Genomic DNA, 124,078 nt, shown 5'->3' with positions numbered 1-124,078 from the left:
AGAAACAAGAAACAAGAAACAAGAAACAAGAAACAAGAAACAAGAAACAAGAAACAAGAAACAAGAAACAAGAAACAAGAAACAAGAAACAAGAAACAAGAAACAAGAAACAAGAAACAAGAAACAAGAAACAAGAAACAAGAAACAAGAAACAAGAAACAAGAAACAAGAAACAAGAAACAAGAAACAAGAAACAAGAAACAAGAAACAAGAAACAAGAAACAAGAAACAAGAAACAAGAAACAAGAAACAAGAAACAAGAAACAAGAAACAAGAAACAAGAAACAAGAAACAAGAAACAAGAAACTAGAAACTAGAAACTAGAAACTAGAAACAAGAAACAAGAAACAGTAGAACTCAAATGTGATGTTAAAAGTAAGAAAAAATACGACACAATTTTTGTTTCATGATTCATTCATCCGAAGTCCAATACAAATTCTTGGATAGTCAAATTTTGGATTAACGAAACATCGGATAATCGATGCTTCGCACAATCTAGTCGAGTGAAGATTTTTTTAAACTAGAGCTACACAAGCTTCCCTAAGTTTGTCCCTCTCCACGCAGTTTGCGTTAAAACCGTGCAAAAACCTCTTCACGGAGCATAAAAAGCCTTCGGCTTTATTCGCATTGTGAGCATATTATAAATCACTCAATTAAATCCACCCAGATGCATTCAAGCATATAGAAGAACCAACCTTGCACCGAATTCGTTTACGATAGATTTTCAATCTCTTAGTGAAACGCTGCGTCCACAATGGCGCCCCCTTAACCTTCAAAATTCGATATCCAAAACACACCGTGGTCAGTCAAATGCTCTAGAAGCAGCGCGAGTTGAATCATAATGGTTTAAAAGTAGAAATCTTGTTTTCTGTTGTTGAAAAAAAGTTATTAAGGGGTGAGACCTTCAATGGGTGGTTGTTTAATTTTGGAAACATATTGGAATCGTTTTTTGGCCGAATTTTCTCGTAGTAGCTACTTGAATTGACCATCATTTGAAATTTCATTAAATATTTGTTCATCTATTACATTTAAATCATATTTAAATCATACCATCAATGGCATGTGTAATAATTGTAAATATATTGTAAATAAACAAGTACAATAGAGATTTCTGTTAATTTGCAAATTTCTCACAAATTGTTGTCGACTAGTTTGTTAAGGTTAACCAAGTTGAATGCAGTTAACAATGAAATTTATGTAACAAACTAGCTTCACAGACAATTTGCACCTATTGATTGATCCTCAGTGCAAAAAAGTTACATCACCGTTGCTGCTGCTGCAGAATGTGTCTGGATCGAATGGAAAATCAACCCGGCGATCGGGTCATGTGTTTGTTGGGATTGGTTCTATTATTGTTAGTGATGGATGGACCAACATCCGGCAGGGCAGCTAAAATATAAAAACGACCAGGGAAAACAAAACCAAGTTTGTCTTTTGACCGGTTAAGGGCCCTGTTACTTGCACTTTTCATTAGCCAGACACAAATACAGGTGGGGGGGAGACCTCCTTCATCATAATGGATTAGCACGGAGAGATGCATAACGGCTGATTCAAATGGTGGCATCGACCATCCGAGTGGTGTCGGATAGGAAAAGTTCAAATATCCAACAACAGCTCAACGTCCAATCCCATGTTTGTGCACACTTTGTCCAAGAGTTTGCAAGTACTTGCGACCCGTGTGTGTGTGTGTGTGGGTCTGTTTAAGGTTATGTGTATGACAGTTACGTTACTGATTTGAACGCGGCTTGACGAGAGAAATCCCCAGCGGATGCAATAATAAAAAAAGGTGTTAGAAGGAAAATATTGTGTGATGACATTGTAATGTTGCAAGACCAACGCTAGATGTTGCTCAAGATGGGAACAAAGTTGGAACAAATACACCTTTTAACGATTATGTTGAACATACATGTGTTACCTTGACCTTACAAAGTATTGCTTGATTAGTGTCTCTTTTTATTTCGCAAATCGGATGTTTTATACTGCTAAGAATACATTTGGATTAAAGTACCTTACTATCAGTTTTTTCAAGATTATCAATTTAGTATTTTTTTTATTTTGATGAAACTTTGTCCACGAGAATGTCGAAAAAAGCAATTGAACACCAATAGTTTTTTATGCAAGCCTCCGTATAATTATGCGGGCTAGCCATACAAAATGAGCATGTCAATAAACTGTATTCCGCTTGTGGAGTAAGGGTTCATTTTTTCTGGGCACCCTACTCACCACACATGACCTTCGAACGCCTAGAAATGAGCAGAAACTTGCAAAAGAGACCACAAAAGACCCGGGGGTCGTTAAAGTGGATTGCTTTTAGGTATAAGAAGTTCATTTTTCGAGTGATTTTAAGCCAGGGGTGACCAAAGTACGGCCCGCGGGCCAAATGTAGCCCGCGAGGTGATTTTTTGTGGCCCGCGAGCCCATTTTGAATAATCACGTAAAATGGCCCTTTGACCAATCTGTAAAGTTATTATGAATTGATTGGTCCAAGCTTTTTAAAGAACCTTTACAGATGTTTTTAACATAAAAATAATTATCAATTTATATTCGATTTGACTTCGATTGAACGAAACAAATATTTATTATTTTTTCGCAAAATGCTAATTTGATCAAAGTAACATCAAATCAAAGCAAAATCAATTAATTAAAAAAATATATTGCACAATTTTTTAAGGACTAGGCTTCAAACTTATTTTGCTCCAATAAAGCACCTCGGGATTTGAACTCATGACATTTGGTTACGAATCTGAGTGCATAACATCTAATTCAGGCAGGCAAAAAAAAAGATATTTTATTGAAATTGGAGGAAGTATTGTTGAAAAATCCTTTTGCAACTATAATTAATTAAAGTTGCACTTTACTTTAAAATAAAACAACATAATTTTTGAAAGTTTATGCATGTGATTTTTTTTTCAATTACGAAAATACGATTTTTTCAGCCACAAAATGTTCAACCACCTCTCGACCTTGACCGGACCGTGGTGTTTTTTTTTATAAATCCTTACAAAAACACTGTGTTTACTGATTAAAGTTTTGGCATGAAATTAACAATTTAAATTTGGCCCGGCATTCAAAAACTTTGAGCACCCCTGTTTTAAGCCTTTCCTCAGGTGTATTTTTTTTGCTATGAACGGTGAATTTAACTAACCAAGGATGTTTGACATAAAATTCCATTTAAAAATCCCGGTAAAATTAGCAATATTTTATAATTGATTGGTGCGCTGGAAGTGGGGACGCGAAGTCGTGATTATTCAGGTTAATTTTTGGTGTGCTTTTGTGTCGCTGTTCGTATCGGATGAGTGATTGTGCTAATCGAATAATAGCATCATTGGTGCGCTGGAAGTGGGGACGCGAAGTCGTGATTATTCAGGTTAATTTTTGGTGTGCTTTTGTGTCGCTGTTCGTATCGGATGAGTGATTGTGCTAATCGAATAATAGCATCATTGGTGCGCTGGAAGTGGGGACGCGAAGTCGTGATTATTCAGGTTAATTTTTGGTGTGCTTTTGTGTCGCTGTTCGTATCGGATGAGTGATTGTGGTAATCGAATAATAGCATCATTGGTGCGCTGGAAGTGGGGACGCGAAATCGTGATTATTCAGGTTAATTTTTTGGTGTGCTTTTGTGTCGCTGTTCGTATGGGATGAGTGATTGTGCTAATCGAATAATAGCATGACTTACTGAATTATTTGTGTCTTGAGCGTAATTTTCGTTGAGTAATTGGTGTTTTTTTGTGATTTTTTTATTGAGATCTTAATTAATTGTTTTGTGATTTTCAAAGCCCTTCCTATATCATCGTTGATCGGAAGGCACGGCGTCGGGTAAATTGTGTATAATGTTTTGAATAAGGTTTTATTTTTAATGGTGAAAAAACCATTTCTATATAATGATCGAAAGACGCACTGACATTTTGGATTAATTAATAGTGGAGTGAAATAATTGTGTGTGAGTGACTTTGTGTGTTAACCAAAAAGACCTTCCCATAGCATCGTTGCTCGGAAGGCTCGCCGACGGGTCTGTTATGAAAGTCCTCCCCATAGCATCGTAGCTCGGGAGGCATCGAAAAGCCAATACCTTATCCTACTAACCCAAAAAATAATAATCACGTGATGCTTGAAGGAGATGCTGTGGATTCAACGGTCTCAAGCGGTATCAACAAGTATATAGCGAAAAACTGTGTGCTTGATGAGTCTGCAACTTCAACTATCGGACTAACATTCCTCCCTTTCGTTGAACTGCAGGCTTCTTGGGAGGGCGCCGGTATTGACTAATAAAGTAGGGATCTTCAGGGGTTAAACAGTGAACGGATGGTTGGCTCCCACTGATCATTTTTGATTCATTGTTTAACTTCAGCTGATCTGTCAATAACGGAGTAGCAGCTCATTGGCAGTCAACCATGCTCATGCTCATGCTCATGCTCATGAACGGTGAATTTAACTAACCAAGGATGTTTGACATAAAATTCCATTTAAAAATCCCGGTAAAATTAGCAATATTTTATAATTAAAAAATGTATTTCAAATAGTATTGAGAGGTGTAATTTTAGAATATTTCACACATTTTGCTATCAGAAAAACAAATTTAAACCGGACATGATGCCCCATCGAAAAGTACCCAATACTGTACCCTTATGCAGTTATGCACCTTTTGCACTTGTTGAGCATTCCACCCAAAGTGCGCACTTGACTTAACTTGGTTGTCGTCACTTTCCTTCGCGTGAAACCATCATGCAAAAAGGGATAAATCTTTCTTTTGAGCATGATGCCAACTCGAATGATTGAGCTTGATTGGGCCTGACCTGCGAGCTTTCCACCATTCAACTTCAAGTGATTGCCAGTCAATCGAACGGGGTAACTTCACAGCGGATCCCTGAGTACTATTTTGCATAAAAAGTGCATTTCATACCATGAGTGGAGTATTGTTGTATTACCTCATGACATGTTAGCTGGTTGGGGAGGGTGTTGGTTTCGTGCAAAAAAAAATAGTAATTATCTAGAGATTTTAATCAATTTGATAAATATTTGTCCAGCCCTTTCCCATCGCCGGTAATCCATCAAAAACTTTCCCTTTCGATTTGCATCATGATTTGCAAACTGTGCACATTTCTCCACGACTCGAAGGCCCTCAACAATGGGCATCATTCACAAATGACGTGAAGTGAGTTTTACTTTCAAGAATGACCCACGCAATTTCTCACCGTGACCATGAACAACGGGCAGCGTCAAGTCCAAGTGTTAAGGTTAAGGAAAAAGTTCAGCTCGAGGTTTTAGCTTATTTTTAACAGTAGACGATGATGATGATGATGACGGCTCTAATGGCTGTTAAGTTTAAACGGCTTTTAACATCCTCCTTCTAAATGCATAGTTCAACTAGCCTGAGAAAGGTTGTGAATATATAATTATTGTCCCTTCGATGGCAACGGGCCCGGAACATCGTAAATTAATTCGACCGAACTTGAACTGCTGAACTGGGCTGTCCCCTGCCAGGCCACCCAACCAACCAATTCCCTGCCGCTAATGCAACTGCACACATGAGAGAGATGCACTCATCACACCTTGCCGTTGATCATAAAATAAGGCTTGAGAATGTAATTTGGGAATTTCCATAAAAAATGTATATTTCAACTTTAAGCTGTTTTTTTTTTATTTCAAAAAAAAAATAAACTGAAGTTAATCAAATTCTCAAATTACATCTCTTCACCCTAAAGTCGCAAACGTTTAACCCGCAATGGTGAGTCGGTTAACAAATGTGCGAATGTCGAAAGGCGGCAAATTAGCAGTGTTTACTTTAAACCAGCGATTTATCAATTGGATAGGATGGCTGACGCGGCAGCAGCAATGCACATCCCTGGGCTAAGGAGGTATTCATCATAAAGTTTTACAGCTTTACACTGGCTGAGCAAGAAGGGTTTGCTTTGCGAGAATGTCACACCTCAATTGAGATGTGCTGCACAATGTAAGTAAGATTCTGGAATATAATGGCAGGCATTCTTTGCGTGATTTTGTGTATCCGAAACTTTATTTTGAAAGCAACGGAAAATGCATCTAATTCATAGAAAGATATCTCAAAACGGTGCACTTTATCAAAATTTCTTTACGGGAAGTACTTATCGATTGCAAATTTGATTTAACACTAAAAGTTTAATCCAAAAAAAATGTTTTGTGTAGCATTTATATTTTTCAACAAAAAAAATCTTTTTTTGCCATTTCCCGTTACTCAACTGTCAAAAATCGTTGTATATGTCATTTTATGGAAAATTTAATGAAATTTTCGAAGCTGCAGTATCCCATAGTGGTCATTTCGACGCCAACATTTCAAAAAGCATCATGTACAAACCATGCGTTTTGAGAAAAAACGCATTTGAATGTTGAGCATCCATTTTCAATTCCCATTTTAATATAAAAGCAAAATAAGATGTTCTAATGATAACAAACGATGAAAAACGTTGCGTTTATTGATACTTGATCATCCAAATTCAATAAAACATTATTTCCGTAATTTTATTTGAGAAAAACAAACATAACTTCTTTTGAAATCACCAACGTCTATATCACCCTGCTGTCATTGAGGGTGACGCATTGTTAAGATACGGTTTTCTTCGCCGAATGTACATGGCGCTTTGTTCATGTTGCTTTTTTCCGTCACGAGGTTCATGTAGTCTTTTGTTTGACAGGTTGACAGGGCTATATAAACATAGACTGCTGATGGCAGAGATTTTGTTTATGTTACTTTATTTAAAATCATGATTAAACAGACTTTACTGAAGTAACTTTTGCTCATTTTTGGTGGAGAGGTAGCTTATTAGGAGTACTTTCAGAATATGCAATAACCCAGAAAATGTCAAAATGTACATGATGCCTTTTGAAATGTTACCGTCGATTTTTTCATTTAAAACAAAAAAAAAATTTTAAAATAACTTGTTTTTTAAAACTTTGCAGGGGTCAGTTAAGTGCTCATAACTTTTGCTAAGGTTTCTGATTAATTCCAATCTTCGGAAATAATCGGAGGGTTCTTTACAAAATCTTTCCCCAAATATTCAAAATTATGAACAACAGCTGCAAAATCTACAGAAAACTGAAAAAGCTACAGTTAAGTTATACTGTCCCTATTCAGACTATAGTCCCGATTTTCCCCAATTGGTGGTAGTGATTTAAATGTAGATGTAAAGGGCAAAAAAATAAAATAAAATTAAAAAAAATTACCGGTCACGGCTTTAAAATTAGAATAAAAAAAGGGTTTTTAAATGCATTATCCAGTTTTTTTGCAATGGTTATTTTCCAAAATTTCTAAGTATTGACGAAAATTTTATTTTTGTGAGAAAAACAAGTTTTTGCGGTGCTGAACATTGTAATTTAATGAAAGTTCAAAATATTTTTAAAGAGCCCATACAAGCTAAATATGATTAACAATTCAGAAAAAGGCATTTTAAATTGTTTTGAGTTGAATAGACTTCTATTTCTGTTAAAATTTTAATGAAAAAATATGTTTTTGTCTACTGATTTTTCGAACCAATTTTGAAGGGGGAGGGGGGTCAAGTTTTGCAAACGAGTTCAGTACAACATTTTTTGAAATTTCGAAAAACACCGTTTCAGTGAAATTATAAGTCAAATGTTCATGTATTTTTTCGACAAATTCGTTCAAATCAAAAAGATGTTGAAAAGTATTACTTTTCAAAAAAAGTGCTGAAAATTTCAACTTTTCAGCATCCATTTCAGAGCCGAAAAGTAGAACTTCTCAGCATTAATTTTGAAAAGTGTTGCTATTCGATTCTGTTATTTTTGGTACAGAAAAGTAGGCTTTTTCGTCGCTCAAGATTGACAGGAAAAGTAAATAATTTCACGACGGAATAGAGGAGAAAAGCAATTCGCGACAAAATTTTGAAGCTAGGAATTTTGACAGGTATGATTTTCATAAAGTATTCGCCTCCTTGTCTTTCCCACAGAAAACCGGGGAACAATGTAACTGTCAAACTAGCAAAAATTTTTAAAGTCACTCACAAAATGAACTTTGAGTGATTTGGGTTCATTTGTGACGTCACGATTTTCTCCTCTATAGAGAAGAAAAGCAACTCGCGACAAAATTTTGAGGCTAGGAATTTTGACAGGTATGATTATCATAAAGTATTCGCCTCCTTTTCTCTCCTACAGAAAACCTGGGAACGAGGTAGCTGTCAAACTAGGCCAAAATGTTAAAGTCACTCACAAAATGAACTTTGAGTGATTTGAGTTCATTTCTGACGTCACGATTTTCTCCTCTATAGAGGAAAAAATTGTGACGTCAGAAATGAACTCAAATCACTCAAAGTTCATTTTGTGTTTTCCTCTATAGAGAAAATCATGACGTCAGAAATGAACTCAAATCACTCAAAGTTCATTTTGTGAGTGACTTTAACATTTTGGCCTAGTTTGACAGCTACCTCGTTCCCAGGTTTTCTGTGGGAGAGAAAAGGAGGCGAATATTTTATGAAAATCATACCTGTCAAAATTCCTAGCCTCAAAATTTTGTCGCGAGTTGCTTTTCTCCTCTATTGTTAAAGTCACTCACAAAATGAACTTTGAGGATTGTCATGTTTTGCAAACGAGTTCAGTACAACATTTTGTGAAATTCCGAAAAACACCGTTTGAGTAAAATTATAAATCAAACGTTCATGTATTTTTTCGACAAATTCGAAAATCGTGACGTCAGAAATGAACTCAAATCACTCAAAGTTCATTTTGTGAGTGACTTTAACATTTTTGCCTAGTTTGACAGCTACCTCGTTCCCAGGTTTTCTGTTGGAGAGAAAAGTAGGCGAATACTTTATGAAAATCATACCTGTCAAAATTCCTAGTCTCAAAATTATGTCGCGAGTTGCTTTTCTCCTCTATAAAAGAGAAAAGCTCGGAACTTAACCTCAAAGGTAAACAACCGAATGAACTTTTTTGACAGGTGTCAGTTCCGGGAGCATTTAAAATTATAATTTTGCTCCGGTTGTTCCGTTTCACATGGACACAAACACGGCCAGGAACACGGCAAGGACACGGCCACGGGAATGGCCAGAAACAGGCACCTACACGGCCAGGGACACGAAAACGGCTAGAAGCACGGGCACGAACACGGGTAGAAGTCCGGACAAGGACACGGCTTTGAGCACGGCCACGGGAACGACCAGGAACAGGTACCTACGTGGTCAGGTACACGTATACGAACACGGACAAGCACAAGGACGCTGATACGAAAAAAAATGGGTTATGACGTTTCGCGCAATCGGAAGCAAATTCAAATTCAAAAAATTCTAAGTCTCGATTTGACACCTGTCAAACCACTCAAAAGGCACTCACAAAATGAATAGAGGAGGAAAAAATCGTGACGTCAGAAATGAACTCAAATCACTCAAAGTTCATTTTGTGAGTGACTTTAACATTTTGGCCTAGTTTGACAGCTACCTCGTTCCCAGGTTTTCTGTGGGGGAGAAAAGGAGGCGAATACTTTATGAAAATCATACCTGTCAAAATTCCTAGCCTCAAAATTTTGTCGCGAGTTGCTTTTCTCCTCTATAGAGGAGAAAATTGTGACGTCAGAAATGAACTCAAGTCACTCAAAGTTCATTTTGTGAGTGTCTTTAACAGTTTGGCCTAGTTTGACAGCTACCTTGTCCCCAGTTTTTATGTGGGAGAGAAAAGGAGTCAAATACTTTATGAAAATCATACCTGTCAAAATTCCTAGCCTCAAAATTATGTCGCGAGTTGCTTTTCTCCTTTTTTTCCTTTTTCTGCTATAGGCAAGAAAACCGTGACGTAGCAAATGAACTCAAAGAACTCAGTATTCATTTTGTGAGTGCCATTTGAGTGGTTTGACAGGTGTCAAATCGGGACTTAGCGTTTTTTTGAATTTGAATTTGCTTCCGATTGCGCGAAACGTCATAACCCGAGTTTTTTTCCGTATTAGTTCCCGTGTGCTTGTTCGTGCTTCTGGCCGTGTTCGTCTACGTGTACCTGACCACGTAGGTACCTGTTCCTGGTCGTTCCCGTGGCCGTGTTCAAAGCCGTGTCCTTGTCCGGACTTCTGCCCGTGTTCGTGCCCGTGCTTCTAGCCGTTTTCCCTGGCCGTGTAGGTGCCTGTTTCTGGCCATTCCCGTGGCCGTGTCCTTGCCGTGTTCCTGGCCGTGTTTGTGTCCATGTGAAACGGAACAACCGGAGCAAAATTATAATTTTAAATGCTAAGTCCCGGAACTGACACCTGTCAAAAAAGTTCATTCGGTTGTTTACCTTTGAGGTTAAGTTCCGAGCTTTTCTCCTTTTATAAAGAAAATATTTTATTCCCGTTTCCTGGGCTGGTAACTCGATTGCCAATTTATATTTCCTGAAAAAAATAAGCCATATATTTTTTTGCCTCAGTACAAATGAATTACCATAATGTTTACTAAACTTAATGAAAGCAGCTAAAAATATGTATGATGAGTATAATTACAAATTGCTTAATGCATGATTAAGGCATGTCCACAGCTACTGCGAAAAAAAACTGATCCTTTCTCGTTATAAGCAGAAAACATAAAAAAGCATATTGGTATACAACTTGCAAGCTGCTATAAACGTGCCAACGCGGTGTAATGCTTTAAACTTTTTCGCCGGCTGCGTAGCAAACCGAAAAGCTTCACCCTAAAGAGCTTTTCTGCGAATGAGCGTTATTGCACTTTTATTGTAGTTAGCTATAATGTAGCGCCGGTGTAAGAGGAAGTTAGATGGTAAATGTTGCAATAACTAAATTACTATAGCAAAGGTGTATGTTAGAAATTTAGTGATTAATTATTCAAGACATTTGGTGTATGTTATCTGCCCGTAATTAATTAAGGGATTATGTTGGAGTGTTTACTGTAGTTTAGTGCATAAGGAGAAATGCGTATTCTCCGCTGAGGAAAGGCTTTTAAATCACTCACAAAATTACTATTCATGCCTCGTAGGCCTACCTTAACTTTAACATATCAACCAAGGATTAAAAAATACAAAAAAAAAAAAAATAGTTTGTGTGTTTGACTTTTATTGCAGAAATCATATTAACCCTCTACATCCCAATTCCAGTATTTTTGGCAACTCTGTTCTGTGTTTCTGGACATATTTTTGAAATTAAAAAATAAGATTAAAGTGAAGATAAGCTAGAAGGTAAAAGGATTTTAGAAAGCAATTTCAGTAACTAAGAACACTGCTTTAAGATATCGATATGATTTTAAATAAAAGTGATAAAAATGTTAGAAAGCTAGATTTTGTAACATTAAAGTACAAACATTTAAACTCTTGTTTTGCAATCAAAAATGTAAAACATGATCAACATATGAGAATCAATAACTAATTTCTCTTTACACATATGGCTCCCTCATTTTGCTGCTATGTCAATCGTTCTGTTCATGAACTAATTAGCCATTCTATATGTGACTATCACTCAAGCAATTTAAAAAAGTACAAGTTAAAGTCCCTTCTGCATGTTCTATTTTTAAACCTGCTCCGTCCCTATCAGTTTTCACCAAATTAATGGGTTCAACTTGCACAAATTATCCTCGGAACTGATTGCAAAAACACACACACACACCGTTATTCTCGGGTAGACACGCTTCAGACAGTTTGAAAACAGTTAAGTCAGCCAATTTTTCCTAGGCCGCCGAGAGTCCTACTTTCAACATTAATTTAATAATGACTACCGTGGCGAGGGAAGCTTCGCAAGCCAGAGGAAAAAAAAGGTTATTCCACCTTTCGCTCCCGGGGGAACGTGACCACGGGGCTTGGCTGCGGAGCCCACACCAGACGCACATAACATCGCGTGCATCCTTGTGCCCTATTGGACGGAGGACCGAGAACCCCGCGGACACTTTGGCAGCGAACCTGGAGTTCAGAGATTAGGAGTGAATCTGATATTTTTTCTAATTAAATCTTATTTTTCAAATATTCTTGAAATTTGTCAAAAATTGTGTTGAATTTAAGACAAGTTTTTTTTTCTCATTTTTTACAGATTAAAAAATAATAAAACTTCCATCACTGTTATCACATGCTCAAAATGCGAGGAACCAGCGGAGGACCTCGGCATGTATCGGCGTGACTGACGACTTACCGCTGGGAAGAGAGAGAGAGAGAGTTGGCCAGAGGTTGCGACTCAAGTTGCATGCCGCAAAACTTTCCTAGGAAAGCTTCCTCGTACTCGTTGTTCCGAGTCCTTGTTTAGGTTTCCCGCTTGTGACACATCGTAAACCTTCGGGCCGCCACGGAACTGCACAAACTTGTGCCCCTGTTGTTTGTGTAGGTCGTGGAAAATTGCCCGTGGAAAACAGGAAAAATCAAAGGTTCGATGTGGAGCATTGAGCTTAATTTGTTTGACTTTCAGTTTGTGTTCTAACGATGAGTGTACTGTGCATGATATCGTGGAGAGTTTCCCTTATTCCTTTTAAAAAGTGGAACATCAACACTTCTACAATTTTTTGAAACGATTGATTTCCATAATTTTATTCAAATATATATATATTTGGCATGAGGTCATCTCATGTATAGACAAACAAACGCTGAAAGTTTCATCCAAATCGGAGCAAATTGGTGAAAAACTCGCTCTTAACTTATTTGTTTTTTAGACTCCGAAAACAGTTCCCAAATATTTCAATTCAAATAATCCTTCAAAAATGAGTATTTTGCATGAGGTTGAAGATGTGTAGCAAAGCAATTTCGGCTTCCCCTGTTCCAATTTACCACCCACAATCTCCGACACAGTCAAACATGCACCAACTCAGTCGCATCGGCTTTATGTAAATGGGTAGAATTATGAAGCGTTTTGGGCAGACGTCAGACGCCTTACTATTAGTCAGTTTATGCCTTTCTCCCCAAACCACTACCGACTGTGCTATTGTATTATAGTGGTTGTTCTTTAGTATGTATTGAGGTTTTTTTTACTAGCGTACCGCTCTCGTGACCAGATACTAGTGGGTAGTGTAGAGATATTTAATGATGTGTTTTTACGAAAAACCACCTTCCAATTGGGAGTACGTTTAGTCAGTGATATCAACATTTTTTCTACTATTTTTATTTGGTAAACTTTTTTTTATCGTTTACTTCAGATTTTAGAATACCTGGAACAAAATAATGCTTAAACAACGAAATAAATAAAATGAAATGAAAAAAAAAACTATAAATTTAGTTCAAGGAATACAGTTTATATATGGGACATCCTCTACCAATACACACGATATCGGGAAAAGTTGCCCCGACCTTTCTTCGGTTTGCGGGTGACTTTGATAGCCGGGGTGGTTTTGATTTTTCCGCAAAATAAAGAGTGCAATCAAAACACGTACGGAATTTTTTAGAATCATACTGACCGTGGTAGAGAAGTGTTCAAAGTACCTCAAAAAGAACTTTTCATAATATTTTGAAAAGTTAAAAAAGTTAGTTAACTATAGTTATTAAAATGTTGATGAAAATCATTACTTCCCGGGCGGAAAGTGAGTTGGTTGCGATAACTTCGAACTATCTTGGCTTGTTTATTTGCATCTTGTTGTAAACTCCTCGAGTTATGACGACTTTTGAAACCGACTGCGTATCATGGAAAGTATATTCCATGATCATACTGCATTACCGTAATCTGGGGTGAATAGGGACTACAGTCTGAATAGGGACAGCAGTTTTTAGAGAACTTCAAGCTTTTAAATTTGGAAATGGATGAACACATTTTGTTGGCCTGAGTCTGTTCTAACCGAAACCAACCAGAAAAATCAAAATATTGTGCTCCAACATGGTTAAAACTGCTGTCCCAATTCGCCCCATGTGTCCCGATTGACCCCAGTTTACGGTATCTACAGTTGATATTGAGCTGTTAGTGGTAGTTTTTTTAGACTTAGCAAAAATTTCGAAAATTAAATTTTTTTCAAAAATTTTACCCGAACATCATGAAATGATTATTTTGACTTTGTTTCAAATTTATGCTGGACTTAGCAAAATTTGCAGTCACTGACCGAATACTTTGAATAATTTTCATGAGCTGATATTTTAAAGTTTGATTTTATTTATGCTGGACTTTGAAATTTTTGCGTATATTTTTTAATTCTTTACTTTTTACAGAAAAAGCATTTTTTTGGGACTTATAAAGTTTTCGGGAGTTTGGAAACATGATAAATTATTTTGATGTTTATTTTTGCTTTGAACCAAAATTTAGGAAAAATCGACGAAATTACAGGAAATTTTTGTCCGATTTTTACAAAAACATCAGTTTGTTCCTAAAATAGTGTCCCTAACAAAACTTCTTCATTGAAATTTTGAAATTCGAAAGTTGGTTTTTAATAATTATTGATATACCCCCTACAAAAATCGTTCCGGCACTTAGAAAATTTACGGGATCCGTATCACGACAAGATTTTCGGTAGAATTTATTTGATTTTTTGGACTTATCAAAATGTTGGCTTTCAGCCAGTAAAATTTCGGAAAAATCGTCGAAATTACAGGAAATTTTCTTCCGATTTTTACAAAAACATCAGTTTGTTCCTAAAATAATGTCCCTAACAAAACGTATTCATTGAAATTTTGAAATTCGAAAGTTGGTTTTAATAATTATTGATATACCCCCTACAAAAATCGTTCCGTCACTTAGAAAATTTACGGGATCCGTATCACGACAAGATTTTCGGTAGAATTTATTTGATTTTTTGGACTTAGCAAAATTTTGGCTTTTGGCCAGTAAAATTTCGGAAAAATCGTCGAAATTACAAGAAATTTTCGTCCGATTTTTACAAAAAACATCAGTTTGTTCCTAAAATAATATCCCTAACAAAACGTCTTCATTGAAATTTTGAAATTCGAAAGTTGGATTTTTTTTTTATACCCCCTACAAAAATCGTTCCGGCACTTAGAAAATTTACGGGATCCGTATCACGACAAGATTTTCGGTAGAGTTTATTTGATTTTTTGGACTTAACAAAATTTTGGCTTTTGGCCAGTAAAATTTCGGAAAATCGTCGAAATTACAGGAAATTTTCGTCCGATTTTTACAAAAACATCAGTTTGTTCCTAAAATAATGTCCCTAACAAAACGTCTTCATTGAAATTTTGAAATTCGAAAGTTGGTTTTTAATAATTATTGATACCCCTTACAAAAATCGTTCCGGCACTTAGAAAATTTACGGGATCAGTATCACGACAAGATTTTCGGTAGAATTTATTTGATTTTTTGGACTTATCAAAATGTTGGCTTTCAGCCAGTAAAATTTCGGAAAAATCGTCGAAATTACAGGAAATTTTCTTCCGATTTTTACAAAAACATCAGTTTGTTCCTAAAATAATGTCCCTAACAAAACGTATTCATTGAAATTTTGAAATTCGAAAGTTGGTTTTAATAATTATTGATATACCCCCTACAAAAATCGTTCCGTCACTTAGAAAATTTACGGGATCCGTATCACGACAAGATTTTCGGTAGAATTTATTTGATTTTTTGGACTTAGCAAAATTTTGGCTTTTGGCCAGTAAAATTTCGGAAAAATCGTCGAAATTACAAGAAATTTTCGTCCGATTTTTACAAAAAACATCAGTTTGTTCCTAAAATAATATCCCTAACAAAACGTCTTCATTGAAATTTTGAAATTCGAAAGTTGGATTTTTTTTTATACCCCCTACAAAAATCGTTCCGGCACTTAGAAAATTTACGGGATCCGTATCACGACAAGATTTTCGGTAGAGTTTATTTGATTTTTTGGACTTAACAAAATTTTGGCTTTTGGCCAGTAAAATTTCGGAAAATCGTCGAAATTACAGGAAATTTTCGTCCGATTTTTACAAAAACATCAGTTTGTTCCTAAAATAATGTCCCTAACAAAACGTCTTCATTGAAATTTTGAAATTCGAAAGTTGGTTTTTAATAATTATTGATACCCCTTACAAAAATCGTTCCGGCACTTAGAAAATTTACGGGATCAGTATCACGATAAGATTTTTGGTAGATTTTTTTAGATTTTCAGGACTTTGCGAAATTGTTGCTCTCAGCCAGTTGAATATTTTTCAACATTTTGAAAAATTATTTTGATAAGAAACATTACCAGGCTTTTTGGAATTTTACTGTGGATTTTTGGACTTATGCAATTTTAGGAATATTTTCATAAACTGTTATTTTTAATTAAAAAAAAAATGAATATAGAGACTTTGGATTTTTCGTGATTTGGAAAATTATTATAACATTTTGGCAATTCAACGCTTTCTCCACATTTTTTTAATGAGTTTTTAAAGTAAAATAATTTTTCAACTTTGAAAAATCTTGTTTTGATGTAAGTGCGTATATTCCTGCAATATTACTCATATTTGTGAAGAGGAAGAAGGGGGGAGGGGGGGGGGGTCTGAATTGTGGCGGGGTGTATTGAAAACCAATAAAATTATTTTTGGGATCAAAATCTACTTTATGAACTTTATATGATTTTTGGAAGATTTCAGTTGTTTGCTACTATAAACTCAACTTGATGTGGCATTGTTGGTCAAATAAACTCAACAAGATTTTTCGCAGATACGCCTCGAACAATTTATGTTCGTGGCCATGTTCGGTTATCTCTTAACCATACCCTGGGGTGAACTTGACTTGTTCGTGTTTTTACGAACATGGGTAGATTTTTCCAAGATGCAACTTTCTGCCCGGGTTTAAACTTCTCAAAGTGTCATGATTTTCTCAATGAACATGATTTTGAATCGGAAAACGGAAAGCATTTTCGGATTCTTGGGACAATTTTCTACTAAGAGAAGGTTAAATAAGTTTGTAAATAATAAGTAATATGTGGTTTTGAAACACAATTAAAAAAAAATCTAAATTTATAGGCAATTTCAGTTGAACAAATTTCATGTAAAATGTGAAAACTTGTGATTCGTGCTTCGAATTCAGTTTAAAATGGAATATAAATCGATAATTTTATAAACAAAACTTGTTTTAACAAATTCCAGGCAAAATTCCGACTTTTTAACAACTTTACCAAAAATTTATGAGTATTTTGCTAAAAAGCTTGTAAACTTAGTTAGAGCAATGCCAACCCAAAACAAAAAATGTTTAGGTACATTTTTCTCGACTTTCTCCGATTTCAATGAAACTTTGTAGACATGTTATCCTAGGCATATTTAAGCCATTTTTGTGTATATGGAGCCAGTTACACTCGATAATGACATTTGAGAAGGCCGTAAATGTTTTAAATATTTTTGTATTTCGTAATTTCAATATTGCTGTATCTCGAAGCCGTTGTATCGTATCAAAAAGTGGTCAAAGACAAACTTTTAGGAAATTTGACGGGCTTTCCGAAAAAATACACTGAAAGAAAAAAAAACACACAATTTTTATGAGATTTTTTGATTTTTTAGTTTAAAAGTCAAATTTGAAGGTGAGCCCACGATTTTTTTTTCGTTTTAAATTTTTGTGAAGATAGCCTAAGATGTTACAAAAAGACTCACGAAAAATGTAGGATGGAACAACTTGATTTGATTTGATAACCAACAGGGCCACAAGGATGACCTATGAGCAGTTCTCTACGGAATCGGTCTTTTTTCTTTAATTTTAATTTTTGTATTTTTTAATCCGGCTGAAACTTTTTTGGTGCCTTCGGTATGCCCAAAGAAGCCATTTTGCATCATTAGTTTGTCCATATAATTTTCCATACAAATTTGGCAGCTGTTCATACAAAAATGATATGTGAAAATTCAAAAATCTGTATCTTTTGAAGGAATTTTTTGATCGAGTTGGAGTCTTCGACAAAGTTGTAGGTATGGATATGGACTACACTGAAAAAAAATGCTACACGGTAAAAAAAAAATTTGGTGATTTTTTATTTAACTTTTTGTCACTAAAACTTGATTTGCAAAAAAACACTATTTTAATTTTTTTTTATTTTTTGATATGTTTTAGAAAACATAAAATGCCAACTTTTCAGAAATTTCCAGAATGGGCAAAAAATCTTTGACCGAGTTATGATTTTTTGAATCAATACTAATTTTTTCAAAAAATCGAAATATCGGTCGCAAAAATTTTTCAACTTCATTTTTCGATGTAAAATCGAATTTGCAATCAAAAAGTACTTCAGTGAATTTTTGATAAAGTGCACCGTTTTCAAGTTATAGCCATTTTTAGGTAACTTTTTTGAAAATTGTCGCAGTTTTTCATTTTTTATAATTAGTGCTCATGTTTGCCCACTATTGAAAAACATATTTTTGAAAAGCTGAGAAAATTTTCTATATTTTGCTTTATTGAACTTTGTTGATGCGACCCATAGTTGCTGAGATATTGCTATGCAAAGGCTAAAAAACAGGAAAATTGATGTTTTCTAAGTCTCACCCAAACAACCCAACATTTTCTAATGTCGATATCTCAGCAACTATAGGTCCGATTTACAATGTTAAAACATGAAACATTCGTGAAATTTTCCGATCTTTTCGAAAAAAATATTTTCAAAAATTTAAAATCAAGACTAACCTTTCAAATGGGCGTAATATTGAATGTTTGGCGCGTTTGAAATGTTAGTCTTAATTTTAAATTTAGAGAATTTTCTCAGCTTTTCAAAAATATTTTTTTCAAAGGTGGGCAAACATGAGCACTAATTTTAAAAAATGAAAAACTGCGACTATTTTCAAAAAAGTTACCTAAAAATGGCTATAACTTGAAAACGGTGCACTTTATCAAAAATTCACTGAAGTACTTTTTGATTGCAAATTCGATTTTACATCGAAAAATGAAGTTGAAAAATTTTTGCGACCAATATTTCGATTTTTTGAAAAAATCAGTATTGATTCAAAAAATCATAACTCGGTCAAAGATTTTTTGCCCATTCTGGAAATTTCTTAAAAGTTGGCATTTTATGTCCTCTAAAACATATCAAAAAATAAAAAAAAATAAAAATAGTGTTTTTTTGCAAATCAAGTTTTAGTGACAAAAAGTTAAATAAAAAATCACCAAAAATTTTTTTACCGTGTATCATTTTTTTTCAGTGTAGTCCATATCCATACCTACAACTTTGTCGAAGACACCAACTCGATCAAAAAATTCCTTCAAAAGATACAGATTTTTGAAATTTCACATATCATTTTTGTATGGACAGCTGCCAAATTTGTATGGAAAATTATATGGACAAACTAATGATGCAAATTGGCTTCTTTGGGCATACCGAAGGCACCAAAAAAGTTTCAGCCGGATTAAAAAATACAAAAAAAAAATCGAATGACCGAAAACTCAGAGAATTGCTCCTATGTAGCGGTTGCCTAGAATTACAGTGGCTCAGACTTAAAGGGAGCATCTTCAAATTACTGCCGTATGAAGGACCAAAAGGGGGTTGGACGAACAACTCACCTAAAAAAACTCAAAAATCATTTACTGAAACTGTTTTTTTGAAAAGTGCTCTAAACGTCAAATACATAAAAGTCTCGATATTGACCATTGTCCTAAGTCCAATCCTTGTAAAGTTACAGCGGTTTTAAAAATAAAAATGTTGAAAAATAGGTTTTTTGGTGGTTTTTGGCAATTTCTATATGACAGACTTGATTTTTCAGCCTCGAAAATATTTTTTACCGGAAAGCTTGTCCAATTTCCCATAAGTTTTTCTTTGACCACATTTCAATTGGATGCATGGGCTTACAGATATAAGCTAATTTACTATCTAGGTTACTATACTACACTGAAAAAATATTATGTTTTCATTTATGAGCAATGTAATTAGCTTATAACTGTAAGCCCATATATCCAATTGAAATGTGGTCAAAGACAAACTCAGGAATATTTTGGGGTCATATTTGAGCTGAACATCCCAAAACAACTCTTAATTAAACTATTCGCCATTATCAAATGGCTGGCTAAATAATATCGAATGCCGTCATCTTAGGCCCATTCAGTTCACAAAAAACTGGTAGGCTCATTTTGTATGGTAACTGTCAACATCTTCCAGGGCTCAAGACAACACATCCCATGTAACATTTTTAAAACAACTAGCCACCATCTAGTTTGATTGAGGTTTTATGGTAGCATCTTGATTGCTAATAAGTTTTATGTTGGCATTTCCAGCAACCAATAACCATGGGCTGATTTAAGGTCGTAGATGGAGTCTGTAACTCTTGGGGCAATGACTGTCAATGATGTTTCTGAATTCAGGGTCCAGCAAAAGTAAATTGAAATGAAAAAAAAAATCACTACATGTGCTTCTAAAAACAACACAAAGAAACCTGTTTTTTGGTTGATAAATTCTGAATCAAGATTTGAAGATTTTTCCAAAACATGGATGGCCACCAAATGGCCGATCGGAAATGATGCCTTTCAGAACCTTGAAGGTTTTAAGAAGGTTTTATGCTTCGGACATAAAACCTGGTTTCAATAAAAGCCAAATGGCTTTCAATAAGGTTTAATGAAAGTAGTAAAAGAGTCTGGAAACCCCGAATGTCATGCCAAACGGTTTTATTGCATGCTTCTTTGAAACCAAAGGTTTTGTAGCTGAAAAGTGCCATTAGGCATGCAAAGTCATACTTAAAACCATAAGTTCCATAAAAAGCATTCAACGCTGTCAAATAGAAATGCATAAATATGGCGCGAAACGTGTGGTCTGATTGAATGTGATTGAAATTTTCATAGAAAAATCTTGTAAAATCGCCTGTGATCTACACAGCAAAAAATCCGATGGTAAAATCGCATGCAAAAGCATGCACATCACCTTCGTCAAAATAAACACTTAATATTACACACTGCATGTACAATTTTTGCAAACACAAAAAATAGTTGCAACCGACGGGATTCAAACCCAGCACCAACAGTAAGGACTGGCGCCTTAGCCCACTCGGCCATCAGACCGATGAAACGCTGTAAGGATAAACGCATATATGAGCTTGTCATTTCAGTCAAGTAGGTTTTCCATACTGATGGGCTACATATTTCAGGGTGTAATATTACACAGAATTTCATAAAATAATGCAAAATTAATTTTACACCGAGGCCTTTTACACGCAGCTGGATTACTACTTTATTTGCTGTGATTCGGAATAGATTGTATAACGCGAATTGTATTATACATGCATTTTCATTTATGGAAACAAATTTTGAATTTTGGGACCACAGATGGGTGAAGGATTGGTGGAAAACATATATTTGTTTGACTTAAGAGCGAGTCCACGAACAAGGCATATCCCTTTGTATGGGACGTCGTTTGGACCTCACCAATCTGCCTGAAATTGTCAGGGGTTGTTTGTGCATATAAAACTAGCATCTGGCCAAAATATGAGCACTCTAGGTCAACGGGAAGTGGGGCAAATCGGGACACAAAGTTTGGTGGTTCAAAAACTTCAAAAATCTTAAATAGGCTATAACTTAAGCAAAATTCAATCAATTTTTAAAATTCAAAACACATCTGAAAGAGCTTGAAAAATGCAAAAAAATGTAGGAAAAAGCATCCCAATTGGTTAAATCTAAAGGGAGTTATTGGCATTTTAGTGAAAAAATAGCATAATTTTCAAACTCAAATAAAAAAATGTTCCATTCAGATATCAACTCGCTTCGACCTGCAGCTTGTAGGGGACATCTGGGACTACCATCTGAGACTGAGAACGCTTTGGGTAAGGCAGTTTAACGTATTAAATAAACACTTTTACGTTTAGTGAATTTTTGGGTTGTAAATTTTTGCTAGGAGGACCCCTAAGATCCCATTTTCTGGTAATTATTTTATCATATTCGTGTTCCTGAGACAATTTCACGATAGAAACATGCACAAAAATGTTTATTTTCATCCATTTTAACCCTTTAAAAAAAAAAAGTAAAAAAAAATCAGAATCTGCCTTTTTTCTGGTGTCATCTAGTATCCTTGGAAACGAACTTCATTTTCAATAAATGTGAATCGAAGATTTTTTTACTTTCATTTTTAAAATGGTTAAAATTGATGAAAATATCAATTTTTATGCATGTTTCTTATGTGAAATTGTTTCAGGAACACGAATATGATAAAATAATTACCAGAAAATGGGATCATAGGGGTCCTCCGAGCATAAATTTACAACCCAAAAATTCACTAAAGGTAAAAGTGTTTATTTAATATGTTAAACTGCCTTACCCAAAGCGTTCTCAGTCTCAGGTGGTAGTCCCAGATGTCCCCTACAAGCTGCAGGTCGAAGCGAGTTGATATCTGGATGGAACATTTTTTTATTTGAGTTTGAAAATTATGCTATTTTTTCACTAAAATGCCAATAACTCCCATTAGATTCAACCAATTGGAATGCTTTTGCCTGCATTTTGTTGCATTTTTGAAGCCCTTTCAGATGCATTTTGAATTTTGAAATTAAATTGAATTTTGCTTAAGTTATAGCCTTTTTAAGATTCTTGACGTTTTTGAACCACCAAACATTGTGTCCCGATTTGCCCCACTTCCCGTTGACCTAGAGTGCTCATATTTTGGCCAGATGCTAGTTTTATACAGTATGTAAAAAAAGTATTTACACCCCTTGGGCACTATGCACATTTTGTGATGAAACATGTAAAAAATTTAAAGTTTGACAGGAACCTAGTACTACGTTTTGTTCAAAAACTCATGCCAAACATTTTGCTACAAAAAGCTCATGAAAAGATGATTTCTATAAAAAGTTATATAACAAATACTATTACGAAAATAAAAAAGGCGCAAAAAAAGTATGTACACCTTTCAAAAAATTAACATAAATAATGTTATTTGTTGACAAATCACCATAAATCCAGTCTCCCAACTACAAATAGGCATCCTTGACTGATTAAAAAAATAATTTGGAATGAATATAAAGTTTACTAACTACTTAGTATAAAAGTTTATATAACTATGGAAATTCTATATAAAACTTATCTAAACTTAATTTTGCAAACTTTTGATTCAACTAAATGTCAATATATTACCATATAATTGCTAAATAAACATTTTGGAGTGGGTATAACACCGTTTTGGGGGTATTTGTATCGATAGAATAGATTTTTCGTTGGAATTTTGTACCAACCCGGAATTATGTCGTAGGAAAATCCGCCGGCATCCGAACCGGTCCACGATTCACAAGTTAACCTATGTGGAATCGGAAAGGGCATAAAATTTCCGATCTTTTGATACCCAAACATCTAGGTTTTCTTTAAAACCTACGTTTTTAAATACCTAAGCAAAAACGTTGTTATGGTTTCGTTTGAGCAACCTGCCAAAAATGTATGGAATTTCGTAATTTTTGTTCTCGTGGATCAAACTTACTTTTTGCCCAGGTATTTAAAAACGTAGGTTTTAAAGAAAACCTAGATGTTTGGGTATCAAAAGATCGGAAATTTTATGCCCTTTCCGATTCCACATAGGTTAACTTGTGAATCGTGGACCGGTTCGGATGCCGGCGGATTTTCCTACGACGTAATTCCGGGTTGGTACGAAATTCCAACGAAAAATCTATTCTATCGATACAAATACCCCCAAAACGGTGTTATACCCACTCCAAAATGTTTATTTAGCAATTATATGGTAATATATTGACATTTAGTTGAATCAAAAGTTTGCAAAATTAAGTTTAGATAAGTTTTATATAGAATTTCCAGAGTTATATAAACTTTTATACTAAGTAGTTAGTAAACTTTATATTCAATCCAAATTATTTTTTTAATCAGTCAAGGATGCCTATTTGGAGTTGGGAGACTGGATTTATGGTGATTTGTCAACAAATAACATTATTTATGTTAATTTTTTGAAAGGTGTACATACTTTTTTGCGCCTTTTTTATTTTCGTAATAGTATTTGTTATATAACTTTTTATAGAAATCATCTTTTCATGAGCTTTTTGTAGCAAAATGTTTGGCATGAGTTTTTGAACAAAACGTAGTACTAGGTTCCTGTCAAACTTTAAATTTTTTACATGTTTCATCACAAAATGTGCATAGTGCCCAAGGGGTGTAAATACTTTTTTTACATACTGTATGTACAAATAACCCCTGAAAATTTCAGGCAGAATGGTGAGGTCGATGCGAGATGGGTATGCTTTGCTCGTGGACTCGCTCTTAATTGATTTTTTGCAATTTTTTATGTTGGCAATTCAGGTTATGTGTTAATAAAATTCAACTTTTGACACCACTTTATGGTTAAAAAGGAATTAAATTTAATAGCCTGAAATAATTTTAATTCAACTTTTTTTTAACAATTTGAAAAATTGTTCAAAATTTCAATCCTTCTGGCAACGCTCCTCCCGAGCACGTGCTTTCGCGCCACCCCCTCATAAACGGAAAGGGGCGGTTGGCTGATTGTTGTTTACAATCAGCGGGAAAACTTTCACACTCACTCACTGCTACCAACACACAAATACATCAACCATTATAGATCATCATGCAACTGTATACGCCATCGTCGGTCGCCACTAGCAGGGCGAAATTTATGCTTCGGCCCGTTTATTTGCGCTCAGTCCCAGTCCGGAGTTGGCCGCGTGCGTTTCTGGGTTTTCCCGCGCGGGCAGCACCCCGAGAAAAAAAAGCTCTCCTTCTTTCTTCGCTTCGTTTTGTTGGATTTTCCTCCGCTGATCGGTTCGTCGTTGCGAGTGTGGAAAAGTCTCGTGAAAGCTTTTCCCCGGTCGCGTTCAGTCCGCGGTTGTCCGTCCGTCAGTTCAGTGGTGCGCGCAAAATTCGGAGTGGCTTTTCCGGAGAAAAAATAAAACTTTCCCAACTGTAAGGTTGGGCTGGCAGTTGCCGTTACTTGTGGGAGGGTTTATTTGAAGTGGTGCCTTAACACACGTGTTTGAAAGGTGATTTTATTTTTCGGGAGGATGAGTTTCGTGTGTGTTTTTCCCCTGCCCCAAATCGACCAAAAAAGGGGTTTGTTAAGATGTGATGACATGCGAGACGTCGCCGACCGATAACAAGTCTGTGTTTTTTGGTAGTGGTGGTGGGAAAATTAAGATTGGCCAAAACAAGGTGTCAAAGTTTTGGGTGGCAAACGGAAGAATCGAATGAAGTAAGGAAAAACTCATCAACGGAAAATAAAAACAGCTTTAAGTGCAATAAGTGAAGAAGATCCGCTGACGGTGATAAATGCTCAATGGTGGTTAATTAAAACCAAATAAATATGAAAACGAACGCATTTAGATTGACGGGTCACGATTAGGATGGCTCTCCTCTCCCGAGCCCGATCCTGCCTCGCGGGTTGATTAGATGGATTAATTGTGAGCCAGAGCACAGAGAGTGACATCGCTGGTGACAATTCGACTTGATGGCGGATGGTGCATGAATTAAGCTATAGGGATGTTTTTAGTTAATGTCGTGTCGTGGAAATCGAATGCGCAGTAGGATTTGTGTTTGCTTCTTAACATTCCAACGCCCAAGGCTCCAAAAAAGTTGGAACGGTAACTTCAATTCAATGGTTCTCGGGCAATCAAGATGATTCTTCTTTCCAGTGATTTGTTAGGATGTCTAGATGATTCTAGAACTTTGCAGAACTTGATTTGGTCAAATCTGTAATTTTTGCGATCAAAAACATCGTTCCAATTCCACGGAGGCAGTCGTTTAAACAGCTGAATCATTGTTTCCCTTCATTTTGAGCTAATGGATAACAATGAGGCACTTTTATTTTTGTTCTTAAAACTTTTCAAAAACTTTGTTAATGGTCCTAAATATAAAGCAGGGGTGCCCAACCTTTTGGCCCTGCGGGCCAGATCTGATGTTTCTGAAGCAGTGGCGGGCCGTAACTAATATTTGATAAAAGTTGAAGAAGTTAACACATTTTTGTTCAATTTTTATTATTGGGTTCTTTTAAAGAAAATAAATAAAAGAACTAGTGTTTCAAATAAGATTCCTAAGTCTTGATTTTAAGAATGAAAAAAAAAATTATTTAAATAAAACATTCAAATTTCGTTGCAATTTTTTAAGTTTAATTTGAATGAGACATGATAAAATTTATTCAAACTAAATTTGGATTCGAATATCCCTTTTAAAAAACAAACTTTTTTGCGTTATTGTGCACCTTTATTCAAATATTTAAAAAATATTTTAAAATGATTTTAAACACAAGCTTAATTTAAAAATTGTAAAAAATATGTATTAAATCATTTTCAATTCGTTATTTTCCAAATTCAAGGTTTATGAAAAAATACATTTTTGCTCTCTTATTTCATGCCCCATTGAGACATTATTTTTATATTTTTAGAATATTGGCAGCGATCTATTCTCAGTATGAATAATTTGCCTTTTTAAGCTTCATTAAACAAACTTTATCACTGAAAAGTTGTTCTGGAAAAAATCATTAGCTTTTGCTTAATTATTTATTTATTTATTTAAAAATATAGAAAATAGAAAAAAAAACTTCGATTTGATGTAAACACAGTAAAAACCGAAAGAAATTTAAATGTATTGTCTTTTTGTACATTTTTGGACAACAATTCAAGATTTTTAATAAATTTCACAATTTTACGAAATGGATCATTTTGTTTTCTTGCAAAATTTTTCAGTCAGGAAATATCGATGTAGAAATTATAAGAATTAAATTCAAACATGAAGAATGTTGTTATAAAATTATAAAATTTGATCTTAAGATTATTTTTTTAATTCAGACAATCAATTTATGTATTTAATATTTTATGAACCGCCTTAAGGGCCGGTCATAGAATTATTTTGAAAAGTCGTCGCGGGCCGGATGAAATGGCTTCAAGGGCCGGATCCGGCCCGCGTGCCGGACGTTGGGCAGGCCTGATATAAAGTGAACATGATAGTATATGGATGGCCCCTTTACGAAATACTTAGAGCTAGTGATTCTCACTATTTCATTTAAGACGTGTAGAATTTGCTCTGGGCCGTGAAATTTGACCAATGCCGTGAGAAAGCGTGAAATGTGGAAAATTGAATGTTATTTCAACTAAGAAATTTTACGATTCTATTCTTTATTTTTTAAAGCTTTTCAACCTTTTCTGTAATTTTTTTTCTAAATTTTTGGAAATTAAAATTTTGTTTTAGCAATTTTATTGATTTAAATTAAAAAACCCGATTTAATCCCACCTGGGGTGAGATAGAGCCTTTCTTACAAAAGGAAGTTAACGGCAGTTGATTTTTTTTTTTCAAAGAAATAGCAAAATAAAGAGTGGTCCATTCATAATACAATTCGAAACTCAACCATATTTTTTCATATAACTGAAAAGCGCTGGTTTTTGCCCCATTTGCCATGGCCGGTTGTAAGCTGTGCTCGCACACAAGCATTTTCGATTTTTTAAATCAGAACACATTGTTTTTGAGACAGAGAATTAGCTCACAATTTGCGATGTGCGTAATGTTTTCTGCATATCGCTAAATTGTTCGTATTCTCTCAGTGTTTTTTTTGCACTTTTCAAAATATCAAGAATTAACGAGAAAACAAAATAATTCCGTCTTGCTCCAACCCAGTCACGAAATATTCTAGCAGAGCTGGTTCTGTCAGAATCCTGCTAGAACGGTGGAACATTTCTGCTAGAATGCGGTAAGAATATCCAGCTCTGTAAGAACTCTGCTAGAATCCTGCTAGAACGTCGTGACAGGGAATGCGTTAAAGTGGTTACAAAATGACTAGCAGAAAGTGTTTCAACACTCGAGAATTTGCCGTGTTGTAAACAACGATGTAACGGTAAAGCCGCATAAATGTTCTTGAAAGCTTTGAAACGCCTACTGTAATTCACTAAACTGTCATTTAGGCGTTAGGCAAAATTGTGAGCTTTCAATAAGTATGCATGAGTATGTAGTATGCATTTAGGCGTTTTTGGGATTGGGAAGCATACAACGGCTGAGCGCTCGGTGGGACTTCACTACGACAAACGCAAACGTACCGAATAAACCACCTTGGTGCGCTGGTACGATGAACAAAAATACTAATACACAAAAAGGCTAGTACCGAAGCTAGAAAACCGAACCCGCGATGTGCGTTGTCACTGGCACATGGGAAGCTTGGACGCTTCCCAGAAATTCGTTCGCTCAGAGTTCGATCAGAGAATGAGCAAAACAAAAAAGAAAGGCAAAAGAATGAGCATGAGGCTTCAGAACAGATAGCTGCTTGCGTCTAGTTTGCGTTCACTGAAGCTTAGCATAGAAAATAATGATAGGCGATGTGTGATGAACGAGCAATCGATAAAGCAACTTGCACTAAAAGGGGGTAATCTAGTATCAACAATATATACGCGCCAGCATCACGCGCCAGCATTGCTCGCGTCTGCATGTGAAGCTCAACTTGACGAGGCAACGAAAATCGATCGTCAATGATTTTTTGCAAATTTTTCGAATTTATATTTCTCGAGAAATGATTTGAGAACGAAGCTTGAATTGGAGTCGGAGCCAAAAGCAAACACTATACCTTTCTTTAGTAAGAAAGGCAAAAATGGAAATTTTCTAAAATCTGAACGGTAAATCCGAATGCGGTCAAGTTTGTTTCAGAATATCGAGTATGGAGAAAAAAAATTAGATAAAATGCCAAAGGAATAGTTTTGGCATTTGGTGAAAATTGGCTTTTACCTTTTTTAGGGGTTTTTCCCCCTCGCAGTGAATTAGTCCACAAGCTGTAAATCAAGAACCACATTACCGACATGGATGAAAATTTGGGAGGATGTAGGGCTGGAAAAATGCAATTTTTTGGATAAATAAACTATTTCAATACTTCAATTTTCGACCGAATTTTCATTTGAAAACCGCCTGATTTGGTGAAAACACACTCCGAGTCCCCATAAAAAATGGATAAATTCAAATTTGGTATGGAACTGGTTCAGGTTCAGCACATCCCCTTTCAAATGCGCCCAAGAGAGCTTAAATCCATAATGTGGGCTCTGAGAAACCCCCTACCACAAAATTGAGCACTTTTTTACCACACACGGACGTCACGCGTGCTCTACAGTAAATTAAGCGCCAAAATTCGGATATTGTAGGTAGACCAATTCTGTCATTGTCAATCGATCGGGCGTCGAAAATCGATCGTCAATGATTTTTTGCAAATTTTTCGAATTTATATTTCTCGAGAAATGATTTGAGAACGAAGCTTGAATTGGAGTCGGAGCCAAAAGCAAACACTATACCTTTCTTTAGTAAGAAAGGCAAAAAGAATGATTGTACAACTGACTGAAAATTTTCAGAGAACATTTTATAACGATTATTTTCTTATTTATGATAAAATTGGACAATTTTAGGCCTTTTGAAAATTTAGATTTTTTAGACCAGATTTTAAATATACAAAGTAAAGTTGATGAGTTTACCATTATTAAGAATTGGGTTAAATTTCAAAATTGGAATTGACCGTTCACAAACCACGTGAACAGTTTTTTGTCAAACAACGTTAAGTCAGTAGGGTAGAGTAGTCATCAATGAGACACGGGGCTTTTGTTAATTAAAGTTTCATGTTGGTAAAATTACTCTTAAATGTCCAAGGCAAGTCACCTGCAATGGAACAATACAAAAACATGATGTTTTACTTGAAAAGTATTGATTTTCGTAGAGTGTCTCATTTTTCCCCAGCTGTCTCATTGTTCCTGCCAAGTGCGTCCACAATGAGACAGTTGAATAACTCTGGCTGTAGATGTCGGATCGATCTCGTATTTTGGTCAATGTTAGAACACATTAAAAGAAAGAAAATGCAACAAAAAGCGCATTGAAAAATGCTGATGAAAAAAATTAGAAAAATCGTTGGAAGTTGAAAACCAAAAGTGTCTCATTGATGACTACCCTACCCTACATTTTTAACATAATCGTTTAAAATATAATCAAAGGTCACTAATCTATTCTCGAAAAAAAATCATCCGTCAAGATTGAAATTAAGTGTCAATAATTTAATTGCAAATACCTCAAAACTCTTTCTGCAATATCCGAGTACCATCAAAATTATGACCAAAACGTGCCATCTTTATCACGTAATTAAATGCATCGCTTGAATTTAAGCTGTGGGAGTGGGAGAACATTTTGAAATTCATCTAGCGTTATTTCTGTACATGTTTATTCGCAATTAAAACATACGATGACGTGACACCGAGCCAGCTCCTTGACCATAAACTATTCGAGGAGTGAAATTAAGCATCTTTCCCTAGTTATGGCACATCGACGTTATTGTGTACAAATAATTAACAAATAAATTAATGTTTCGTGTTTGACGAATGCACTTTATTACAAAGTCGTAAAGGAGAAAATTCCTCACTCTTATCCTCTCCCTCCTGCAAACGAAACCGACCGGTAGGAAGAAGGTCATCATAACGTCCGAGTCATAAATAAAATCTCCAGATATGGTGACATTTGAAGCTAAAGCTGCTGCATCCAGCACGGACGCGTTCGTTCAACATCCAGATGTCGCACAACCATTTGACAAATTATGCAAATCTGTCGCTACTCCAAACAACCTGCAAATTGCCGGAATTGCATAGAAGAGGCTGGCTAGTAAGTCGAAAAGACGAACAATTTAGAGTTGTCTAGCAAACTGTCAGACAACCATCAAACACGACTTGTACAATCACTTAACCCTTTGGTCGACTGATACGCCTTTTATGACTTAAAATTTATATTTTGAGAATATTTTTACAAATTTACAAAAAAATCTATTCCATTTGATCACACACCATTGACATATTTTGTTTTTTTTTTTTTTAACTATTGAAACACTTTAAAACGAGTCAAATGAACGACACCTCACCCTACCCCCTTATATGCTCTTCCTTCGTTTTGAGACAGATGCAAATCTGCCCCGCGCAACTCAATTGAGGTGTCTGTCCGGCCGGGGCTTAACGGAACGCTTCAATTGTCACCGTTACCTTCGACTAGAGTTGTGCAATCGGTTTTAATGTGTTTTAAATAGTCAACACTGGAGATCATCATCACGAAACTTACGCCCGGCTGGATGAAAATCTTATCACAGCCGTCCATCGACACGACATTACTGACGATTTATTTCAAGAGCAGAAGACATCGGAGCGAAGCCTGCAGGAAATGCTCCATTTCCGACACGTGCTATTTATCATTTTGTGGAACTTGAATGTCACTGCCGGCGACGACTCTGTCACCGTAAGTGACCGCTGTGCTTTCTTGGAATCAAATTTTGCCAATGGAACAACTGGCTCTGGTTTAAAATCAGTCAAAGTTTTTAGCTAACAGTATTCTTTATCTTAAAATTTATGTTTATAATGTTTGCCGGGACAGTGGTGTAGGGGTAAGCGTGGTTGCCTCTCATCCAGTCGGCCTGGATTCGATCCTAGAAGGTCCCGGTGGAAAATTTTGAGACGAGATTTGTCTGATCACGCCTTCCGTTGGACAGTGAAGTAAATGTTGGCCCCGGTCTAACCTAGAGGTTAGGTCGTAAGCTCAGTCCAGGTGTGTAGAAGTCGTCTCCCTGGGTCCTGCCTCGGTGGAGTCGCTGGTAGGCAGTTAGACTCACAAATCAAAGGTCGTCAGTTCAAATCCCGGGGTGGATGGAAGCTTAGGTGTAAAAAGAGGTTTGCAATTGCCTCAACAATCAAGCCTTCGAACACCTAGTTTCGAGTAGGAATCTCGCAATCGAGAACGCCAAGGCAATGCTGTAGAGTGAATAATTTGATTTTGATTTTGAATTTTTGCAACATCAAATATCAGTAACATACAATTCCATCCCATATTGCAATCAAGGCTGCTAAAAAAAATCATTTTATATTTGAAAAAGTAAAGTTTACAGATTAAACTTCCATTATTTTAATGTTTTGATGAATTTTCAATAACAGTTATTTAATGTAAAAGTGTAGTGTTTGACATGGAAAATTAAATTTCAAATTAGGGCATTTAGAGTTTAACAAAAAAACACAGCTAGATTTGGTTTACCTCAAACACAAACTGGTGTGTAAAAATTGACAAAACTGTTTATTAAATTTTAAATAAATATCCACTTAATTGTCCTCTGGAAAACTGACCAATTTGTCCAAACGAAATTGTTTGTTAAAGGGTAACCGAAATATGGTCGTTCGTCATTATCAGGTCATCAGGTTTACACAAATCAACAAATAAATAAGATAAATAATTGGTCATGCGAATCATTTAGGGCAGGGGTGACCAAAGTATGGCCCGCGGGCCAAACGTGGCCCGCGCGGTGATATTTTATGGCCCGCGGGCCCATTTTGAATGATCATGTAAAATGGCCCGTTGACCACTTGTAAAGTTATTTTTTACTATTTCAAAGTTAAGGTTTATATTAAACTTTTATATGCGCTAATCTTTTTTATTTTTTGTTAATAAAAAAAAGTTTATGATTTATTAATATTTTGATCCCCACTTTAGGATACAAAAAAAATGTTCATAATATTTAATAATTAAAACAATTTCACAGGTTTCAATGTGAGTGAAACTAGTAAATATTGTCAAAACTTTCATCAAACATTTTTAGAAATATAAAAAAAAAGTTCAAGTTTGACTTTGGTAGAATTCTGGAATATTTGCCAAAATATAAGTTTTCTTTATTAATTTGCAAGTCATAATAACCCTTTAATGAACTGACTCTGAAACATACATTGCACTTCCTTCAGGATTTGAACTCATTACAGTTAGATAACGCATCTGATTGACTACCAACTGATTCAGGCAGACAAGTTGTGGAAATCTGAGGATAAAGTTTGTAGCAAATATTTTTCAAAACTTTCGTCGATGAAAATCAACCCACCCCTCTTCCATTTTTAATAAATTGGCTCGAAAACAAGGAGCAAAAATATATTTCCTAAAAACTTTAAAACTTAAAAAAAAACTAAATTTAGGTGCAATCAGCTGAAATTAATTAAATATGCATTCCTTTGCATTTAGAATCATTTGGACATGTTTAGGTTTATGAAAAATATTATAATTTCTTGTTTATTTTCGTTGAAATATGTTTTTTCTGTTAAATGTTTTTTTGTCGAAATTTTTTTTGAAAATAATGATTGCAGTTTAACCATACGGAAGCTTACATTTTTTTCATTGAAGTGTTGAAATTCTGGCTCTCAACGATTTTTCATAAGCCACACTAAACTTATAAATAAAATTACGGCTTTAGATAAATTATTCAACATTTTATGTCACCATTTTCGAAACAAAACTTTTTTTTTGAAAACACAAGTACATTCAGCTAAAAACTTTTTTTCAAATTGCCTTGCCTACCTAAAACAATAAAATCAACAATACCGATAAGAAACCGTTAGTTTGTATTGTCTATTATTTTGAATTGACATTTTTTTAAATAACTAAAATTTAATCTTTTAAATCAAAATAACGTAATTAATTTTTTTTAATAATCTTTTTTTGTAAATTTGGCCCGCAACCTCATTTGAGCTTCAAATTTGGCCCGGCCTCCAAAAACTTTGAGCACCCCTGATTTAGGGGTTCAACATAATTTTTCATTCAATCTTAATCCAAGTGTTTAAATCTCACTCTAATTAAATAAAATAAAAATCATCATAAGTTTCATTTTCAAACTTTGTTCTTCTAGCAGCATTGGATAGAGCAATTCTTGAATTTTCAATCACTATTAGTTTTATGTAGAGCAACCAATTTGCAGTAAATGGAGGTTATTTCGAGAATTTAATGATTTTCCAGTTAAAATTTGGTTTCCCAAATCCTGGGATTTTTTTAGTTAATTTCTCGGAAATTTCAGAATTGAGAAAATCATCATCCCGGTACGAGAATCGAACTCACGACCTCTGGATTGGAAATCCAGCACGCCGCTAGTCGAAACCCATCCCCTACCGGTCAGTATTCCCAGTGAGCAGATTTACTCTTTGAAGGGATCTGACTTGCCGAGCCAGACAGGAATCGAACCCATCACCTTCCGCTTACAAGGCGAAACCCGTAACCGTAACCCATACCGTCGATAAATGGATTTTTTTTTTTAATTTACAACAATTCCCCACGAAAACAGCATGATTCGGAAAAAAGTTTTCCGATGGGGCGCTTGATTTTTCTAGGGGTTCCTTGGTCGAAATAATTAAACCCGTATTTTTTTGTTTGGCCATTAGGGTGACCTACGCCGTGTTACACCCAAAGTTATAGAACGAGGGGATAGTGCTCACGAAAAGAAACGTGAGGAAAGTGCTATATTGCGAGAGTATAGTCCTCTCGCGTGTTCATTCGTTCATTGGAACAGTTCATCCTATGAGTGGCTTATATGGACAAACGACCGCCCCTTAGTCACCGAACCATGGTGGCCCATACGGCAAAGGCACGAAGGTCTTGGGTTCGAGTCTCGGTACCGGTACTTTTTTTTTTTGATCGATGAACTTTTTTGGAAAATGAACCATGAGTAAAGTACTCTCGGTAATTTCGGGATTTATCCTCTCCGTCCGCACACAGTACCATTTTACTACCGAATCGTGCTCTTTATCCTCTCGTATGCCGATGCCCAGTTCTGGGTGTAGGATGTTCCGAAAACCACTTTTTTCAAAAAATCATATCTCCGCGCCATTTCATCCGGTTTTAGCTGTTCTAGACGTAAAAGAATGGTGATTAGTTTGGCTATTTAGGAAAAATAATAAGAAGTTTCAAAAATCTAGCTTAACAATTCAAAAGGTCGTATGAAAACTTAAAATGCTGTTTTGAAGGTCTCGTGACCAAAGGGCCTATGTCTGAAAATATTGTTATCGGATTCCTTGGAAAATTTCACATGACATATCAAAAAATGTTGAAGTTATGTTTTAAATACTCTGAGATACGATTTTTTGAAAATAAAAACTGGGGTTTTCGACGCGCCACGCGCAAAAATGGGAAAATGAAGAAAACGGAAAAAATATTTTTTTTCGCTGAAACCTCGATAACTTGAAAATTTCAGCGATGACCTATACATGTTCGGGTACCAAAAGTTGCGTATTTCAATTACGAAAATTTTGGTACCCTAACAGTCGAGACATCACCTTAAAATTTAACTTTTAAACTTAAAATCAAAAAATCTCATGAAAGTGGCGTGTATTTTTATTTCAGTGTATTTTTTTCAGAAAGCCCGTCCAATTTCCAACCAGTTTGTCTTTGACCACTTTTTGATCCGATGCAACGGCTTCGAGATATAGTAATTTTTAAATTACAAAATACAAAAATGTTGAAATAACTTACGCCTTTCTCAAATGTTATTTTCGAGTACAAATGGCTCCATATATACAAAAATTGCTTATATAGGCCTAGGATAACAGGACAACAAACAAAGGACAAAGTTTCATTGAAATCGGATTGGAGTCGGGTACAGAAGTGCCACAAAAAATCCTGATTTGAGCTGGAATTGCTCATTAGTGGTAACACGTACACACAGACGGACAGACATTTGTTCAATTTTCGATTCTGAGTCGATAGGTATACATGAAGGTGGGTCTGCGAACTTTCTGTAAAAAGTTCATTTTTAGAGCAGGATTATAGCCTTACCTCAGTGAGGAAGGCAAAAATACACAAAATCGGCCGATTTCGTAGAGAATTGCTGTAACTCCAAGTAACTCCAAAACAGTATCGAATAGTATTTCGTTTCGATATCAGTGCTGAAAATTTGATCATTGCAGTACTGTTATTTATGGCGATGAAAAAGGCCGTTTTTCATGCAAGAATGACAGGAATAGTAAATAGTTTCAGTGACATGGGATCAATCGAGCACTCTTGTTTTTGAAAGTGTTGTTTTCGGGAGGAATAGCTGAAAAGCTAAGGTTAAAACCAGGGAAAAAGCAAAACATGATTACATGTACAGTAAGGCAAAATCACTAAGAAACCTTAGTGTCTACACAATAAAACAGAATACTTTTAATACATTCCCCTATACGACAACAACACCGTAAAATCCGTCGATAAATCTTATCGACAACAATTTCATAACCAATCCAGTCCAGTCCAGCAGCTTCCAAGTCGCAAAATGCATTTAAAATATGTCAAAGCCAGCAGTCTCAACAATATAATAAAAGATGGCAGCCCGCGTGATAAGGCGACTCTCGATTCGAATTCGTTTGGCGCCCTTCCATTTTCCCGTGCCGAACAACTTTACTGTATAAAATATACCGGAAACCCAATCCCGACCAGCTTGAATTTCAAAATAATATATCCCTTGGAGAGTGCATGCCCCCAACCAAACAGCTGCTTTTGCCTCTGGTTGCCAGCTCACTTGGCGGGAAAACTCGGAAACGTTTGAGGCCAAAAATAATGAGGAATGCCTCGTTTAGAAGAGGGGGAGGGAGGGAGTGAGGTTTGATTTTCGGGCCATTTCCCCTCGGGGATCGAGGACTATGACGAACCGGTCGGGGAAAGTGGCTCAATTTCATCCGTCAGGCGATCAATTTTTAAGCCAGCCAGAGTGTGGAAATCGAACACGTCGAACAAATCGATTGGAAGTTTAGATAGCTTGCAGCATGTTAAGTGGAAAATCTGCATGACAATAAAGCTGACCAGTTGCAATGATTTGAGGAAAAGTTTCGAAAACATACGTTGAATCAAACTTTGAGTTGAAATAAGAGTTTTTTGCCTTTCTTACAAAAGAAAGGTTTAAGGTTTGCTTTTGGAAAAACGCTTTTTTCAGAAATCTAAAAAAAATCGTGCACGGCGAGGATTCGTCCCAGGAAAAAATCCTATTACTAAATTGAAGGTTTAGATGCGCTCTTTCGATTGAATTTTGGCCCGAAACCCGGAACTCAAAGTCTGATTTTTGAGAGCTCTTTTTCTGAAATACATGGCCGATGTCTGTATCCACTCTTAAAAATTTTTGTATTCCATCACTGGAAAACCGCTCGTAAAACCCACAATTTTTAAAAGCCAGATCTGTAGCCGTGGGGTCGGAGACGAACATTTTATTTTTCGATTCACAATTTTCGACCAGTAAATGTGGTCAAAGCCATTTTTGGAGGTATTTTTTGGACTATTTTACAGATAACACTATCAAATTTAAAGAATTCAGTTTCAAACAAAAATCCATTCGAAAACATGCGCCATAAACTGTTTGGGCCCAAAATTTGAAGCTTTTTCAAAATGTATTTCCAGAGATATTGCGATTTTAGTGTTTTTCGTCTTATTTTTACCCTATTTTTTCCTATTAAATTTTTGGATTTATACACAATCATATACTGAACATCAAATTCAAAGTCTCAGCCCATTCTCGCTCGAAAAGTCGTCAAGTCGAAGCTTCAACGCCAGCGCTTTTACGCTTGCGCGTTTTACGCTGCGCGTGAAAGTGTTCTTTCTGGTTTCTCATAATTGATCGACAAAGTGCAATAGCGATACATATTTTTTTTAGTTAATCATAGACTAACATTATAGACTGAGTACCCTTTATTTTTTTTCTAATAATGTCAATCCAATATGTTTTTCTTAATTAAATTCAAATGTCTTGCGACAAATAATGTACTTCTGAAATTTAAAAAAATGGTATTTGAGGTTTAGCCTTAAAAGATTCGAAGCTTTAGGTAAAATTCTCACTGGATGGTATCATTATGTTTTTGAAAAAATAATTGCACCAATATATTTCTCGGAGTTTCATCATTTTGTAAGAAAGGCTCTATTTCACCTCTGGTGATATTAAATCGGGGTTTTGACAAAGGACTTTTTTTAATTTGATTTCAAAACTAAAAATAATGGGATGTTTGAAAAACATTGAAAATATAAGTAACTCTTATTTTATGTTTCTTTCCAACAGTAAAAAAATACCGATAAATTATTAGACTTTAAAAATGCGGAGTGTGCAGCTTTAAAATTTTCAATAAATTGTTTTTAAACAATTTTTAAAAGAAGACATATTTTAGTTGGAATACACCTTTTCAGCACATCCAGCACTTAGACATAGAGCGTAGTTTTCCCCTCATAAACACACTCACTCACACGTTTTGAACCGACCCTTATGCTGCCAATCAACTGGACACGAGGACCAGCACCAATCGATTGGAAAAGAAAATTGACCATCTCTCTCTGTGCTTCTTTGGGTTGAGTCTGATGTTGATTTTTCGAGCAGTCGCTGGTTGTTTTGTTTTTAAGTTTTCCTCTTCTTCTTGCTATTTTCGAGTTGAGGCACTTTCTCTTTACGTAATCCTTTTGCTGACCAGCCGGTTTAGCGTGTTTGACTGGGTTTTTTTTTGTGTGGACAATGAACCAGAAGAGTATCCCAGTAAGTACGAAGGACGAAATGATGTAGTGAAATATTGATACTGTTTACCAGACGTCATCACAGCCTTGGCATTTCAAGCTCGAATTGTTTTTGATTCCGAGAAATTGACGCCATTTTCCGCAAATTAAAGTGAGGTTTTAACTGTAAGATAGTTATCAGGAACATTTATCAGCTATAAATAATTAATCGTTATCAATTTATTTTGAATGGTATTGAATTAAGATTAATTTAACTTTATTTTTATTTTGCCAACTCCAACTCACTTTATGGATGAAGCCTAACGCGTCTGTATCAAAATTAAATTAATGAGAATAGTTAGTGACATTTGACAATTTACCGAATCTAATAAATTATTGTTCAAAATTAATTAAATATATGTGTGTGTTTACCCAATCTAATGCCAGGTGGACGGTAGAGAAATTGTACTAAAGAATAGTTTGTATCAGACTTGGATTATGCTTATCTCAGTCCTGTGTATAAGGTGATGGTAGCCCTTGCGCTACTTCTAACAACCCATTTCTGAATTGTGGTCTATTTCCGAGGTTATTGGGCATTGTCAAGCACCACCTGGACATACAGTATGTAAAAAAAAGTATTTACACCCCTTTGGCACTATGCACAAGTTATAAAGGTCCCATTATGAAAGGGTGGTGATTACTCCAAAGTGTTGAGTTTGACTGTCCAAAACGTTCTGATTTTATTGTAATCGAAAAGTCCCCCAGAGCCTCACACATTAGGTACTGAGGTTTTGCTTACTGAGCATTAATCGAGCTACTTGCTTTAATCGCGGCGAGGTAAACGAAGTTTAGCTTTGTTCGCAGTTTGGGTTACCCAAGTAACCACAAGCACTAAATTGAAGAATTAATGCAGTACTAAATCAGCACTGGAATGTTGTTGTTTTTGATGCTGTTTTCTATCCATTTTAGCAACTCAAGAAAACAAGTTTGCAGATGTTTTTTCGGTGCACTAAGTTTTAGCAAGATTCGATGTTCAGCAAAACATGAAGACTATTTCACTTGGTGAGAGCTTTCCATTTTAATACAGGCAACTCTTCATATATTCTAACATATTTACAACTCATTAAAGACCAACCACGCCAATCTTACTATATACGCGGTAGGGTGTTCCCTTGGTCGTTCGCTGTGAGTTGTGGATTGCCTGCTTCTCTAATGAAGGTTCGACTAGGAGGGCATGCTTATTAATTTCTCGTCGCTCCATACCCTCAGTGACGTGATGGGAGCAAGGGCGTCTATGCAAAGTGTCCCTACACCCGCTACAAATTTTCGGCGCTTGGGGAGGGAAAAGGGAAACCATTTTGATCTATACGCCGGTATTTGTATCATTAAAATTCGTGCAAAAAAACTTATGCACGTGGGTGTACAGATTACGGAGTAAAAGATGATCGAATTGTTCACATAGCGCTCACATGTGTTCCAGGACCAAGTTGCCTGCGGGTATGGGGATCATACAAACATACATACATACTAAATCAGCACTGGAATGTTTTGAAGTAGTAAGTAAGCTTTGCGAAAGCTTTAAAGTACCAAAACTTTGCAGCATCACAACTGGCATTAAATCACCATTTACGACCATGAAAATGTGCTTCAAAGCATTTGATGTTTATCAACAAAGTAACCCATCGATACGGGAAACATTTCAATCAGGCACGCTCTTATTGACTTTAATCCTTCTCCCGTCATACCGTTCTAGTAAGCGTGCGGGCTAAGGCGCAGTTCCCCAGTGTGCGTGAACTGGGTTCAATTCCCGCTGATTGAAGTGTTTTTTTTTTGTTTTTTTTTGTACAAAACCGCAGCCTGTAATTAAGTCAAATTTTTCAAAACATATTCCCATAACACAAAGGACATTATCAAAAGTTCTCTGGTAAATTGAATGACTTTTCTCATATTTGCTGGTATTAAATGCCAATATAATGCTGATTTAATGCTGCTTTTTAGTGCTTCGTGGTTACTTGGTGGTTACTACTCAAGTAACCGCGAAGCACTAAAAAGCAGCATTAAATCAGCATTATATTGGCATTTAATACCAGCAAATAATTCTTCAAAACATTTAATCAGCACTTTTCCCTTGAGAAATATTTCAAGTGGCGCACAGTGATGCCGATTTAATGCTTCGTCGAAAGCTCGAACAAAAACAAACTGCTTTATCGACGTCAAGGCTGGGGGAAAAAAAGAACAGCTGCTCCACTCACACACTTGGTGGTGGGCCTCCTTTGTTTTTTTTTTTTTTTTTTCTCCTGTTGCGTTTCATGTGTGAGTGTGACACTTTGATGTTATTCTTACATTTTGCTCGTCGATCTCCAGGATGCGCGCCAGCCAACTGATGTATTCGGAATTGAGTGTTTGTTTTGAAAGTTTTAATCGATGTGGTTGATGCATCGAACATTATTTAAGACTTTCTTTCTGCTGTTTCGAGTTTCCGTTGTGATTTCGTTGGACGGAAATTATCGATTATCACTCAGCAAATTGCGACCAGCCAGGCAAGTGCAGTACAATTAATTACGGTTTAAAAGGGACAAGCACTGGCTAACGGCTAACGGGAACTGCTTTTCCGAGGAGTGCTTGGTCCACGGTTGGCAAAATTTCGCAAAGTGTATCAGACTTCCGGAAAGCAGCTTTTTGCTTGTGAGAAAAGTCATTCAATTTACCAGAGAACTTTTGATAATGTCCTTTGTGTTATGGGAATATGTTTTGAAAAATTTGACTTAATTACAGGCTGCGGTTTTGTACAAAAAAAAACAAAAAAAAACACTTCAATCAGCGGGAATTGAACCCAGTTCACGCACACTGGGGAACTGCGCCTTAGCCCGCACGCTTACTAGAACGGTATGACGGGAGAAGGATTAAAGTCAATAAGAGCGTGCCTGATTGAAATGTTTCCCGTATCGATGGGTTACTTTGTTGATAAACATCAAATGCTTTGAAGCACATTTTCATGGTCGTAAATGGTGATTTAATGCCAGTTGTGATGCTGCAAAGTTTTGGTACTTTAAAGCTTTCGCAAAGCTTATTTACTACTTCAAAACATTCCAGTGCTGATTTAGTACTGCATTAATTTTTCAATTTAGTGCTTGTGGTTACTTGGGTATAGTGCCCAAGGGGTGTAATAGTAGTTTATGCAACAAGTTGCAAAATGAGGATTTTTTCAGCACGAGTCGTACATTTATCCAACGAGGTTCACCGAGTTGGATAAATAAAAAGAGTGCTGAAAAAATCAAGTTTTGCAACGAGTTCCATACAACATTTTTTGCAATTCCAAAAAACACACCCTGAGTGAAATTTCAAGTCAAATTTTCATGTATTTTGTCTATAAATCGTTTAAATCAAAAAATGTTGAAAAGTGTTACTTTTCAAAACAAGTGCTGAAAATTCAACTTTTCAGCACCCATTTGAGTGCTAAAAAGTAGAACTTTTCAGCATTTATTTTGAAAAGTGTTGCTATTCGATTCTGTTATTTTTGGTACAGAAAAGTAGGCTATTTCGTCGTTCAAGAATGTCAGGAAAAGTAAGTAGTTTCACGACGGAATTTCAAAAATACTTTTTTTACATACTGTACATTTTTGGCAGATTGCTCAAACGAAACCATAACAACGTTTTTGCCTAGGTATTTAAAAACGTGGGTTTTATAGAAAACCTAGATGTATGGGTATCAAAAGATCGGAAATTTTATGCCCTTTCCGATGCCACATAGGTTGACTTGTGAATCGTGGACCGGTTCGGATGCCGGCGGATATTCCGACGACGTAATTCCGGGTTGGTGCGAAAATCCAACGAAAAATCTATCCTAGCGATACAAAGAGCTCCAAAACGGAGTTATACCCACTCCAGAATGTTTATTTAGCAATTCTGTGGTAATATAGTTATTGACATTTATTTGAATTAAAAGTTTGCAAAATTAAGTTTAAATAAGTTTTATATAGCATTTCCAGAGTTATATAAAAAAATTTACTAGGTAGTTAGTAAACTTTATATTCAATCCAAATTATTTTTTTTAATCAGTCAAGGATGCCTATTTGGAATTGGGAAACTGGATTTATGGTGATTTGTCAACAAATAACATTATTTATGTTAATTTTTCAAAAGGTGTACAAACTTTTTTTTTGCACCATTTTGGATTTTTTTAATAGTATTTGTTAAAGAATATTTTATGGAAATCATCTTTTCATGAGCTTCTTATAGCAAAATGTTCGGCATGAGTTTCTGAACAAAACGTAGTACTAGGTTTCTGTCAAACTTTAAATTGTTTAGATGTTTCATCACAAAATGTGCATAGTGCCCAAGGGGTGTAAATACTTTTTTACATACTGTACAAGAAAGCACCAGAAGGATCCTCGACCTATATTTAGATCTCCAAATCCCCTCTGGCAAGTCAGGTATCGGCGGGTATTTAATATGAGAAGGTGGCATATTGTATTATTTTGGATAAATTTATCCCTAGAGTGTATACCTTTTGGCGGCCAACTGCTTAGCGTTCATCAATCCAAAGATGTGAGTTCGAATCCCACCTAATTCATTTCAGTTTTTATTCATATTCATAGTTAAAATTTCAAGGGTACTGGCCGGATTTTGAGCCCTGAACCTTCTGATTGTGGGACAAAAGCCGCAACCATTAAGCTACGGCGTTGATTGTTCCAAATCAAATCAAGATACCGTTTTTTAATTTTGGAATCATTTGTAATTTTCTAGAATATCTCTATTTTTACGCGATTTTAAGTTTTATGATTATTTTATTTGGATGAAACTTTGTACCTGTATATCCCTGTGTCAAAAGAAGTCATTTTGCATACAAATTAGTTTTCCCATCCATGGCGGGCTGATCATGCAAAATAGGCAGTAGAAAACTTAGGGCAAATTTAATGACACTGAGATTTTTTTTTCTCAGCGACTTTCAGTCCGATGAACAAACTCAAAAAGAGATGATAGTAGGAGCCTTTCTTTCATGAAGTATTTTAAAAATGCAAAAAACGGAACATTTTTGATAAAAATGCCTAAAATGCATTTATGAAAACAGTGCACTTTATTAAAAAAAAGGTGACATTTCATTGGAAATATAATTTGACCATATTTGCATTTTTTTCTATGATTCACTATTTTCTCAAAAATTCATATCCCCGATACCAGATTTGGACTATCCTAACCAAAAGCACTAAAGATGCTGTTTCAGTCTCCTACAACAAATTAAAAAAAACGAAAAAACAGCATATTGTGAGAAATCAACTTTTAATGCTAAAAAGTCAAAGAAATGTTTATTTGTTTTTGAATAGTTCGAAACATAGCATAAAACTATACATATAAGACATCAAATCGTTCATAAAATTATTTCTCAAGGGATTCGAATATTATCATGCCAATTTTGTATGACTGGCCCATTCAAAATTTTAAAAATACAAAGAATAGTCGATTTGCAAAAACGTAGAGAATAACTCAGCTCTTAAAATTGCATAAGGATTTTTATGAAAGATCCAAGAAGATCTTATCACGCAAAATGACTTCGTTGGTTAGAGAAAAAGTACTTTTTCCGAGAGTTTCTCATCAGATTTCTTTTTAAATTTAATTTATATTATTTATTACTCCAAACTATTGAATTCATGACGTTGAAATTGAATTTATTTGAATCTGTATTTATCGTTTTGTGTGCTGTTTGCTGTTCTAATATTATAGAAAAGCGTAAATGACATTCTTCCCAAAGATCCACTTAGAAATTTGGGGTTTTCAAAACTAGACAAAGGTAATTGGAATTTTCTGCCCAAATATCTACAGTCGACTCTCTGGTTGTCAATATTCAAGGGTCCGTCGAGGAAGAGAATCATCAGTTTACAGAACGATGCAAAATGAAGACTCGATTAAAAATATGTTTTTCTTGGTACCCAGCTATGGGAGAGAATCATGGCAACGTCCAGCAAACAAAAACAAACTAATGTCAAACACCCTTCCAAGCTTCGTTTCGCAAAGAAAAATGTCTATGCAAGCCATGAGAAAGTGAAATTATTGACAACCGGAAGAGATTTTTAAAGCAAAAAGAATCCAAGGGACCGTCGAGGAAGAGATCCTTCAAGCAAGAGAAAATATCGAGGAATAAAGCCAATCGAAGTATGCAGTTTGAAGGGACTGAAGAATTCATCGATAGATGGAGCAATATTGATATCGAGAAGATCGACAGCCAGAGAGTCGACTGTATATCAAAGTATGCTTTTCAAACATCGTTTGATTAAAACTTTAGTCCAATCCAAATTTACCGTTAAAATCACAAAAACCCAATCCAAATAAATCAAAACAGACACTTTCCTTCGCCATTCTTCAAGCGGATTTCACTCTACAGACTAGCCAGCACTCTTCGTGAAAAAAAGACAGTACCGCGGCCATCGAGGAAGAGGGAGGAAATCAAGTGGTTTTCAGTGATCATCATTCAAGTGCCTTTTCGCGCGCGCTCGCTCGTGGCGGAAACAGCTTTGACCACGTGAAGAGAAGCCGGCCGCCATCAGCCATAAGCAGTGTGCAGTGTGATTGTCATTAATCATTGTTAGTCTTTTCAAGCGTGACACACCGACCGCGGCGAAGAACAAGGTTTAGGAGGCAAGTTCGGTTCCAAAATATTTACCCACGATGAATGAATTCCTGCGCCAACGGGAAACCGTCACCGTCGAGGGAAGAAAACTGCTTCCAGTGAATTGATTGCCCTCTGCACCATTGAGGAAAAGTTGTGACCACCGCCATCCAGTTGGTGTGAATGGTGTGAAGAAAAAGGATTAAGCGACCGTAACTAAAGCCTCTCCTGTTAATTAATCAAACCATTATGCGATGATTATACGCGCTAGTGCGACTCCGACGACGACGACGACGACGACTAGGACGACCTCCTCAAGTTTCGCGTCCTCTTCCAAGCTCCTCTGCCATCATCGAATCAACGCCGATCCTGCCAGCAGTCATTACCGTCATCATCGATACCATCAGTGGAAAGTCGTAGAGCGTGACCAACCGACACCAGAATGGCCACCACTGCCCGGAGTACGTCGGTCATTTTCGGAGTGGCCCTGCTACTACTGGGGTAAGTCACTAAGCTTCTGGGGTTTTTTTTTACACGGTACATTATTCTGGTTGGGTACATGCTGATTAGTATCAAGCGTGTCGCGTTGTAAACGAGTTCGAGTTATCTTAATACGCACGATATTTAGTTTATTGAATTCCTCTTTCATTAAGCTGTTTGGGATAAACGAAACTGAATTTAATTTGAAAATAATTGCTATATCTTAGGAATTTGTGTTCAATAAAATGGAGAAAAACTGAAAGTCTTAAAGTTCAACAACCGTAACATATGAGAAGAGAGGCATATCTTGCTGTATGAATCGATAAGGCTGGATTTCAATCCAGATGTCACCAGTTCGAATCTTTAGTCACTTATACATATACAGAGAAACCTCTTTTTACGCTTTTTGTTTCGTAGATTTCTCTTAAACCATACAATATTTTTGCAAGCTTCAACAAGAGTTTTGTAGATCTGAACAAAACCTACGAATTGCTTTTAAAACATTGCAAAAATGTTGCGCACCGCGTAAAAAGAGGTTTCACTGTACTTTGTTCTAAGTACAACATTTGTTTAAATTAGTCATCAACTAGAAGCAAAGCTTCGCCAGCTAAAAAATCTTATAGTTTTAGAGGACTCTATATTAGGGTGGTCGAAATCTGGACTTCAACGGGGCTACCCAAATTGACCCATCACTAGGCTAAATTAGAAAATTTGAGCTCATTCTGACCACGAAAAACCCAAAAAATGTTCATTTCCTGAAGCTAATAACTTTTTAGCAAAAAATCCTAAAAATATGGTGTCTTCAGTCTTTTCCCCTTATATCTTCGTAGGACGTAGAAGGACATTTCGTCGTGCTCTTGCTATTCTGTCGCATGTGCATTTTGGGCCAAATTGAGTCAAGAATGCCATTTGACCTTTTGGACCTTCACAGATCCCCAAAATTCAATATCATTCCTATTCAACAAACGCCGTATAAAACCCCGTACAGTGTTGTTTCTCTACATGTGAAAGTAGTTCCGATCTGGGACACGAAACGAAATTTTAACAACTTTTTAAAATATTTCATTGCTTTTTTGATTGGGCCAAAGCTTTTGCTAATTAGACATTTTCATTTTTTTTTTTTTTAGACATTTACCTCCCCCCTCCCTCCTTTGTCACGTTTTTCCTATACTTATACATGCAATGTCACACTTGCTCACACTTGTGAAATAAATGATACAAGGTAATTTTTTTTGTGATTTTAAATTTCACTTTTTGTCACTAAAACTTGAATTGCAAAAAAGCACTATTTTTTTTAAATTGCAGATATGTTTTAGAGGACATCAAATGCCAACATTTCAGAAATTCCCCGAATGGGCAAAACATCTATGACGGAGTTATGATTTTTTGAATCAATACATAATTTAAAAAAAAAATCGAAATATTGGTCGCAAAATTGCAATCAAAAAGTACTTTAGTGAAATTTTGATCAAGTGCACCGTTTTCGAGTTATAGCCATTTTTAGGTAACTTTTTTCAAAATAGTCACAATTATTCATTTTTTAATAACTGCACATGTTTGCCCACCTTTGAAAAAAATATTTTTGAAAAGCTGAGAAACTTCTCTATATTTTTCTTTTTTGGACTAAAAATATTGAAAATAGTGTTTTGCAAATCAAGTTTTAGTGACAGAAAGTAGAATTAAAAATCACCAAAAAAAATTTACCGTGTATCTTTTTTTAGTGTATTCCACATCCATACCTACAACTTTGCCCAAGACACCAAATCGATCAAAAAAATTCTTCAAAAGATACAGATTATGATATTTTCACATGTCATTTTTGCCAAATTTGTATGGAAAATTATATGAACGAACTAATGATCCAAAATGGCTTCTTTGGGCATACCGAAGGCACCAAAAAAGATTCAGCCGGATTATAAAATACAAACAAAATCGAATGACCAAAATCTCAGAGAATTGCTCCCATGTATTACTAAGATGTGAAATGTTACTAACATGTGAAATGTTTCATACAACGATACACCTCTAGTAATTTCAAAATAAAAAAAAATCTATTCAAATGGTATCAAAGAACATTTTCCGTAGAAATGCTCTGAAATAGTTAATAAACAGTTTCCCAAAATTTGACGCAGATTGATGAAACATGCCTAAAATGCTAATCGACTCAAATACAGTGAAACTTGTTCGAAAGAATCATACTGATATGCTATAATGTGAAGTTTATCTAAAATTAAAGTACTTTGCGGGAAATCATAAAAAATCAACTGTTAACAGCTGCCAAAACTATAGGATTTTTAAATCAAAATTTCCTCAAGATGTCTTTACCGCAACCTTTTGAACAGAATTAAGTTTCATTGGTTTGAATCCGAGAAATTGCAAAAAAAACCTAAAAATTCACGTTAACCCCATTTTACCTCTCAGACCCAATATAACCAGCACTGACGGTAGCATAAACTGTTTTTTTGTTTTGTTAATGTATCGAGGAACACACTGATTTTTAACCAATTTTACCCGTTTTGCATGAAAATCGCTTTTATCGTATTAATGAGTTAATTTTAAACGATTCAGTTCAATATTAGCACAAAGGTTTAAAATAATACAAATATAAATACGCTAATGGAGGGTATGTTCTTTATTTCAATTCCTTTTCCATATTGCATCACTCACCTTGCTTCAAATTCAATGTTAACACTATACCTTACTGCACACCGGAAACAAGTCCCAAAGAAGACCTCGGTGACAAATTTGGAATAAAACGCGACGAAAAAGTTAACCCGCACAAAAATGACCCTGAACGTTTGCATTGCGATGTATTTTTAAGCACGCGACATTACGCCAAGTAGCTTCTGACAAAGGGAAACTTGTAAGCAAGTACAAAAAAGACGAAGGATTTTTGCAACAAAAAAAATGTTGATCTTAATCACGATGCAACCCTGGCTGTTCCTGTGAGTGAAAAGGCACAACACATTTCATGTTGAACACTTCTTGCTTCAGGTTGGAACATCCAGTGAAGACGTTCGGAAAATGAGGAGTCTTTCAAGGTAATTTATGACACGACAAGAAATGATCAAGTATCGGGCCAAGGAGTAGAGTAATTTTCCTACGTTAAACGTATGAAAAGCGCCTAACTCACCTCAATCGCTTTAGAAGCTTTAATTTATTTGATTTTTGAACTCTGTTTTACGCCTGTGTAAGTTACAAAATTGAATCATTTTACAACGCTGTAGAACAAGTTCAACCGCTTCAAAAGTGGAAATCCTCCAAACAGAACCAACCTTTACACAAGCGAGGAATGTACCCAATGAACGAACGAACGAAGCAAAGAATGAATGGCGAGGTGCATGCAAAAACATCATGCATCATCGTGAATGGAGGTAACAGAAAAGGACGTGGAGCCCAATTTCGGTCGGAAGGGAAAATTATCCTAACTGGGGGTTTCCCCACCGACCCCTCCATAACTTAGCTCTGCTAGCACTATTGACCCATCTTTTTGTCGGTGGTACTCGAATACTGTGAGGAATTGTTAATTCCAAAATTGGACATTTAACATTGTATTGATGTTTAACTTAAAGTTTTGAAAATACCAATTACTTGATTCAAATTTCAACAAATTTTACAAATAAAATACTTTTGGGCCAAACATTGTCTAATCAAACAAAATTAGGATCAAGAATCGTCAAGACGTATTTGTACAATTTGTGACTCAAATGGCAAATAAATACAAAAAATACAAATTTTATTGTACCGTAATTTTAATAGTCAATCACACCGTCTTTTCAGACTGAATTTATTTACGGGCGGGAATCGAACCCGGAAGAACACATGACATGATGGATCGGCAGCCGAAGCCGCTAACCACAGCGCCAAGGGGTCCTCATTTGAATTTGCTATTTGAAAAAAAACTCAAATATATTTAATTCAATAAATTTGACATTAAGGCTTTGGAAGGCATCATTCCCGATCGGCCATTTGGCGGTTATGTTTGTTTTAGAAAAACATTCAAATCTTGATTCAGAATGTATCAATCCAAAAATGGTTTTCTTTGTGTTGTTTGTAGAAGCATTTTACGTATCGTGATTATTTTTTCATTTCAATTTACTATTTCTGGACCCTGAATTCAGAACCATCATTGACAGTCATTGCCCCAAAAGTGAAGGGCACCTTTTACCACCTTAAAGTAGACCAAAAACGGATTTGATGATTAATTCTTTACGGTTCCACAAATCGACTTTTCCTTGTGTCATTAGTTCTTTTTGTCAAAAGAATCCATTTTGCATCATTAGTTTATTCCATACTAGTCTCTATACAATTTTGTGGGATGATCATAAAAATAATAATAATAATTTTAATTTGTGTCGTTAGATAGGATTTTCTGATCGTTTTAATGTCTTCGAAAAAGTAGAATGCTGGTATAAGAATTGATTGATAAGGACGTGTAGAAAAAAATTAGGTACCGTAAACCGGGGTGACATTGATAAGATTTCAATTTATTTTTGAAATAATTTCCAACTGGTGGGCCACACAAAGTCCATGCACTATTTTGGAAAAAAATCAATAGTATTTAGAAAAATAGTTACGATAAAAATTCTTAGTTTAAATGCCGGGGTGACTTTGATAGTCATAGGGTTTCTTGTTAAAATCATATTTAAGATTTTCAAACTTTATTTGTACATTAAATGTACCATCACTAAAGTAGCTGATATAGTTTTTAAGAAAAAAAAATCATTGTTTATAATAAAGTAACTACGTTTATTAGCTATTTAACAACATACATAGACATTTTAGGTAAAATTATTAAAAAGTCAGAAACATGCCTGACATTTGTTGAAACTAGTTTTGTTTACAAAATTATCGATTTACGAAATCACAGGTTTTCACATTTTACATGAAATTTGTTCATTTGTGTTTCAAAAACACATATTATTTATTATTTACAAACTTATTTAACCTTCTCCTAGTGGAAAATTGTCCAAAAATTCTAAAATGCATTCCGTTTTTCGATCCAAAATCATGTTCATTGAGAAAATCATGACACTTTGAGAAGTTTAAATTAATAACTTTTAACAACATTTTCTTAACTATATTCAACTGACTTTTTAAACTTTTCCAAATTTTATGAAAAGTTTTTTTAGGTACTTTGACCACTCCTCTGCCACGGTCAGTATGATTCTAAACCATTCCGTACTATTTTAATTGTTCTCTGCATTTTGCGCAAACCTATCAAAGTCACCCCATTTTAAGGTACGCGAAAAAACTCTCGATTATTTCACTACTATTTATTAGAAGTTAAATTCCCAATACTGCACTAGTCAGCCTGTGTGGATCAATCGGACCGCGCACTGGACTCACAATCCAGAGGTCGCCGGTTCGAATCCCGGGACTGACGCAAAAAATTCTAAGTGTAAATATAAGTATTCGGTGCCCTCTCCCCGTGCCCATACCTTCACACTTAGGAGACCCGGGAGGCGGAGTCTTGTCGCAAAAAGAACGATACACGCCTGTGGATCCGTTGACGAAACCGCAAGGTTTAAGAGGGCCACATTATAAGGTGTTACGTCGATTCCGTTCCCGCTACTAGAATTGAGCAAGTATGATAAAAATGATTGTTTTCAGAAAATATCGAAAAATGACATACATTTATATTTATTTAATTTTATTTTTCAAAGTCGAACTCGATTTAGCGGTCCCATCACTCAAGTATCGGCTAACATTCCCATCCACTTCCCCGTGTCTTACCTCTGGTCGTGGCCGGCGTCGGTTTTGATCAGCACGATAGGGACGATAGGGGGTGGTTGAGATTTCCAAAAAATTGTCCACGTGGTCTGTGGATGGTCCCAATCACATTTATTGAAAATCAAGTTCCAAGAATGCTAGATGACTCCAGAAAGAAAGCAGCCTCTTTTTATTTTTTTTTTTATTTTTCAAAGGGTTAAAATGGATGAAAATAAATATTTTTGTGCATATTTCTACTGTGGAATTGTCTCAGGAACACGAATATGATAAAATTATCACCAAAAAAATTGACCTAGGGGATACCCCGAGCAAAAATTTACCGCGTCACGAGGCTCTCCAACTGAACTAGTGTAAAATGCATTTAAAACACTATTTCATTCAAATGTTGAGACCATGGCTTGTTAAAGCAATTTTTATATTTTTGTAATTTGAGTAGTTGATTTGCCTGTTACATTACCATATGCATTTTCTAAACATTTCATCATCGTTATTTTGGTCGCCATCTTGGATTGGAAATTTCCAAATCATAGAGCAATTTTTGGGTCATTTTTTAGCTCAATGAGCCAAATCAAGACAATAAAAACATTAGTTTTATTCGATTATCCGAAGTAATTTTTTTTAAAAAGACTTCTAGAATAATTTGATTTATTTGAAGAACAATATTATAATGATTAAGTTTAACTGCAGTCCTTACATTTGGAAAAGATTAAAAACCAATTACACTCTCACAGATAATCTTAAAATTAAACCATTTGCATTAACTTTACCGTCCGAAGTTAGGTGAAAGCTTCAAAGTGTGCATTCTTCTGACACCAATTCCCTTTATCCTTTTTTTCATCGTGGGACTGCACCAACCATGATGGCATATAGTGAGGAGGGAGGCAGGATCGACAGTACACCTCTCGTGAGAAGGTGTTATTATGCTGCCATTAAAATGAATTTTATTTTGGAACACGAACCATCACATCCATTCAACCGACCAACTGAGTCATTTTGCTGTGCCCAGCGCTAATAGAACAATTGGTTGTTTTTTGTTGTTGTGTGATTTGTCAGTCTGGAAACACCTTGGGCAGGGTGAAATTTATAGTTGAATGAGATGTATAAAAAACAAGGTTTTACTTCACGTAAGGGGTAATCGATATCAGATGGTGGGATAAATCTTGAAGATACTGAAGAAACGTTTTAAAATTTGACATGTTTTTAATCATAACAGAGCATCGAAATAGTCTTTAAAAGTAATTTCATAAAACATGCCACATGGTTTATGAAGGGAAAATATCACTAATGCATTCCAATATCATTGAAAGAGTGAAAAAAAGTGTCCCTGAATGCAATGACCGTGATGGTTCCAAAGTCGTACGTGCACGTATGTTGGCTTTGGTTATTGTTGTTGTTGTTGTTTTCCTGTTATTGTTTCGTCGTAATTTCCCTACATGCAATGGACATTCCTTGATGCATTTCGCCTTATCACTGTTCAACTATCTCGTTTGGCAATGGTTCTATTCATGGATTTTCCCTTCGCCTTCCCTTCCCATCCCGAGGCCTACATGAGTGTGGGCACTTTGCTACATGGTCATAACCTTGCTGGGCACCAAACTCACACCCCGAGGGTTGGCCAATGACCACCACCTTGAATTGCAAAGCTCAATGCACCCCTCCTGGGAGCAGAGTGACGTTTCGATTTTTCATTTGGGAAGGTGGCGGAGCAAAATAAACAGCCGTTTGCAAATAGAGCCACTTTGGGGGACCATTCTGTGAGGGTATCGAGAAGATCCGGCTTGGGTTTTATAATTTTACATAACAAACAACTGACAGTCTGACAAATCAATAGGAAAGTAACAACTGTTAAATACTTTATCCTGAAATTTATGGAAATGTTTTGCAGTAAACTAATAACGGCTTTTTAATGACCAAAACAGAAAAAAAGTTAAATTTTGGACTGTTGAAAATTTGGTAGGTTGAATATTACCTCTTTTTTGAGTAATATTAAATAAAAAATGTGTAAAAATGTGAACCTGATGAATATTCATCAAAAACTGATGAAAATTCAAAGTGACTCAAAATCTGTCAACATTTCCTGATGAATATTTCATCATTTTTTTCTGTGAAGCTTTTTTAACATCTACCCATAAATATCTTGATATCTATCTGAAAATTCAATTATTCTGCACTTGTATTGAAAAGTAATACTATCTGAAACTGTTTTGGAGTTTAGCATTTGGGCAAACCTGTAAGACCATGGACAACAATAATTTATTTGAACTTTTTTATTTAGATGAAACTTAGTGCACGGAGAAAAAAGAGTTCCCAAAATCGTGAACAAGCGTTCATGAAAATGGGAACCACGAACAAAGTGTGAAAATTTCATGGTAAGTTTTTCAAAATCGTACCATGGGATTTGAACACTTTGTTCGTGGTTCCCATTTTCATGAACGCTTGTACACGATTTTGGGAACTCTTTTTTTCTCCGTGTGTGTACTAATAAAATGAATAAAGTACACAGAAAAAAATGATGGTAATATTCATCAGGAAATGGTGACAGATTTTGTGGCAAAAAAATGATTAATTTTACCCCAGAAAATGATGAATTTTCATCAGTTTTTGATGAATATTCATCAGGTTCACATTTTTACACATTTTTTATGTAATATTACTCAAAAAAGAGGTAATATTCAACCTACCAAATTTTCAACATTCCAAAATTCAACTTTTTTTTCTGTGTAGTTTGTTTTTGCAACATTGCTTCGTCCATACAAGTCTAGAGTTTTTTTAGGTCCTTTAAACATATGAAAGACAATAGTTTATTGGTCCTTTAAAAAAAACTCTGGAAGTCTACCTACAATTTGGCAACCGCCCATTCAAAAAAAAAATAGCTTTAATATATTCTTGAGAACAGATTTCCTTATCAACACCAAGTCTTCGGCAAAGTTTTAGGCAAGGGGTTTCCAGCATCAAGGATTAATGACTAGTCTAAATGAAATTACCAGAATACTAGAAAATATGTCAAGGATTATTTAAAATTTTCCAGAATTACTACCTGGAATTAAACAAAAATAATGAGAATTACTCTAAATTACTTTGGATTATTGCCTACACAGAAAAAAAAAGTTGAATTTTGGAATGTTGAAAATTACCTCTTTATTTGTGTAATATTACATAAAAAATGTGTAAAAATGTGAACCTGATGAATATTCATCAAAAACTGATGAAAATTCATCATTTTCTGTGTTAAAATTTATCATTTATTTTGCCACAACATTTTTCACCATTTCCTGATGAATATTACCATCATTTTTTTTTCTGTGTAGCTGCCAGTACTTGAGGGCCTTGATTGATATATTTTGAACCGATCCTCAAATGATTTCTTTTCCAAAAAAAAAAAAACAAACATAACCGACCGATAAATGATACCTGTTACAGCCTTAAAATGCATGATTGTTTACATTTTCATTATATTTTTAATACCGGATGTTCAATTTTCGTCTTTTTAACTTTTCCTATTTTTTTTTCAAAATAAGCAATGAAATTATTTTTCATGTTTTTTTATTTCATTTTAAAACTCCCTAATGTTTTACTAGACTTCTTTTGTAAACTATTACCACCAATTAATAAAATTATTGGGAAAAACTTGAACAAAACAATGCTGAAGGGTCGTAGTAGATTTGTAAACAATCTGCCTGCCAGATGTAAACTTCCTCTAGCGGGAGCAGGACACACTGCATTGTTTTGCTAGAGTTCTGAAGATATAAATAAATTATCATAAAAAATGATTTATAAAATGAGTTATCGAGATTAGAGAAAATATACCCAATTTCGTCACACTAAGCCTTTCGGCCTGTTCTCATTACTTTTGCAATTTTCCGCCTTTCAAAATTTTTTTTTTATAAATCAACAATTGAGAGTTTCTTAATCACTTTTATTTGAGGTATTTATTACTTAAGCATAGTCAACGTTACTTAATCTACCTTTAGGTGGCCTTCCTCGCATTCATACACACTACACAGTCTCAAAAAAGGTAATAATTAACACTTATTTTGTATCAAAATATCTGAGATCCGGCCTCAAAAAAAGTGTGTTGAAAACACTAAAGCACCGACACCGACGTAACACTCAAGTAAAAAAGATGACCCTTCTTTGCATCACCCCTCCGGTAAGTCCGGTGAGCTGTCAAACGGTTTTTCGAAAAATGTTTTAGCAAGGCAACACTGATTCTATTTTGTTTGTAAACACAAATCAGCTGATTCATTCATAAACTACGTTTTGTTTGCAAACAATGGGTCGAGCAGTGTTGCGAATTATATTTTTATCGGTAAGGGGTGATTCCGAGGAAGTAATTGGGGTGAATCGTGCTGAGACACATTTCAGCAGATTTTTTACATGGAGTGTTACGTCGGTGTCGGTGACTAAAGTTTATAACTTTTGATAGGGTTGTCTGATCTTCAATCTTTTGGGCTTGTTGGAAAGGTCTTATTAATAACCTATCCAACGATGGGTTATGATATACCCGGAAAACTTTTTCATCAAAATATATGAGATCCGGCCTCAAAAAAGTGTATAAATAACAATTGCTCATAACTTTTGATGGGGTTGTCACATCTGCAATCCTTTGAACTCGCTGGAAAGGTCTATCAAATACCTTTCTAACAATATATAACATGACGTACAAAAACCATCCTTTTTACAATCTTACGAAGTTTACCTAAAATCTTTTTTAGCATAACTTTTGAAGTATTTTTCTAAACTTCATAATATTAACTAGGGTATTGTGGAACCCCAAGACGAATCGAATGAGACCAAAACGGTCCAAATCAGTTCAGCCAGTAAATAGCAAAATAGTAGTTTATATAACGAGATTCAAAATAAAGAGGCTCCACACAATTTTTTCAGTTTTTTTGCTCTAGCGACGTTCTGAAAAGTTGATCATTTCAATACTCAAATAAATTGAATTATGAATTATTCAGATGTTAAAAAGCAGGCCGTTTCGTTTTCCCAGGCTAGGACAGAAAATGTTTGAAGTTTCGTTACAAAAATAATTTTACGGTTATAAGTTACAAAAGAACTACCTACTTATATTGTTACATAAATGATTTTTTCAAAAAAAAAAAAACTTTCAAATATTCAAAATCCATCTTTGCCATGAATACAAGATAGTTTTTAGAGTATTCATTCAACATTTCTAAGACTTTGATTCATTGTTGGAATTCGAGCGAGAAGAAGGAAAGCATTTCTCGCTCGCGAACGAGGGAGAGAACTTGTAGCACTTTTCTCTTCTCGCTCGCGCTCGCATTTTCGTTCGCGTTCTCGCTCTCGCCGCGAGCGCTCGCGAGCGCCTCGTGCTAGCCGTTCGCCCCAAGCTAGCAATTTGTTTATCAGGCGTATGAATACGAACCAGGCGATGGTATAGAGGTGTAACTTCAATCGATGTGTTGTTTTTTGTTCGTTTCTAACACGTTCAATTTCTCGCGAACGGGCAATTCTGGCTCGCGAGAATGCCCGTTTGCGAGCGGAGGAGAGCACGGGCAATCGGTGAGTTTCTCTCGGCAGCTCGAGACTCGCGGCGAGAACTCGAGAGAGAGTAAATTTTCTCGCGAGAGCGCGATAATACCAACACTGCTTTGATTATTCCAATTTCGACGTATCGTGGCATCCGTTATTGAACATCGTGATTCCAAAAAACAATTTGTGGCTTAAAATAACCACCACAATGTGGAAAATAAAACTTGAAAATTTAAAAATCAGCTATTCAAAGCCATATGTTGATGAAGGCGCATTTTTTTTAAGAAACAAAGACAAAATTTGAAGAAAAACTAACTCAGCATTCGCCCGCAGCAGTGATTTGACGTCACGCGTGGTCATTCACTCTCATCAGGACCAGAAGGAACCGCCACCACAGCCACTTTGTTTATCTTGGCCAACAAATCAAATATCGCAACGCAGCCTGATAGCATCTAAAAAGGAAAAGTGGCATCAGCAGTGAAAAAAGGGCAAATTCCGCTACACGCATATAAACGTGTCCATCGGGTTCTTCCGTTGGCCAAGTCAGCTGAGTCAACCCAAGCGCTCGCTAATAGTACCTATAATCCTGAACATCATCCTGGCAAGGAAAAGTAGCGGCGGCGGCGGCGGTGGCGGCAATCATCATAAGCCATAATCAAAGGACGAGTGATTATGTTAATTACGTTGACAATAAAGTCACAAACGAAGAAGAAGCAAAAGAAAAGGAAGAAGAAGAAAAGAGTGGCCAATGTAAATGACCAGCGAACGAGTGATGACCAGTAGTTTGTGCAGCAGAGTTGTGTGGTCAGTTGTTTGTTCACGAGAAAGGAAAAATCAATACAAAGGACAAGTGCCTTGCAGTAGTGGTAGTAGCAGTAGTTTGGGTGGGGGTGGGTGGACTTTCCACGCGGAGCCCATAGGCCAGGAAATGAATCATTTTGCGCTACACCACCGATTCAACCCGACTGGATGATGTTTACAAATACGTGCTTGAAGGAATAGCGCCGGGTCAAATTGGTGGGAGTGATTTCCATGCCTTTTGGCCTCGTGATTAACAACCACTTTGGTCGGGGAGCTTCGTTTGAGGTTTGGAGGGGAGGAGCAATACTGAGCTTTTATTGCTTTTCATTCAGTTTGTACTGCAGAGGTACTGGACGCTTAAGTGTCTCTGTTTTTCAATTGATGGTGCAATTTCGTTGAGCCGAAAAGGTCAACAAATTGTGCAACGCCAATTGTACATTTTTGTCTTACTTAGCATGTTTTTTTTAAATAATTTTTCCACTCTTCTTACAGTAAATTCGAATAAATGTACACAGAAAAAAATGATGGTAATATTCATCAGGAAATGGTAACAGATTTTGTGGCAAAAAAAAATGATCAATTTTACCCCAGAAAATGATGAATTTTCATCAGTTTTTGATGAATATTCATCAGGTTCACATTTTTACACATTTTTTATGTAATAATACTCAAAAAAGAGGTAATATTCAACCTACCAAATTTTCAACATTCCAAAACTCAACTTTTTGTTCTGTGTAGATTAACATACTTTATAACCTAACATTGAACAGGCCACTAAAACTAAATTTAAACTGCATATTTAGTTATTTTTTATTGTTATCTAAATGACTAATTGATGGAGTTTGGCTGTGAGGATTGAATATCTCACCAGAAATCGCTATTCGTTAGCTCACACAGTATTTATAAAACAAATAAAAATTTCTTGGAACCTCAGAAATTTAAGCGGAAGTATACATTTTCTAAACTTTTTGGCCCCAATGTTTTGAAATTATTTTATAAAACAAACTCAACCAAAGCTTTTGCTCCTAGATTTCCTTTAGACATTTTAATATCTTCAAATATACGGGAACTAACGATATAAATTTTTATTCATCCCCCAAAGCAATATCAGCAAAATAAAATAAACAACTTCCTTCATTGCTGGGTCATTCCAGGTCAACTTGGTACAACTTTGAACTCGACATTCACCGATTTGGGCCAAATTTTGAAGGAACGTTCATCTATCGATAGTTAACATAAATCCCAAGTTTGGTGCTGATTGGACCATCCCTCTATTTTTAGCACCGCCCTCTTTTTTAAACCATGACTTAGCAACTATTTGAGCAAAAGACTTTCTACAGGTTGCATTTTATATAAAATTGTCCAAGGAATTCGATAAAAATAAAATGTTAATATCATATTTTAACGTTTTAAGTATTAAATTCAGTTTTGACCAATTCCTTGTATTTTTTTTTTTTATTTTATCACCATCATGTTCCCCGGACAATTTTACATAATAATCAATGTAATCCTCAAACTAAAATTAACTAGGGTAGAGGACCCAGAAATCGCCCACTTTATAGTGGCAATCTAGGAAATTTGATGAGAATTTGATGACAATTTATGGTTTTTGGTTCTATTTGTTGTAGAACGTTGATAAACCATTTGATTTTAAGTTTCCACAAGGTTTTTTATCATTTACGTGTTCATATTTTATAAAATTTTGCGTTTTAATAAAGTGCTCTGAAGAGCCTATTTTCGCCCCCCTAAATCCAATTTTCGCCCACCCTTAGAACCAGTTTTCGCCCACGACAAAAATCAAGAAATCAAATGAAATTATGACTCAAAGCTAAGCAAATATGGTCTCCTATTGATACACAACATGTTCCCGAAGCTAAATTTCATTGATGTGCACATATTTTGTCGTACATATTATAAATTGAGGTTCAAAAAATCCTAGGAGTTTTTTTTTTTCAGATATCCTGCTTATTTTGAGATTCTCTGTCTATTATAACTAAAACTAAACCATGTTCTCACTCTCTCTAAAAAAATATGACTGAATCAAAACTTGTGATAAAACTCATGTGTACCTGTTCACCCAAGACATGGGCACACAGTTACAATTTGCTCCATGTTGTTGTTGATTTTGTTAGGGGAGCTTTAACCCTATGGGTCATTTGCTCCCGAATTGACTCAATATAAAACATCGAGTACCTCTTAATAAAAATATTAAAGCACATGTGTAACTACTTCTCCATCCTCTGCTTAATTTGTTCTCCTATGTACCAGTAAACTTTTACAACATTTGAACCAAAACCCCTTATGAATGAAAGTAATTAAAATGATTATTTAACCTTTAAAAATAATCTAGAATGTTCCAAATATATTTTCAAGCACATTTCGCTGCGATTAGATTCGTTTTTATGGTAAACGAAAACTGGTTCTAGATAAAATCTGAAAACACAATACTAGATTTCGCCCTGGGCGAAAATTGGATCTCATGTTTTTTCATGACCCCAGAAATCGCCCACTTTATTTTATTGAAATAACCTTTGGTAAACGTTTAAAACAGGTAAATCACTAGATTTTCATGAAATTCAGACATACAGTGAACTAATGAATTATTCATTTACATTATTTTCGGACAAAATGAGTTGTTTTCCCTCATTAACATTATTACCCGCTGTAGTCTAAATTGACAAAAATATGGCGGCTGCAGTAAGGCTTTTTTTGAAAAGCTTATAAAAACTTAATAAACAATAGAAATTCATTAGAAAAGTTTCAATTAGTACTAGAAATGAATGAATATGTAAACCTGCATAATTAATTCAACCAAAAAACGGTATGAGTTTGCTAAATACAGATTAAATCCAGTAGGTGGGCGAAAACTGGAGCAGGGCGAAAACTGGGTCCTCTACCCTATTAACGAGAAACAGCGATTTTACTGAAAAAAGATTGATTTTGCGCAGCACTACTCTTCAAAAAAAAGGGATGAATCTCGCATAGTTCGGTTTAATATACGTGAGAAACTTTGTCGGATTTGATTTCATAGGACAGAGTGCTGCGCAAAAACTTTTTTTTCAGTAAAATCGCTGTATCTCGCCAATAGTTCATTTTAGTTTGCACTTTTGCCCCTCTACTACTCTATATTTTGTACAACCTGCCAATCCATTTATTGATCCTTATCCTACACTTATTTCGATCCATAGAGTTACTGTCCTGAATTTATTTATTTTTTCGAAATATCATTCTGAACCAGGATTTGAACAAATTCCATTAAATTTCAAAAGTCCTTGGATTTCCTCGGAAATTTGTCCAAACATTCTCGTTTCCCGTGATTTCGGATGCTCTAGTTCAGCCGTTATAGATACAGAGAAACCTCTTTTTACGCGGTGGCGTTACACTTTTTATTTCGTCGATTTCTCTAAAACCGTAGAATATGTTTGCAAGCTTCAAAAAGCGTTTTGTAGATCTGAACAAAATCAACAAATGGCTTTTAAAAGATTGCTTAAATATTGTGTCGTTCCAGAGAAATCAACAAAGGCGTCATCCATAAAATATGTCACGCTCTAGGGGGGGAGGGGGGGGGTCTGAGAAAGTGTGACATTGCGTGTTATAAGTATAGGGAAAGCGTGACAAAGGGGGGAGGTGGGGTAAATTTTGGCTAATTTTAGCGTGACGTACTTTATGGATGAAGCCAAATAAGAAAAACGTAACGCACCGAGTAAAAAGGTTTCAATGTAGATGGTTTTTTTTGAAAAATGAGGTTTTGCGAAAAAAATTTACCACTATATTTCGAATAGGGCCCCCTTAATCGCCAAACAAAAACAAATACAGGTCTAATTATTTTTGCCAAGGAATTCCCATGTCACTTTTGATCTTAATGCTGCTTGTTCGACGTGGAATTCATTATAATTGCAATTAATTGATATTTTCAAGGAATGTTGTTATGAGTTGGGATTTTAGAAAAGTATACTTTGAATTTAGAAAAAGCTAACATAACACTTCAAAATGGGAAAAGAAAACTTAAAATGCTATTTTGGAGGTTTGAAAATATTTTTATTCGGATTCCCTGTTTTTTTTTTTCTAAAAAAAACGGTGGGTGTGAGGGAAGGGGGGGGGTCTACGTGGTTTATGGATAGTCTCTATTCACTAAAATGTTTTATTGTTCGTTTTTTTGTGATTTGTTCAACAAATCACAATTAAACAATGATGCGTTTTGCTCGATTTGGTTTGAAGCTGATACACATAAAACACGAAACGTTTAAAATATTCGGTAGAAGCTATCATAATGCAAGCCAACATTGAGCCATAAACACTAGGACACGGCTGCAAAGCAGAATGTTTCGTGAGTGAAATTATAGAGTGAATTCAGCTGGAAGGAACTTGTGTATATCTTTTCTCACCCGCCTCAAAATGGATATCATCTCCCCCCTGAAAGTATGTTAAGAGAAAAACGGCAATTGGCATTTCCCCAATACGAACGTCTTGATTTCAGTGCCTCAAGGACGTCAGTTTCTCATAGATCAACCACCCCCTTCAACCCTAGTCTGCCCACTCCCCCTTTCCCCTTAGGCTGGTGAATATGCATTTCTTGGCACAGAATAGCCAACTGCCCCCAACCATCACTGGTGCCGTACTAGACCCGGTCGTCGGAAGCCGGTTCCGCCCGGAAGGGGAAACTTGCTTAATGTGTTTCCCCTTTCCCGATGCTTTTTTTAAGGGGCCACTGCAGTGTGTGTTTGGCCTCTTGGCCACAGTTCCGTTTGATCTCCGTTGGCCGTCTTCACACACACACGCACCTTCCCCCAGTCACAACTCTGTCCCACTTCCGGTGGGTTCTTTTTTCTCTATTATACATACAAAGACGCATAGAAACACCACTTTTGCTTGTCAAAGCTGAACAATTTCCACTTCCTTTAAGCAAGTGGGGGGGCTTTTCTCCTCATATGCTAAAGAAGGTGGCGACCATGGCAGAAAAGCGCAAACTGCTCATGAATTATTAATTAGTGTACCACCGTTTTACCTGCGAGGAGGACCTGCCACAACATTCGCAGGTAATAGCGAAACGGGGCTTTCCGATTTTCTTGGCACTGAGATTTACTTCGCGTAGGTGTTGTGTTCAAAGAACTGACGAATAAACAAGTTTAAAACAAATCTCAAGATTTTGAATTTCATTGACAAAATAACAACCTACGTAACTCAACTTTACTTTAACTTATTCTACTCTACTCTACTCTACTCTACTCTACTCTGCTCTACTCTACTCTACTCTACTCTACTCTACTCTACTCTACTCTACTCTACTCTACTCTACTCTACTCTACTCTACTCTACTCTACTCTACTCTACTCTACTCTACTCTACTCTACTCTACTCTACTCTACTCTACTCTACTCTACTCTACTCTACTCTACTCTACTCTACTCTACTCTACTCTACTCTACTCTACTCTACTCTACTCTACTCTACTCTACTCTACTCTACTCTACTCTACTCTACTCTACTCTACTCTACTCTACTCTACTCTACTCTACTCTACTCTACTCTACTCTACTCTACTCTACTCTACTCTACTCTACTCTACTCTACTCTACTCTACTCTACTCTACTCTACTCTACTCTACTCTACTCTACTGTATCGTTCAAATTACAAATCTTCAACTAACCGATTTAAAAGCCCAAGTATGAGAATTAAGCGTTCACATAACCCGCCAGCCATCGAGGTCAGTGAAATATCCTGCACGACAATCGTCGTGTCCCCGTTTCCGAATCGTCGTTGTTAGAAGGATTTCTTGGAAGCGGGCACAACTTAGCGATCCACCTGGTCTGGCGACAACCAAATGACGGCGAGGCATCATAAATTATCAACGCGACTTGGAAAATCGTGGATTTTGTGCGGAGCTGAACTGCACCAATTTGGCTCGCCTTATGTGGAATTTAATTTTTCATACACCATATATACCGGAGCGGCCTTAATTTTGTAGTCGCTGCTGAAAATCGTTTGAACTGTCCAAACGGCGCTTTCTGTCGTGAACTGAATAATTTGGACGATGACAACGGCGACGCGACGGAGAAAGAGTGGTCAAAACAAACAGACCATTATGTGTTGTATGAGGCTAATTATGATGAGATGCAGCTCTATTTTTGGCACACGCCATGTTTGAGCTATTTTTAGGTTGATTGTGGTCTCATGTTGGAACACGTGTCCTCTAATACTTTTTTTGAAAGTTTTATTAAGACTGTTGAACACTTTAAAACACACCTATTTTAAGTTTGTCTTTCAACGCCAAATATCCAAATCACCACCTCGGTTTAATCATCAGGGACCTAAATAACCCTTTAGGAAAAAGTATCAAGAAAATCAAAGAGAATTCGGGTCAACTTTTTCCGATTTCTTATGAGCTAGCAGAGAATGACCCTACAAAAAAATGGGAAATGTGTTTGCTAAATTTCGTCTAAAGACTGCACGAAAAAAAATTGTAAAGTTAAATCCATATTTAGGTGACTTTTTTCAAAATAGTCGCCGTTTTTCATTTTTAAAATTAGTGCATATGTTTGCCCACTGTTGAAAAAAATATTTTCGAAGAGCTGAGAAAATTCTCTATATTTTGCTTCCTGGGACTTTGTTGATACGACCTTTAGTTGCTGAGATATTGCAATGCAAAGGTTTAAAAACAGGAAAATTGATGTTTTCTAAGTCACACCCACACAGCCCACCATTTTTCAATGTCGATATCTCAGCAAGTAATGGTCCGATTTTCAATGTTGATATATGAAACATTTGTGAAATTTTCCGATATTTTCGAAAACAAAATTTTCAAAATTTTTAAACCAAGACTAACATTTTAAAAGGGCGTAATATTGAATGTTTGGCCCTTTTGAAATGTTAGTCTTGATTTGAAAATTTTGAAAATATTGTTTTCGAAAAGATCTGAAAATTTCACAAATGTTTCATATTTCAACATTGAAAATCGGACCATTACTTGCTGAGATATCGACATTGAAAAATGGTGGGCTGTGTGGGTGTGACTTAGAAAACATCAATTTTCCTGTTTTCAATCCTTTGCATTGCAATATCTCAGCAACTAAAGGTCGTATCAACAAAGTCCTAAAAAGCAAAATATAGAGAATTTTCTCAGCTTTTCAAAAATATTTTTTTCAAAAGTGTGCAAACATGTGCACTAATTTTAAAAAATGAAAAATTGCGACTATTTTCAAAAAAGTCACCTAAATATGGAATTAACTTGAAAACGGTACTTTATCAACATTTCACTAAAGTACCTTTTGATTGCAAATTTAATTTTACATCGAAAAATGAAGTTGAAAAATTTTTGCGATAAATATTTCGATTTTTTGAAAAATTAGTATTTATTCAAAATTCATAACTCGGTCAAAGATTTTTTGCACAACCTAGAAATTTCTGAAAAGTTGACATTTTCTGTCTTCTAAAACATATCAAAATAAAAAAAAATTAAAAATAGTTTTTTTTGCAAATCAAGTTTTAGTGATAAAAAGTTTAATTAAAGTTTAAATTAAAAAAAAATCTTACAGTGTATCATTTTTTTCAGTGTAGTCTGTATCCATGCCTACAACTTTGCCGAAGACACCAAATCGATCAAAAAATTCCTTCAAAAGATACAGATTTTTGAATTTTCATACATCATTTTTGTATGGACAGCTGCCAAATTTGTATGGAAAATTATATGGACAAACTAATGATGCAAAATGGCTTCTTTGGGCATACCGAAGGCACCAAAAAAGTTTCAGTCGGATTAAAAAATACAAAAATTAAAATTGAAGAAAAAAGATCGATTTCGTAGAGAAATGCTCTTTAGTATAAATCGACTCATCTCAAAATTTGCACATAGGCGTTAAATAATCTGAAATCGGAAAATAAGAAATAAATAGAAAACAAAGTTAAGTATTTGCACGAAATTTCAAAAATCGGCCAAGATTTCACTCTTATTAGCGGGATGCAGACTGGATTTCGTCATGTATAGGGGAACAGCACCTAATTAAATCGTGCCTCTAATGTTGCCTTATCAGCACTTTGACGTTCAATTACAGCTTATAAAAAGCGTTTACAACTGAAATCGAGTGATTAATAGCTCAATAGGAAGTGACCAAGCATATTTCTATATAAAATTCTGCTAAAAAAAATTGTTTAAATAGTGAAAGTCATTGGACGGAATTAGGAGCGAGTACTTAACCTGCCAAATATACAAGAATTCCCCTATATGATGATTGTCCTGCCCAGGTAACTTAGAAATTGATTAAAGGGAATTAAAAACAATTCTCCCCGAACAGGACAGGCAGTTACATGAAAGCCATCCAATGCTGGCCGCTTCCACCTCCATCATTCACCAGGGAAGTAATAAGAACTAGAAGCATGTGAAATTTTTGATGCTAAACTTACTAAGAAAAAGGTAGCGTCTCAGGCTCCTTTTTCCCTGCGCTATTATGGAACTCCATCAAATGACCGGAAAAGTTTTCACGATTTCCTTATCGACTTTACAACAGTTTATTTTAATTGTTCAGAAAATATTGCATTAAATTTATGCATTTATTCTTTAAAAGTCTGAATGATTTAAATGCAGAGAAACCTCGTTTTAAACGGAGGCAATACGCTTTTTATTTCATCGATTTCTCTTAAATTTTAGGGGGAGGGGGTAATATGCACCCCCGGGGCAAAATGCAAAACGACGAAGATGACTTTATACACCCAAAGGAAAAATATATATCAAAATCTGCAACAGTGGATTTGCTGCAGAAAATGTTTTATTTCTAACAGTTTTTGCAGCAAGCTCATTGCTTATTTTTGCCCGCGTGTAAACATATCAGCGATCTGCAGTTCTCACCAACACATATAACGCTGGCGCGTCCCCGAGCAACACTCCAGAGAGAAGATTATCCCAGACGGAAACGGGGGGCGCCTGGCGGGCGTTTTGTCTTGGGCGCTGCGCCAGACGTCTGGCAGAATTTCCCCCCGACTGGCCCAAGATTTTTGCCCGAATTCTTGCGAATATGCAACAAACCGGTCGTGCACGATTGAGGCGAACGAACCGTTTGGCCCGGTTCAAACGGTTATGCATTTTGACAGATGGGATATGCCAGACACACGCCCGATTTTGCGCCAGATTTTCGCTGGACTGCGGTAAATGAACTAGCGCAAATCTGGCGGAAAATCGGACGTATTTCGTGGAGCGATTTTATTCTTCGTCTTCTTCTTTTTTAAAATCCCATTAATGGAAAAAAGTTTTTACAAAATAAAACAAATTTTGACTGTCTCGGCGTGATGATTATAGTTTATTTATTATAAAAAATACATTTTAAAAAGGGGGTTGGCCGCTGTCTTCACAAAGCGGACCATCTTCACTTCTTCCGGTCGCGGTCTTATTTTTTGTGAAATCGTCCACGGTCCCGGCACCGAAGCCAGGAAAAGGACAAACACCGATGAGTACAGCTCTAGGGCGGGTTGATGACGGTAGAAGAGTGCGTCACGCCGAACATGGCCACGCTCAAGGTGCCGCCCTGGAACTCCTGCAGATGTAGCTTGCCGTCGTGAGCCTTCTCCGCCAGCGATTTCCTTGGAGATATTGGACAGTCCTTCGTGGTCCGCGCCGAACACGATCGGTGTCACGTGCACGGCGTCAAATCTAGAAGCGAAAGTTGAACTTTGTCAAATGGAGATCATCTTGCGAATAACGGTCCGACTCACTGGGGATGGTGTCCATCCTGGCCGAGTTCGGCTCCGGGACCGTCTTGCAAACAATCGCGGGCGTCTTGATAATAAAGTCGATGATCGACAGCTTGACGCCGTCCTTTTCGAGATGCTTGTTGAATGTGGCGCGCAGCTTGTTGATGTGGTCCATGTTACATACAACGGAGGTCAGATAGTAGTGCGGAAAGATCGTCTTGGACTCAAGCAGCCGGAATCTTGTCTGGGTACCCGCAAGATCCTTAAACGTTAGCGAACCGAATAAGCCGGAGCTTCGACCTGCAAGCAACGAATATGGGTTGTAAGGCGAAACACACGGACATGCAGCAACAGTGGAAAGTACCTTCCAATCGCAGTCTCTGCTGTTCGGTTAGCTTTTTCACCATTCGACTGGCGTAGACCGCTGGTGACGGAGGAAGTGCCGCAGCCGTTGGCAGCGGAGTGGCTACCAGTGGAGCCGCGGCTGGTGGTGGATACACGTGTCTGAAGCGGCAGCTGCTGCCGGAGCCGCATCCGGAGCTCCAGTGTCTGCAATTCTTGAACGTGGCACAGTCCGCATCGTTCTAAACGATGATACACACTAGCTTGCCAATCGGGACGTCCTTCCGGCCGGCCTGCACCAAAATCTTGGCCTAACCCTCATCGGGCGTGTGGACAATCCCTGCTGGCAGGTTCAGTTCAGACATGTTCTTGAAAGAACGTTGAGCTCCAACTTCTGGATCTGCGAAAAGGAAACTGATTATTAAAGCTGTATAGATAAGTTTGGAATGACGTGTTATACTCACCGGTTCTTGAATTCGGCCACGGTCTCGGCTTTGCGGACCATCTCCAACCACGCCTCTTACGGCTGGTTCAGCAGCAGTCCGAGGTGTTCGCCTGTCTCCGGCGGATTCTTGAGCATTTCGAGTGAGCCATGTTCGTGGAATCGGCCAGGTTTAGCAGCAGCCCAAGGTGGTCGACCGTCGCCCGCGGGTTCTTCAGCTTTACAAGGGAGGAAAAGTGATGTTCTTTCCTACGTGTGATCTGTGAAAAGGGAGCTGATTAAATTAAATTTAAAAAACCATAATATATATTCTAATTCTAAATATTCTAATTTAATAAAATTCCAAAATAAAAAAAAAACCTGAAAAAAATACAAAAATTTTAAACCTCTGAGGTTAAGAACTATAATATTTCTAAATTGCAAAAATATAAAATTCTCAAACTTTCAAATTTCTAACTTTTAACATTTTTAAATCATAACACTTCACTTCTGAAATTCCTTCATTCTAAAATTCAACAAAATTTCAAAATTCAATTCATCAATTCGAATATTCTAAAATTTCGCAAATCAAAATGGAAATTGTACAGATATGATTTCCTAGAATACTAAAGTTTCAAAAGAACTTAAATTCGAAAATCCAAAAATTCTAGAGCTGAAAAGCTCTTAAATTCTAAAATTTTAAAATTATGTTACTACCAAATTTAAAAATACTTAACTATATAAATCTAAATTCTACATTTCAATAATTTTAAAATTAAAAAAATCAAATTATAAAATGTTTACACTTTAAAACATTCTACAATCCTAAAATTCAAACAATTTAAAATTCTACAACTAAAACATAAATTAAATCTACAACTCTAAAATTCAAAAATACGAAAATTTTGCAATTCCAAATTTCTAAAATACCAAAAACATACCATCACGAGTTATCGCGATTTTACGAAAAAAAAATCTAAAGTGTTATTTTTTTATTCTACAATTCTAAAATTCACAAATTTTAAACATTGCATTTCTGAAATTCTTATTTGCAAAATGCTAAAATTGTACAATTCTTATTTAATTCTATAAAATTCTAAAAAAAAGTTCTAAAATTCTGAAGTCCTAAAGTTCTAAAAGTTTGAATTCTAAAATTCAAAAAGTTAAAAAGTTAGGAATTTAAAAATTCTACGTTTCTATAATTTTCAAATTCTGAAATCTACTGTTTATGATAACAAAAATTTAAATATTCTCAAATTCATTTTTTTTTAATTCGTAAATCATGGGGTTCACAAACTTAAAAATCATAAAATTCAAAATTCGGAAATTGTAACATTCTTCAATTCTTAAATTCAAGAAATCATAAGACTATAAAATTATGAAATAGAAATCAAAATACCGTTTTGCATGGTTCTCAAATTTTGTAAATTCACAATTACGGATAGATCCGAGATTCCAAGACCCTAATTCACCCATATCGGAACATCCCTAAGGGAATCGGCCATTCTATGGTGGGGCCACTTTTGCCGGGATGCCAATTTGCATTTCCCATAATCAAAATCCATGAAATTAGACAACCATATTGTCCAAACTCGTATACTGGGGCAGCAGCCATTCCAGGTTGTGGCCATTTCTACCGGAAGGAAAATTTTCAAATCAGTCTATAGACAAAAAATATTTAATTCAAAAATTAAAACTAAAAAATAAAAAAATACTAATCCTTAGTTAAAAATTCTAAAATACAAAATATTCAAAGATTTTTTTTTATTTTGAAATTCTAAGCTTCTTAAACACAAAAATTAAAAATATTCTTAAAACAACATTCAAGGATCTTTGATAAATTATGAAATTCTCAAATACAAGAATAAAAAAATACCAAAGTTAAAAATTTTTTGATTCCACATTTTTCAAAATTATAAAATCTTTTTAAAATATAAAATAACAAAATTCTGAAATCTGAAATTTTAAATTATAAATATCGAAAATACATAAACATAAAGTATTTGTTTCAGAAATTTTTAAATTAAAAAAATCAAAGAAATCCGTGATTTTTAAATTCTGAGGTATGTACAAAAATTTTAAAAATTCAAAATTACAAAAATTCAAAAATTCTAAAAATTAAAATCCTGAAATTCAAAATTTATAAAAATCTAAATTACTAAAATTCCAAATTTTTATTCTTCTAAAACTAAAAAAAATCTCAAAAACAAAGTTGAACTTTTCAGCACATGTTTCGAAAAGTAACACTATACAACATTTTTTTTTTTATTTAAACGATTTATTGACAAAATACATGAAAATTTGACTAAAAATTTCACTCAATAGGTGTTTTTCGGAATTGCAAAAAATGTTGTATGGAACTCGTTGCAAAACTTGATTTTTTCAGCACTCTTCGTATTTATCCAACTCGGTGAACCTCGTTGGATAAATGTACGACTCGTGCTGAAAAAACCCTCTTTTTGCAACTTGTTGCATAAACTACTATTAAAAAAAAATTGTTATGTGAATCATAAAATTCTAGAGTTTTTTTTGTTTTTGAAATGGTCCAATTAACAAAATTTACAGTTTTTGCTTTTTGGGTGTTTTTGAAAACCCCTGACTCAAGGCGGTTGAAAAAAAAAAACTCAACAATTCTTATTATAAAACACAAAAAATCAAAAATACATAAAAATCAAAGAAAACTTTCTTAATTTCTAAAATTTTATATTTCCGGGATCCTGAAATTCTGAAATAAAAATAACATAATCTTAAAATTCCAAATTTCCAAAATACAAAAAAATAAAAAAAAATCTTAGATTTTTGTACAAATTTTAAATCTTTATTTTTCCTTAATTTAAATTACTTAAATACAAAAAATCTAAATATTCAAAATGAAATGAAAAACCAAAGTTTTTAAAATTTAATGTTACAAACAAAGATTCCAAAATTCTGAATTTCTTAACTTCCAAAATACTAAAATCGGTGTAGTGAAATCTGTAGCGCACCCAAATGGACAACAGGAATCTGTCGTGGTTAGCAAAGATGTGACCGACACGACGGGATGGCGGGGAGGTTGTCTTCGTGGTAACGAAAGTGGCCAAGGAGCAAGAGCAACGGATTGGATTAAGCAGTGGATGGCGTGCGACGGTTGGATATTCCGGACAATCGCGACGAAGAGGATAGACTTATCTGATGTCGTTCGATCACTCGACCGGATCGGAATCTTTTAGCATCGAAAAGTGGGACGAGGAAAACAAGTCGCAAAAGTTTGGCACTCCAGGCGAGCAAGAGCAGGAAACGATCAACAAAATCATCATCATGAATAACATTCCGAATCCCCCCTTAGACCCAGATCGATCCATACTCACGCCAGCGGCATTCCGGAGCACGGTCAAAGTGGCCAGCTCCCGTGGGACGTCAGCGTTCGCCTAGAGCTCGTCTATTCGTGAGCCGCCTCGCACGCAAAAATAACACTAACCTGACCTAACCTGAAAATTGATTCAGCGGAGAATTCGGCGGAGACCCTTTGTAGGATACCGTATATTTACGAATGTTTCCTTCCAATTCGTGTTTATTTTTTAACCTCTTACTTACCGTTTTACGACGCGGCCCGCTTGGAAAGTGGCCCCAAAATGGGGAAAACTAAAAAGCGCGGCTTGCTACGAGCAGCACGGTTTCCGGCACGGCACACACGGGGTACGGATACGGGTTTACGGGCACAGGCACTTGAGTGGGTACGAACGGTTGGACCGGTTACAAATAAAACAATCGGACGCGACAAACACGGAACAGAATTTAGGAAAACCGCGAGAAAACCGGCCTTTCACGGAACGAAAAATACCACGCGGACGCGATGAGCACGAAGAGAGAATGACAACTGACAGGTGCAAAGTACACTAGTGTGTGTGAAGCGAATTTTCGCCAAAATTTTTCTGTACAATATAGCTAGGTCCCAAACCATGCAAGGACACGAACCCAACTTGAATAAATGGTGTCTTAGATTACCCCCGACAAACGTCCGCCGCCGCAAGACGCAAGATGTTCTGCTGTCTGGTATGTTGGTGCTCTGTCCCACCCAATTCATCAATTGCCCATGGCGCGGTGGTAGCATGTTGGACCAATAACCAAGAAGTTGATGGTTCAATTCTCGTTCTGTATAGATTTTTTTTCTCCAATACAATCAATCAGCTGTCGGTAATGTCGATAATTGTCGGTAACGGGCAAAAATGTCATACCCCTATATCGCATAAAATGCATGAGGACAGATTTCATGCAGATTCTGATATACTTTCATGCCGTCATGCATCACAATCATGCGACCGCCAGTTAGGTGTACGAAACGGGTCGGTTTGTTCGTTTAGTGCTCTTAATTTCGATTCGATTTTTCAATGTTTTCGTGACATTGCAGTATTATTTTAGTGTTAAGCATTGAGTTTGTGTTTCATACTTTATGAATCAAGTGAAGTTTTTGCCCAGTATTACGATTAATCTCAGAATAAGATGATGTATGGCGAATGTTTTCATTTTGATTTTCATTCTTTTGACATTCGATGCGGCGGCGTTTCAGTTTCCGTTGTTCCAAATACAATTTTTTCAATCGAGAAATTAAAAGTGAGAGTGTGTGCAACATGGAGTTAAACTTTCTGTGCAATTACTATGAAGGTTCCCATGGCACTACGAAAAGTTTAACTCCATGTTGCACGCACACACTCTCACTTTTAATTTCTCGATGGGCATGAGTTGCACAGAAGTTTTTGTCGTAACTTGGATGCAAGTTGAAGTGACGCGATCTTGTTTCTGTACGGGAGGTCGTTATTCTTGTTTTTTTTTTCGTGAAATTCGATATGTTGAATGTTTTGCAATCAATAGAAAAGCGTGAGAAATAACGAAGCTGTTAGGCTAATTTTTCGGTGGTGCAACATAGTGCTTAGTATCATTGAAGGATCATCATCAAGGAACTCGGTGAGGACCTTCCAATTACATATTTTTATTTTTTATTATTTATACATTTTGATTATTGTATTATCATATATCATCAAACTTGACACATTCTACACATCTAATGCTACCATAAATTGGAGCGTTTGGTACGGTATGTCCACGCATCCTTCCTCCCCTGTAGATTCGGTTAAATGTGATCCGTTCTCAGAATCCTCTCTACGGTAAACACAACGCAGTAGGGCTGGCCGCTTTAATTTTTGCAATACATTTTGGGTGTTCTCGGATGTACTGCAACTACTAATATTGACAAGAAAAATGCTTGGGGCGTAATCTAATTACAAGACTTTCCAGCATGCTTTCATGGGACTGGCTGCGTTTGTGTTAGATTAGATTGGATTAGATTAGTAATGAGAAAGAGTATCCCAGAAAAAAAAGTCATGGGAATTGGGAGCTTAACATTGCATAAGAATGAAATATGTTATTTTTAAATATTCTACGGGAGTTTAAAGCCTTTTTTACTTGTATAACGTAGAATAACGTAGTTATTTCAAAACATCCAACAAAATTCTTTCACAAAAGTGCTGTTATGTTTGAGAAATATCACTTTTATTTAAGGGGTGCATATTACCCCCTCTCCCCCTAAAATATTTTTGCAAGCTTCTAGTAATGTTTTGTATATCTGCACAAAACGAACAAATTGCTTTTAAAAAATTTGCAAAAACGTTGCGTCTTTTCAGAGAAACCGACATGAATTCTTCAAAAAACAAACAAATTATGATGTTTTTATTGAAACCAAAACTGGATTGAAAACATGATTAAGCTGTTTATCATTGCATTCCCCCAAACATTATAACAAATCATTCCTCATTTATGTGGGCATGGCAGACGCAAAAAATAAAATAAACGGAAACCATTTACGGTGCCAATTGAACTGTCGCCGCGGCAATCAGCATGCGTTCATTATCCTGCTGACATTGGCTATCATATCGTGCCAAGGTCAAAAACAGGAAAATATGAAGACAAAAAAAAACGCAAATGTCATGTCCAGTTTGAGTTTCACCGAAAAAGGGGGGTGTCACCGTTTAATTGATACAGTTTTTTCGAATTGTTAAAGTGGATCCAAATAGAATGACTTATTTGAAATTTGTATTGGGGGCATTCCATAAACCGTTTAAATGCAACGTATGGAGGAAAATAGTATCTGATAAATTGTCACGAATTATGAAGAAGAATTATTCACAAATTAATTGATGGATGTTTTCAACGTCGTCTTAATCGTTGAATGACCCCTTCTGCAATGTCAACAGTCTGACACACTTAACTCTTCTCCCCTAAATAGTAGAACCGAAGCGATGGTGGTCACTAGCGGCCGACAGTCGGGCTAGCCCACACACACTCACACACGCTGCCGAAAAAACAATTCTCGAGAGAACCGTTTCCAGGATAATCTGCCACACTATCAGTCACTTGGGGGACGGGGCAGGGGGAACAACCAACGCCCTCGGAACGAACGGGATTATGACACGTTGGACCACTTCCAGACTAGCATTCGGAATTAAATTAATTAAATTAGTGCAGCTATGGAAAAATGTCACTTGAAGTGTAAACAAGAAAATACTATTTTTTTCTAAATTTTGTATAGAAATGCAAAAAAGATTTTGAACTCTTTCTTCTTTTTTTTTCAAATTTAGCTGAAAGTGACGTGGAATCGATCTAATTCATGAAGTACAATAGTAACGATACACAAAGAATTGTCGACTTTCAATGTCACGTTCAGCAGTTTAATCAATCTAAATTGCATTATCTGGCAGCAAAATCTAGCCTGACCGCCTAATACACTTACTGTTGTGTAGTGGAAAACGTCTGTGTTGCCTTTTTGCTGCTCTTAAAATTGTTTAACTTGTTTATCACAGTAAAAAATATCCAGTGATCTTCATTTTTAATTTTTATTTCTTTTTCAAGTTAACATTAATGTTCTTTTCGAATATTTAATTTATTTGAATTTGAAAATCTGTTTACTAAATTGAAAGTAGGTACTTTTTGTTTAAAATTTCAAAACAAAAAAAAATTATTGAAAATGATAAAAAAATGCTTTTTACAGTACCCTCAAAAAGAATGCGCCGACATCCGACGAGCAAAGTTCAAATAAACTATTTTATGGACATGTTTTGTATGATGGTCAAAGAACAAGCAGAATAAGATGAAGGGGTGTGAAAACGTCGTCGATTGCCGGCAAAACAAAAAAAAATACCATAGTGCTTTTGATGTAAATAAATATGTTTTATATGTTTTTATTTAGACAGGCAGACAAACGGCGCGCGTGCCCGATGTCTATTGCGGGAGGTTTGCTGAATTGGTAGACGCTGGACGGAGTCGTCACTGGTTTGCGCAATTTTCGCAATAGAATTATTTTTTTAATATTTCTTGGTTAATGCTTCAAATGCAAATCAATAATCACAATATTCATGCAAATTTTCATTAAACTCTACTTTTTTAAATCATCAAATTTAACACACAAACAACTTTTCAAACATTTGAAAAATGATTTGTTTCTTTCTCAACAAAATTTGATTAATTGTTGTCTAGTTAAAATGAGCCAAGCGAGCACAACGGTGACGGCAATTTTCGCCCGATCTTGCGTTTTATCTAAGAACGTGGCAACGTACGATTGAGGAGTGTGAAATTATACAATAAACTTCGGGATCGTCCGTCATGCGATCTGAACGGAAACCATATGCTGCTGGCTATTCGCGACTAGAAAAATGCTGCAGAATAGTAGGTTGGTTGTTGGTTGTTTGAAAAATGAAGGTCGAGAAATAAAACATAGCAAATGTAATGAAATATAATTAGATATCAGTCTGTTGCAAATATTTTTTCAAGTTTATGTCCTCGGCTCTGACCAGAGGGGTTGTTCAAATATTAGGTCCAGAGATTTTCGTCATTTCAGAGAACAATACACGCCTGTGGATCCATTGACGAAACCTCAAGGTTTAAGAGGACCACATGGAAACGAATCTGATTTCCAATAAATGTGAATCGAATTGTCAACCCATATTTATGCATTTTAGATTGTTTTCAGTTGATTATGCTTCTTTTTTAATTAAATCATTGTCCAAAAAATCGTTGATGTCTACTGGTAGTTGCTACCCCATAATTGACCAGGACTGCCAAGAATTGTTCCGTGAATGGATGAAAATGTTGTCCGGAACTGTGATGGGAACTATGATTGGATAGGTTATCAAAAGACCTTGCCGATGAGCCAGAAAGATTGAAGTTCTGAAAATCCTATCGAAACAAATTAGTAATGAAGCTTAATTTGTTAAACGTGTGATGGGGAAATAATGCAATTCTGACTGATTTTTTCACTATGAGCAATTCTCTACGAAATCGGTCTTTTTTTAATTTAAATTTTCGTATTTTTTAATCCAACTGAAACTTTTTTGGTGCCTTCGGTATGCCCAAAGAAGCAATTTTGCATCATTAGTTTGTCCATATAATTTTCAATACAAATTTGGCAGCTGTCCATACAAAAACGATGCATAAAAATTCAAAAATCTGTATCTTTTGAAGAAATTTTTTGATCGATTTGGTGTCTTCGGAAAAGCTGTAGATATGGATATGGACTACGCTGAAAAAAATGATACACGGTAATTGAAAATTGATATTTTCCAAGTCTTACCCAAACACCATTTTCTAACGTCGATATCTCAGCAACTGATGGTCCGATTTACAATGTTAAAACATGAAACATTCGTGAAATTTTCCGATCTTTTCAAAGACAATAATTTCAAAAAAAAATAATCAAGACTTACATTTCAAAGGGGCAAAATATTCAATATTACACCCCTATAACATTTAAGTCTTGGTTTAAAAAATTTTAAAATAATTTTTCGAAAACATCGGAAAATTTCACAAATGTTCCACGTTTTAACATTGTAAGATATCAACATTAGAAAATGGTGGGTTGTTTGGGTGAGACTTAGAAAACATCAATTATCCTGTTTTTAAACACTGGCATGGCAATATCTCGGCAAATAAGGGTCGTATCAACAAAGTTCAAAAAAGCAAAATATAGAGAATTTTCTCAGCATTTCAAAAATATTTTTTTTAGAAGTGGGCAATCATGTGCACTAATTTAAAATAATGAAAAACTGCAACTATTTTCAAAAAAATTTCCTAAAAATTGCTTTAACTTGAAAACGAAATTTCACTTAAGTACTTTTTGATTGCAAATTTGATTTTGCATCGAAAAATGAAGTTGAAAAATTTTTGCGACCAATATTTCGATTTTTTGAAAAAAATCGTAATCGGAATTCAAACCCAGCACCAACAGTAAGGACTGGCGCCTTAGCCCACTCGGCCATCAGACCGATGAAGAGCTGTAAGGATAAACGCATATATGAGCTTGACATTTCGGTCAAGTAGGTTTCCCATACTGATGGGCTACATGTTTCAGGGTGTAAAATCACATAAAATTGCATAAAATAATGCAATATTTATTTTACACTCAGGCCTTTAACACGCAGCTGGATTACTACGTTTCTAGCTGTGTAACCTGGAAATTTCTGAAAAGTTGGCAAAAATATAGTGTTTTTTTGCAAATCAAGTTTTAGTGACAAAAAGTTAAATAAAAATTCACCAAAAAATTTTTGACCCTGTATCATTTTTATTCAGTGTAGTCCATATCCATACCTACAACTTTACCGAAGACACCAAATCGATCAAAAAATACCTACAAAAGATACAGCATTTTGAATTTTCATACATCATTTTTGTATGGACAGATGCCAAATTTGTATGGAAAATAATATGGACAAACGTATGATGCATAATGGCTTCTTTGGGCATACCGAAGGCACCAAAAAAGTTTCAGTCGGATTAAAAAATAAAAAAAAAATGAATGACCGAAATCTGAGAGAAATACTCCTATATGAATGTGAGAAAGGCATCAAACATCTAAATTTCGTTAAATTTAATGATGAATATTGCTCTTAGTTTATTAGTAACTGTGGAAAACGTGTGATTCATGCTGCAAATTTGATTTTGGTGGCAGCAAAAATTCATACACTATAAAAAATAATGGTAATGTTACATCTTAGAGTGGTACATCTTCTATTTTAAAAAAATGTGCAATTTTACCTCTAAAAATTTAATTTTCTGGTGTAATGTCACTTTTTCAGTCTAAATTGAGGTAAAATTACATCATAAAAGAGTTTATATTCAACCTTACAAAATTACATGTTCCAAATTTACACAATTATTTTTCTGTGCTCATTTTTTTATGAATTTGAGCAAATTTGAAACATTTGTTGTGTCTTTATTAACGAGTCTTCCAGCCATTATGGGGCCATCCAGAGCAGATCTCTGGTACGTCGGTAAATTTTGAATATTCATATTCAAGAGGCAGTCATAGAAAATTGATACACAGTTAAAAGAATCATGGAGAAGGGGTACATTTTTTATGCCAGGAAAAATGTTAAATGTTAACTCTCAAAATGTGTAATTTTACCACATTTCTGGTTTAATTTCACTTTTTCAGTCTGAAATGAGGTAAAATTGCACCATAGAAGATTTTACCTTCCACAATTACACCTTCCAAATTCAGACATTTTACTGAGTATATAAATATTTGAAAATGTTGGGTCTCGGGCAAAATTGTAGGTTCCGTTTCACTATGAAAACTATTACAAAAAGTAAAGATCTTGAAAATAAATAAATAAAATAAATATTTTTATTTAATGGTTTATTGAAAAGTAGTAATTCATTGCAAAATATCGAAATAATGGTCAAATCTCCTAAAAATTTGCTTCCAAACATTGAAAATATAGCTTCTGATAGAAAACATACAGAAAAATTAGGTTTGCTGAAGGAGGTATTAGACTACGACAAACAAACAACCTCGCACTTTTTTTGTGATTTTTCCAAACCTTGTTTCTGAGCTCTCTGACATTTTTATTTTTAATATTTTTTAATCTAGCCTAACTTTTCAAAAGGTGTCGATTTTTACTTTTTGAACAGTCATAACTCAAGAGCTACATAAACTTTGATGTTACATATTCCAAATGTATAGCCGAAATTTTATCTATACCTACTTGGGTATGATTTTGTCATGAATCTCAAAAGTGACTAATATACTTACAAATACCAATAATTGTAAAAGTTACCTTCCCCAAATAAAATCGTTTTGAATTTTTTTTAAATCGCATGGAAATACAAAAAAATGGTAACGAAACAATTTCCAAATGTTATTGAAATGCAATTCGCAAAGTATGGACTTACACACACATTTAAAATTATACTAGTAAACCAGTTTTATTTTTAACGCTCTTTCTTATTCCAGCTTCCTGAAAGAGGTGATGGCTGTAAAAAACTACACCCTAAAACCACGAGTGGTTCTTCCTGAAGACTATGTTAAAGGTGAGTAAGTTATGTTCATAGAGACTATTCCAAAGAGGTTTTTTGCATTTTCAAAAGTTATCCATTGTTTTATTTTGTTTGACAGGACCAAACGTCTTAACAAATGAATTGTGGGAAATTTGCAGCTAATTAGCCTTTAAAAACTAAAAACATTAAATTTTTAGTGAAATTTGCCACTTATCTCTTCCATTTTTGCATCAAGGAAGAAAACCCCACGTAAAAACAACCGTTTGTAACGGATAAATTATGATGATGGCACTGTCGCGCTCTGATGTTCAAATATCTGTCAAACAACTAAAACTAAGATATTAGCCCCGACCGATGAGTTCGCGCTGATTCCGTGCCATTTTTTATTGGCAATATTCTGAGGAAAACTCCTCCTGGTCTATTCCGCTCGTTCAAGTCTCGTGTGTGTCAGTTGATGAATTTATGTCAATTAATTAGCGAATCCGGTGGCTCACGCGATTTTTGCACACTCACTGCAGTTTCGTTCGTTCTGGAGGTTATTATTTCATTCATGCAACGCTATGTTCTCGTTTTGATGTGGTGTATACGAGGAAATCGTTTTTGATCTGCTGGTTTCGATAACGGATTGTCCACGTGATGATGGAATGAAATTCAAGGAAAATGCATCATTAATTTCTATTCACGCAACAAATCGTTATTAATTGTGCCGAACTCGTGGCACGTGACGTTAGGGTGATCGTTTGATTGGCCATTGAATATAAACTCAATGGGACTTTACAGTTTATTTTCCAGGCTGGACATTTGAAATGTTGTTGAAAATATCTCTCGGAATCATACGGTATTTTTTGATAAAAAAATACCAAATGAGTTCTTTCAAATCTTTTGACAAAATTCATGGACATTTTTACCTTTTTCGTTTGACTTTTGGAAGCGTGAAAACGATGGTGAAAACTACGCATTCAAAGTTTAAATTGCTACGCCTACGCTCAAATTGGTAATAAAAAAAAGCTGATGTTCTTGGTATTTGCTGTTACACAACTCGAGGCACGCGTTTTGCTTGGTCCACCGATTTGAACGACGAACCCAGAGCAACAGCTATGAACAAAATACACCCGCAATGCATCATTCGTATCAAACGTATTAAACAAAATCCGAGCAATAATCTCACAAGAACAAAACAAGAAAGATGAAGAAGAAATCAGAAGAAAATAACCCATGAGCAGCACATCAAAATCATAACACCGTCCAGTGAAAAATGTTCAACAATTACTAGACTTGATGATTGTTTTTAAACTTATTAGTATTTGTTTACATTAAATTAATTATTAATGAAAAATCAATATATTTTTCAGAACACTGAAAAAATGGGTTCGTCAATATTTTTTCGCGTTGACCAGTGTAATCCACCTGAAAATGGGTGGTGGGCGGCCAACGACCGGTCGGCGCATCGAAAATTTTGCCTCGGGAATAAAATGGCGTGACCACAATTATTTTGCCCCTCCCGTTGGCACAAGACGATACCCACAAACCCACGTTGAATGGAACTGGATTAGAGTTGACTAGAACAGCAGCAGCAGGCAGCATTGAATAGTTTTTATGCGCTTGCCAACGCGGGTGCTAATGCGAACACAAATCAGGACAAAACAAAAGGATTCCGAAGCCGGTTCTACTAGCTGCTACTGAGTTGCTACTGAGCCTGCCTGGTGCTACTACTAGTTAGCGGGGTCTCGTAATGACCGCAGCAAAGTTGCGGCAGTCCTAGTTATGGGCATCTACTAATAGATCCATGTTGTGTGGAAGGGGAGGGGATCGTTTAACCAGTCAGCTACTAGTCAGCTCTAGTGAAAAAGTGTCCTCGAGCTTAGACTCCGATGAGTTCCAGGGGAATAACCCGATTAAATAAAATTTTACTAAATTTAAACTAATTAAAACCGTGACCATAAAAAAACATAATCAAAAATTCTAACAAATTATTTCGAACTATAAACAATATTAAGAGGCAGTATTTGTAGATTCTGCTCGGTTTGTTCTAGAGGTCGTATCGAGTTGCTCCGATTTGGATGAAACTTTCAGCGTTTGTTTGTCTATGCATGAGATGAACTCATGCCAAATATGAGCAAAGGGAAGTGGGGTAAAACGGGCATTGAAGTTTGAGGTCCAAAACACATGAAAATTCTTAAAATTGCTCGCATTTCCGTAAAACTTCATCAATTCCAACTCTCTTAGATGCATTCGAAAGGTCTTTTGAAGCCCTTCAAAATGTGCTATAGACATCCAGGATTTGTTTGACTTTTTCTCATAGCTTTTGCAAATTACTGTTAAAAATTGATTTTTTTAAAACCTTAATAACTTTTGGCAACAGCCTCCAACACCCATACTCCCATAGGTCAAAAGTTAGGGAATTTCATGGACTATAAGCCTACGGTATTAACTTTTTGGCCAATCGCAGTTTTTCTCATAGTTTTTCGATTTTTCTAGAACAAACATTTTACAACGTTCGTTTTTGCTCTGTAGGCCTCCATAGCGGCACTTTTTGGTCTCAATTTTGACATATTCGGAATCCTCAGAAAATTTTACATTAGATTGAGGTGTTGGAATTTTGAATTTGATTGGAAAAAATGCCATTTAGAATTAATTAAAATATTATTTAGAATTTTGTCGGATTAGGGGTAAACAAGTTTTCGCCTACTTGATACAGCATTTGACGTATTGATCATAGGGTAAATAAGATCTATTTCTTTTTTCAAAAATGTTTTATTTAATTATTTTTCAAATCAAAATTACAACTCCAATACTTCTAACTTACGTGAAATTGACCGAGGATTCCGAATATGACAAAATTGAGACCAAAAAGTGCCGTCTTCTTGGCCTACAGGGCAAAAACTAACGGTGTAAAATGTTTGTTCTAGAAAAATCGAAAAACTATGAGAAAAACTGCGATTGGCCAAAAAGTTAATACCGTAGGCTTATAGTCTATGAAATTATCTATCTTTTGACCTATGGGAGTATGGGTGTTGGAGGCTGTTGCCAAAAGTTATTAAGGTTTTAAAAAAATCAATTTTTAACAGTAATTTGCAAAAGCTATGAGAAAAAGTCAAACCAATCCTGGATGTCTATAGCACATTTTGAAGGGCTTCAAAAGACCTTTCGAATGCATCTAAGAGAGTTGGAATTGATGAAGTTTTACGGAAATGCGAGCAATTTTAAGAATTTTCATGTGTTTTGGACCTCAAACTTCAATGCCCGTTTTACCCCACTTCCCTTTGTCATAGAGGGCTCATATTTGGCATGAGTTCATCTCATGCATAGACAAACAAACGCAGAAAGTTTCATCCAAATCGGAGCACCTCGATACGACCTGTTTCACATCGGTGAAAAACTCGCTCTTAACGGAACACTGGCACTGAAAATAGTAGACTTAGTCAGTTAAGCTCATATTTAAGGGGAAGGAATGTCCACTGGATTCCCTTCTATCACATCACTACCAACGAAATCTTTCATCGGAAAAAATAAAGTTAGGGGAAATATGCCCATTTTAAGCCTAATAAGCGGTCGTGTTGTGGCAGTGCGTGGATGAATGGTTACGCTGTCCGATTTGTAAGTGGATGATTCTGGGTTCGATTCCCATCTGCTCCAACCTTCCATCGGATGAGGAAGTAAAATATCGGTCCCGGCCTTGGTTGTTAGGCCGTTAAGTCATTCCAGGTGTAGGAGTCGTCTCCATGCCATAAGTACAAACAACACACCAAACCAAGCCTACTCCGGTGGAATCGCTGGCGGCGGTTGGACTCGCAATCCAAAGGTCGTCAGTTCAAACACTGGGGTAAAAGGTTCCTTGGAGTAGAAAGAGGTTTGGGTACTCTCCCCATTCAAGCCTTCGGACTCATAGGTTCGAGCAGAAACTTGCAATAGAGACCACAAAAGACCCGGGGGTCGTTAATGTGGATGGTTTGATTTTTTTGAAGCGGTCGTGTTTGAATGATGCCGGATAATCTGAATTGATCCTTGAAATTCTCTAAAACCAAGTACCCCAACGAGTAGAGCAACTTTTTGTGAACGTTTCTGTTTATTTTCACTTTTATTAAAAGTTATGCTATTCCTTTTACAAGCATTTAAAAAAAATATTTCAAAAATGCATTCTAATCAGTCGAGTGCATTGGGCCACGCCCATTTTTCTATTTTCAACTTAGTCCTTTTTTTCTTCCAGCGCTCTTTTGGGTCTGCTTCGTGCTGCCAAAATTGATGAAATTTTAAGCGAACACTCACGAAAAGTAGCATTCATAGCGAAAGTTTCCTGGCAGCACTTGCTCACTCCAACAGGCGCTGCACCAGCATATTGGTGGTGTTGGTGGCCACCCTTTGTTCTTTATTTGCCTTCGCTCCTCGCTCGGGTTTCTTCAGCCTTCGATTGGAATGTGTAGTCAAAATTGAAACGTCAAAAGACTTAGCGCGTTTGTTTTTTGATGGTGCTTGCTAATTATTTACATTTTTCGGGATTATGTTACAAGTGAGTGACTAAGTAATGGTCAAAAGAACATGTTGCTGGTAGTTGGAAGCAATTTTATATCTTAAACGCTTTGAAATCGTTAGCGCAAGTGAAAAGATATCGATGGCGACTTTCGTTAAGCAGTTAACCTCTGATCTTGCGTGTGGATGTGTGTGCCACCAAAATGATGAGAAATGGTCTCGCAAAATAGAAATTATTATCAAAAGTGCATTCAATTTGATCTTTTTGGCCAGTAAATGGCATAACTTGCTGGTAAGTTTATAGCCTGAATAGTTTTTTTGGGAGCTTAAATCGAGCATCAAACTCTCCATATGACGAAGATAGGTGTTGATTAGAAAGGGTATATTTCCTCTATCATCATTTGAAGTTTTTGAACATTTTTCCTATGGGACGATTCGCCTTATTCATTTAAATTTCTTATTGCTATGAGTCCACATGGACATGATATATGATTAAAATCATATCAATTCAAATAACAAATTATGCGGGGAACATGTTTCCTGAAGCAAGCAATGTGAAAAAAAAACAAACATAGCGTATTAATTTAATTGGAAAGGTAAAAAAAAATCACAAAACATTCTCTTTTTTTTACACTGAAAAATGTTTCTGGAACAATTGTGTGTACAAATTACAACAAAAAAGTTTAATTGGTTAGTTTTATGCTCAACCGTCATTTATTGTTGATATTGGGTTTCACATTTTTTCCTTAAAATTTTTAAGTAAAATCATACCGTGAACCGGGTTGAATCAATTTCAATCGAGGTTTTTAAGCGAAATGGCGTTCGAATGGTGAACGCCCGAAATGTCAAAATCACGCAGTGGTACCAACATTACGGAAAAAGTGTGCCATGGCATGACAGCCACATTTTTTTCTCTAATGTTGGTGCTACTGCGCGATTTTGACATTTCGGGCGTTCAAAACCTGGATACATTTTTGGAATAATTTTGAGCTTTGTTTTGTCTCAACATTATTATTTTTAAAACATGTATAGGTTTTCGCCCTGCTCCAGTTTTCGCCCATCGACTGGATTTAATCTGTATTTAGCAAACTTATACCATTTTTTGGTTGAATTTATTATGCAGGTTAACATATTCATTCATTTCTAGTACTAATTGAAACTTTCCTGATGAATTTCTATTGTTTATTAAGTTTTTATAAGCTTTTCAAAAAAAGCCTTACTGCAGCCGCCATATTTTTGCCAATTTAGACTACAGCGGGTAATAATGTTAATGAGGGAAAACAACTCATTTTGTACAAAAATAATGTAAATGAATAATTCATTAGTTCACTGTATGTCTGAATTTCATGAAAATCTAGTGATTTACCTGTTTTAAACGTTTACCAAAGATTATTTCAATAAAATAAAGTGCGCGATTTCTGGGGTCATGAAAAAACATGCGATCGAATTTTCGTCCAGGGCGAAATCTAGTATTGTGTTTTCAAATTTTATCTAGAACCAGTTTTCGTTTGCCGTAAAAACTTATCTAATCGCAGCGAAATGTGCTTGAAAATATATTTGGAACATTCTAGATTTTTTTTAAGGTTAAATAATCATTTTAATTACTTTCATTCATTAGGGGGTTTTGGTATAAACATCAGTTCAAAAATTAACCTAAGCTAAGATATGGGACACCTAGTTCAAATGTAGTAAAAGTTTACTGGTTCAGAGGAGAAGAAATTAAGCAGAGGATGGAAAAGTAGTATGAAATGTGCTTTAATATTTTTATTAAGAGGTACTCGAAGTTTTATATTGAGTCAATTCGGGAACGAATGACCCATAGGGTTAAAGCTCTTCTAACAAAATCAACAACAACATGGAGCTAATTGTAACTATGTGCCCTTATCTTGGGTGAATAGGGACACATAAGGTCTATCACAAATTTTGATTTAGTCATATTTTTTTAGTGAGAGTGAGAACATGTTTTGGTTTTAGTTAGAATATACAAAGAACCTCAAAATTAGTAGGATATCTGTTAAAAAATGGGGGTTTTTGAACTTCAATTTATTTTACGACAAAAAAATGTGCACATCAATGAAATTGAGCTTCGGGAACATGTTGTGTATCAATAGGAGACCATATTTGCTTAGCTTTGTGTCATTATTTCATTTGATTTCTTGATTTTTGTCGTGGGCGAAAACTGGTTCCAAGGGTGGGCGAAAATTGGATTTAGGGGGGCGAAAATAGGCTCTTCAGAGCACTTAATTAAAACACAAAATTTATCAAAAATGAACATGTAAATGATAAAAACCTTGTGGAAACTTAAAATCAAATAGTTTATCATCGTTCTACAACAAATAGAACCAAAAACCATAAATTGTCATTAAATTCTCATCAAATTTCCTAGATTGCCACTATAAAGTGGGCGATTTCTGGGTCCTCTACCCTACTGGGGTAGGTTACACAAGGTTAACGCACTATTTTGGTAAAAAAATCAACAGTTTAAAAAAAAAGTTGCGTTGAAAATTCATATTTTGAATTCCGCGGTGGCCTTGATAGACATAGTTTTTCTTGTTAAAATTTGATTCGGGAATATCCATATACCACGTAGACACTTTTCAGAAGAAGAAAAACAGGTACACATATTATTTATTTACTTTTTCACAATACAGTCCGGACTCAATTATCCGAAGCCTCGATTATGCGAAGTATGGGACTTCGTATGGGACTTTGGATGATCGAATCAAAGAAATCTATTTTTTTAACACTGGAACGCTCAACGCATGTCCAACTTACACGGATGCCCAAGCCTCCCAAAAAAGCTGGAAAGGTAACTTCAACTCGCTGGTTCTCGGGCATTACTCAACCAATCGGGACGATTCATGTTTCCAGTGATTTGTAAAAATGTCTAGATGATCCTAAAGTTTTGTAGAACTTGATTTGAACAAATCTGTAATTTCTGCGACCGAAAACATCGTTCCACCTTTTTTTAAACGACTGTCTCCGTGGAATTTTCGGCGAATGTTTTTTTACACGCGAAAAAAAGTTGGAACGATGTTTTTGATCGCAAAAATTACAGATTTGATCAAATTAAGTTCTGCAAAGTTCTAGAATCATCTCGATATCCTAACAAATCACTGGAAAGAAGAATCATCTTGATTGGTTAAGCTATGCCCGAGAACCATTGAGTTGAATTTACCGTTCCAACTTTGTTGGAGCCTTGGGCTTTGGAATGTTAACTTCTTACTTTAACATCAAATTCGAGTTCTGCGACCCTATTTCACACAAAAGTTGATTGCCTATTAAATCACAAAATATTTCATCACCGCCTTTCTGGCCGCCATCTTGGATTATAAAATTCTAAATCACTTTGAAGAAGTTAAGGGGTCATGCTCGGCAATCAAAAATAAGACAACAACAAAAATGTTTTTTTTTTGTGATTCAATTATCCTAAGAAAAATTTTCCAAGATCTTCGGATAATCGAGTCTGGACTGTAATTTCATATTTTATTCTTCCTCATCTTACTGAGGAAAGGCTTTAAAATCACTCGAATAATGAACTTCTTAATTTGACCTCCTAGACCCACCTTCACGTATACATATCGTCTCAGAATCTGAGCAAATGTCTGTGTGTAGGTATGTGGACAAAAAAATGTCACTCGATTATCTCCAGATTTGCTGCACGGATTTGACCGTTTTGGTATTATTCGATCATTCTTGGTTCCTATAAGTCTCTATTCAAAATCAGCATTAGCACAAGAGACGTTAAACCTATGAAGTTTCCAGGAAGAAAAAATCAAGTTTAGTACTTACAAAGGAATCTGATGTTTATTGAACCTTTATTCAATCATTAATGTAAAAGTAAATGATCTGAAGAGATTGAAGATTTGTCAGCCCGTTCAAAAGTTATGAGCACTTAGTGTTATGTTAACCCATTTGAAGGCTGGATTAATATGAGGAAGGCATCAACCACCGAAAGAAAGAAGGTGGATTGAGTAACGTTTTTAATATAAAGGAGAATGGGCAAATTTGTATGGGACCTGGTCCAAGGATGTACACGAACGGGACCAACTTTTTTCGAAAGATCTCGCCGAGACATGAAAAAAAGTCTTCCGGACCAACTCTCTAAACCCCGGGGTTCAAAAGTTACAAGTTGTTGAAGTTTGAGCATTTTTAGTAAAAATGTACAAAAAATCGTATTTTTGCTAATTCTAAAATCATTTATGAAATCTCCATTTTATTATGGATTTTGCTCATCTTGACTTCATTCGATGCGTATCAGCAAAAACTATGAGTTCTAATATATCTTAGCATGATTGAAACATGATTTCTCTTGTTTTATACGTTTGAACCGTTTGTACAAGAGGCATCCCATAGAAACAAGTCGAAACTTCAAGGTATTGAATACGGATCCGACCCAGACTGCTTCAGTGAGTATGGAAGGCTTCAGTGCAATGTTGTAACAACTTATTGGGATGGTCTGAGTCATCCGAGAACTCCTTGGAGTTAAGACTGGCGAGTCTACCGCCGTAACAAGCAAGATGTCGGCGGTTTTTGACCACTGATCATACCCGCATGGCTTCAGTGAGTATGGTAGACTACTATGCTGATGTGTTGGAGTGTCCTGGGTTCTCCTAGGACTCCCTGGAGTTAAGATCTGTGGGTCTACTACCGTAACAAGCAAAATGTCGACTGGTTTTGACAACGGAACATACCCGCATAGCTTCAGTGAGTGTGGTAGACTACTTTGCTAATATGTTAGGATGTCCTGGGTCATCCAAGGACTCCTTGGAGTTATGATCTGTGGAGCTACAGCCGTAACAAGCAAGAGGTCGACGGTTTTTGACCCCGGAACATACCCGCATAGCTTCAGTCAGTATAACGCGTAAGTTCTACAAGAAACTCAGTCGTGTTCCCACGGGTGTTGTGCAGCAGCCACTTGTCCCGCGCTGCTTTCTTCTCGTCCCAAATCGCCTGACATTCCTCGTCGAACCAGCCGTTCCGTCGAACTCGGTCCACGTACCCGATGGCGCTCGATGCCGCTGCGTTGATGGCTGCTTCCATATGGCTCCAGCAGGCCTCCAGAGGGGCTTCGGCGAGCTCACCCTCGTAAGGCAACGCAGCTTCGAGTTCCCGCGCGTACTGGGTAGCGACCTCAGGATCCTTGAGCCGCTCCAGATTATACCGCTGCGGGCGACGGTACCGGATCTTGTTGACCTCGGACAGGCGTTGGCGCAGCTTTGCCACCACCAGGTAGTGGGATGACTCAGACCATCCCAATAAGTTGTTACAACATTGCACTGAAGCCTTTCATACTCATTGAAGTAGTTTGGGTCGGATCCGTTTTCAAAACCTTGAAGTTTCGACTTGTTTCTATGGAATGCCTCTTGCACAAACGGTTCAAACGGATAAAAACAAGTGAAATCATGTTTCAATCATGCTAAGATATATCAGAATTCATAGTTTTTGCTGATACGCGTCGAATGAAGTCAAGAAAATCGAAATCCATAATGAAACAGAGATTTTGTAAATGATTTTAGAAATAGCAAAAATCCGATTTTTTGTACATTTTTACTAAAAATGCTCAAACTTCAACAGCATGTAACTTTTGAACCCCGGGGTTTAGAGAGTTGGTCCAGAAGACTTTTTTTCATGTCTCGGCGAGATCTTTCGAAAAAAGTTGGTCCCGTTCGTGTACATCCTTGGACCAAATTCGCCCATTCTCCTTTGGGGAACAAAACCCCGCAAATTTTTTGCCATAGATAAAAAGGGCAATAATTTTGCCGCCGAGTTATATTTAAAAAAATATTTGTTTGTAAAAAAAATAATAACTTTAAAATCGGTAAAAAAAAACATCCGTGTACTTCTTTCTTCTGAAAAGTCCTCATCAATACCTACAACTTTGCCGAAGATACAAAATCGATCAGAAAGTTCCTTCAAAAGATATAGATTTTAGAATATTTACGTATTGTATGGAGACTTGTATGGGTGAACCAATTACACACAATAGATTCTTTGGTCATAGGAAAACCCTGATAAAGTTTGAGCCAAATCAAAAATAACAAAATCCTTTTCCGGAATTATACGAGAATTGCTCCTATGGAAAACAAAACTACAAGTTTGAGTGCACACCACTTTCAAATGGCTGAATACTTCGTAACAAATTGACTTAGGATGTGCGTAACTTGTACCCTCCCTAAGATTTATCGCTGCTGAGTCACTTCTAAATCGATTTTTTTCAAAACCATTAACACAATCGTGAAACACTCCACAACTTCTAAAAATACAACCTCCAGCTACTCCACACATGACGATGACCATGAAGTTGTGCGGGCACCTTGGCCATCCCCCCTTAATGCGCACAGTGCACTCTGAATTTGCACCGGTCCAAGAAATAAAACAAAAATGTTAATCATTCAAATGGCATAAATTCTAATTTCCGCTTCCTTTTCCCATTTTTATTATTTTTTTTTTCAGAGGTGAGGCCACCGTCCAAGAAGGGCACTCCAGTGGTAGTCGAGTTTAGCATATTCGTCGTCGACATCAACTCGATCAACGTGGAGGACATGGACTTCAGGTACACATATATCTTGCTTTTCGTTTGGTCGGACTATCATTTTAAAAGCTCTGTCTAAGCCTTCTCTAACCAACTGATTTTATTTCTTTTTTCTGCAGAGTAGATATGTTTGTGCACCAGAAGTGGGTCGAATCGCGGCTGGATTTGCACGATGACATCTTTGAGGAGGGTGACGATCACGTTATACTTCCGCCCGAGTTTTTCGACAACCTCTGGCAGCCGGATCCGTACTTTCTGAACTCGAAAATTTCAGGTAGGTGCCTCCCCACCGATCCAACCCACTCACAGCAAATTTAGTGGCGACCCGATTTGTCACCGTCCATTTCCATCAATAATTGTTCTGTTCTTTTCTGCTTTCCGTCAATATTTGTGGTGCATGTCGCAGGATTTAGTTCAAGTTTTTTTTTAATATCTGTTTTTGCTTCTATTTAGTTGCTCTACTTTGTTAAAAACAACTACATCGAAAAAAGTGTTATCCTTGGCAGCTTTCGATTGTTCGTGATGTCACTAAAACACACAGGACTGTGACAGTATCTGATGCAATGTTGCTTTTGATTGGCATAGCTTAAGTGCAGTCGTAATTTTCAATGAGTTGGTCGGAAACCGAAAGTCGATCGATTGATTTGAAGCCATTTTAAAGTGGATCATCATTTAAAAATAGCTGTCCTACTGAACGAAACGAGTGCATACTTTATACAATTTTTAGATTTTTTCTTTAAATGTGAATAGTTAAAAAAGTAGTGTTTGTCTTTTCAACTTTAAATCATCGAAAATTCAATGTCGTAGTTTCAAAGATGATTCAAACTCATAATTATTTTCAATTAACTGATCTTTTTGTTGGTTTACTCTACCCCAAACGTTTTTTTTTCTATAATTTTTTTTTTATAAATTAACCAAGCATAGCTATTAAAATATGTTTGTCACCCCATCATTTTCAAATATCAAAAACCATTTTTTTAAAGTTTCAAACCTAAATTTTCATTGGTTAGAACTCTTACATTTTTTTAAGGAATTTTTTATATTCTTTCCAAATAATTTATTCTTGTTTCTGTAATATTTTTATGAGATTATACATTCTTTCAAACACAAACACATTTTTTAATGTTAGGGGTAGGATTGATTCGCTGGTTCGTAAAAAAGAAATTATTTAAATTTTCATTGTGTACTTTTGAAACAGAGATTTTATGAACAATTTAAAAACACATTTTGTTTATTACACCTTTTATCCCATTGGATCAAAATTTGGATCTGTTCTAACAAAAATCATTTGTTTCCGATCAATGTGTATTCAGTTTGCATTTTCCCGGTCAAATGTGTGTCTGTTATGTTTACTACCTTAGAGACTTACTATACCGAAAGAAAAAAATAGAACCAAATTCGCCTCCCAACAAATCGCAATCATTCGTCGCCATCGGCAAATGCAGTTCGTTCAGCAGCGTCTATCAGGGCCAGTCAAAAATAAACAAGCCACAAAGTCTGGGCTTCGGTTCGTTTGGTAGTAGTTCAACAGAACCTTAACTTCCTCCAGGCCGTCATAGGAATACATGCCTTCTAAAAACATTAGGCCCGAACCGAGGTTTCGTGGGTGGCTCGACTCGATTCGACCTGCCTCGTGGTCTGCCATCGTACACATAAATCTAAACTTGAACATGTCCCCCCTCCCTCTCCTCACACGTGCATAATAAATGTGCGATTTGGCCGATGAAAGCTATCGATAACCTTTACCTTCTGGAAACTTTCTTCCGAGGTTCCGCAGCAGGCTTTCACCATCGACCATCATCGGCGGTGCAAAAGTGCATTATCTCAAAGTCAAAACTATTGCGGCTCAAGCCCCCTCCCCCCACCTTTTCTCAGCCTTTGATTGTGTCTACAAATAACACATACATGAACAGGTTAACACTCAGGGACGGTTGAATTGTGAAAATTATCTGATTTCTTTGATTAATCTGAAAAAAAACCTGATCATATTCGCAGTACAAATAAAGCTTGAAATTTTTTTGGATGAATATGTTTTACCTTTCTAGATCTGGAGTTTTTTTTTTTTTTTTTTTGAAAAGGTCCAATAAACCAAATTTTCAGTTTTTGCTTTTTGGGTGTTTTTTCATACCCCTGACTCAATGCGGTTTCAAAAACACCCAAAAGGCAAAAGCTAAAAATTTGGTTTATTGGACCTTTTCAAAAAAAAAAACTCCGGAGATGTTATTTTACCTCAATTCAGTAACAACTTTTCAAAGAGCGAAACCCTCAGAGCTGAGTTTTCATCAGAATCACGTAAAGCGAACACAAACACCCTCCAACTTCTCAAAATTCCGAAAATACGTAGTTTTACAAGCAAAAACATAAAAGGGCAAAACAACAACATCAATCAAACCAAACCAAATTGGGTATCCGCCCTTGTGTTTTCACCCAATCAAGAGGGGCGAATGTAGTGTTTTCTGCAAGTTCCGACGTAAATTTAGAAACACTACATTTTTGCTATAATTTAGTGAATTTTAACCTGACAACCCTCAACATTGATCAAAATGTATGTTTCTGATGTCTCTGACCACAATTCCACAACAAACACAGATTTGTATGATCCTTAAAACAACTTTTTAACTTCAATTATTGCAGTATCGGATCTGGTCTGATTACACAATCTAGACATGAAGATCCATATTTTCACGGTTCTTGGGACATCCGGGGACTCTGGGTCGAGCAGTTGCAGGACAAAAAATTAGCATAGGGACCTGGTAACCTGACGGGCGATACCTTTATTTTGGTTGGCGAATACGGTGGGGCAAAAAAGTAGGCACTATTATTGCTATTTTCTAAAACGTTTTGACAAAATTGATGGTTTTCATTCATTTTTGTGGAAAAAGGAATTGATTGAAATTGAAAAATATTGAATGTTGATTTTCCCGAAACGGCAGGATTGTAGGATTCGCCCTTTTGAAATGTTGTTACTGAAGTTATGATTGCAAACAAAACCAAAACCAAACCAAAACCAAAACCAAAACCAAAACCAAAACCAAAACCAAAACCAAAACCAAAACCAAAACCAAAACCAAAACCAAAACCAAAACCAAAACCAAAACCAAAACCAAAACCAAAACCAAAACCAAAACCAAAACCAAAACCAAAACCAAAACCAAAACCAAAACCAAAACCAAATCCAAAACCAAAACCAAAACCAAAACCAAAACCAAAACCAAAACAAAAACCAAAACCAAAACCAAAACCAAAACCAAAACCAAAACCAAAACCAAAACCAAAACCAAAACCAAAACCAAAACCAAAACCAAAACCAAAACCAAAACCAAAACCAAAACCAAAACCAAAACCAAAACCAAAACCAAAACCAAAACCAAAGCCAAAACCAAATCCAAATCCAAATCCAAATCCAAATCCAAATCCAAATCCAAATCCAAATCCAAATCCAAATCCAAATCCAAATCCAAATCCAAATCCAAATCCAAATCCAAATCCAAATCCAAATCCAAATCCAAATCCAAATCCAAATCCAAATCCAAATCCAAATCCAAATCCAAATCCAAATCCAAATCCAAATCCAAATCCAAATCCAAATCCAAATCCAAATCCAAATCCAAATCCAAATCCAAATCCAAATCCAAATCCAAATCCAAATCCAAATCCAAATCCAAATCCAAATCCAAATCCAAATCCAAATCCAAATCCAAATCCAAATCCAAATCCAAATCCAAATCCAAATCCAAATCCAAATCCAAATCCAAATCCAAATCCAAATCCAAATCCAAATCCAAATCCAAATCCAAATCCAAATCCAAATCCAAATCCAAATCAAAATCCAAATCCAAATCCAAATCCAAATCCAAATCCAAATCCAAATCCAAATCCAAATCCAAATCCAAATCCAAATCCAAATCCAAATCCGAATCCGAATCCAAATCCAAATCCAAATCCGAATCCAAATCCAAATCCAAATCCAAATCCAAATCCAAATTCAAATCCAAATCCAAATCCAAAACCCCGATTTGGCGATTTCTTCCAACATTCAACATTTTTAAACGCCAGACCGACTGCGTAAAGTTAACCATAAAGATGATTCGATGAAGTGGATTGAGTTTTAGAGCATAAATCTGGAGTTTTTTTTTAAAAAAAAAAAAGGTTTTTGCTTTTTGGGCGTTTTTGAAACCGCCTAAAGTCAGGGGTATTAAAACTCCAAAAAAGCAAAACTGAAAAAAAACTCCAGAAATGTTCCAAAAAAGATACAGAAAGAAAAAAAAATTGCTTCAAATTTATGAAAAGTAAACTTGAAATTTACTAGAAACTAAACTTGTTTGCTATTAACTGTGCACCTGAATGTAGTTGGTGGGTTCTGTTCATTCCGTCGTCCATTCGTTTTGAAAACCACCTTAAAAAGTGCAGTGTTTTCAGCCAACAACAATTCCAATCAAGTTCAAAAGCTGTTCCACTCGCATGGCAGCGCGCAACCTCTTGTTTCTTTTTAACGTTCGATTTACGTTCTGATTGAATCTTCCACCGAAAATTGGTTTGATTTTTGTTGTTTTGGATGTTTATTTCTTGTTTTTATTTGGGTTTGTACCATAAAATTCAAACACTCACACTCATACAATAAAAAAACACATTTTCTTACACCGAGTCGTGAGTCAGTCATCAATTACCTCTCAATCAGTCAAATATTGGCACCTCCCAAAAGCAGCGGCAGCATAAATCGGGGCGAATTGCTCTCACAAAATCACAAAACCATCATCCCACTCCCACACAAAACATTTTCCTCCCACCTTTCGTGTTCCGAGTCTCGTAGTACCTAGCAAGGAGCAAATCAAATTTTGAGCCTCCACCCTCCCCCTTCCCCCACAAATTCACCACTGTGACAGTATTGTCCATTCCGAGTTTCCAAAAAAAGAAATCGAACCCCATTTTTGCAGGTCAATCTTTTATAAATGAAGGTATGAATAGGGTTTTGTGTGGCAAACTCAGTTGTATGACATCGATGCGTCAGCAAGGTGAGTACACACGTTCGATTGATTTTTGGCCAACACAATAATATACTCACCACAAAGTTCACCACAAATCCACCAAAATCGTCCACGTGTGTTTGGTTGCTGATTTTTCTCTTTCTTTCCGTGTCCTGCCCAAATTTCGCGCGCTGCAAAATCACGTCATCAGAATGCCACTTCCGTTCCACCCCAAATTTTCCCCTCTCGAAAAATATGTCAAGTCACTCACACAGTTAGTGTAATGTTTCCAATTTTTCGATTTTTTTTGTTCGTTTATTTGTTGTCGTTGTTATTTTCGGTGCATTTCACCTGTATTGTGTAACTGTTGTTGTTGTTGTGGTTGTTAAAATGTGGGCCGCTCAAACGAGGGTAGTTTGCTGACTTCCGGTTTGATTAGGTTGTGCCTCGGTGGTTAGGCTTTCTCCCTTCCCTTCGAAAGGTGAGGGTTTGTAAGGCTCCATGACCGTGTACTTCCGGTGTTTTCCGCGCGTACCGGAAATACTCGGTACGAGGCGTTTGTGTAAAGTTTTGTGGGTTTTTTGTTGTTGTTTTGATTGTGTGAAGTGCTCGTTACTCGCTGTAATTGAGAATTAGTGTTTAAATTTTGGAAACAACCTGAAAAAACTGTTAAATTTTATAAGTTTACTGTAAATATTTCTTAGTTTTGTTGACTGATCATTCTAGGGAAATAAACACAAAAAGACAACACATTACAAAAATATCGCTGTTACATATTTTCACTAACACACATAAAATTTTGAAAATCACATTATCCACTGTTGCTCAACAGCACAACACATTTTTTAATTTTTGTTTTTTTTTCATAAATATTTTGTACTCTACAAACTTACATCAACAATTAAAAAAGTACAACTATATTTTTTCAATTTCTTTTTAAATCGTTTTGGCTAAAGAACAACATGACATTTTAATTTTGATCTCAATTTTAGTGTAAAAAATAAAATTTCACGTTTACGTGAAAAGGGCCTTCCTTTCATTTCCTTTTTTTTAAATAAAAATATGTTTTAATTTTGTTTTTTGCGTTTCCGCCGTGAAACTACTTACTTTTCCTGTCATTCTTGAGCGACGAAATAGCCTACTTTTCTGTACCAAAAATAACAGAATCGTATAGCAACACATTTCAAAATAAATGCTGAAAAGTTCTACTTTTCAGCACTGACTCGGGTGCTGAAAAGTTGAACTTTTCAGCACTTGTTACGAAAAGTAACACTTTTCAATTTTTTTTTGATTTAAACGATTTATTGACAAAATACATGAACATTTGACTTATAATTTCACTCAAAGGGTGTTTTTCGGAATTGCAAAAAAATTTGTATGGAACTCGTTGCAAAACTTGATTTTTTCCTCATTTTGCAACTTGTTTCATAAAAAAAAAATCATTTAAGCTTTGCAAGGGATATCAGATCTAAAATCTTTTTGGCTCATCAAGGTCGTTAAAATACGTATCCAATTATGAGTAGCATTACCCAAGTAATATTTTAGGCTTTATCAAAGCTGTCACAACCGCTATAAAACCTATCAGCCAAAACCAAAATTAAAACCCCTTAGTCGTAACAAACTCCCCAGAACCTTGATAAACCCCACTTAAAACCCAAAAGGACCTCCGCAAAAGGTTGTTACGGTCTATTTATAAAACCTACATAGGAGTTCAAGGCTTTACAACTGAATCCTAACAACATCCTCAAAGCCTTGATAAAACCTTTGTTAAAACCTAGTCAGGAGTTATGGAAAAATGACATTTCATACGTCTTCAAACGTCTTATGCCAAATAGGTTTTATTTTGGCAAAAATAAGTCTTCGTCTTGCCAAATGAAATTATGGAGATGGTTGTCAAAAATGGCGATGATAAATAATAGATATTAGAGCTAATCCAAATATTTTGAAAGCTTATTTCTCACAATTGATGGCTGAAATTATGGAGATGGTTGTCAAAAATGGCGATGATAAATAATAGATATTAGAGCTAATCCAAATATTTTGAAAGCTTATTTCTCACAATTGATGGCTCAAATTCAGCTGCTGTTGAAATTTTATTGATAAATGTAGGGAAGATAGAGCCAAAAAATTCAACTCGCTTCATCAAAAATCAATATTTTGTAATCATACTGTTTAATGTTAAAAAATATTTTATTGCAATTCTTTGAAAAAAATGTTTAAAAGATTTTTTAACATCTATATATATAAATCATACCAGAAATTCAGCATAAATGTGTGTTTTCATCAAATTTAAATCAAATTTTTCAGTTTTCAATTTTTTCAACCAAGATGGCGGTCAATCATATTCAATCAGAGCACGCGTCTAGCGCCATATTTATGCACTGCTATTTGGCCGCGTTAAAGGCTCTTTAAGGAGCATATGGTTTTAAGTGAGCTTTTTACATGCCTAATGGCACTTGACAGCTACAACACCCCAGGTTTTAACAAAGCATGCGATTAAACCGTTTGGCATGGCATTGCCATCTGGTTTTCAAGCCTCTGTTAAAACTTTCATAAAACCTGATTGAAAGCCATTCAGCTTTTATTTAAACCCGGTTTTATGTCCGAGGCATGAAACCCTGTTAGAACCTATTAATTAGCTCTTGCTTGTTGGTTGCGGTGAATGCCCAAATAAAACTATTAGGCAATCAAGATGCTACAATAAACCCTTAATAAAACTTGGTGGTGGCTAGTTGGTTTAAAAATGTTACTTGGGTATGAATTTGAACACAATTTTCATCGAAAGTTTCGGCCATTGCAAATTTTACAGAAAGTTTTCGTCGTTTTTTGGCCATTGACAAAAATTGAACATTTGACTAACGATTTAGAAAAAGAACATTTTGGTGTGTAGATAATTCTCAAGTCTTTTCAACATTTTTTCATAGATGGACAAGAATGGACACTGTTGTAAAATAAAAAAAATGCTTAAAATAGCTTTACATAAATCAATGCATGAGATGAATTTAGAAAGTTGATTGCAAATTTAATATAAAATTTTAACAATGTTAAAAAAAACCAGTCGATTTTCGATACAAACTTTAAAAAAGCAAGGAAAGTCAGGAAGGAAAGTCAGGAAAGGGAATTGTTTAAGATTATTCAGAAAAAAGCTAGACTCTTAAGAATAACCTTAACCTTTAAACATTTTTTTTAAAGGGTAAAGTTTACATACATCAACATCTTAAATTATTTTTAAAGATTTTGCTGAAAAGACAGTCAAAACAAATTTTGACAAATGTAAGATTTAAAAAAAAACTTCTTTTTAAAAGTTTTGAAAATATAAACAGTTTTTCGATAAAATCAAATTTGCTATCGAAAGGGACATTAAAAGTATGATAAAACTAATCAAAAAAATAGGAGTGTAACTTTTTTTCGGACACTGCAACTATTTTAAAGATACTAAAGTGATAAGAAAATCTCTTCTTAACATCCAAATTTTCGAATATTTATTTGTAGGGTCAGCTGCGACCGATAAAGAACTAAAGGGATGAAGTTTGTCGACACTGATTTCATTCGTGATGATTTCTTAATATCATGTGATCTAAAAAGAAAATAACTGATCATATCCTACAATTTTTCCAAAGACTCTGATCAGAAATCCCTACACGAGATACATTATTTCAAATATTTGCATACCAAATGTGTATGGACAATTCCAAAATTATTTGAATTTGTATGGAAAACCAAAGATAAAGAAAATAACATACCGTCATCAGGGGTGACAATGGGTCTGAGGGGAGTCAAATTAAAAAGTGAAGAACTGTCGCTTTTGACACGGCGCTCACGTACACTATCAAAAGAAACGTTTGGTAGTGTGTGTGAACTCCGTGTAAAAGGGGTGTCAAACTAAAAAGTGACGCTGTTCGTTTGACAACAGTTAGTGTCAAATCATCGGGGTTTGAGTGACGGTATAAAAAAAAAAGAATTATTTATCGATTTTCGAGTACATTGGGTCTTAATGTGCTATATTTAAATTATTTAGTTTTATTTTCTTTTTCTCAGTTGTTTATAGAAAAAAAGTAGAGTTCTTATCAATAGTTTATTATTCTATTGTGCACCAGAGTCAAGCGAGAGCTGACAAATTTGCAAAAAAAGGTACGTAACATTACGATTATTTAAATACGTAGTTTTGCATTTTTATCGGACACTCTGCTCTTGTTTCTGTTGCACACTTTGTTTGTTGGTGGTAGTTTGGAAAGTAGCATTTAAACAATTTTAATGTAAATGGTAAGTGATACGATTACAACTGATTTGTCCCAACAATATCCTTGTTCAAAAATGATAAAAAATGAAACTTCTTCTAATTTATAATTTTAATTAAATCTGTTTTTTATTCATAAATCATGATGCAATTTTTACAATAACCAAATGTCAAAAAAGTGCAAAATGCAAGCTGATTTTCAAACTCATTTGTAGATATCACATGCAAAAGATGCAACTAGTCTGTAGTCAAGCTGCAAGATCTGCAATTCTGGGCACATAATCGCTGCAGTTGCTACAAACGATTCTCAAACCATTTCCCGACTTGTTCTACTTCCAGAAATCGCAACCCTGACGCACAAGTTCTCCTCGGTAACGCTGTACAAAAATTCAACGGTCCGGTACGCGTGTATGATGCACGCGATCATCGCCTGCCAGATGGAGTTCCAGCTGTACCCGATGGACATCCAGATCTGTCCGATCTACATCGAGAGCTTTTCCTACCACAATCAGAAGATTCGGCTCAAGTGGGCCGACAACGGGGTCACCATCAACCCGGAGCTCAAGCTGCTGCAGTACAACCTGGGTCAGCCACTGCAGCTGGAGGAGACCGACGGGTACATGCCGGAAAAGTACGGTAAGGGGTGGTTTTTCAATCTGTTAAAAATTAAATTGAGACTTCTTCAACCCCAAAATAATGCACCTTTTTGTGGAAATCGAGGTACACTCAAACCCCGATGGTTTGACACCAACTGTTTTCAAACGAACGGGGTCACTTTTGTAGTTTGACACCCCTTTTACACGGAGTTCACACACACTACCAAACGATTGTTATGAAAGTGTGCGTGAGCGCTGTGTAAAAAGTGACAGTTCGTCACTTTTTAGTTTGACTTTGACGGGGTACAAACGGTACAATTTAAAAAGTGTCAAACGAAAAAGTGACCAACCACCGGGGGTTGAGTGTAATCTCAATTTGAGGACTTTTTACCATTTTTTTCTAACGCATAGTGATTGTAATAGTAATTACAGTTGTTCAACATTACGTTATTAAAAAAGTTATTAAATTTGAACCTACTGGGAAGGGAAAAAAATATTTCAAGAAATAGTTTAACAACACTGAAGCAAGATTCAAATACTTAATTTGTCTAGGAATCAAGACCGGGGTGTCCTTAAAATAATTAAGTCTGTCACCCTAATGCGCAATCAACTGAAAATTGAGTTCTTTGTTATCTTGGTCATGTGTAACATAACGCCCTGCACCTTTTCTACTAGAAGTTTAGAAATCCCTTTAAAATCCCATTTATGTTAAAAATTTAAGACACCGATAAAATGCCACGGTTCGACATGAATAACAATTATTGTTATCGTTGTTTGAAAAATACAAGAAACAAATCAAAAATAAATTAACAAAATATCATAAAATTAATCAGATTTTATTATTTGTTCAACAGGAAACTTTTCCCGCCTGGCGGTGTACTTCCGGTTCGAGCGCCAGATTGGCCACCATCTGATCCAAACCTTCGCTCCGTCCACGCTGGTAGTGATGCTGTCCTGGTTCAGCTTCTGGCTCGGCCTGGACGCCATCCCGGGCCGGGTAACGCTACTGGTGACCTGCATGCTCACCCTCGTCACCATGTTCACCGGAATGCGGGCGGACATCCCGCCGGTGGCATACGTTAAGGTATACGGAGTTTGAGTGCGAGTTTCCTCAAGGGTAACTAAGTCTATTCTATCTTCAACAGGCCCTGGACCTCTGGATGGCCGGCTGCATGATGTTCGTGTTCTCCGCGCTGGCCGAGTTTGTGGTGGTCAAGGTGCTGGACGTCCAGTACCAGTACCAGGTGAACAAGGTTCCGAAGGTGCTTCCGATGCGAATCAGTGCCATGGAGAAGGGCCAGTGTGCGACGGTGGCCAACTGGGAGGGCGGAACGGTGAGCGTCCGACCGCGGAAATCAACCCAAACTCCGACCACCCCCGGCCAGGTGTCCCTGCAGGGTAACGGAGGTCCACAGCCACCGTCGGCGAAGCAACCCACGCGGCGGCAAAGTATCCTGTCGGTGGCCTGGACCGACACCGATACCGGCATCGAGAAGATCATGTGGCGCGAAATCGACAAAATGTCCCGCGTGGTGTTTCCGGTGCTGTTTCTGGTGTTTCTCATACTCTACTGGCCAATACTGATCTTTAAAACGTCCTGATCGGCGTCACATTCCAGACCGTCGTAGAGTGTTTTAAAACATGCAGTTCAGTCTCTTAAGTTGTGTTATCTAAAACTGAATCTTCATCCTTTCCTTTCCTCTCCAGCACCTAAGATTAAGACAACTCGTTTGCGTATCTCACATATATAATCATTATGAAATTTAAAGCGTAGCTCATCACTGACTTTTTGAATTAATTTCATTTTGAAATTTAATCGTGAGTAATTTACCACCAATCCCGGAAATGGATTTTACTTATATTTATGGATTTGGCTCAAACTTTGAGGGGGCCTTCCCTGTAACCAAAGAAGTAATTTTGTGTCATTTGTTCAACTATGGTCCCCTTGGAACGAGCTGTCAAGTAGGACCTTTTCTGTCAAGAAGAACCGATAAGTTATTTTTTTTTAAATTGAATTAATTGAATCAGAAAAAAAGCTTTATCGTTGTGAACAATAATATCACAAATTTAAACTTAATTTTAGGACCCATTTTTTGCAGCTGTTCATAAAAAATGGTACGTAAATATTCGAAAATCTGTAACTTTTCAAGGAATTTTATGAATGATTTTGGTGTCTTCGGCAAAGTGGTTCGTATTAATGAGGACAATTCAGAAAAAATAGGTACACGGAAAAAAATGGTGATGTTTTATTTTTATTTTCACAAAAGTTCATGTTCCCAAAATTTATATTTTAATTGTTTAATTTTTTTTCTATGTTTTAAGGGACAAAACCCCACATCTTTCATCTTAGTGATTTTGTAAAAAAAAATCTTGTAAAAATTTTGTAAAAAAAAATCTTGTGCGGCGATGGAATAATCATCATCAAAAGAAAATCATTGGGAGATCATCAAGAGAAAAAATCCGTAGGGAGCATGGCTCTCCTCTCTCGCGCACGAAAGATCGATAAAAGGAACCTAAAAAAATCATCATCATGATTATTCGGCGGAACATCTTTTTCACTACTGCACTTGCAAGTGTAACGTCACACGTCGAAAAATGACCTGTCTCATTTTGTAGATGGGCAATATGTGTAAACAAAGTGAAATAAATATTTTTAAGTGGTGCTGACAAGGAAATTCACAAAAAATCATCAGTAGATTGATTTTCTTGGAGAGGTTCGGCAGCGATTTTCTTTTGCGTGATTTGCCTCCTCTCTCTTTCGCGGATGAAAAAAGTTCGCAAGCGAAAATGATTTTTTTGCGATTATTCCATCCCTGCTTGTGCCTAAAATTTGTTTGAACTCATTTTTTATGTAAAATCGAATTTGCAATTGAATTGCCTACTTTTTTGATTATATAGTAAAATTTTGTCCGAAAAATTCCGTTTTTTATCTTTTTAAATTATGTCCATGATTGTGCCATTCCTGAAAATATTTATTTTAGTTCAGAAAATTTGCTATAAAATTGTCTAAGCGACATTGAAGATTGGACCTCTAGTTACTGAGATACAGCGGCTTAACCTCTTCCCGCCCAGAGAAAGATTGTTTACGTTTTTCATCATTAATCGTGACTGGATCGATCAAATTGGATGAAATTTCAATGGATGTAAGCTAACATTCTATTTAAACTAACGCAGGTTGAATCAGGTAAAAAATGCATGGTTGCCGAGAAATTTAATTTTGAAGACAAAAATTAGTGGTGCTCTGGAGTAACCATGGGTGTTAGAGGGTTAAAGAAATAGAAACAGGAAAATTGATGTTTTTTAAGTCTCACCCAAACAACCCTCCAATTTCTAATGTCGATATCTCAACAACTAGTAGTCCGATTTTCAATTTTAAAAAATGAAGCATTCGTAAAATTTTCCGATCTTTTCAATAACCAAATTTTCAAAAAAAATGTCTTGACTAACATTACAACAGGGCGTAACATTGAATGTTTGACCCTTTTGAAATGTTAATCTTGATTCAAAAAATATCAACCATTAAAAATCGGACCATTAGTTGCTGAGATATTGACATTAGAAATTGGAGGATTGTTTGGGTGAGACTTATGAAACTTCAATTTCCCTTTTTCTTTTTTTAGGCCGCGCTATCTCAGCAACCAGAGATCCAATCTTCAATGTCTCTTAGACAATTTTAAAACAAACCATACAAAACAAATATTTTCAGGAATGAACAATCATGGACACTATTTAAATTTAAAAAAAAACGGAATTGTTCGGACTAAATTTAACTTTGAATGGCTATTTTTTGAAAACGGTTCACTTAATGAAAAAAGTGAAGTACTTTTCAATTGCAAATTCGATTTAACATTAAAAAATGTTGTCATAAAATTTTAAGTACAAGATTAAAATGTTTTACAAAAATACAAAAATACTATTTAAAAAAAATCATAACTCGTCGGCAAAATTTTGGTCCATACTTCTGAATGGCTTGAAAAATGCGGGTTTTGTCCCCTAACCATATCTAGATTTTTTTTAAAGGAATAAGCGATTGTATTTCATATGTTTATAGGTCCTTTTAAAAAAAAACCTTAGACATAAAAAATCAATAATTTAAAAATACAGATTTTGGTAAATTTGGAAAAAAAATAATTAGAAAATCATTTTTTCGTGTACCAATTTTATTCTGAATTCAGGTTTTTAAGCGAAGATGGCGTTGGAATGGTGAACGTCCGAAATGTCAAAATCGCGCAGTAGCACCAACATTAGAAAAAAAAATGTGGCGGTCATGCCATAGGGCACACTTTTTACGCAATGTTGGCACCACTGCGTGATTTCGACATTTCAGGCGTTCACCATTCGAACGCCATTTTCGCCTAAAAATCTGGATAGTCCTCATCAATACCTAAAACTTTGCCGAAGACACCAAATCAATAAAAAAAACTTCTTTGAAATTTACAGATTTTCGAATATTTACGTGTCATTTTTGTAAAAACAGCTGCCAAAATTGTATGGAGATTTGTATGGGTGAACCAAAGACACAAAATGGCTTCGTTGGTGATAGGGAAGGCCCCCATAAAGTTTGAGCCAAATAAAAAAAACCAAAAAATAAAAATGGTCGAAATCAGCTAATTTCGTAGAGAATTGCTAGCATGTGAATTTTGTTTAGGCTATTCTCCAAGTTCCCATGAAGATCGGGCGAGGCTTCGGATAATCAGGTCTGGGCTGTATTTATATTTTTATATTTATTCCTCACCTTCAAAATAAACCAGGGCAAAAGACATAAATTTTAAAATAATTGCAGCGCATTTTTTCCGATTTGAAATTCTTTGAATAATTTGAAGCAAATACAGTCCATACTCAATGGAGTACCCGACGCGATTGGTAGTGAGCAATGTATTTCTTATGGAGCGAACTGTCAAACTACCACTCGAATCGGGAATTCCATTATCTGAAACCACGATTATTTAAAATTCGTTTTTTCGAAGGTTTCTATAGAGACTTCGGATATTCGAATCATGAAAAAAATATAGTTATTTTGTAAGCAAAATTTTGGCGATGACGTTTTTTCTTCTTTTGAAAAAATAAACATTATTTTATACTTCCCTCTGATTTCTTAAAATAAGTTTTACTACAGTATTTTCACATTTGTATTATACTGCAGAATTATTTGCTTGAACAATTGTACTTTCGTTTAAATGAGAAATTCAGAAATTGAATTTTATATTCATATATAAATAAATAAATATTTGATATGAAATTTGCGGATTTTTTTAAATTTTTGCTAAATCAATATTTGCAGACATTTTTTTTTCCTTCACAAGTGACTACGCTTGCGACACCGACCTTCGCCGAATCTGTTCATATTTGGCATGGGGGTTGTTTTTGCCACAAAATCAAAGAATTTCAAGTTTGGCAAGCAAATTAGAAGAATTTTTACGTAGAATCCAATTGTCTTTGTTTTTGTATATATTCAATTTGCAGCGATCTATTATTTTCGTTACAAAATTTCAAATTTTCTTATCCAAAAGTTGATTTTTTGCTAAGCTTTCTCGTAGGAAAATGCTTTTTCAAAAAATAAAAATGAGGTTTTTCAAAAATCTTTAAAAGAGGGGGAACGTCCATAAACCACGTGGACACTTTTTTAGCAATCTGTTACCCCAATTGTCCATACAAAAAAAAACTCCCTAAAGTGTCCACGTGGTTTATGGATGGGCCCGGGGTGCCACGGGCGCAGAGGATGACCAAATGGTAACCAACTTGGGATTCTTTGATTTTAAGGCAGAAAAAACCCCATGCCAAATATGAGCAGATTTGGTAAAGGTCGATTTTGGACGCGTGCAACATAACTATTGCAATATATTTTTTTTACATTTTTAAACAATTCATTTTGTTCTTAAACTCGTTGTACATATTTCCACTAAGTTATCCATTCGATTCCCTTGTTAATATTGCACACTCTATTTAATAAAGTTAAACCAACTATTGTTAAAAATGTACATTGCTTTCAACCCCCTAGTAAAATACCGTAGATGGCATCTGTCTTTTCGACAATTCTCTCGCCAAATTGGCATGGATATAACAAAAAAAAAATCCACCCCCTCTAGTTAGACGCTTATAAAAAATGCATTCTGTCCGAAGGCAAACTCAGAATGAACGCTGTGAAAGCAATAAGTACCTTATACTGTTAAGCTGTAAAAGGAAAGCTAGGAAAACCAAAAAATAAATAACGAAGAAAAAATGGCGCTGAAACGCACTGCACAAGCAAAACTGGCGCAGAGATCACACAATGTTGAACAATAAATTATTATCGAACAGAGTTTCAAATAAACTAAACTGTATCCAAAGAATAGATTATAAAATAAAACGCTGTGCCTTTTACGTTCACAAAACGTTTCGATGCACAAAAAAAAGGAAGTGAGCCAATTGCACAGATTTGAGGATTATATTTCAAGCATCAACTTTATGCCATTTTGAATTTGTGTACAGATTGCATTATTTATTTGAAAAACACGATTCATTTATGAAAACGGATTTTGGTTAAGAACTACAGTTGCATTTCCTGTAAATGATCCGTAAGATACTTTAACTATGATACTTTTGAAAGGTTATGTTTGAAAACTACACAAAACATTAAGTATAGGTGCATATTGGATTACACGGATGGCTATACTTCAAAAGAAGAGTAATTCAAGCTGCTGAAAAAACTCAAAAAGGCGATAGCTTTAAATAGAATTGTTCTAAGAAAATTTTGAAAAATCAAAACTTTTACTCAACTCAAAGTGAAAAACGAATATATATATTTAGTAGTTGATAAAGAAAGATGTGATACTAAATAGCTAGTTCATAAAAGAAGTGAAAAAGTTACCGAGATGAAAACAGTTGAACAAAGCAGAAACGTTGAAATCTTTTAGAGACAAATAATTAAAACAAATATTGCACAAAGAATTTTAAAAGAAGCCCAAGCAAACCAGTTAAGATTGACCTAATCAGTAAGCGGTTTAATATAACAAAGAACAATAAAAAAAAACTTTGTGCGCTTGTAAATATTACCAATAAATGCGCGCACGCGTGCTTTTCCAACATCGAACATATGTTACTCGTAAAACGTTGTGCTTTAACAAAGAGAACAAACTAAAAAACAACCATCACCAAAGTCTACGCGTATCTTAAATTCTAATAAATAAAGTACACACACCCCCTGTTTAAAAAAGATAAGTAATTTTTAGACATTGTTATATGTACAAGCTTGGCATTTTACAGTTAGTCCACCGCCCTCGCAGTCCTCAGAGGCTGAGGCTGGGGGGCGTTTAGGTTTTAATTTTCCTCTCGGTTAAGTATAGAAGCCGGTAGGCGAAATGATACATAATTTTTATAAAAATCGTTATCTGAAAAGAAGGGCCCAGCTTGTTTCATATTGCAGCAAAACCATCCGAAATCATTCTTATATTTTGCTGTTACGACGGGATCGTTGAAATCTACTAGATGTGATGGGTGGAGAAGGGTGAAACATCACAATTGAACGGTCTCCAACAGTCAATAGGGCCCTAAACTGCCCCTGATCGCATAAATGTCTCATATGCATTTTCATCACTTTTGAGTTATTGATGCAGTTTAGTTCAAAATCGTGTTCTCTTTCAAAAGAGCCTATAACATCCAGTACTTTGTTCTAGAAATCTTGGGGAAATCCAGTTTTTTCGTGAAAACTTAACACGTAGCCTTATGTGTGGGACAAACTTGCCTTGCTTTTTTTTCTCAGTTTGCTGTTTTTGCATATGAGACATTTATGCGAACATGGGCAGTAAAGCCCTATGAGCAGTTCTCTACGAAATCGGTCTTTTTTCTTTAATTTTAATTTTTGTATTTTTTGATCCGTCTGAATCTTTTTTGGTGCCTTCGGTATGCCTAAAGAAGCCATTTTGCATCATTAGTTTGTCCATATAATTTTACATACAAATTTGGCAGCTTCGGCAAAGTTGTAGGTATGGACAAAGAATACGGTGAAAAAAATGATACACGGTAAATTTTTTTTGGTTATTTTTCATTTCTTTTTTTGTCATTAAAACTTGATTTGCAAAAAAACACTATTTTATTTTTTTATATTTCATGGTATGTTTTAGGAGACATCAAATGCCAACTTTTCAGAAAATTCCAGAACGGGTAAATAATCTTTGACCGAGTTAGATTTTTTGAATAAATACTGATTGCTTTCCAAAAATCTAAATATTGGTCGCAACAATTTTTCAACTTTATTTTTCGATGGAAAATCTGATTCGTAATCAAAAAGAACTTCAGTGAAATTTTGATAAAGTGCACCGTTTTAAAGTTAAAGCCACTTTAAAGTATATATATATATATATATATATATATTTTTTTTTTTTGAAAATAGTCGCAGTTTTTCCTTTTTTTTTAATCAGTGCACACGCTTGCCCACCTTTGAAAAACAATATTTTTGAAAAGTTGAGAAAATTCTCTATATTTTACTTTTATGAACTTTGTTGATACGACCCTTAATTGCTTAGATAATGCCATGCAAAGATTTAAAAACAGGAAAATTGATTTTTTCTAAGTCTCACCCAAAAAAAAACCACCATTTTCTAATGTCTCAGCAACTAATGGTCCGATTTACAATGTTAAAATATGAAACATTCGTGAAATTTTGAGATCTTTTCGAAAACAATATTTTCAAAAAAATTAAATCGTGACAAACATTTCAAAAGGGCCAAACATTCAATATGACGCCCTTTTAAAGTGTTCGGCTTAGAAAACATCAATTTTCCTGTTTTTAAATCTTTGCATGATCGAACCCTGGCAACGCTAGAGCCAGCAACAACACGGAAATTTTTTGAAATTAAATATGTCTTTATTGAACTTTCTTATAATAATTACATTTCTTTTACATGCTAAGTGGTATGGCCTAATGCTCTTTATCTTTGTTGTATTTTTCGTTTTATTATTAACTGATCACATTTATTTTATTTACTTCAAATTGTTTTACATTATTGCATTGAATCGAATACATTTGGGTAAAAAAGAAAAAAAAATCACTTTAACAACTAATCCTAACTTAAAACTAAAAAAAAAATCATTGAAATATTCAAAATCACTAGAACGAGTAAACTACGAACTGTATTTTAAGATGAATGCTCCAAGAGTTCTTACTTGTTCCTGGCGAGTTTTGCAACCACGTAGAGTTGTTGTCATCTCGATGAAAATGTTCAGAAGTTCTTGTGGTGAAAACAGGTCACTACTGCCTTCACCCGTTGATGTTGGTTGGTTTTCCCTCGGTTGCTGACTGAAGCCAGGAGGTGTTGTATGCTCTGCAACTCTTTGCCGCTGATTCAACGGCAATGGCTGCAGATTTGGAACCACTCGAACAGATCCCGCTCCAGGTGACGCCAAAGCAGGAAAATCCACGTCCGTGTATGCTGGTGGTGTTTTGCGACGATTTGGTTGGTGCCTCGTCGTCGCTTGCTGCCGAATTTTTACAAACTCAGCACGTTTTGGGCAGCTCCGATTCTTGGTAGAATGGTCGCCGCCGCAATTGAAGCATTTCGCTTCGATGTTCTCGTTGATTGTGTCGCAAGCTTGAGTTTTGTGCTCACCTCCGCAAGTTGCACAACGACTCTTGATGAAACAGTTCCTTCCACCATGTCCAAACTGCAAACAGTTCGAACACTGCGACACGTCACAGTGCGCTGGACGATAACGTTCCCAAGACACGATGATGTTGAAAATTGCCCGAACTGCTTTCAGCTCAGACGGCGTTGTCGATCCTTTCTCGAGATGAACCAGGTACAGTTGATCACGATACTTGATGTCCTTGTTGTGTCTCGTCATCTTGAAGACTTCGATCACGTTCAACTTAAGAGTTTTGAGCTCTTCTTTCAGCACACTCACATCCATGTCGTACAGGCCTCGGAGGACCTGTTTCATGGGGCGTTTACCTGGATCGTCATGGCTGTAGTATTCAATCTTTGTGTTGTTCAGGAAATCCCGAACGTAGTTGTAATCCTGTCTGGTAGGTAGCAGAATTTTGAGTTCATCAGCACACAAGCGAATGGAAGATTTGATAAACCCGGTCAGCCACTTTCGCACCGAATCCGATGACGATGTTTTCACAAAAATGGGTGGCAACTTTTCCCGTCGTTCAAATTCTTCCTTCTCGCTCACGTCCACAGGGAGGGTAGCGAACTGGTTTCCAGACGAATTTTGAGCGTCCTTGCTCAAACTGCCTGGCTTTGCAGGTAGCGCTTCGGCATTCTTTAGCTTCTTCAAATCTGCCGATCCTGCTGGTGAGGACCGCCTCTTTTTCTTGCCGTGAGGCATTTTTGCACTTTTTAAGCACTTTTCAGGAGCTAATATCCAGGAGTACCTCACTGATTGGTGGTCCACAAATGAAAAGGTGCACTTTATCAAAATTTCATTTAAGTACTTTTTGATTGCAAATTTGATTTTACATAGAAAAATAATGTTTTTTTGAAAATCAAGTTTTAGTGACAAAAGTGAAATTAAAAATCACCAAATCGATCAACAAATTCCTTCAGAAGATACAGATATTTTCAATTTTCATATATCATTTTTGTATGGACAGCTGCCAAATTTGTATGGAAAAGTATATGAACAAACTAATGATGCAAAATGGCTTCTTTGGGCATACCGAAAGCATTATAAAAGTTTCAGCCGGATTAAAAATTCCAAAATTAAAATTGATTGTGACAGTAAAAAGACCTATTTCGTAGAAAATTGCTCTTTTGATAAATTAAAAGGTACCGTGTTAAAGCTTCAAGGACAAGAAGAACTTTAGATAGGGGCAGGGGGGGGCAGAATGGCCCACCTAAGTAAAATGCTCCAAAAACCATAGAAAAACATGAAAACTTATGAATTCAGTGTAGTAGGTTTATGCTTTGGGATGTTCCCTTCAATGTTGTTTACTTGTTTGATGAAATTTTTTAGCTTAAAACTGTTTTTGAGCCACTTTAAAAAAAAAGTTTTTTCGACTTTTTTTCCAGGGTGCGGGGCAGAATGGGCCACCCTGTGGGGCAGAATGGGCCACCTTAGAAAACAAGCCATTTTGTCTAATACAACGTTGAAGGGAGATAAGAAATGACTTAAGGTACCTTTCTAACATAGTTTCCATGAAGTTAGACCACTTTAATAAAAATAGTCACTTACCAAAACAAAGATTTTTGAAAATAGTGTTAATATGTTGAAAAAGGACACTATTTTTACAAATAATCATCAAAACAACTAAAAAATCAACTAATGTTGCATTAAACGTGATTTGTGAAGCTACCAGGAGTGAAATAATCCATTTAATCAAAATTTCATAACTTTTGATTGTTTTTATAAGGCAGGATAAGGGTGGTCCATTCTGCCCCCATGTGGATTTTAATTTAACACTTCCACCACCAAGTCTCTAAATGATTTTAAGGTTCCGTTGTTGTTTGTATACCTTGGTAGTAACATCTAGTAACGTCATAAACATTGAGCAAACTTTTTCAAACAATCCAACTTTTCAGAAAGCTTATTTAAAAACCTCGAAATAAACAGCATTTGCGTTGTTTTGTCAATAAATTTACATTTTTGCTCATAACTCGAAAAATACAATGAATTCAAACGTCGTTTTCGGTATGGTGAAGTTATTAGACGTCCTTTATAAGACCCTTGCCTTACAATTGGTCTAAATCCATTCTAAAGCCCAAAACCAAGGGTGGCCCATTCTGCCCCCCTGGTCCATTCTGCCCCCCTGCCCCTACTCGAATAGCACGTCCCGAGATGGAAAAAGGTGTTTCTTCTTTAGGCGTTTCATACTTGGCTTCGCTAGACTTTGGATTGCTTCGTAAAAAAATATCAGAAAAACAATAGGTCTATTCCCGTACTGCAGAATTCTGCAATTCTGCACAAAAACGGCAGCAGAGCGTTCCCGTACTTTTCTGCAACAAAAGTAACTTTTCTCTCAGGCAGAACTTCTGCAGTGAGAGAGGTAGAAGTTGCAGCAAAACCGTTCCCGTACTTTTCTGCAAGCTCTCTCTTCTCTTTCTTGTTGAAAAGTTACTGCAATTTGGTATGATGGATGTTGACTACACGCTTACATAAAATCTGCAAGTTGGGTGAAATTAAGCATTTTATTATAAGCTGTAATAATAAATGATTTTGGGGTAGTTTTTTTATGTCTGGTTTTATTGAGACCGATTTTTTTTATGTTAACGATTTCAGGCTTAGTTCATTTATGTAAATGATATAGCGATTTTTTCAGTGTTAATATTTTGACCTGATAAAAAAATTGGTAACTTAAGCCATAGTATTATAGCACGGCTAGTACCCCAACAAAAATTGTACTATAAAAACAAATTGATTTTAAAAAACTTTTAAAATAGAAATTTGTTTAGGAATAATTTTTGATCTTCAATTGTTTTCGAATATACCTCGGAATATACTAAATGTGTGTGTTAAATAACAGGTAAATTTAATTGGCAAATAATTATTTATACCTTTAACGGTGCTACCAACTTCTATTCTTATATGAACCAAAAAAAAATATTTTGTTGAAATTAAAATTCTTAAATTCTTAAATTCTTAAATTCTTAAATTCTTAAATTCTTAAATTCTTAAATTCTTAAATTCTTAAATTCTTAAATTCTTAAATTCTTAAATTCTTAAATTCTTAAATTCTTAAACTCTTAAATTCTTAAATTCTTAAATTCTTAAACTCTTAAATTCTTAAATTCTTAAATTCTTAAATTCTTAAATTCTTAAATTCTTAAATTCTTAAATTCTTAAATTCTTAAATTCTTAAATTCTTAAATTCTTAAATTCTTAAATTCTTAAATTCTTAAATTCTTAAATTCTTAAATTTTTTAATTTTTAAATTCTTAAATTTTTAAATTCTTAAATTTTTAAATTCTTCTTGCATTTTAAATTTCTCAAATATCTGATTTAATACTTTTTTAAAAGTTTCTTGATGTGGAAATATTAATGTTTAAATATTTTTAATTATGGATTTCTTAATTTCCAGATTGCTTAATTTACGTGTATAACAATTTTTGAGCCCTTGATATTTTTTTTTATTTTGAAATAATTAAAAAAATAATACCCAGTTTGAGTAAATCCACTCAACTGTGTACAATGTTGCAGAAAAAGTACTGGAACGCGCTACCCAGGCAAAATTTTTGCCGCTTCTCTCCTTGCAGAACTTCTGCAAAAGAGAGAGATGAAGAGAGCGAGTTGAAAAGTACGGGAACGTGCTGCAAAAAAGTGACTTATGCTGGCTGCAGAATTCTGCAGAAGCTGCAGAAATTCTGCAATTCTGCAAGTACGGGAATAGACCTAATGTTTGTCGACTATTTATTTCAGATTAAGTAAATGATTTACGTTTATTCAACATAACAGGTTAACAGATATTTGAGAAATGTTCTTGTTTCCGTGTAACGCGATTCAGCAGTTTCTTGGCCACGCTAGAAACCTGATCGCAACGGATGGTCACGAGCAAGTGGGAACAGTTTTCGGTGATGAATTCCACCGATTTGTCCGTTATTGGACAGTTCCCGATATCCAGTTCCTTAAGTTGCGGAAATTGGTCCAAATTGCTGACAAATTCGTCGTCGACGGCTTTTAATGACGCGAGCTCAAGCTTTTCCAAGTTAGGGCACCGCAGAACCAACTCGATGAGTTTCTTTGTTGGTATGTGGCAGCATCCAATCACCAGCTCCTTCAACGTGTTTAGCCTTTTGGAGATTCTCATGGCGTTTCGGTGCACACGGTTGTTCCAAAGTTTTAGACACCGCAGCGATTTCCACCCGGCGGCAAAAATATCTGACCAACTCTGCAGCCTACAATCTTTAATTTGAACGTTTTGAAGATTTGAGCAGCTTGTCAAAAAAATCCGCAAACTATCGCCGACGACTTTAAACCCATCGAGGCTCAGGTAGCTTAAGTTGGAGCATTTAATACGTTCAAAGTTTAAATACAGATCTTTCTCTCCCGCAAGGGTAAGCTTCGTCAGCTGAGGCATTTCGGTCAGAAACGATGGCACCAATATTTCTTCATATTCCTCTGCAGGTGCCATTATGGCAGATAGTTCCTCAAGGTTTTCCAGGTTCTGCCCGATGTCGATGAGATCCTGTTTATTACAGAAACGTAGAGCGTTAGATAATGTTGATAATTATTTTGTTAGTTGTGCCTACCTCGTTCACAGCAGCTTGGCAACTCAGAACTCTGATCGAAGGCTGCATTTGACTCAGCTGTACTGCCAAATCAGAGTCTGGAAGGTCATCAGCCGTTTCCAATTTGAGTTGGGCCATGGAACAGATCTGGTCAACAATAAATTGCGTCAAGTAGCAGCTTAAATTTTTCAGCGTGCCTTGAACCGATCTCATCAGAAGGCAAGCTGCTATTTCTTCATCATTGTCGTCATCTTCAACTAGAGAAAAATCCACTTTTCTCAAACGTGGAAAAATGTCTCCGAAGATATCTAACACTCGCCTGCAGAAAAGAGATTCCAGCTTCTCCAGTCGAAAGTCTGCCCTGATCACCTCATCGGAATTGTACTCGGTAATGCCCAGCCTCAAGCTGATGAGATTGGGAGTTGCTCGCAGCATTCCCAACAGAACTGGCAGTCCGATTTCACAGTAACACAATGATAGTTCCGTCAACGCAGCGCCGAACGCAGGCCACCAAGCATCGACACAGATTATCTTCGACTGGTTCAATCTCGTACGAGAAGCCGGAAGCAGATTCTCCGGATGGAATGTTTCATCCATTGTGAACATTCCATTGAACGCGACAAAGAATTCTTTGCGCAAGGAGTAGCTCTGATCGACGATGTCCTTCCATCGGTGGCACGTTGACCGAACTTCCAGCAAAGAGTTTACGTCCAAGTACTGGAAGATCATACCCAACATTTCAGCGGGAAGATCCATCACGTAGTGCAGGGGCAGGTCAACCGTCTGGCGACACTCGGGGCAAAACCACCACAAACCGGACGATTTGCCGTTGGATGTGCGCAGCACATCGGCGACGGTCTGATCCAGGTTGACGGTGGCGGGATGGAACCGCTTCCGGCACGGTCCATTGCACGGAATCACGTTGGCCAGCGAGAGATCCATCTATTGCTGGGAAGAACTTGAGAGTTATTGATAGTTTAGAAAAGAAATAACATCAACTTTACCAGATTTTGCTTCCGATTTCTCTTAATCTTCTGTTGGTTTCGTGTGAAATCTTTGTTTTCGTACCGGATATTTGAATTCAAAGACTTAAGACGATTGACGGCTTACACGTTTATATCAAGTCTAAACAAAATTGAAAACTACACTCTCTTCTCAAACAGTACAGATTGATTGATCGTGCACAAATTTAGCAAGCCTTGGTGAACGTGCAAGAAACCAACAACAACTTTTTGCATTTCCAAATCTTCCACGAATCCGACCTGCCCTGAAGAAGTTTTGTGACCATCTCGTGCGATTAACCATGGCCTACGAGCGGAACGGCGTCGGCGCCGGAATGAAAGCGCTGATGGACGAAATGCCGGACTACCCGCACGCCGATGTCACCAAGTACCGGGACTTTGCGCTGCTGCGGCAGGCCGCCCTGCTGGACGTTCCGGAGCGGGTCAAATGTGACCGCCGGGCCGCCCAGCTGCGCCAGGAAGGGAATCGACTCTACCTGGAGAGGCTGTACGGTGACGCCCTGGAGCGGTACAACGAAAGCATCTGCTTCGCGGAACGCGACTCCGACCAGCTGGGAATGGGATTCGCGAATCGGTGAGTGGGGGTTTGGGAGCGTGAGTTGACCCTACAATGTAATTTTGCTTTTGATCGTAGGTCCGCCATCTACTGCGAGCAGGGCGAGTTCGAGTACGCGCTGGCCAACATTGCCCTGGCGAAGGCGCACCACTATCCGGAGAAGTTGATGCCGAAGCTGCTGGCCAGGGAGCAAAGCTGCCGTGCCAAGCTGGACGCCGGCCAGTCGAAGGGAACCGTGCCCAATCCCCGGATGGACGTGAACGTCAACGCGAACCCGAAGATTCCCTTCGTGGCCGATGGAGTCGGCATGAAGCTTTACAAGCAGTTCGGACGCGGGTTGATCGCCGAACGGGACTTCCAAGTCGGGGACATCATTTTGGACGAGAAACCGACGTTGGTCACGAACGCGCTTGGCTATCGCTACACCAACTGCGCCAATTGTTCCACCGGGTTCAACCACAGTCTGTTGCCCTGTCCGGGTTGTGTTTCGTACATGTACTGCAGCGAGGAGTGCCTCCAAAGGGACAAACGGTTCGTCCATCGCTTCGAGTGTGGCATGGCGGAGAAGCTGCGCAACGCCATGTTCTGCTCGACAATAATCGGTCCGAAGCTGTTTTTCTACGGATTGACCCTGTTCGATGATGACCTGCAAGCTATGATGGATTACTGTCACGGCAAGACGGCCCAAGGCCTGGGAAACCCGTTTGAGATGGACTTCCGCACGGAGGACCAGCTCGACCAGTTCAAGGTTCTACACAAGGCCGGAGTTCACCACATCACAATCCTAGATCAAGTGCGCCGAGTTAGCGCCGCCGTGTTCTACGTGCTCTTCACCGAGCATTCTCCACTACTTAAACGCCTCGTCACAACCCAAGCTCAACGGGACTTTGTTCTCAACTGTTTCCTGGATTACACCCGCAAGTGTGGCGCCCTCCTACTGGATTCAACCGAAAGCAGCACCGTGTCCCTAGTCGGTTCCATCGTGAACCACTCCTGCGATCCGAACGCCGTCCTCACCATCCACGGTGGCCACATCAAGCTGGCCGTGCTGCGTCCCATCGCCAAAGGTGAACAAATTCTGGCCTCGTACGGACCAACCTGGTGGCAGCCCAAACCCGACTACGAGTCGTGCTACAAGTGCAAGTGCGTCGTCTGTACCAAACCGAGCTGGTCCATCAAGCAGGGCACACTTCCGCCGGCTGCCGTCCAGCATGACCGTCTCATTACGACGATCAGCTGCAGCCCCGAGGCGAACTTTGCCGATCGGCTGAACGTGATGCAGCAGTTTCTTAACCGTTACGCGGCGTTCCACGCGGATGTCGCCTACGGTGAAGTGCTCAAGCTGTACAATCTGATGCTGAAGGGAATGATCCAGCTGGATCTGACGACGGGCGAACGGGCCAAGGTCGCGGCAAGCTTGAAGTGAGGATTGATCAACTATCTTTTGACGCTCTAACAAAACTATTGACTAAAATAATAAACTTGAATTGATTTGAATTTTGAAGATTTGATTTGATTTTGTGCAATTAAAAATTGAGTGCAATCGTAATTTCTCGACTAACGATCAAGATTCCTAGAAAGTATGGTTTCGATTTGTGATCGACAAATATCGATCTACCATCGAGAAATTACGATCGAAAATTCAAAGCAATTTCCAAAATTTAAAAAAAAACATAAAATTCAGAGTTTTGAGATATTTTTTTCAAATTTAAAAAAAATCAAAAAGAAAAAAAGGGTTCAATTTTAATAATTCATTTTTTTTTTAAGCCAATGATGTAGGGAGGACTTCGTTTATTAAAACGATTTGTGCAATAAACCCTAAAACATATTTGTTGGCGTGCCTTCAGATCATTGATGATGTAGAAAGGACGGTGGCAAAAGGTGTCCTTCACTTTTGGGACAATGACTGTCAATGATGGTTCTGAATACAGGGTCCAGAAAAAAGTATTAGAGTGTAAACAACGACTGTCCTATCCCTCGACCGTTGTCGCTACTTTGACAGTTGTGCTTCCTTTCTTGCTTGCGAGCAACAACGCCTTCTGCGTTTTGCCACTTCCGTTTCTCACTCTCAAAGTTGATCTCGAACTGTAAACCTCGCGCTTAATCGAAATACACTAAATTCGTTTATTAAACTCATTTCTCACGTTTTGTTTCCGTTGAACTGTGCAACCCGAATAGGTTGTGGGCCCACAGTAGTGAAGATTTGAGTTTTCCGCGAGTGAAAGTCGGGAAAAGTCGTTTTTTCTGATCGGACTTTGTGCGTCGCGTGCATCAGTGAAAAGCAAGATGGCGGACGCAAAGGTGCAGGTGGAAAAGCTGAACGACGAGAACTACGTGATGTGGAAGTTCAAGATGGAACTTCTGCTCTTCAAGGAAGGCCTGACCTCAACGGTGACGCAGGACAAACCGGCCAATCCGGATGCAGCCTGGCTCAAAAAGGACGGAGATGCCAAGGTGGCGATCGGGCTGGCCGTGGAGAACGATCAACTCGTCCACATTTGTCGGAAGACGACGTCGAAGGAGATGTGGGACGCGTTGCAGGAAATCCACGGGGAGTCGAACTACAGCAACACACTGCACGTTTTGCGGAAGTTGTGTTCGTTGCGGCTCAGAGAAGGCGGCAACCTCCCGGAGCACCTCAAGGAGATGACGGCGATGGCAAACCATCTGGAGATGAACGGCGAAGGCTTGAAGGAGACAACGTTCGTGGGGCTCATCATCTCGAGCCTGCCGCCGTCGTACGGGAGCTTGATCAACGTGATCGAAAATCTCCCGAAGGCGGAGATCAAGTTGGACAACATCAAAGGCAAGCTCCGGGATGAATGGCGACGCCGTCGGGATTGCTCGGAAGACGAGCAGCTGCACGAGAAGGCGCTCAAGAGCTCAGTTGGTGGCAGTTCCAAGGCGACCGACAAGAAGAAAACGAAGAAGGCCGGTGCGTGCCACAACTGTGGAGCTGTCGGTCACTGGAAACGCGATTGCCCGAAGCTGTCCAAGGCAACGTCGGGTTCACCGAAGGCGAATCTGGCAGTGGAGCGACCAGCTGGGATGGAGATGTGTCTGGCCGTAAGTGGAGAGTGTAGCCCAAACCGGTGGTACTTGGACTCCGGTGCTACTTCCCACATGACGTCCAACACATCGCTCTTGAACAACGTGGACGCCTCGAAGCAGCCGGACATTTGTCTGGCGGATGGAACCAGGATCAAATCCAGCGGCGCGGGCACTGGGAAGCTGATCTCCGTGACGGGCAGTGGAATCCGGATGTCGGTCACCCTGGCCGATGTGTACCACGTGCCGTCTCTCGCCGGGAATCTCCTCTCGGTCAGCCGGATGTGTGATTTGGGCTACGCCGTGTGTTTCGACAAAGTTGGCTGTAAAGTGATGCGGGGCGAAGAAGTTATGCTAGTGGGGGAGAGAAGCGGCGGCTTGTACCGGCTGAAGGAATTCCCCGAGCGCGCCCTGGTCTCGAAGGCGGAGCATCCAGCGTTGTGTGAGCACATGTGGCATCGGCGCCTGGGTCACCGAGATCCCGATGCGGTGTCGAAGATTGTGCGAGAAGATCTGGGCTTCGGCCTGAAGATGGAAAAGTGCGCCGTAAAGTGTGTTTGTGAAGTGTGCCTGAAGGGGAAAATGAGTCGTGACAGTTTTCCGAAGCAGTCGCAGAGCAAATCCAGTGCCGTGGGAGATCTGATTCACACCGATGTGGGTGGCCCCATGGAGGAGGCCACGCCAAGTGGCAACAGGTTCTACGTGATTTTTGTGGACGACTACAGCTGCTACACCGTGTTGTGCCTGTTGAAGAAGAAGTCGGAAGTGGAAGCGAAGATCCGGGAGTACTGCAGCCTGATGAAAAATCAGTTCGGGTACTACCCAAAAGTGATCCGTTCGGACGGCGGAGGGGAATATTCAAGTGGAACGCTGAAGAAGTACCTGGCCGAGAACGGTGTTGTGCTGCAACAGACGGCGCCGTATTCGCCGCAACAGAACGGCAAGGCCGAGCGAAAGAACCGCTACGTGGTGGAGATGGCGCGCTGTCTGCTGGTGGAGTCGAACTTGGGGAAGAAGTACTGGGGCGAGGCGATCAGCACTGCCAACTACCTGCAGAATCGCTTGCCTACTTCGACCGTGGAAAGAACACCTTACGAACTGTGGCACGGAAAGAAGCCATCCTACACCCATCTGCGTGTGTTCGGTTCGGAAGCCTACGTCCACGTACCCAAGGAGAAACGTCGTAAACTGGACGCCAAGGCCGTGAAGATGACTTTCGTCGGCTACGCGGAGGGGCGCAAAGCCTACCGTTTCCTGCATCCGGATGCCGACTGGATCGTCATTAGCCGCGATGCCAAGTTTCTGGAGAACACCGGTGAGGAGGCAGTACAAGACAGCGGCGACCTGTTCGCGGACGATGCAGAGCATCAGGCCAAGGAACCGGAAACGTTTGACGTGCCGATCAGCGGTGGAGAGCAGCGAGATCGCGAGCCCGCGGTTGCTGGCCCGAGTGCAGAAACGACCGAAGACGACGTGGAGCAACTAGAGCCAGACGTGGAGCAGATAGAACTGGACGAGGACACGACCGACGAAACAGGAAGTTCGGAACTGGAGACGTCCGTGTACGAAAACGCGTCGGAGGGAGATTTGTCTTTCCACGGGTTTCCTCTCGACGAGATTGCGCGGCGCTCGCTGCGATCAACCAAGGGTGTGCCACCAGTCCGTTTTGACGAAGCTTTCGTGGTTGCTGCGGCTCCCACGAACGACGAAGCGGAACCAACAAGTGTGCGGGAGGCGCTGCGGTGTGACCAAAGTGTTGAGTGGAAAAGTGCCATGGAAGAAGAGCTGCAGTCACACGCCGAAAACGGAACCTGGGAGCTGGTGCCACTGCCACCTGGCCGCAAACCCGTCGGCTGTCGCTGGGTGTACAAGGTCAAGAGGAACGCCGCGGGCGAGGCCATCAAGTACAAAGCTCGTCTGGTAGCCCAGGGCTACTGCCAAAAGTTCGGACAGGACTACGATGAAGTGTTTGCGCCAGTTATCAAGCAAACAACGCTGCGGATGCTACTGGCCGTCGCGAGCAAACACAACTTGCAGCTGCGACACTTCGACGTCAAGACGGCGTACTTGAACGGAGTGCTGCAAGAGGAACTCTACATGAGGCAGCCCGCCGGATTCGAAGAGCAAGGCAAGGAGGACCTGGTGTGCCGTTTGAGGAGGAGCATTTACGGGCTTAAACAGTCGGCCCGTTGCTGGAACCAGCGTCTGCACACGGTCCTCGAGCAGCTGGAGTTCGAGCAGAGCACCGCAGATCCCTGTCTCTACGTGAAGGTCGTCGAAGGTAAGCGCATCTACCTGTTAGTCTACGTTGACGACATCTTGGTCGGCTGCAAGTCTGGGGGCGAAATCGAGAAGATCTATTCGTTGCTCAAGAAGGAGTTCAAGATGACTGACCTTGGCCCAGCTAACTTTTTCCTGGGGCTGGAGGTCAAGTGCAACGACGGAAAGTACGGCATTTCCCTCGAAGGCTATATTGACCGTATAGCTGAACGTTTTGGACTCTCGGATGCCAAAGGTGCCAAATCTCCAATGGACGAAGGATTCACCAAGACCGTAGAAGAAAGTCGTCCACTTGAGAACAGCACGGAGTATCGGAGTCTCGTCGGCGCGCTCCTCTATGTGGCGGTTTGTGCCAGACCGGACATAGCAGTCAGTGCCTCGATACTCGGACGGAGTGTCACGGCGCCCACGCAGGCGGACATGGCGGCGGCCAAGCGAGTGGTCCGCTACCTCAAAGCCACGAAATCCTGGCAGCTCCGCTACGACGATCCAACCGGAGAATTGGTCGGCTACTCCGACGCGGATTGGGCCGGCGATTTGAAGACCAGGAAATCTACGACCGGATCCGTCTTCCTCTATTCCGGAGGAGCTGTTTCCTGGGCGAGCCGTCTCCAGCAGTGCGTGACTCTGTCGTCCATGGAATCGGAGTTCGTCGCTCTTTGCGACACATCCCAAGAAGCAGTCTGGCTGCTGACCCTGATGGAAGACTTCGGCGAACCGGAGCAGAAACCGTTGACCATCAAGGAGGACAACCAAAGTTGCATCAAATTTGTTGCAGCAGAAAGAACAACGCGGCGTTCCAAGCACGTAGATACCAAGCACTGCTACGTGAAGGAACTCTGTGAACGGAAGGTGCTACAGCTGGAGTACTGTCCGACCGAGGACATGATTGCGGACGTGCTCACCAAACCCGTAGGAGCCGTGAAGCACCGGAAGCTGTCTTCGCTGCTTGGACTTGCAGCGCCCGGCAGTGGTCGTTGAGGAGGAGTATTAGAGTGTAAACAACGACTGTCCTATCCCTCGACCGTTGTCGCTACTTTGACAGTTGTGCTTCCTTTCTTGCTTGCGAGCAACAACGCCTTCTGCGTTTTGCCACTTCCGTTTCTCACTCTCAAAGTTGATCTCGAACTGTAAACTTCGCGCTTAATCGAAATACACTAAATTCGTTTATTAAACTCATTTCTCACGTTTTGTTTCCGTTGAACTGTGCAACCCGAATAAAAAGTACCTATATTGAAATGAAAAAAAAAAAATCACGATGCGTAAAATCGACGCCAACATTTCAAAAAGCATCATGTACAAACCATGCGTTTTGAGAAAAACGCATTTCAATGTTGAGCATCCATTTTCAATTCCCATTTAAATATAAAAGCAAAATAAGATGTTCTAATAATAACAAACGACGAAAAACGTTGCTTTCATTGATACTTGATCATCCAAATTCAATAAAACATTATTTCCGTCGTTTTATTTAAGAAAAACAAACATAACTTCTTTTGAAATCACCAAACGTCTATATCACCCTGCTGTCATTGAGGGGGGCGCTTTGTTATGATTCGTTTTTCTTCGCCGAATGTACATGGCGCTTTGTTCATGATGCTTTTTTTTCGTCACGAGGTTTATGTAGTCTTTTGTTTGACAGGTTGACAGGGCTATATAAACAGGGACTGCTGATGGCAGAGATTTTGTTTATGTTACTTTATTTAAAATCATTATTAAACAGACTTTACTGAAGTAACTTTTGCTCATTTTTGGTGGAGAGGTAGCTTAAAAGGAGTACTTTTAAAATATGCAATAACCCAGAAAGTGTCAAAATGTACATGATGTCTTTTGAAATGTTACCGTCGAAATGCTTTTACAAACAACACAAAGAAAACCAATTTTTGATTGAAACATTCTGAATCAAATTTCGACGTCGTCGTGCTATCTTGTCGCACCCGCCATTTCGACGTTCCGAGAAAAACGCGTTTTAATGTTTGACCTTGAATAAACAAAAACCAGAGCACGCAATGTAAACAATAATAAACACATTTTGTTTGGCTGACCATTCTGTGCATTGTCCCGAAGTTTGGTTGAAGTTGGTTGCTGGAGTCCCGAGTTATAATTACAAATATTTACGGTAGTCTATCTTGCACGTGCGTCAAACGCGTTCTGACCTGAAATCCCTTTGGGCAATTGTCGCACTTACAATTTTCAGGGAGTGACAAGATAGCACGACAAGATTGAAACTACTTTCACATGAAAAGTGACAAAAAATTTCGAAGCTTTTTTGATTTTCATTGAATATCTCAGGATTGAAATCGACTTTTTGGGGATCTGTAAAGGTCAAAAGATGATGCATTGTGAGCTGCACAAAATGGCGTTCTTAACTAAATTTGGCCCAACATGCACGTACGACAAGTTAGCACGACGGCGACGATTTGAATGTTTTTTTTTTTCTAAAACAACCTCACGATTCTACCTACTGGCCCTACTCGGATAACAGAAACCAGTGCAACCACCATCGATTTGATGATCACTGAATCCCCCGATCTGGTCGTCAAATCGCAAGCTAGTACTGGCAACACAATTTCAGATCACGAAATAGTCTACTTGCTTGCAAGCGTGAGAGTGCGAAACCCAGCTCCAGTGACTTCTCGTGTCAGGAATTTCAAGACGATCGACCCACTACGACTGCAAGCGGACTTCCAGGCCCTGAACCACCAGCCCTTCTTTGCCGCTGATGACTCGACCACCAAGGCCGAACTGCTTGCTGATAGTCTCAAGAGTCTGATGGATCGCCATGCCCCGGAACGCACAATTGTTGTTCGTGACGCGAGGACGCCGTGGATCACAGCTGGCATCAAGCGGGCGGTTGCAGAGCGGAATCTTGCGTTTGCCCTGTACTCACGCAATCCGAACCGAGAGCGAGGGGACAACCAGTGGCAGGACTTCATCCGTAAGCGCGACCGGGCCAACACTTTGATCTTTGCAGCAAAAAAGAGATACGCAGAACAAAACTTCGACTCCAATCTGCCTGCTAAGAAGCTTTGGAGCAACTTGAGACGAGAAGGAATTCACAACAACGCAAAAAAGAACGAGCCTGCGGATGGGGTAGATGCAGACGAATTGAACACCTTCTTCACAACCGGGCATCGGCAGCTGAACGCGGGAGACACAAACGAGCGGCCTGTGGAACCGAGTCACAGAACTGCTCATGATCCAGGCGAACCGAACTTCGTTTTTCGTCACACGGATGTCAACGAGGTCTGCTCTAAGATCCTCGAAATTCAAACAAACGCAGCCGGCTGTGACGACATCCCTATCTCGTTCGTGAAACTACTGTGTCCGTTCGTCCTTCCCCTCCTCGCTCATCTTATCAACAACATCATCGACACGAGGACTTTCCCGACTAACTGGAAGAAAGGAATTGTGACTCCAATCCCGAAGGCCGCCA

The 124,078-nt window shown here is 37.0% G+C and overlaps 4 protein-coding genes across 7 annotated transcripts; 2 read left to right on the top strand and 2 right to left on the bottom strand.

The window, feature by feature from the left end:
• The first annotated feature begins 44,616 nt into the window (after window positions 1-44,616).
• Window positions 44,617-101,603, top strand: LOC120424674 (glycine receptor subunit alpha-2). 2 transcript variants are annotated; one of them, XM_052709019.1, is made up of 7 exons: window positions 44,617-45,038; window positions 78,750-78,826; window positions 89,717-89,816; window positions 89,915-90,069; window positions 99,336-99,632; window positions 100,447-100,676; window positions 100,738-101,603. In XM_052709019.1, the coding sequence occupies exons 1-7, from the start codon at window positions 44,980-44,982 to the stop codon at window positions 101,191-101,193; spliced, it is 1,374 nt and encodes a 457-aa protein (XP_052564979.1). In that variant the 5' UTR covers window positions 44,617-44,979; the 3' UTR covers window positions 101,194-101,603. The 2 variants fall into 2 exon arrangements, with proteins under 2 accessions (XP_052564979.1, XP_052564980.1); XM_052709020.1 differs by lacking the exons at window positions 44,617-45,038; window positions 78,750-78,826 and having other exon boundaries at window positions 89,920-90,069; window positions 100,738-101,602.
• Window positions 66,381-71,500, bottom strand: LOC120424655 (dihydrolipoyllysine-residue acetyltransferase component of pyruvate dehydrogenase complex, mitochondrial-like). Of its 3 annotated transcripts, XM_052709023.1 has the most exons (6): window positions 71,063-71,500; window positions 70,837-70,956; window positions 67,533-67,770; window positions 67,091-67,468; window positions 66,748-67,026; window positions 66,381-66,685 (listed from the first exon to the last, which is right to left on the bottom strand). In XM_052709023.1, the coding sequence occupies exons 4-6, from the start codon at window positions 67,131-67,133 to the stop codon at window positions 66,666-66,668; spliced, it is 342 nt and encodes a 113-aa protein (XP_052564983.1). In that variant the 5' UTR covers window positions 67,134-67,468; window positions 67,533-67,770; window positions 70,837-70,956; window positions 71,063-71,500; the 3' UTR covers window positions 66,381-66,665. The 3 variants fall into 3 exon arrangements, with proteins under 3 accessions (XP_052564983.1, XP_052564982.1, XP_052564981.1); XM_052709022.1 differs by lacking the exon at window positions 70,837-70,956 and having other exon boundaries at window positions 67,533-67,784; XM_052709021.1 differs by lacking the exon at window positions 70,837-70,956.
• Window positions 101,604-112,919: 11,316 nt separating the features above from the next.
• LOC120424406 (uncharacterized) lies at window positions 112,920-114,854 on the bottom strand. The gene is made up of 3 exons (XM_052709017.1): window positions 114,741-114,854; window positions 113,758-114,684; window positions 112,920-113,693 (listed from the first exon to the last, which is right to left on the bottom strand). The coding sequence occupies exons 2-3, from the start codon at window positions 114,676-114,678 to the stop codon at window positions 112,965-112,967; spliced, it is 1,650 nt and encodes a 549-aa protein (XP_052564977.1). The 5' UTR covers window positions 114,679-114,684; window positions 114,741-114,854; the 3' UTR covers window positions 112,920-112,964.
• Window positions 114,855-114,952: 98 nt separating this feature from the next.
• LOC120425119 (SET and MYND domain-containing protein 4-like) lies at window positions 114,953-116,841 on the top strand. Its single transcript, XM_039589532.2, has 2 exons — window positions 114,953-115,332; window positions 115,393-116,841. Exons 1-2 carry the CDS (start codon window positions 115,040-115,042, stop codon window positions 116,738-116,740), a joined length of 1,641 nt encoding a protein of 546 aa, XP_039445466.1. The 5' UTR covers window positions 114,953-115,039; the 3' UTR covers window positions 116,741-116,841.
• The last annotated feature ends 7,237 nt before the right edge of the window (window positions 116,842-124,078 follow it).

The sequence above is a fragment of the Culex pipiens genome, chromosome 2, assembly GCF_016801865.2.
Source record: "Culex pipiens pallens isolate TS chromosome 2, TS_CPP_V2, whole genome shotgun sequence".
Taxonomy (NCBI): domain Eukaryota; kingdom Metazoa; phylum Arthropoda; class Insecta; order Diptera; family Culicidae; genus Culex; species Culex pipiens.
The sequence above is the reverse complement of the archived record's forward strand: the minus strand, read 5'-3'. Positions and strand labels throughout refer to the sequence as shown.

Excerpts from the sequence above, each read along its gene's own strand:
- LOC120424406 (XM_052709017.1), bottom strand. The coding sequence starts at position 114,678 with ATGGATCTCTCGCTGGCCAACGTGATTCCGTGCAATGGACCGTGCCGG. Across the intron at positions 113,694-113,757 it reads GCCAAGCTGCTGTGAACGAG|GATCTCATCGACATCGGGCA; the intron begins GTAGGCACAACT and ends TGTAATAAACAG.
- LOC120424674 (XM_052709019.1), top strand. The coding sequence starts at position 44,980 with ATGGCCACCACTGCCCGGAGTACGTCGGTCATTTTCGGAGTGGCCCTG. Across the intron at positions 89,817-89,914 it reads GTGGAGGACATGGACTTCAG|AGTAGATATGTTTGTGCACC; the intron begins GTACACATATAT and ends TTTTTTCTGCAG. Across the intron at positions 90,070-99,335 it reads TCTGAACTCGAAAATTTCAG|AAATCGCAACCCTGACGCAC; the intron begins GTAGGTGCCTCC and ends TTCTACTTCCAG.
- LOC120424655 (XM_052709023.1), bottom strand. The coding sequence starts at position 67,133 with ATGGTGAAAAAGCTAACCGAACAGCAGAGACTGCGATTGGAAG. Across the intron at positions 67,027-67,090 it reads GCAGAGACTGCGATTGGAAG|GTCGAAGCTCCGGCTTATTC; the intron begins GTACTTTCCACT and ends CGTTGCTTGCAG. Across the intron at positions 66,686-66,747 it reads CAGGATGGACACCATCCCCA|ATTTGACGCCGTGCACGTGA; the intron begins GTGAGTCGGACC and ends TTTCGCTTCTAG.
- LOC120425119 (XM_039589532.2), top strand. The coding sequence starts at position 115,040 with ATGGCCTACGAGCGGAACGGCGTCGGCGCCGGAATGAAAGCGCTGATG. Across the intron at positions 115,333-115,392 it reads GGAATGGGATTCGCGAATCG|GTCCGCCATCTACTGCGAGC; the intron begins GTGAGTGGGGGT and ends TTTTGATCGTAG.